This window comes from Callorhinchus milii, unplaced genomic scaffold, assembly GCF_018977255.1.
Source record: "Callorhinchus milii isolate IMCB2004 unplaced genomic scaffold, IMCB_Cmil_1.0 Scaffold10, whole genome shotgun sequence".
Classification (NCBI taxonomy): domain Eukaryota; kingdom Metazoa; phylum Chordata; class Chondrichthyes; order Chimaeriformes; family Callorhinchidae; genus Callorhinchus; species Callorhinchus milii.
In genome coordinates this window covers 19,899,557-20,030,976 of record NW_024704751.1, presented here as the reverse complement: position 1 = coordinate 20,030,976, position 131,420 = coordinate 19,899,557, and the positions used below count along the sequence as shown (strand labels likewise).

Genomic DNA, 131,420 nt, shown 5'->3' with positions numbered 1-131,420 from the left:
GATAGATGAAGCTCATGGCTCATTGTGATGAATCCTGTATCTCACCGAGACGAGGCTTGTGGCTATCGCCAGCGCCTCCGCACCTCAGGCATTGGCAGCTTCAGCGTCCACAGATTGCACCTCACCTTACGCTCGGACCTCACGCGATGAGACTCGGACCTCACGCGATGAGACTCGGACCTCACGCGATGAGACTCGGACCTCACGCGATGAGACTCGGACCTCACGCGATGAGACTCGGACCTCACGCGATGAGACTCGGACCTCACGCGATGAGACTCAGACCCATCCGGTACTCACCTGAGACCAACCTTACACCGTCACCAACACTGTGACCAAGGCTGTAACTTAATGAGCAGAGATTTGCTTCTCACTGAGCCTTGGCTGCAATTCACCCAGACCGGGGTTGTACCCCCACCGCCCCCACCCCCCCAAGGCCAGAGTCTGGTCACAGTTTACCGTCGATGTGTAATGGAACCCGCGCCTCTCCTCGCTCCCCGTTCGTGCCTTGTGACCACCCAATCCGGTGCCGCAGCAAAGAGCCCATCACAGGGTTTGGCTCAAAAAAAGTAAACGTTTATTGAAAAACAACTACAAATACAAAAATACATTTTACAACCACGATATATAATAATATAATAATAATATAATAGTAACAATAATAAGGTCCTCCAAATGTACAACCACAAAATATAATAATATAATGTTAATAATTGTAATAACAGGAACCAACACCCACCAAAAGCCAAGGTTTAATAACAACAAGATTAATAACAATGATAAAATAATAATATTAACAATAATAATAATAAGATCCTCCAAGGAGAGAAGCAGAGGAGCCACGATCCAACCAGAAGAGAGGGGAGGCGTGTCCGTTACCCTCAATCTTCACTTCTTTTCCTCCAGGGAAAACAACACCAGCAGCAGGTCCTGTGGGTAAGAGAGGAAACATCAGTGATTCCCGGATATATCTGGAAACAGCTGGATATTAACAGGATCACAAGGGAGGTGCGGATTGACAAGGCCCTTCAGCCCATTTCATCCCAACCTTTCCGATTCCCACGGACCATGTCCCCATCACAGCCTCCAGCCGTTTCTTCAATGAGTCCAGTGTCCTGGCCTCAACCAACCTTCCTGGCAACCCACGAGTGATCCTGTGTGTAAATAAATACCGGCTGGAGCCTTTGCCAAATCTTCCCTTCACCAGCGTAAGCCTCAGTGTTGAAGAGCGTCACTGTATCTTTTTCTCTTTTTCTTCTCCTTTTCTGCTGCTGCTCCTGGAACACAAAAAGACACTTTGACAATGACCCTCCCACACGCAATCCTTTCCCGCGAGACCGACCGCTCCACAAAACCAAAGGTCTCACTCGGCCATGAGCGGGATTGGAGGATCAGGAACAAAGCGACTGAAGCGACGAGACTCGGGGGGAGGGGGGAATGAAACGCGGAGCAAGACCAGGCCTGTGGACCAGGCAGCCCAGCGAGTGCAAGACCCTTTCCAGGATGGCACCTTTCAGACATGGTGCTCGTTCATGCTGCCCTGGAAAGGGTGACAGGCTGAGGAGATCCGCTGGAATCTGAAGTCGTAATTCCTGCTCCCACATCTAGTCTCCAGCTCCTGAGCTGATGGGCAGAGACACCACCTGCCCCAATGGGTGAGGGGCCACTGAGTGGGGGTTAATCCGAGGTCCCATCTGCCTGATCAGGTGACGTTAAAGAGCTCATGGTACAGTTTGAAAAGAGAAAACAGATCCTCTCCTGGTGCTGTGGCCAAAAATGCCCCAGATAAAATTGGCCGGTGACTCCAAGGCAGTTTGTGGGACATTGCTGTGCGTAAATTAGCTGCCGCGTTCCTCCCACAAAAACAGTCACTACACTTTACAGTATATCCTGAGAAGCACTTTGAGACGTCTCAACAAAATGGAATTATTATGGTAATAATTATCCAGACTCCTGACAGCACAGTGATAGGTGACAGGGATTGTACAGGTGGGGACGTGGTGCTGCACTGTATGTTAACGATCGCCACTGTCTGCTCTGTAAAGCACCCACACCCTCAGCCCATTAGTTACACTGCGACTCACCCACCAACGCGCACTCACTGTCTGTGGGACTTCCTTATTCTCAGGTGCCAGCTCTTCCCAGATCTTTCTCAGCCTAACAAACAACAACAACTTGCTCTTATACACGACGACATTCACATTAGACTTAGGTCTCAAAGAGCTTCACAGAGACCGAGAGCACCGAGCAGCCGGGAAGGGCAGGGTTTGAGGATGGTGAACCAAAGGAATGGCCAAAGTGATTAGTTTCTGAGAGGAGTTTGAAGGCAGGAACAGAAGGTCCGAGGAGAAGGGATTTGGGGGGAGTTTGTGGAGAGCGGGGAAGTAGCAAAAACCTTACCAGCTCCTCGCTTTGTCCCTCTCCGCAGTGATGTTGTTGACCTGGAAAGGAGACAGAAAGGAGAGGATTAACTACCGGCAAGGCCCTGGCAACCCTGTCTGTCTGAAGACATTGCAGGATTGGGCTGGAGAATATCAATTCTGTACCGCAATGAGTCTCCAGGTCTGACACCAGGTTGGCTTGACGTTCCTGAGCCTCTTGTGCCAACACCAGCTCCAGGTCAAGAGGGGAAGAGAGTTCTATCCCTCTTGAGTTCTACCCTGGAGCCCGTCCTTCAAGGCTCATCCCTTGCTTCCTTCAAAACCCATCTTACCTCAAAGGTCATCTCTTCCTCACCTCCCTAACCCTCCACTCCTCTTGATTCCAACCCACAGCTTGGGTGCAAACCCTTAACTATCCATAGCCTTGGGATATCCTCTCCACTGCAGGGAGAGTGAGAGGGTCAAGTTTCCTGTACAGTGCCTGTGTGTTGTGGCTGGGAATTAACTGGAGATAGTCCTCACACACCCCTCCCCCTCCTGTGTGTGAAAGAAGCCTCTCAGATCAGGGACATCTCCACACTCCCAGATCAGGGACATCTCCACACTCCCCAGCCACTATCCTGGTGGGGAGTGTGGAGATGTCGGGAGCTCAATGCCACCTGAGATGGACTTGCCAGCCTCCCACTGACTAGGATGGTCCCTGTCTGTGTCCGACAGTGCATTAGGATCGGGAATTGCCATGTGCTAGATCCCAAAGTGGGAGACCCAAGTGAAGCTGGTGTTTGATGCCCATCTCCTAGTGGCTGCTTCATTGACGGATTTGGATCCGTACAGTGTGTGTGGAAGCTCGTACACAATACAACAAGACGCAAACCAGACATGAGCCGTCCTTCGGATGAGACGTTAATCCAAGGTCCATCTGCCTGTTCAAATGGATGTTAAAGATCCCGTGGTCAATTTGAAAAAGGGGAGTTTTTCTCTCCCAGTGTCCTGGTCAACAATCTCCCCAAATAAAATTGGTCACTCACTCCATGACTGTTTGTGGGACACTGATGTGCGAAACTGGCTGCCGTCTTCTGTCCACAAATTACACAGTCACTACACATTACAGTATCTTCTGTGAAGTACTTTGAGACACCTGGACGACATGATCAGCCTCTGTATCAAATGCAAGGATTATTATTATTATAATTATTACCTCATTGGACGGGTTAGAAAATAGAAATTCCATACATTTCTTCATCATTATTACTTGAGAAAGAAAAGGATTGTCATTCAGATTGGCTCCAGTCAGGCAGTCAGACACACGGTCCTCCTCACCCAACAGACAACAAGAAATTACATTTGTATAGAGCCTTTCCCGTCGAGAGGACGTCCCAACGCATCAAAGACGGTGAGAAATGGTTTACAGAATCTCCAGTGAAGCTCTTTGAGATGTCTGAATGACATGATGAGACGCTGTATCAAATGAAAGGATTATTATTACAATAATTATTATCCAGATTCTTGACAGCGAGGCCACAGGTGACAGGGATTGTACAGATGGGGTCATGGTGCTGTGTTGGACGTGATTGGGACGTTACCGGCCATCACCATCTACACTGCCCTGTAAAGCGCCCGCTCCCTCAGCCCGTCCGTTACACAGCGACTCACTTGCCTGTGCTCACAGTCTGTGGGACGTTCACCCCAACCTCCTCATTCCCTCTTGTCGTCTCCTTGTTCCTGAGCCTAACAAAACAACAACAACAATTTACCCTTATACACGATGCAGCTCAGGTCTCAAAGAGCTTCACACAGATCCCGGGAGCTCCAAGCAGCCGTGGGAAGGGCAGGGTTTGAGGATGGCGACCAAAGGAACAGCCAAAGTGATGAGCTTCTGAGCTGGGTTTGAAGATTGGAAGAGATGGTTCGAGGCGAAGGGATTTTGGGGATGCAGAGAGAGCGGGATGTTGCAAAAACCTTACCTGCTCCTCTCCTCCCGCTTGGCTGAGATGCTCTTGACCTGCAGCAGAGACACAAAGGAGAGGATTAGCTAGTGTCAAGGCCTGTCAGAAGACATTGCAGAGTTGGGCTGGATAATGGCGAGTCTTTAAACCTGCCCACGCTATAACTCGGTGAGTCTCCGGGTCTGACACTGACCAGGTTGGCTCCTCAGCCTTTTGAGCCCATGTCAGCGCCAGGTCAAGGTAGGCCGAGTGATTTTCTTCCTGAAATATAAATCTGCCGTTACTGTTTGCAGACTCCATGTCTTAATTCAAACCCTGTTCCTCCGTTCGGTGGGCACTAGCCTGCTTCATGTCCCCCACCCTGCCAGCTCTTGATTTCAACCCCCAGCTCGGGTTCAAACTAATAACTGTCCAAAGCCTTTGGATATCCTCCCAACGGGAAAGGCGCTTTTGTTGCGTGCAAGGTAGTTTCCTGTGCAATGTTTGTGTCCTGTCGGTATGAATTGAGTGGAGATTCTGCTCCCACCTCCTGGTGTGAGAGGAGCCTCTCAGATCAGGGACGTCGTCACACTTATCGGCCACTGTCCTGGGCATCTCAGTCAGGAGCTCAATGCCACCTGAGACAGACTTGCCAGCCTCCCACTGACTGAGATGGCCCCTATCGATGCCCGGCAGGGCAGTCAAATTGGGAATTACCATCTGCTGGATGCCAAGGTGGGAGTCCTAAGTGAAGCTGGAGTTTGAAGCACATCCCCCAGTGAATCTCCCACTCACTCCATGGCTCTTTGTGGGAAACTTGTGTGTGCAACTGGCCGCTGTGTTTTGTCCACAAACACACAGTCACTACACTTTACAGTATGTTCTGTAAAGATGCTTTGACATGTCTCGACTAAGTGCTAAGTTTCTGTATCAAATGCAAGGATTATTACTATTACCTCATTGGATGGCTCGGAGAGCAGAAACATGTCTTTCACCATGTCCTTGTCTTGAGAAAGAAATCGATTGTCATTCAGACTGGCCCCCAGTCAGGCGGTCAGGCAAATGGCCCTCCTCACACAGCAGACAGTGACAATACATTTGGAAATGGTTTTAATATTGAATTTTCCTGGTTCGCACCCAGCCCGTAGTGTCACTCAACTGATCACTGGCCTTGGACGTTCCCAGGCTCACAGGCTGTGCACAGGGGCAGTGAGAGGGTCAGGTCTCCTGTACAGTCTCTGTGTGTTGTGGCTGTGAATTGAGTGGAGATTGTCCTCATCTCCACCTCGCCTCACCACCCTTCCTCTGCTGTGTGTAAGAGGAGCATCTCAGATCCACTGTCCTCCGTCAGGGGCTGAATAAAGACGATTTCAATTTGCCGCCGTGTGTCCGGCCGAGGACGTCTTGTGACGTCTGTGAAACACTGCTCGTCACTTCCCCCCGAGCCTCGCCCATACGCTCACCTCAGGTCATGGCTCTTCCTCTCCCTCCTCCCAGCTCCTCCTCCATCTTCCTCGCTCCGGCCTCCAGGCTCCTCAGTCTGAAGAGAGATTATAAGAATAATTCTCGCATTTGATATAGCGCCTTACCATGTTGTCGAGATGTTTCAAAGCGCTTCCCAGGATATACTGTAAATGGTGGTGACTGTGTATTTTGTGGGCGATACCCAACAGCCAATTGCACACAGCAGTGTCCCACAAACAGCCGTGGAGTATAATCACGTCTAATGTGCAAGCTTTGTGAGCTGATCACCTCCGTCTTCGCTCGGCTTCACCTGCTCCCCATCCCCCAGAGGATCCAGTTCAAGATCCACGTCCTCACCTTTAAAGACCACCATGATCTCGCTCCTCCCTTCCTTTGCAACATAGTAAACTCCACCAACCTGCTCACTCTTGCTCTACTGCTTCACGTCCCCCTCCCCGCTGAAGGTCAGGCCTTCAGCTTTTCTGCCTCCACCATCTGGAACTTCATCCCGGAGCCCCTCTGCCTCGCCCCCTAGTCTTGCCTCCGTCAAAGCCTGGCTCATGGCCCTTCCTTCTTCCCAACCCCCCCCCCCCCACAGCACACTTTGCCCCCCCATTCCTTGGGATTCCAACCCCAAGCTCGGGTGCAAACCCTTCACTGTCCAGCGCCTTGTGACGTGAAAGGTTCCATATAAATGCAATTTGTTTTTGTTGTTAATTATCAAATCGTTGGACCTTTGACCTGCTCACAAGCTCTACTTCACCAGCTTAACACAAAGTTTGTCCCTCACTGAAACCTCTCATCCCTCTTTCCATCCCAGTCGGTCTACGTTGCACTGTTTCTGTTGCATTTTCTCTCTTTCTATAACGGACCCAAAGACAACAATCTGCACGGCCTCGCCATTTAATAATAATCTTTGGATTTGATAGCACCTTATCACGTCACAGACATCTCAAAGTGCTTCACAAGATATACTATAAAATGTATTTTGCAGGTGTACTTGGCAGGCAGTTGTGCAGAGCAGCCATGGAGTGAGGGACTAGCTCGGGTGTAAACCCTTCAGCGAGTGACCAGTTTTATTTGAGAGATTGTTGGCCAAGACACCAGGGAGAGAGAGACTCCCTTCTGTTTTTGTGTAGTGCCAAGGGATCTTTAACATCCACCTGAATAGGAAGATGGGACCTCGGTTTAATGTCTCATCCAAAGGACGGCACTTCTGACAATCCTCCAACCACCCCAGCGCTGCCCTGGAGTGTCAGCAGGCTAAGACAACGCACAGATCAGAAACCACAAAGTTCAGCTGTGAGTAAAACCTTTCTCTAAAACAACACATCAGGCCTACTGTCCGCAATGATCTTGACCATCTCTTGTTCTTCCAAAATTCGGATTTCAACAGTGTTATTTGAAATCATCCTTTATCTGCTATAGAGTCTCGAAGTTGTCTTTTATACAGAATCGCTCTTTCTAGCTGTTGATATCTCCTCTTCAGCTGCAACAGAGAATCAGACAACGTTTCTGCACAAACCTGTCGCCGGGGTCTGACATCACATTCCCCCACACAACCCCCTCCCTGGGCTGCCTGGAGACGTCATCGTCTGACACCACAATATGACTCTTGACATTATAATATCCCCTACTGTGGGGACTCCATTAACATTCGATTCACAGAGAAAAAAGTTGTTTTTGTAGCATTTTTGTAGCTTTTCAAAGTGACAACAACAATAAGATTACATTTGTATAGCGCCTTTCACGTCAGGAGGACGTCCCAAGTTATAATGAATGTCTTAAAGCTGCCCCATACACGTGCGCAACCCCCTTCCCACCCCCCCAGAAACTCTCTTCTTAAAGCGCCTCTGGCTTTTGAATAAAAAGAAACATAGAAACAGGAGGAGGCCATTCAGCCCCTAAAGCCTGTTCCGCCATTCTATCAGATTGTTGCTGATCTGTACCTCAAGTCCAATTACCTGCCCTTGTCCTGTATCCCTAAATACCCTGACGTAACAAATAGCTATCCACCTCAGTCTTGAAGATGTGAATGGATCCAGCATCCACAGCCTTTTGGGGGCCAGATTTCCAGATTTCCACTAGCCTTTGGGTGAAAAATTGCGTCCTAATTTCACTCCTAAATGGCCTAGCTCTAATTTTATGATTATGCCCCCTTCTTTTGGATTCCCCCACCAGAGGGAATAGTCTCTCTGTAGCTACCCTATGAAAACTCGCTAAGACAATGCTCAGATCAAAAACCACAAAGCTTAGCTGTGAATAAAATCTTTCTCTAAAACAATACATCAGGCCTACCATCCGTACTCATCCTGACCATCTCTTGTTCTTCCAAAATTTGGATTTCAACGGTGATACTTGAATTCAACTTTGTTATCCTATAGAGTTTTAAAGTTGTTTTGTTAGTTGCTCTTTTTAGCTGCTGATCCCTCCTCTCTTCAGTCCCAACAGAGAATCAGACAACGTTTCTCCACAAAACCCATCGTCGGATTTTATTATTTGTTCACTTCATGGTTGGTTGTGGGAACTGCTGTGTTCACAATCTCTCTTACACCCCTCCCTTTCGGCTTTCTGACCAGCATTCTGGTCTTCTCCCCCTCCCCCAGGTCCCTGAGGGAAAAACACCAACAAACTCCCTGGAGGAGACTTATAGCTCAGTGTAACTCACTGCCCAAGACTTGCATCTCATTGAGACGAGTCTTATGTCTTGCCAAGATACGTTATACGTTAACTGAGAGAAGCCTTGTCCAGGACTGAGACAGGGAGACAGAGCAGGAGCACACTTGGTTATATTAACTTCCTCTCCCCTCTCTGCTTCATATAATAGTCACAGAGTTTCTAGTCTAAATCTAATACTGGACCTTTCTTGATTTGCTCTGAGAAGAATGCTCACATCTCTGCGGAATGTATTGACAATGATGGAAGTCTATAGTCAGTGTGGGTCAGTGTCACATAAGAACATCGACAAAAGAAGACCAAAGTCCATCCAATTTGCCTTCCACCATCCCAGCAGTCGTATATACATGTCATGACCCAAACTATGTACTGTATCCCAAAATATTATTTCCTTACAGAAATCTATCTAATTTATTCTTGAAAGAATCACCATGGTCAATATCTGTGTAGAACATCCAATTCCTTTGGAATAAGTCCAGAGATCTCTGCTTATCAACAAGTGAAGTAGCAACCTAATGCAAACACATGGACTTGACAATGACTGCAAAGAGTATTGTGTTGAATATGTAGCAGAAGCTAAAATGAAGCTCTGCAGTTTGAAATAATGACTTACAAACATGGATAAATGCAAATGAATACATGCAGGAATGGTGACTTTGATTCTGAGATGAATATTCAAACTTTTGAAGTTTGAAGTTCCAGCAAAAACGGATTTCAAACTTTTTATAGACCTGTCATCAGAAATGTCTTTGCAGTGTGTGATCACAATGATTAAGGAAAATTCATTGCTAAGTTACACTATAATAATAATCCTTGCATTTGATATAGTGCTTTTCACATCATCTAGATGTCTCAAAGCACTTCACACAATATACTGTAAAGTGAATTGACTGTATATTTGTGAGCGAAATGCGGCAGTCAGTTACGCACAGCAGCGTCCCCACAAACGGTCGTGGATTGAAGTGACCAATTTATTATTTTTTTACTTGAGGGATTATTCTCAAGTGTGTGGAATAAGGAAACTTTCCCAAGGTTTCGCCCTGCCGGGAATCAAACCCAGTTCTCTTAGTTATAACCTCAATAGACTTGCACACTGTAATCATCAGCATGCACAGATAATAAAATCCATTATCTTTCATATGCGATACCTGGCGCCCATCACAAAGTCAGGATTCAATCAATGCCCATAAAACGCTCCCGATTTGCTCGGACAGTTAATGATGATATATCATGATCCTGTTAAAGCCTAGTGCTCTCCAGACCAGCTGTCACTCCACGTCCTCTATATCTCCTTCATAATATAAAACTGCAGTTATTATGGGGGAAGGTCACTTTGAACCTATGGCTTGCGCGCCCTGAGAGTTCAATCTTTAACACAGAAAATAATTGCAAAGAGGCAAAATTGTTAATTGCAAACCATTAACAGTCACTGTCAATCGATAGGACATCACATTTCTTTGCTACGTTTGCATGTACACACACATCTGAAGTTTCCCATATACCTTTCTCTCAATGTAATTCACCAGAGCATTGCATTTATTTCCATCGATGTATTCCTGCTTTGCAACTTTACTCCCTGGAGATCAGATCAGAGCAGATGTCAGACTAAATCTAATCCCAGAATAGATCCTTCTCCTTTCAAATCCGGAGCCCTGCTCACACAGAAAACGATTAATCATTTTGAACAGTTTAGCACATTTAACTGTAATAAAGGTAACAATCCATACACATGAGTGGCCCTTCTCTTTACTTGAGTAAATGCATTGACTTTCTGCCCAGTTATTCTCCAGTTATTTTTCTTCTGCTAAATTTCTTCAAACAAAACTAGTGAATAATTGTAATGTGAGAAAGATGTGTGTATGTGACTAATGGGAAGGATAACTAGGCAAATGGGACTCTTGGAATTTGAAATTTCACCTAGTATTAGCCCGTAAGACCTTGTCTTAAACTTAAGACCACCAAAAAGTATTGAAAATTCTAAAATGTAATCTTAATTAAGAAGCTGGGTCGTTTTTTTAAACAAAACTGCGGAAAAACAGCTTCCAAATTAAGGTATTAAATTTTTTTAAAAAATAATAAATTGGTCACTCAATCCACGACTGTTTGTGAGACACTGCTGTGCGTAATTGGCATCAGTGTGGATTGCATGAGGTGACAAGTGATCAGTCAGACAGACAATTGGCTGATGACTGAATTGGCTGGTAAGTGGATAGACAGAGAAGGCAATTAGATTAGATGGGTAATTGACTGGGGCTGATGGATGATATGGAGAGAGATTGGACACAAGGGTGATTGGGTGAGTGAGGGATTCATTGGGAAGGTGACAACCCAAAAATATCTCTTGAAGCTGTTTTGCACACAGCCAGCTTTGTATTTAAATTGGTTTTCGACATAAAATCAGGAGACTCAACGAGAAACAAGTTCACTTTATTAGATCTTGCTGTTTTAATTAACTAGTCACAGCCTGAAACTAATTTTTCTGTGTACACAATCATTTCCTTTTACTTACAAGCCAATTCATCAGGTGTAACGTTATATCAATTTGGATCATTTTCACAAGAAATATTATTCATATTAACTCAGTCAGGTGGTAAATTGTTCCTGTGGGAAGTGTATCCTTTATGCACATATCAAATTTGTGCTTTTAATAAATGTTGCTGTGAATGATGGCCATTTGTTCTGTGCACATTTTATTAGCCACAAATTGCTGAGACTTGCTAAATAAGAGACTGCAACTGAGGATTTCCTGTGATCAGGGTGACCCTAGTGCAACACTCTATGTGTAAGTTGGTGAAGTGAATGAGTAATTGGAGAAATTTCGAACTCGCCACCTAGGGACATAGGAATTGGAAGGCGAAAAAAGACCAAGGTCCATCCAGATTTGCCTTCCACCATCCTGGCAGTCACATGCACGTGTCATGTCCTTAACTACTCATATATTGTTTCCCAAACTTTTATTTCCTAAAAGAAATCTTTTGAATTTGAATGAATCAACCTTTTTGCTTCCACCGTCTCCCTAGGGAGCCTGTTCCATAGATTTACCACTTGTTCGCTGAATTTCTGTTTCCATAGATTAGTTTTGAATTGACCCGCACATTAGTCGCAGGCTGTGTCCTCTGGTTCTAATGTTTTGAACAAGATGAAACAGCTTATGGTCTATTATCTAGCCCGTTAGAATCTTAAAAAAGCAATGATATTCACTCCCCAGTCTCACTTCCCTCCTAACACTGTAAAGATACCTATTTCACTACACGTTACTGTAACTCCTATGAGACACTTTCAGACTTAAAAGGCGCTATATCAAATGGAACAATTATTATCATTTATAAATGTGGCCCAGTGGGTCCAGAGGTGCTAAGTCATAAAATATTAATAAGAAGCCTTGTGTGTGATACAGTGCCTCATCACATCTTCTGGAGTCTCAAAGCTCTTCACAGGATTTATCGAAATGTGTTGTGAATTTTTCTTGATTGAATATTTCTTGATTCATGGTCACACCATAAATATCACTACTCAGTAGCTACTGGAAACAAAATAATAATAATAATAATAATCTTTGCATTTGATATAGCGTTTTTCACGTCGGGAGGACGTCCCAAAGCGCTTCACAGAACACAGTGTAAAGTGAATTGACTGTATATTTGTGGGCGAACGCGGCAGCCAATTGCGCACAGCAATGTCCCACAAACAGTCGTAGATTGAAAATGACCAATTTATTATTGTTTTTGGTTTTGGAGGGATTATTATTAGGCTCTGTGTGGAGTAAGGAAACTTGCCCAAGGTTTGGCCCTCTGCCTGGAATTGAACTCAGGTCTCTCACTTGCAAAGCGAGTGCTCTAACCACTGAGCTACAGGACTCCAGATTTAACGCAAAAGACTAGTGCAAATATTCAGTGTCCACTTCCTAATGCCCCAGTGGATCACTTTTGGCCCGTGGGCCATGGCTGAGCCACCACTGGTTTGGGGGAATCTGACAACCAATGACCCACGCCGGACGGCGTCTCAGAGCGCTTCACAGTAACGGATCCCGGGGCCGAGCCAGTGGGAGGGGGAGGGGCCAGGGGGAGGGGCCAGAAGACGGGGGAGGAAGGTGACCAAAGGCGCGGTTGAAAAGAAAGGTCTTCAGCAGAGACCTGAAAATAGGAAGAGAGGGAGTGAGGCGAAGGGAGTGAGGAAGGGAGTTCTAGAGCCTCGGGGCATAGTGGCTGAAGCACGGCTGCTGAGGGTGGAGCGGAGGACTTGGGGGACGAGGAGAAGGCCAGATCCGGAGAAACGAAGGCAACGGGTACTGTTTTGAGGAGAGGTCAGAGAGGTCGGGGGGTGCAGAGGAGTGGAGGGACTTGAATATAAGTGAGTATCTTGAAGTCGATCCTCTCTGGGACAGGCAGCCAGTGCAGTCTGGCCAGGACTGGGGTGATCGGGGAGCGGAGTTTGGTGAGGGTGAGAATACGGGCGGCAGAGTTTTGAATGATCTGGATTTTATGGGTAGTAGTGGGTCGGAGACCGGCGAGGAGGGCGTTAGAATAGTCCAACTAAGAGGTGATAAAGGCATGGACCAGGGTTTCAGCAGCTTTTGGAGTGAGGTATTGGCGGAGACGGGCAATGCGTCGGAGGTGGAAGAAGGCGGTGCTGGTGAGGGACCGGATGTGGGTGAGAAAGGATAATTGGGGGTCAAACCTGACTCCTAGGTTGTGTACGGGTTCGGAGAGTTTTAAGGGGAGGTTGGGTCGGTGGAGGAGGTGAGAACCGTGAGATTTTAGACATTGACAAGAGCCAAAGAGTATGGCTTCCATCTTGTCAACGTTCAGCTAAAGGAAATTTGCGCTCATCCAGCCCCTGAAATCTGACAGGCAGCTGACAACATCAGGGGGTCACAAAGAGAGGTGGAAAAATAGAGTTGGGTGTCATCCGCGTACTTGTGGAAATGTACCCCGTGTCTGCGGATGACATCCCCAAGAGGGAGTATGTAGATCAGAAAGAGGAGGGGGCCAAGGATGGATCCTTGGGGTACCGCAGGTAACTGGGTGAGAGCGGGAGGAGATGCCATTTGTGCAGATGTACTGCTGGCGGTTTGTGAGGTAGGACTTGACTGTCGAATGCGGCGGAGAGGTCCAGGAGGACAAGGAGGCAGAGGGAGCCCTGGTCACAGATAGAGAGGATGTTGTTTGTGACTTTCACAAGCGCAGTCTCTGTACTGTGGGCGGAAACTGGACTGGAGGGGTTCGAAGAGGGAGTGGGAGGAGAGGTGTGCGCGAAGTTGATTGGCAACAATGCTTTCTAGGACTTTTGCGAAGAAGGGCAGGTTAGAAATATGGCGGTAGTGGCTGGGGTTTGAGGGATCTAGGGAGAGTTTTTTCAGGAGGTGAGTGATGACAGCAGTTTTGAGGGAGGCAGGGACTGATCCAGAGGAGAAGGACTGGTTGATGACGTCAGCTAGTAGTGGGCAGAGGAGGGGAACGGGGTGACCAACAAGTTGGTGGGGAGAGGGTCGAGGCAGCAGGTGGTGGGTTTCATGGAATTGATGGTGGGTGAGAGGGAGGATGGAGAGATGGGGAGGAAGAAATGTAGGATGGGGGTCGCGGTAGGAGCTGATGATGGGGAGGGTGAGGGGGACGGAGAGTGAGTGGTGGTGGGTGACAAGAGGCAGGTGGATGAGGCTGCCTGGCGGATGTTATGTATTTTAGATGAAAAGAAGTCCATGACCTCCTCGCGCTTGGCATTTGATATGAAGATTGAGGAGGCCTGATGGGGGGCATGGAGGAAGTAGTAGGTGGTGGAAAAAAGGACTTTAGGGTTGTTTTTGCCTCCAAGATGATGTTGGGAGTAGAAGGCCGTTTTTGCGCGAGTCAAAGAACGACAGTAGCTATGGAGATGCTCGAGCCACAGTTGGCGGTAAATTGTCAGGCCAGTTTTCCGCCATCTGCGCTCGAGCAGCCGGGTTTGGGTTTTTTGGCGGCGGAGATGGTTGTTGTACCAGGGTATCGGGTGGGTTTGGAGATGGTCCTGGATTTTAGGGGACGAGGGAGTTGAAGGTGGAGGAGAGGCAATCATGGAGCAGCTAGACGGCTGCTTCAGGATTGCCACGGGTGGAAGGCCAGAGGGATAGGATGTTTGTTGATTTGTGGGGGTCTCAGGGATAGCCTTTTCCGAGGGCGGTAGAGGATGGTTGAGGGCTTGGTGGAGGAGAGAGGGATGTGAGAGGAGAAGGAGATGAAGAAGTGGTCCGAGATGGCCTTGTCCACTATGAGGTCGGAAATGTCAAAGCTGTGGGTGGTAACGAGGTCAAGTGCATGACCACGGTTGGGGGTGGGTGAATTTATATGAAGGGTGAGGTTTAGGGAGGAGAGGAGGGCAGTGAAATCAGCAGAAGCAGTGCAAGGGGAGTTTAGGTGGAGGTTGAAATCGCCCATTATGAGCAGGTGTTCGGAGCAGAGGGACAGGGAAGAGAGGAGAGTAGAGATATCTGTGTGGAAGGAGCCAGGGGGCATAGAGGGGTGGTAGACAAGGAGGATTTTCAATGGGAGAGAGGGCTGGAAAAGGGTAAGGTGCTCGAAGGAGGGGAAGCAACCAGAGGAGTAGGGGGTAAGACCAAGGGAGGCTTTGGAAATAAAGGCCACCTCGCTGCCATGTTGGTTTGAGTGGTTACCAAATAGGAAGGTTTTCAGGCGTGACCTGAAAATGGAGAAGGAAGGGGTAAGGCGGAGGGATAGAGGAAGAGTGTTCCAGAGTTTCGGGGCATAGTGGCTGAAAGCGTGGCCACCAATGGTATAATGGAGGGCACGGGGGACATGCAGGAGGCCGGAGCCAGTCGATTGGAGACAGCGGGTTGTGGGTTGGGGAGTAAGTAGGTCGGAGAGGTAGGGGGGTGCCAGGGCATGAAGGGATTTGAAAACAAAACGTGGAGGGAACGAGGCAAGGAGGACGTTTCAAAGCACTTTCCAGGATTTCACTGCGAAGTGCAGCCACTGTATTTTGTACGTGAACATGGCAGCTGATTTGCTCACAGCAACATCTCATAAACAGGCATGAAATGAAAGAGCAAATTTCTCTGGGGGAGTGATTATTGGTCTGAACATGAAGAGAAGCTGCCTTCTGTTTTCTAATAGTGCTGTGCAATCTTTAACATCCACCTGGACAGTTTTGAAAAATGTAAATGTAATGTAAACCACAATGAAAGGACATAAATACACAGGGGAGCAAGTATTCATGATGCTGTTTAACTCACTCAATGGAACCATGCTAAAACTCTCTCCCTGGAGTCGATCATTTGTCAAAGGGTTTTATGGTAAGAATTGAGGTTATTTGCCACAGCTGAAGTGTAACCTCAGAGCAGTGCTGAGGAGAAAGCAGTTGACTGTTAACAGACAGCATTGCATTCAGTCTGATCCTAAAACATAGCTATTCTCACACAGATGCGAAAAGATAAGGTGCATGTTACCTTTGGCTCAACTTCCAAAGCTTCGTTTTCGCGCCAAATGCTCAACGGTGTGTCTGCCATTAACAAACATGTGGCAATGTACAGAACACATCTTTCAAAATCTCCTGTGTTGCATTCCACTTCTTACCTTAAATGCTTCCCATTTTTCTTAAATTCAAACCGGATTATCACTCACTCTCAGTGAAGTGTAACAATATGTTATTACTATCTGCGAATGAATAATATCAGGTGTTAGTCAGCCTGGATCAGTTGTTGGTACTCCTGTCTGATTCAAAAGTTTGTGGGTTCAATTCCACACATTACTCTTGAGGGTTGACAACCCAATGCAGTTCTGAGGGAGCACAAATCTGTCAGTCTGGCCGTCTTGCAAACAAGGTGTACGCTAGGTTTCGTCTGTTAGTTCAGTTGGACATTAAAAACCCCCCATGGCACTATTCAAAATCCCCCAGATAAAACTGGTCCCTCACTTTGTGGTTGTTTGTGGGACCTGAGCAGACATTGAGTCTTGCAAATTATTTGCCGTGTTCACCACAAAAACATCAATAACAACAACTTGCGCTTATCTAGGACCCTCCACGCAGGGTAGCATCTCAGAGCGCTTAACAGTGGCTGAGCCTGACTCTGAGCCAGGGGTGGGGGGTAGTGACATTACATTTATATAGCGCCTCTCACGTTGGAGGACGTCCCAAGGGGCTGGACGGACAGAGTTTCAGACCGGAGCTGAGGGTTGGGGTGGGGGAGCGGAGAGATTGAAAGCACGATCGAAGAGGAGGGTCTTGAGGTGGGTCTTGAAGGTGACGAGGGAGGAGGTGAGATGGAGGGACTGCGGAATGGAATTCCAGAGGGTGGGTGCAGAGTGGCGGAAGGCCCGTCCGCCAATGGTGGGGCGGGCGAGGTGGGGGACGTGAAGCAGGCCGGAGCCTGCTGAGTGGAGGGAGCGAACAGAATTGTAGGGGTTTAGGAGGTCGGAGAGGTAGGGGGGAACAAGACCATTGAAGGCTTTGAAGGTGAGGACCAGGATCTTGGTTACGTCTCTTAATGCTAATTACCTTAAAGTTCGTCCCAAATGCTCGTCTCAATTGTAATTTGACAAAACAATCGGGGAAAATTCCGCTGAGCTAAAACATAAAACGGGCTACAAAATTGCAGTATTGTATTGTAATCCCCTCTGTTATTAGACTCCAGCAGTTATCCCAACACACACTGTGGGTCCCCAAGTCTTGGCTCTTGCCAACCTGCACCTAATACTTTCTGGAGTCATTCCATTTCAACAATCTATCTCTGGAATTTCCATGTGGAGGTGCGATGCCTGGAATTCTCAGTTTGGTTTCGATACTCTTAAGTCCGGTGATGGGTTTCCGAATGTGTCAGACACCCGGCTTACCCCCCAAAAAAATCCCTTTATTCCCTTCTCTCTCATTTCTGTATCAAATGTTCTCTTAAATCCATTGAAGTTATTTAGTTCAACCACAGCTGCCTGGAATAAGTTCCACATCGCAGCGTCGCTCGACTCCTGCCTGTATTTTGTAATCCGATTGCTTCACCCAAATTCGCATTCATTGAGCTAGATGGCAGTATTTCCATAATTAACTCAAGTGCAGCAGAGTTGTTCCTGAAATGGAGCTGTGTTTGCGGTTTCTCAGTTTATAATCACTCTCCTTTAAACTCCTCGCTCCTGGTAAGCTGTAGTTAACGAATGCCTTCATTCAGAAGGCCACTGAAGGTCAGAGGAAGATTGCTGTCTGATTGACAGCTAAGCGCTCTTATGTTGCAGTCACATTGTGTGGCTTAAAGTGAACGAAACACCTTCTCATCTCACAAATAGTAAGTGACTTCCCCAAGTGTCCAGCTCAGGGATTGTGTTGCATGAGAGAACGTTCCATGTCAAAGCCACCAAACCCAGTGCACTGACAGCTATCAGGTCCTATTGCCTCTGTAAAAGGGCATCAGTACTATAATAATAAACTTTGCATTTGATGTAGCTATAGCGCCTTATCACATCGTTGAGACATCTCAAAACACTTGATTTAACAGATTTAACTGTAACGTGAATTGACTATATTTTCTGGGTGAAACGCGGCAGCCAATTGTGCACAGCAGTGTCCCTCAAACAATCATAAACTGAGTGAACAAAATGTGTTTCTTTTAGGAGGGATCATTATCCCGAAATGATCCGCCAACTGACTAACAGCAGGGTTCCTACTAACTGCTAAGTAAACAGAGGCATGTGGAGGAAGAAAACTTACCTAAGGTTTTTCGATGCCCGGGAATTGAACCCAGGTCTTCTCGCTTGCAAGGCGAGCGCGCTGACCATTATAGGTGTCATGTCTAGAAAGCCGAACTTACAATTTAATGTGTAATTAACCACTAAACCACTTTTTTTTTGCAATTTTTTTATTTAAACAAATGTATTTAGGTAATTTTGTATTGTGATTTGTTTACACTTTTCAAATTATTTTCATCAGCTTGCTTTTCTAAACAATGAAGTAACTCATTGAACTCAATGAAGTAAATGAACTCTTAACTGTAATAATGCACATTACTGAATGCACATTGTATTGCAACGTTGTCAATCAAGTGCATTTAAAGCACATTTTGCACTAAGATCTTGAGTATAATGAGAATTGTTCAAACAGAACCTGAAGACCAAAAGGTATTTATTACAATATATAAAGCATTTTGCTCTGTTATATATTGTGGAGTCCTGTAGCTCAGTGGTTAGAGCACTCGCTTTGCAAGCGAGAGACCTGAGTTCAATTCCAGGCAGAGGGCGAAACCTTGGGCAAGTTTCCTTACTCCACACAGAGCCTAATAACAATCCCTCCAAAACCAAAAACAATAATAAATTGGTCATTTTCAATCTACGACTGTTTGTGGGACATTGCTGTGCGCAATTGGCTGCCGCGTTCGCCCACAAATATACAGTCAATTCACTTTACAGTGTGTTCTGTGAAGCGCTTTGGGACGTCCTCCCGACGTGAAAAGCACTATATCAAATGCAAGGATTATTATTATTATTATTATACAGGACTCCAGTGTGTGAGTCCTCTGGCACCTGGCAAAGATGAGAAACTGTCCTCACTACTGGTGTTAGATTAGATTTGATGCTTCACATCAGATAGACCTAGAGGAAGAGGGGAGTAAAGTAGCAACATCTACCTTATGACGTTACAACAGCTTTCATGCTCACCCTACCTATATGCAATGGGTGCAAGATGTCTAACAGGATTCCTTAATAAGGAATCTCACTCCAACAAGTAAGGAGTCCGTCCAGCTACTGGAAGTACGTAACATCAACCTGGGAAATAGACTCTGACGAAATCCACATTGAGAGCAAAGTCCCCACAGGGTTTCTGATCAGATTTATTATTAAGGATTTAGGATTCTCCATTAAGAATCCAATTAGAAATCATACATTTTAGCCTCCAACATATTTTCCAATTCTACTAGCTATTTTAGTTTATTGTGCTTCATATGTTCAATGTACATCTGAAAATATCTGAGGTCTAAATGGCACTAACCTGTGCCCTACATGTGAGTAGATTCTATGTAATGTGATGTGTTCGCTCCCAAGTTATTAATGCCTTACCCTCTCCCAATTGGGTTCCAAATTGGGTTTAGGGCTACATTGGTGTAATTATAATAATAATACCTTTGTTTAATATTGAGCCTTATCACACCAAGCAAACTTCCTTTTTCATTTCATCCAGAGCAACGATGTGCTGAGTTGCGCTGTCCTTCCTCCAAAAGGTCAGTCTTTGGGAGGAAAACTGCAAACAAGTTCAATCTCACATCCTCTGTCTTTCATTATTACATTTTTTTGTAGAGTGGCTTTCATGCCGGGAGGACAGTCCCAAGGTGCTGGACAGTCAGGGATTTGGACCCGAGTAGGGGGTTGGGATCGTTGGAGGTGTGTGGTGTGGAGGGCAGGGAGGGTAGCGGTAAGTGGGTGGTTGCATGCGCGATCAAAGAAGAGGGCTTTGAGATATGCTTTGAAGGAGGCAAGGAGGGATCAAAACAACGGGAATGTGGGATGGAGTTCCAGACAGTGAGGTTAGAGAGGCTGAAGGCCCGACCGTCGATGGTGGGATGCACCAGGCAGGGGAAATATAGCAGGCTGGAGCCTGCTGAGCGGAAGGAATGGACAGGTTGATAAGGGGTAGCAGGTCACAGAGTTAGGAAGGGACGAGTCTGTGGGGGGCCTTGAAGGCAAGGATGAGGATTTTGAACCCTATCCTCTGGGGCATAGGGGAGCCAGTGGAGCCGAGCAAGGGTGGGGGTGATGGGATCACAGAGCTTGGTGCAGGAGGGGACACGAGCTGCAGAGTTGTGGATCTACAGCTTGTGGAGGGAAGAGTTGGGAAGGCTGACAAGCAGGGAGTTGGTGTAGTCGAGCCGAGATGTAATAAATGTGTGGATGAGTGTTTCAACAGGCTGACGGAAATGTAATTTGTTGTTGTTGTTTTATTATACACTGGAAAAGTGGGGAATGTGTGTTCTGGGTCTGGGACATTTTGTAATGTCTACATAAATAACACCTATTTATAGCACCTACGAGCTGTGCCCAAACAGGGTTTTGAAATGCTCCACTTATCAGTAGCTGACTCTGCATCCCAAATACAGACTGTGAAACTGAAGAAATGCCTTATAAGATGGAAGAATATAGCTAATGAGGAGAGGCTAGAGAGGTTCCTCCACGGGAGCGGAGAAGGTTGAAGTGATGGAGGGGTTAAAGATAATGAAAACGTTTGAGAGATTTAATTGTCAAAATCTCGTTCCTATGGTTGGGCACTACAGGAAAAAAGGCCATAAATTCCAGGTTGGGAATGGGGTAAAAGGGAGAGGTTTAGAATAACTCCTTCTCCCAGAGGGTGTCAGGATGAGCAGTGGTTTGCCAGCAGTGACTTTTAGAAGTAGTTGATTGGTGGCATTTTTTAAAAAAGAATTCGATGAGCAAGTGAAGAGAGAAGGGATTAGAGGAGACTGGGAAAGAGCAAGGAATTGGGATTAAGCTGGACAACTTTTTGTAGGAGCAAACACTAACAGGAAAAAGTGGTCTCCTACTTTGTTGTACATTTCTAAGGTTCTGTAGTTTAAGAACATAAGAAATGCTGGACGAAAAAAGACCAAGGTCCATCTAGTTCGCCTTCCACCTTCCTGATGGTCGCTTGCACATATGTCCTAAACTCCCTATGTACTATATCCCATAATGTCATTTCCTAAAAGAAAACGATCTAATCTGTGTTTGAAGGAATCAACATTTCCTGCTTCAACCGTCTCCCTAGGGAGCCTATTCCACAGGCTCACTATTCACTCACTTGGTTTGCGTAGATTCGTTCTGAATTTTCCCCCTTCAATCGCTGGCCGTGTCCTCTGGTTTTACTATTCTGGACAAGTTGAAACAGCCTGTCATGATGTATATTGTACAATTCAAAGCTTTTCTTTTTCCATTCTAATGCCTGTTTTTGCAGTTCTGGCATGTCTTCTGGTATTCAATCTGACTTAATTCTGTGTCATTTTCCTTCACGGCCTTAAATACCTGTTTTTTCCTCTTTATGATTTGCTTTGTAGCCCAACTAGGCAGGAGTGCTTTAAACTTAGTGCCTTTGCTTCATATGGGTCCACATTGTTCCATCATCATCTCCTTGAGGGAACTCCATAGGTCCTCCTTTAATATGCAGGGTGCCCTGATTATACTTTACAATCTGTAAAGTAAAGCTGTTAAAATGTATTATATACAACGCAAAGAAAAAATAATATTTGTGAAGGGAAAATTAAATAACTAAGTGTGAATGAAATCTGCCTCACTGTCCTTAACTCCAAATGAATGGTGAAGTTTCATTTTCCTTTCTTTCCGACCTTCCTTCCCTCAACCACCTCGCATTGCCTTTCACCTCTTGACTTCAGCTCGCAGCTCAGGTGCAAACGCTTGTCTGATCAGTGCCTTGGGACATCCTCCTGAAGTGAAAAGAGCCCCTATAACTACAATTTGTTGTTGTTGTTGAGGTTTTCATTATCAACTTCATGACACAATGACCAGAGACTGCAATACAGAAGCTCAACGAGCCAAACCCAGGGAATGAACCATTAAAGGGCAATAACTATAGAAGTCACTAGAAACATGCAGCAGGTCAGGCAGCATCCATGGAGAGAGGAAAATTAGTTAGTGTTTCGGATCAATGACCTTTCGTAAATGTGTTCTAAATCCCAGCAAGAAACCCTCTCTGCAATCTCTTCTCACTGTTCAAAATGCTCCAAACATGCTTGATTATGTATATATATATATATATACTGTATATTTACTGTAAAGTGAAGTGACTGTTAGGGAGTGCAGCAGCCGATTTGTGCATGACAACATCCCACAAACAGTGAATGACCAATTTTATCTGGGGATTGATGGCCAGGACCCAGGAGAAATTCCTTTCTCTTTTTGAACAGTGCCACAGAATCTTTAACGTCCACCTGAACAGTTTCAACATGTCATCTGAAAGACAACACCTCTGGCAATGGAACTCCCCCCAATGCTGGACTGGAATGTCAAGTGAACTCAGGTTCTGAGACGCTACCCCACGTGAATGGCGCTATATAAATGCAAGTTATTGTTCTTAACTTATACCATGAGCTCAAGACTATTAGAACCAGGAAGACCTAACCAAAAAGATTGATGAAGAAGAATAGCTTTTAAAAGGGAATAATAATTGATAAATATCTGACAGGGTGCAGGGGAAAAGGTAAGCAAGTGGGACTAAATGGAAAGCTCCTATAAACAGCTGGCAAACGAACAATAGAACTGCTTGGTTCTATAAATATGTAGATCAAGAGGTTAAATGATAGATTAATAATAGCATAAGCAAATGACTTCAGTTCTGCTGATTGAGTACATTTCTGCTGATCATATTTTACCCTTCGAGCTTTTTTTAAAATAAATTCTTTACATTGACAGAACTGGAATATTTAACAACTAAATACTTGCAGCTGTTATAGGGGTTGAAATTCCACAAGGGTCTAGATTTACTTTTTTTTAGCATTTCAGAGTGTACCCAGACTCTGACACATTCTTACATGAAGCCAGGTTTCTGTAAGATCTTTTGAAAACTACCGAAAACTGGCTTGAAAGCTGAATTGGAGCTGAATTCAACAATTGGCCAAATTCTAGACACTCTGAAAGGCTTAGAAAACAGAGTTAAACTCAAACCCGATGGAATTTCTGCCCAGCAAATCAGGCATATCTAGGTCAGGCAGCATCCACCATAAAGTAAGCTGCTTTTAGTGACTAGTTATTTAGGCAAACAGAGGTTAACCTGCAGTAATGATCTTAATAAAAAAATTAGGACCATGGAATCATAGGATGTACAACACAGGAGGTCACTCGGCCTATTTTGTTGTGTCAGCGTTTGTTCCTTTAATCCCAATTCCTTCCCTGCTCTTTCCCCGTCCCCTCTAATCCCCCCTCTTTGCACGTGCTTGTCCAGTTGTTTTTCAAACAACTCCAATAATCATCTCTGCTCCAACAGCTACGCCTGACAACCCTCTGAAGAAGGAATTCTTCTGAATGTTTTCTTTTACACCCTTAGCCACAGTCTTGAAGAGAGAGAGAAAAGCAGAGAGGGTGGGGGGAAGCTGAGAAAAAGAGAGTGATATCTCTTGACCACTTGTCCATGTTACTGACCGGGAGAAAGATTTTAATCGGAGTGACAGGATGACATTCTCTTGTTCCTACCAATAGCATCTGATGATGAGATAATAATAATCCGAAATTCACTAATAAAACTGGCTCATCTCCTGTACCAGCCATCTTGTGTCTCACCAATGTTGACATGAACTTCACAGACCACACCTGTTAGGACAGAGTCAATCCACAAGAATTTACACTGATAAGCGCTTTCACAAGGGAGAACACCTCAAGAGAGGAGAACATGTAAGATGAGTGGCGGAGGGATAGCCAAGAGGTGGCCAAAGGCACAATTAAAGAGGTAGATTTTAGATGGGATTTGAAAGGTGAGAGAGGGAGGGAGGGATGCAGGGAGGACTTCCAGAAATTCCAAAGAGATGGAAAAAAGTGGCTGAAAGTGGTGTGGCAGAGGTCGTAGGGGGGGGAGAAGGGGACATGAGGCAGTCCAGAGTTGGCAGAGTGGAGTGGGGGGGGTGGGGGGAGGGAGGGGAGTATGACCGTAGAGAATCAGAGATTTATTCTCCCCAACGGCAGCGGCACAGAAGAAACTAAATCCCTCAGCTCGAGATTCTCGCATCAGTTTGATTTTTCATTGATAACATCATCGATCTCATCTACTGAAGGTCACTCAGGCAAACATTCGCAAAGCGTGTATTGTCTGCCGTTCCCAATATTTTGGTGTTGGAGTTGTTTTTGTCGGAACCTTGGTTTTTGTCTGGTGATTTTGTGTTTAGTGTTTAGTCTGCTGATCAGATTCTATTACAACAATGAAATATTTGGATCTTGGTTTTTGTCATTGTGACAAGTTCTCTCTCTGGTAAGATTACATTTCTCGAAGGAGCATCCTCTATCTGGAGAGTATTTACTTACATTGTGTACAGGGTGTTCACAAAGTCCTGTTACCCCCCGACTCCCCGTTTTTTATCTTATATTGAATTTTTATTTTCTGTTGCAGATGAATCGAGTACAACAATGTCTGACACCAGTAACTTCCAACTCACTGACTCCATCCATGTAACAGAAGATGTGGCACCAAACATGGTGACGGATCATTATCTGCCATGAAAATGATGGTGCTCCCTCCCTCCCTCCCTCCCTCCCTCCCTCACTCACTCACTCACTCACTCACTCACTCACACTGATCCTCTGGACGTCTAAATACAGTTAAACACTTGAACTGAATACAATTAAGTATTTCTAAATACAATGATCATTCTTCTACATGTTTCTGCTGTTGGTCAGTGCACAGCAGGAAAAATAAACATGGGGTAACAGGACTTTGTGAACAGCCTGTAGAATTTTTTATGCAAATAGCTATAGAAATTATTAACAGCTCAATCGCCTTCATAACTTATTGGTCAAAAAATGTACGATTGATTCAAGAACATACTTTAATGAATTATGCGATAACGAGACCTTGATCCTGAAGTTTCACCTAGTCTTAAGTTGCAGGAACATTTTGTCTTAAACTTTAAGAACAGGCAGAACAGTGGGAAAATCTTCAATTTCCAATTTTAATTTGAAAGAACTACGGAATAAACAGCTTGCAAATTAGGAGTAATTGAATAATCCTTCACAATTCTGCACGATCTTAAGGTTTAAGACATAGGCCAAAAGTAGGTGGAAGTTTGGGGCCACAGGTTTACAAAATAGGTTCATTTGCATTGTGAATTTTAGTTCGATTTCAAACGCCTTTATTGCTGAACTAATGGATATTCTATAGAATTACTATGCGCTCAGGAGCTGGAAACCTCAATTCAAACAGATTGTGCACACCCCCAAACTCTTCCCCTCACATGAACTGAATAGCTGTGCTGTGGGGTATTGTTAACTGCCGTTGGCTGTATGGTTGCATGTGTAAATTAACCAAATAAATGCTTTCTGCATAAATCTGCCTTTTGGCTGTGCGTGGAATAGAATTAAAGGATAACGATGTATTTGGCAGCCAATTGCACACAGCAGTGACCCACAAACAGTCGTGGATTGAGTGGCCACATTATTATATATTTTGTTGTAGGGTTTGTAGAGTTAACAACCAGGTTCCAATTTACATAACTTAAAATAAAACAGATTAAATCAAGATAAGGGGGGATTTCTCTGTCTGCTTATATAGAAAAGTTACAACAGAGAAACAGGCCATTTGTCCCAACCAGTCTGTGCTGGACTCAGATATATTGATTGGGAGTGAGCTGGTAACGGGCTCTGGGACGAGATAAGGAAATACAGGAAGTCTTCCCAGCACAGATTTTGATTGACTGTATTTTTCATTTCTCCGTCTCCATAAACCTCATATTTTCTTATATTAATCTAATATTTTCCTCATATTAAGTCTATATTGCTCTGAACTTAATTATTTTGAGTCTAGAAATGTTTCTATTCACACTCCAGTGTTAGCTTTGTAAATATACAATTTAGGATGTGTTCATATCCTTTTTCTGAATTTACAGTTCTGAATTTAATCTCAAGCTTCGAAAATCAGCTCATCTCAAGATCCAGTGAGGCTTTCATATTCCCTCTTATTCCCAATCCCATGACAAGATAAAACTTAATATTAGTTCAGTGATGCTCAACCGGAGATCTGTCTATTGTATTTATTTATTACTGTACAAAAGGCAAATCTGCTATAACGACCTCAGTTAAGAGATTTCTCTCAGGAAATCTTTTGGAACATTTTAAATTATGAAAATGTAACTCTCCCCGAATTATCGCTTTACTTCCTATTTTTTAAAGTTTTCCATAATAGTTTTCCTGCATCCTCTGCCATTTCCCTCTTTTTAGCTTGTTACCTACAATACAATATTACATTTGTACAGCGCCTTTCACGTCGGGATGTCCCAAGCTGTTGGACAGTCAAGGATTTGGACCCGAGCTGGGTGGTGGTATTGGGATAAGGGAGGGTGGACGACAGGGAGAGGAAGGCGGCTGAAGGCACGGTTGGAGAGGAGGGTCTTGAGACGTGCCTTGAAGGAGGTAAGAAGGGAATGTGGGATATAGTTCCAATCAGTGGGGGCGGAGAGGCAGGTCTGACCGCCAATGGTGGGACGGGTTGGGTGGGGAACGTGGAGCAGGCTGGAGCCTGCTGAGCAGAGAGCAGACAGGATCCGGGCTGTACATAGTGCGAAATGGGAGGGAAACAGGCCATTTGGCCCAACTCGTCCATGATAGTTTGCTTCCTTTTTGGTCATTTGTTTTCCACAAAACCTTTGGTTTCGGCAACATTTAGAACAAATTTCATCTTCCTTTCCTGCTAAGTCCCTCCGACTCGTTCCCTTCCATCGTTCAAGGCTCGTCTCAAAGACATTCCTTTTGACCACACTTTCGGTCAGCTTTCCCTCCCTCGCCCTTTCCGCTCTCATCCCCAGCTCTGGTGCCCAGCCCGATGCTTTGAGACGTCTTAACAATGTGAAAGCCGCTGTATTGTCTGAAGGACAATGAGGCACTCCCCCAGCAATGTACTGGAGCATCAGCTTAGACTGAGGTCAAACTTCTGATGTGAAGTTAGAACCCACAACTTTCTAAGTCAGAGCCGAGTTACAACTGATTCCTATTGCCTGACCCAAGGCTGCCACCTGTATAAATATGGCTCCTATTTATTCTATTGTCTTGTCAAATACAACCCGGGAAAATTTGCTACAAATATAGGAGCCACCCGCCATTCTTTGCAGAATTGCACCAAACCATCTGAAAGTTCATGCAGTAACTTTACACTCGCACACGTGTATAAGAAATAACCAGCAATTAATTTGTTGCTCAATTAATCAGCTTTCAAATTGCCATATGTTTATATTGGTTTATTTATTTGAAATATATTTTTAAAGCAGTTTAATGATGTATAATTCTAACATTCTGTTCAGGTAATTTAGGTGTATACATCTTCCGTTCAAATGCATAATTTTCTTTTAAAACTGCCCAAACATTTACAGGAATATTTGCAGTTTTCCAAAAAGCCATTCGGTCCAAGTCATTTTTCTGGTCGCCACAGGAACAGTCAGATCATATCCTCCGGTTCTGGGCTGACCTCCTCTACAATATCTGCTTGAAGAGCTTGTCTAAAACCAGTCCTTTTGACCTACTTTGTTCCTGTTCTGTTCTCAGGTACTGTATACGCTGAAGCCTGGTGCAATGGAGCTCTGATTTGCAAGTCCCCAAAATAATAACTTTGCTTTTTATCTTAGACATTTGAGAGGTGGGGGAGGGGGGAGGAGGGAAAAGCCATGTTATTATTCTTCTCTGTAGCACTGCTCCAGTTCAGAAAAGCTGATTTATACACATCAGCGTAAGAGTGTCTGCATTGCAATAAAAGGCTGTTATTGAACAGAGCTGGACGTCGTTGTGGTGGTTGCAATCCCGTGGGGTTCTTTCTTCTTCTTGTTTCCAAGCTTCTTTTCTCTGGGTTCCTTGTTGTTTTGACTGTTGTCGCCTCCTTTGTTCTTCTTGTCCTTCTTTCCCTTTCTGTTTCTGTCTTTCTTGTTTCTCTTCTTCCCTGGGAGAGGAAATACAGATGTCGTCAACACTCAATTTAAAAAACAAACAGCGAAAAAAAAAACATTCCGTAAAATCAAGACTGGTGTGGCCTATTTTGCTTCAATAATAATATTCCTTGCATTTGACAGCCAGGTTCCTACTTACAAAGGCTCTTCAAGCAGGTAAACAAAGCGTGTGAAACTTGCCCAAGGTTTCGGCCACCTGTGAATCCATCCCGGGTCCATGCGCTAACCACTAAGCGAGGATTTATACAGTACGGTGGAACACCAACGCATTGTGACAAATCGCATTTTTGTGGGTTACTTAATCTCTTGGTAAAATCAACAGCTAGAAATGGGCTACCAGGAAACGCATTTAAAAACATCTGATGTAGTGCCCAAAGCATCGCACTTCACAGATATTTAATGTAATGTGTAGTGACTGTGCAATCATAGGCAAATACTGCAGCCAATTTTTGCCCACAGCAATGTCCCACAGTCAGCGATGAAGTGATTGACCAATTTTATCTGCGAGATTGTCAGTCAGAACACCGGGAGAGAGAAACTTCCTTCTCTTTTTGAATAGTGCCACGAGATCTTTAACATCCTCCTGAACGTCAAAGACAGACAGACACACAGACAGCGACACTGTTGTCATCGGAAGCAGTAGGAACAACACTTATCCTCCTGGTCACCAACCAGTAATCACGCGCGACACATATAATGCCAGCCTCAGAATATTACTGTTAAGTACTATTCCGAAGCTGGCGTTATATGGGACAAAGCATGTTTACCGGTGAGAGAAGAGGATGTGAGAAAGTCAAGAAAACACTTGTTCTACAAGAGACTCAAACTCCCCCTCTTGTTGACACTGCCGCTGCTGCTGTGTGCACTCATGTAAAAGCAGCTAAGAGTTATTTATTCTCACCGTATTTCAGAATGTAAAACTAAACCACCTGACCTTGGAATGGGATCGAGGGGCTTAATACAAAGGGAAAGATGGCTCTTTATTTAACGAAAGATTGCTTTCGACTGCTCTGCCACAGGCCCGTCCAGCCGTCCGTCCATGTGAATGCGGATGGTGAGGCACTGAGAGTAAAACCATCTGATGACTTGCGGATCAAGCTGTTTGAATCTCAAATTAAAGAGGTATAGTCCTCAGGGAAAAAAAATGCCGTTTTTATTTGGGGGCGGGGGGAGGGTGGGGTGGGGAAGAGAGAAAGAGAGAGAGAAAAAAAGACAATCCAATGAGTGGATACTTTTTACAAGATGTTATGAAACAAACGGACCTACTTGTGGGATTACATTCCAGGTTTTTTTTTGGCAAATGTCAAATGATTTTACAAAATATTTTCATGAAAAGAGGCCCCTTTAACAGGATGAGCCATGGCACTTTAACAGAGATAACAGCCAGCAAAGCTCTCAAGTGCCTGAAACACAAGTCACTGTAAATATTAAGTTACTTTATCTGCTCTGTGTGTTTAGTCTGTGTTCCACTCCTGATCTGGGGGAGGAGGGGGGGAAAGGTGGGAGAGAGCGGAATAGAACATTTATAATAATAATAATAATCCTTGCATTTGATATAGCGCTTTTCACGTCTTCTAGACGTCCCAAAGCGTTTCACAGAATATACTGTAAAGTGAAATTGACTGTATATTTGTGGGCAAACGCGTCAGCCAATTTCGCACAGCAATGTCCCACAAACATTGAAAACAAATATTGAAAATGACCAATTTATTATTGTTTGTGGTTTTGGAGGGATTATTATTAGGCTCTGTGTGGAGTAAGGAAACTTGCCCAAGGTTTCGCCCTCTGCCTGGAATTGAACTCAGGTCTCTCACTGGCAAAGCGAGTGCTCTAACCACTGAGCTACAGGACTCCACATTTGACGTCACTTTAATTACTGTAAGTATATTTATGCATACATAAATGTATGTATAAATATACGTAAATGTATATACATCTTTTATATAATATTTATGATGCCTCTATATCAGTGTCAGTTTGGCTCAGTTGGTGGCACTCTCACCTCCAAGTCAGAAGTTTATGAGTTCGAGCCCCACATTAGGACTTGGAACTCATATAGTCTAAGCTGACAATCCAATGGGGGTGTAGCAGCATTAATAAAAAGGTGAGTTCTTCAGATGAGACTTTAAAACCAAGACTGCCTGTTCAGGTGCGTATTAAAAGATCCCGTGGCTCTCTCTCCAGGTGTCCTGGCCAACGATCTCCAGATGAAATTGGGTCACTTGCTCCATGGCTGTTTGTGGGACATTGCTGTGCACATCTTGGCTGTCACATTCACCCACAAAATAGTAATTTCATTTTACAGTAAATCCTGTGAAGTGCTTTGGGACGTCTTCCCAACATGAAAGGTGCTTTGCACCTTTCACGTTACGAGGACATCCCAAAGCACTTCACAGGATTTATTGTAAGGATTATTATATAATGCGCAAACAGCACTCTATATAGCATGATACTGCATGGAAATAGACGATTTGGCCCAACTATTCTGTACTGGTGTTTATACTCCACACAGCCTCCAACCCTCTATTCCCCTCACCAATACCCCTTTACTCCGTTTTCCTCTTGCAAGCATCAAGTTTCCTCTTAAATATGTTGACACATTTTGTGTCAAAAGGGAATTAAACCTGGCATGTATCCTGGACATAAAACACTGCACTTTACACTGTTTAAACAAAATTATACCAAAAATAGAACAAGAAAAATAAACAGCATGATGTTAAAATCAATCACAAATCTCAACACGGAGTATTTAAACGGTTCCGCAGGAAACTCAAGTTGTTAAATGAGGATTGAAAGGCAAAGGTTGGAATCGGAAATCCTTGAGCGCAGCATACAACTACAGTCACTACACTTCACAGAAAAAAATGTATAAAGCGCTTTCAACATGATAAGACCTCTGTTAAGAGCAAAGATTATTACATGTCACCATTTTTACTGACCCATAACCTCCAACCCTCTAGGTTGACTTTCAGTGCAGTGCTGGAGAGAGCACTACATTGTCGGAAGTGCCACCCATCGGATGAGATGTTTAACCGAGGTCCCGTCTGCCTGTTCAGGTGGATGTTAGAGATCACAAGCTCTAGTCAAAAAGAGAACGGAGTCTCTGTCTTGACCGACAATCCAACCGATAAAATGCTCAATAACTTCATGGCTGTTTGTGGGACATTGCTGTCCGGGACTCAGCTGCAAAGTGCACAGTCACTGCACTTCACAGTAAATTCTGTGAAGCCCTTTGAGACATTCTCCTGATGTCAAAGGTACTATATTAAATGCAAGTATTAATAATAATAAACCTTGCATTTGATATAGTGCCTTATCACATCATCAAGACGTCTCCAAGCGCTTCACAGGATCCACTGTAAAGTGCAGTGACTATTTATCGTGTGGATGGAATGTTATTACTGTGTAATATTGCTGCAAAACGAGAAGTGAAACATTAAATGAAGATAAATAATTTTATGAAGATCTTTCCCTAATAGTCTGCAGAGACAAGTTGCTGGAAGGTCTAAGCCACTACAGTTAAGGCTGAGCCAAGGCTGAAACTTTCACTGAGTATTTATGAGGTTCAGTCGGTCATGCATTCTTTTAAGCTTTGTTAACATTATATCAGAATATAAACTAAAATACACAAAATTATAGCACTGTGAACGGCTTTCAAACTGCGCTGTCTAAGATTTCATCCTGCCCACTGAAATCCATGTTGGAGGAGCATAGGAATGTTCAGGTCAGAGAAAGACCATTGTATACTGTAGCCAGTCTGGCTGTCTCGTTTTCAAATACCATCTCTCCATCTGACATATCCCGTTCCTTAACTCCCCCCAAACCCCCATCGACATCAAATTGCATATCCACAAAACACACAGTCACACCATTTTACAGTAATTCCTGTGAAGCGCTTTGAGACTTTTCATGACATAAGGCGTTATATCAAATGTAAGGATTATTATTATTATAAAGTCCCATCCAATTCACTCTTGAACCTGGCCTCAGTATTCCGCTCTCACGGAAAGAACTATTTCATGTGTCAATCAGCCGCTGGATGAAATGTGTAAAAAAAAGCACAATGAACCTTTATTGAGCGTGGTTTGCAGGCAATTCACAATAAATGGTAGCAAGATGCGTATTCTCTCATGGGGTGTAATGTGCACTCACTATACCAGTGTCTGGCTCAGCGTATCCCAGTGTTGGAGAGAGATTGTATGGCACAGCACGCTGGCATCCTGCCTTTCATCTCTCGCTGCTTAAATCCAGCCGCGGAGGGTTGGGTAAAAAAAGTTTCAGACCTGCTGCTTGTGCAATAAAATATGGATAGTCTCAACCCAGTTCTTAGGCACACACCATAAAACTGTCTGAGATTTAGGGCCGTTTTATTCAAAGAGAAACAGCATCAATTAGTGCAAAACGCAGACACAAACCCCAGTGAGGTGGTGGGGGAAGCCTATAGTGGTTTAGAGTTCAGGCTGTGTTATTGGCAGAGAGTAGGGGCAGCTTTGCTCACCATCTGTCTTTGTAATTGCTGCTTTGGCAGTATTTGTGAGGATTGGTTTCAAGATCATGTTTTTAAGCTTCATCCGATGTCACCTTCAGAATGCCTCCGAGCCCTTGTCCCAATCTCCCTCTACGATCTTGTGTGGTACTCCTCCCCCGCCTATTCCCTCCGCTCTGCCAGCTCTGGCTAGGATCATCTTTCCCTTCCTCCCCACCCCCATCCCTATTGACGGGCAAGCTTTCAGCCACTCTCCTCATCGCTCTCCGGAGCTCTCTCTCTAAATCTTTCCATCTCGCGCTCTCTGCTTTCAAAACCTATTTGAATAGTTCTAAATATACAGTCAATTCACTTTACAGTATATTCTGTGAAGCGCTTTGAGATGTCTTGAAGACGTGATAAGACGCTATATCAAATGCAAGGATTATTCATTTATTTAGCTCTCTCTTTGACTGCACCCCTTTCTTCCTACTTCATCAGTCCTAACCCCACATGAAAGGTACAATATAATAATAATAATAATAATAATAATAATCCTTGCATTTGATATAGCGCTTTTCACGTCGGGAGGACGTCCCAAAGCGCTTCACAGAACACACTGTAAAGTGAACTGACTGTATATTTGTGGGCGAACGCGGCAGCCAATTGCGCACAGCAATGTCCCACGAACAGCCATGGAGCGAGTAACCAATTTTATTTGGGCGATTGTTGGCCAGGACATCAGGAGAAAGAAACTCCTTTCTCTTTTCAAACAGTGTCACAGTATCTTTAACATCTACCTGAACAGGCAGATGGGACTTCGGTTTAACGTCTTATCTGAAGAATGAAATGCAAGAGAGTTTCTGGGTTGTTGTGCTCAAATGCTATCGGATGTCAGTCTCTCACGATAGATGCTGTATTTTGAATATTGCAAATATTGTAGCAAAAGTAGGAATATTTGAGGAGCAGAATAAATTAATCCTTGCATTTTTTTTGACACAAATAACATATCATCATAAAAAAACAACTAGATTGTACATGCAGTATCATTGATGTGGCCATTCCAAGAAACATAAACCAAGCACAGTTCCTGTAATAATTGGTGTAACTGGGACTGTCAATAAGACAATTCACACATGGCTTGACAAGATACCTGGTGCACAAAATGTCAATCTCCTGCAGAAAGTAGTTATCTTAGCTTGTTCAAACATACTAAAAAAAAGGAACATCCATTTATATGTAACGTTGCAGTGTTATTGATCTGGCTGACCCATCACTGAAAACTACTTAGAAACTACCTCTACGCAATGATTTAGACTGTATTAACGTAATAATAATAAAACTTGCATTTGATATAGTACTATATCACGTTCACAAAAATCTCAAAGCGCTTCACCGGATTTTTTTTACTGTAAAATGTCTTTTGTGGGTGAAACGCAGCAGTCAATTTGCACATAGCACTGTCCCACAAACAGCCATTAAGTGAATGACCAATTTTATCTGGGGGATTGTCAGCCAGGACACAGGGAGAATCTTCCTTTGATTTTCCGTGGGATCTTTAACATCTTTAACTGCGCTATAGCGTCAGCCTGAGAATGAGACAATGAGTCAAAAGTCTCTATATGATGTCCAGTAAATATATATATATTATGTATATGTATGTACACGCATGTGGTTTGTCAAAGAAATAACATCAAGCATTGATGGAATTTGAAGAATTTTTCAAAATACATCAATTGTATCTTCTCTAGCACTTTGAGGTGTCCTCCCACATGAGAGGTGCTATATAAAGGTATAATATATTGTGTTCATAAAAGAAGGCATCACTCACAACCTCTGATTGTTGGTAACGAGGTGTGTTTTCAGGTACCAGAGTGAATACACCACAATTTGCCCCCAACAATTTACTCTAGATCTTCTTCATTTATTCTAGATTTGCTATGGATTTATAAAAACAACAACTTACATTTGTATAGCATCTCAGAGCGCTTAACAGTGGTGGGGAGTGGGGAGGTGGCCATAAGCACAGTTGAAGAGGAAAGTTTTCAGGCAGAACTTGAAAGATGGGAAGAGGGGGCAAAGCAGAGGGATTGAGTGAGAGGATTCCCGAGTTTTGGGGTGTAATGGCTGAAAGCACGACCTCCGATGGTGGGGAGGAGTGCGATGGACGAGCAGCAGCCGGTGCCAGTCGAGCGGAGGTTCCGGGTGGTGGATTGGGGAGTGAGGAGTCGGAGAGGTAGGGAGCTGCCAGGGAGTGAAGGGATTTGAACACAAGTGAATGGATTTGAATTTACTCCATTTACTCTGGGTTTGCTCTCTTGTTCAGCATTTCAGAGCGTCCAGAATTTGACAACTGATTGAAATCAGTCTCAACTTCGACGCCAGTTTTTGTAGTCCTTAAATGAACTCGCTGAAAACTGGCTTCAAAATTAAGACTGAGTGCTGCAAGTGTATGGCTTATTTATTCCCTCTCCCTTTTGTTCCCTCGCTGTATACTTGCGTTCATTGTTTGTTCAATACTCACACNAAAAAAGCTTTGTTAAGACACGTTTAAAGCACCCTCAGGGGCACAAGCGTCCGATAAAGCCTTAATTAAAAAGTAAAGAGCACAATTCCTTTAAACACAGGATTATGAAGTTTTCCGAGCCTGGCAAAGCTCAGAAGAATTTGATGAGCAGTTTATAATATTTCACTTTTATTATTCATTTCGCTTGGCACTGGAATTCTTTCCAGGTCCCAGGCGTCACCCAACGTAAATCTACATCCCCATTTCTCAAGCAAAATTGACACAGACACAACTTGGGCTGACTCCTCCATCAAGCAAACACAGTCATGTTTCTTCCTTTTGTTAAAGAAACAACATTTAGAGAGAGAGAGACACACACACACACACACACACACAGAGCGAGAGAGAGAGAGAGAGCAAGAGAGAGAAAATGGTCAAGTCAAGTTTCTGAGTTAACCTGCAACTACGACAGTGCAAGATGTCCTGAGCAGATTGATGAATGGGGTCTTTTTTATTTAAAATCCGATATGTAATGGAGTCAGAATCCTCTAATCGCACTGTTCTTTTTTAAACTCTCTCCACTGTCCATCACCGACCGATGAAAAATCACACAACTTCTAAACTGGCCAGACGACCGCTCCTCAAAGCTTTTAACGCAATGCGTACATGAGGAAGCAGAGAAGAGAGGGGGTGGGTAAAGTAACAGGAGAGGGTGGGGATTTGGCTGCAATAATATATACTAGTACAGATGAGTGGACCCAAGCAGCCTGTTTCCGTGCTGTTTCACTCCAGCCAAAAGAAAATGGGTCTTATATGACGTCATTCACTTTAGTTTCTAATCAATCACGTTTTGTGTAGCGCAAATCAGAGGTTAGGAGAATAGTCTGAATAATAGAATAATATTGTACTCAACGTTTTGTAAAATTAGAGCCATTCACATCTTTCTCACTTCACAGTGAAATAAGCTCTTGCTGGTTTTATCCTCATACTGAAGCGAAATACAAACTGTGTACAGTGGGAGTTCCTTCGACACATGCTTTAGATTAAATTAAATAAAATGAAACTACACCTGGATTAAACCCAGACTCCAGATTGCGAAGAAACCACATTGTGTCCTCATGGATAAACATTCCCTTTCCTCAAGATATCAAAGCCAAATATAGAAGTGATTTTCTAATGCAATCCAAAGCTCACTTCCTCTGTGATTCACTCAGTCAACCAGCTTGTGGGACAACACTGAGCTTCTACCTGGCTACACAACACCCTGCTCCACCTGCCCACTATGTATAAAGAAATACTTACTTGTGTCAGTCCTAAAAATGCTATTCATAATCCTGAGCCTCTGGCCTCTTGTCCCACTGTCTTGACATACCTGGAAGTACTGTTCATTGTTTAGTTTCTCAATCCATACTTCTATAGGGTCCCACAGTCTTGAAAGAGGAAAACTCAGAGGGGATCTCATCGAGACAAATACAATTTTAAACGGGATTAAAAAAGCAAACTCAGAACAACACTTTAGGATGTTCCAAGACAGCAGAACGAGAAGAGGGCATTGATTTAGAGTTGCTCATTGCAATTTCAGGATAGTAACTTGTTTTTTTTACTAAGAGGGCAACTAACAGCTGTAACAGGTTATCAGGAAGGATGGTTGATGCTAGGACATGGGGACTCATTTAAAATAAACAACTTGATGCAGTAATGGAAGGACTGGAAGAATGAGATCAAGTGGGCTGAAGGGTCTGCTTCATCTAAAGTAATCTTGTACTCTATTCAAGGCGGAAGAGCCCCAACTTATCTAGTTATTACTAACAGCTCATCCTAACATTGCTGATCATTCTCTTTATTTTCCTGAATTACCTGAGGGCCTAGAAAGTCCCTTTCTGTTGCCCTCCCTGTACTCCCTGCTTCAATTAGATGCACATGGCCTGACTGGCTTTCTTGTGTGCTGAAGAACAATTCCCTGATGTTAAACTTATGTGATATCCCACAGTTGCGCAAAGATGGGAAAACATTATGACGGATTATGGTGTGAGTTATTCCATTGTCAAGGATGATTTGTCAAAATCCAAATTTCCTTCAGAACCTTTCAGTTCATTCCTCCGTTAGAAAGCTGATGATTGCAGACAACTGGATCAAAACATGCTGAAGAAAGAGCACACCACCAACCCTGAAGTCATGGAAAAACGCTGTGGTGCAGAGGAACTCCCCTGTTCTAATCAGACTAAATTATTTGGAACTTTTAATGAAGATTGTAATAGTGATGACAGTTGTCAGGCAGATTACTCCCACTTACTGGGAATCAGAGCAAAGTTATTTCCTGCACTGTGATGCCAGAGACCAACCTCAATAGCAATCGTGTTAACAAAATGTGTTTCATATTTGATCAAAATTTTTTTTAGTAACATTGCCATTCATCTGTATGCAGGGCAGTCAAAATAGATATCCCAGAAACTGGGTCTCAGTTCTACAGCACAGACAGGTGATTGTTGGCATATGTGTGTGTATATATATATATACATATATACACACATACACGTATACATGTATATAAATATATATATGTACATATATAGTGGTTTTGAAATCCCTTTTCATCAAAATGCCAACTTGGGTTGTTGATGTGATTGTGCAGCTTGGTATCTTTGTGTGACCATTTTAATAAAACTGAGGTCAGCAAAGCTGATAATTATTTGCCCCCAATTCGTGGACTCTTTCAAGAGTGGTCAGGGAATACATTGGACCCATCTCTGCACTGGGGTCTTGGACATAAAGAAAATGGAGCAGGGAATGAACATAGGCACTGTACATTGCAATTCTTACACCCCAACTGTGAATGATCACAAATTCCTACGACTGATCCCAAAACTAGTCCAACTGCTTGTATGTAGAGCATTCTGAGTAAATGCGAACAAACGTAGGAAGTAACTGTGCTCCGATTTCCAATAAAAGTGGCTTAATCCACCTCAGTCTTGTCATCACATTCAAAATAACTTAAAATGTCCATTTGATCTCATCCTTCTCCAATACCCACCCTACTGTACTTCCATTACAGCCTCAAGTTTGTTTCTTTAACTGAGGGCAGTGTGCAAGCCTCAACCACCAGTCAGTGACCAATCTCTGAGTAATATACATCCTGGTATATTATATATATATTGAAATTACGCCTTGCAACCCTGAACCTTCTTATTGTGCATCCTTGTCATGGAATTACGCAAGGTGTTACAGCACAGAAACAGGCCATTCGCCTAAACTAGTACCCGCCAGTGTTTATACTCCACATAAGCCTCCATCCCTTCTATTCTCCTCGCCTATACCCCTTTATTCCCTTCAGCCTTGACAAGGCTGCTACAGAAGCAAGAGGATAATTATACAAGGCCAGAATAATAAGAAAGCTATCAGTAGATCTAAAAGTGAGTTTAAGACAAATTTCTCTATGATGGGAATGTGAAACCCATGATAGTGAATGACCAATTTTATTTGAGGAATTGTTGGCCAGAATACCAGCAGAAACTCCATTCTCTTTTCAAATTGTGCCAATGGATCCTTTTAACAACCACTGAGCAGAAACATGTTGTTCAGGTGGTTGTTAAAAGATCCCATGGCACTATGTGACCTTGGCTTAATGTCTCATCTAAAGAACATCACCTCTGACAATGCAACACTTCCCAAGTACTGTATTGGAGTGTCAACCTAATCTGTGAAGTCTAAGTCCCGACATCAGGCTTAAACCTGTAATAATATATATATATTGTAATATACACATATATAAAATATATATATGTAAAATACACACACCGTCACATGGGACAGCGGCTTGGAGCACTTAATCTTCTGATTCAGAAGCAAGGGTGCTACCGACTGAGCCAGGCTGACACCCGAGTATTAGTTAATTTTCTTGTAATGGCAGAAATTCACAGAATTGAAAGCAGGTCCATCTTAATTCCTCTGTTCAATAAAGCACATTAAACAAGGACAGGCATACATCGGAGAGGAGGACACTGAAAGAAGAGGAGCGAGATTGGAACTCAGATCTTACATTTGGCCTCAAAAAGTTTGATTTCTCCTTTACAGCCATCATCTCGAGTTTTGGAGAGGTTACTGAATGAAGGCACGCACAATAGAAACTCGAGTTCAGGCTACAATTCTAATTGTTGATTAGTTGATTCTTAAGAGGGTTCATTCCAACTGCAATGATCAGAGAAGGGGAATAGAATGGAAAAGTTTAGTTGTAAGCACTGGCCAAGACAGCTGGAACACACTACAAGCTGAAAAGGTCAAATGGCTTTTCCTTGTGCCAATGTCTTTTGCCTTCGTCAGTGATGAACCTTCATTCCTACTGCGTTTAGAAGACAGAAAGGTAACTCAAAGAGCATCGTCTAATTACCTCCCCCACAGACTCAATCTCTAGGAAGTCCTCGCTAGACTTCCTCCCCCATTCATTTTGATTGTTCAGTTATTCTAATATGTATTTAACAAGCTCCTCGAACTAGGCAGCGGGAAATTTATACCAGCATCATGCTATTTGAAAAAGATACTTAGGTTTCTCCTGGCGTGCTGGGAAACAATTCCCCAGATAAAATTGGTCACTCAGTTCATGTTCATGTATAGGTGGGATGCATGGTTTGGATACTCTCAAGGATGGTGATGGGTTTCCACTTGGCTGACCAAAAAAAAACAATAATCTTCATGGCTGTTTGTGGGCCATTGCAGTGCACAAGTCGGCTGCCACCTACAAAATAGTCATTACATTAAAATCCAGTGAAGCACTTTGAGATATCCTCTAGATGTGAAAGGTGCTGTACCAAATGCAAGGATGAATACTAACATTATGAATAATGGACTCAAACTGCAGTGAAGTCAATCTGGCCAAATTGGCGATTGAAGGCTCCTCTGACAGCGGTTGGACGAGATGTTTCCCTGGGGTGAAGCCTTCAACACAGCTCTGTGTAACAGCTGCTTCACCAAGTCAGCTGGGACTAAGACTTTAAAAGCAAAGCACTTGCCAACTGGCCTGGAAAAGGACTAGCGACACAGTTACTAATGGGGAGTTCCACCCACTCTCCCCTCTCCGAGGGTTCCTCTACGCATCTGTTTTTGGAGTGAATCTGCTCAACAACAACTTGCATTTATATAGTGTCCTCATGCAGGGTAGAGTTCCAGAGGGATAATTTTTTTTTCGTAAGAAACTAATGTTTTCAATTTGGACGCTGGTTGCCTTTTTTAAAAACTATGGAAAACACAACTTTTGAATTTTCTACAATTCTGTATCATTTTACATTTTTAGACAAAATGGTCTTACGGGCTAAAGACAAGGTGGAATTTCAAGGCCTAAACTTTCTGAAGGGATTGAATTACTTGGGTCAAATCCACAATTAAACAGCATAAATCCTTCCAATTGGCCTCATGGTTTTTCTGTGAAGTGCTTTGGAACCTCTCGATAACATGATAAGGCGCTATATCAAATGCAAGGACTATTATTAGTTATACAGCTGACTAGGTTTGGGGGCCCCAGAGTATGCGTTGGGGTAACTGCTGGAGTCTAACCAGCTAAAACTGCACAGCTTGCCACTGTCTGGCAAGCTTTCCTGCTGTTTGTCCAGCAAGGACCTCTCTACCTGTTGGGGCTTTCACTTGGGAGTTAACAGGAGCTCAGTGGATAGATTCCCTATCCCCAGTAACTACTCTGCCCTTCCAAATCCTCCGCTGAGACAGAGTAGCTGTATTATCATCAGCAGTTTCCTGGAATACTGCTGATCAGCCTGGCTCAGAAACCAGACTACCGAGACAGTCACAGAGGGTTGGCTCGATTCCAACATTCTGTTGCCAAACATGTTACTTTGGAGCTACTTCAGCTCCACAGAGACCCCACTTACCTCCCCCCCAAGGAAAATAGCCACTCTGTTCTCTGTAATTATAGCGAACCGCCCAAGGTTTAATCCTCTTAATTCCCACTGAGAGACGGATCCACCAGTTGGAGATGTGGAGTTTAAGCAGCAGCCTCTGGCCTCTGCAGCCAATCAAGGTGGGGTCCAGGAGCTGGACGTATGAACGTGTGTCACGAACTTGGACTCTAGGTCACGCCTTCCAGCAGCTGTCACCCCAAGCCTCAGAGTTTTCTCATCAGCTATCTGGCGGGCAACTGGCTTCAAGGAATAGAAGAGAAATTGAAAGACTTTTGGGGGTGGGGTGGGTGGGTGGGGGAATCCAACCAGCACAACACACAATTTGAAATCTCCAATTTCCTCACTGGCCACCCACAGTGACCTCTTCGATTGACAGCTGCAGTTCAACCCCTGCAATAAAAATATTTCGTTTTTCCATTTGGAATTTGGCCATGTGTCTCCGGGCGCGAGATAAAACAGAAAATGTATCTTTGGTATTGTGTTTGGCCTTAGTGCAAAACTGCTACTGATATAGAATTAAGAGGACTAAAGCGTGCATGGTAAAGTATATTTACACAGAACAGAGTGACTATCCTCCAGTCCAGTTCCTGAGTCAGGTGGGTCCGCAGTTTTCCAGGTCACTGCTGATGACAGCACAACCCAGACTAGCCCATCGGCAGGACCTGGAAGATCAGTCGCTGGGGACAGAGAATCCTCTCACTCAGATCCTGTTAATCCTGCAAGCCTAACGGATAGGGTAGTCCTAGCTGGACAAGCAGCAGGAAAGCTTGCCAGACAGTGCCTTCAATAGCAAGGCTATGCAGTTTTAGCTGGTTAGACTCCGCCGTTACCCCAACGCACACTGGGATCCCTAAGCCCAGTCTTGCCAACCTGCGCCTAATACTTTCTGGGAGAGTGAGCATTCCATTCCAATGATCTATCTCTAGAATTTCCATGTGCTGGTGGGATGCCTGGAATTCTTAGTTTGGTTTGGATACTTTTAAGCCCGGTGATGGGTTTCCACATGTGACAGACACCTGGCTGACCAAGTAAAAAGCAGTTTTCCTTTCTGGAAACATTTTCACATGAGCTAACCATATGGATTCTTTCAATAAATGAGCCTATACTGTTACCTACAAATTAGTGACTTCCTAGCCAGGAGTCTGCACAGTTACTTTTCAATGTGCTATTAATGACCCCCACTTCCCCTCCACCCTTCGACTCCAAACCCCAATTTAGATGCAACCCTATCCAGCACCTTTGGAACGTGAAAGGTGCTATATATATGCGATTTGTTTTGGCTGTTGCTGTTGTTGCCTTTCTTTAGTGAATAACAGAAGCTATCCTAAAAATAAACACTGATCTCCCACATTTATCAGAGGTGAGATGCAACTCTAGCTAACACATTAACCTCGTATCCGGCACCTTTCAGTCAGCGCAACAACAACAACAACAAGATTCCATTTATAAAGCGCCTTTCACGTCAGGAGGACGTCAAGGCCCCAGCGCAATGCTGGGGTGGGGTGGTGGGGGGGGGGGGTGGGAGTGCTACATTGCTGGAGGCGCCATCCTTCAGATGAGATGTTAAACCAAGGCCTGTTTGTCTGTTGAGGTGGACGTTAAAGATCTCATGGCTCTGTTGGTTGTTTTTGGGATGTTGCTGTGCAAAATTGGCTGCCGCATTCACCTACACAATAGAATATCACTACACTTTACAGCAAATCTTGTGAGATGCTTGGAGACTCCCTCCTGATGTCAAAGATGCGATATCAAAGGCGAGGATTATTACTATCATTATTGTGGTCAAAGACAAGTATCAATCAGGGCAGATTAATACGATTTCCTTTGCAATCACGCGCCTAATAATCCCTCCAAAAAACAAAAACAATAATAAATTGGTCATTTTCAATCTACGACTGTTTGTGGGACATTGCTGTGCGCAATTGGCTGCCGTGTTCGCCCACAAATATACAGTCAATTCACTTTACAGTGTGTTCTGTGAAGCGCTTTGGGACGTCCTCCCGACGTGAAAAGCGCTATATCAAATGCAAGGATTATTATTATTATTATTCACTTCACTCAGGTCCTCTGTCGAGTACCCTGAACTCATCCTACGATGAAACTGTTCTAAACAGGAGAGGTGGGATACTGAACGTAGCACATTGGGAAACATTCGGAGACTTAGCTGTTTGACCTACCAGGGGACGAGCAAGGCTTCCTCTGTACTGTGCAAGTTCTGCTCTCGCTGTTTGGGGGACATTTGACATCTTCTATGGAAGGTGCTTGGAGGAGCTCTCTGGTCCTGGTCTCTGAACCCCGTTTGAATCCACACGTCTTCCCCCGCTTCGTGCAAGGACCCCACTGGCTCCACTCACCCAGGTCACATTGCGCTTGGGAAAAAATTACAAATAAAGTTTAAAAACACACTAATATCCGAGCCCGCAAAAAGTGAGTAGGAAGAAACATTTACAATGAATATGAGCAACGCTTATACTGACTGCATCAGTTTAGAACAAGTTGTTCCCATGTTGAAATCCACCACATCATAATTAAACACATTCCGGCTGTCGTAACAACTTGCAATTATAATAATGGTGCCTTTTAATGTAGAAATGTTTTAAACTTCTTTACAGAGACAGAGTGGGAGCTGAGCAAAGTGACTGATGTGAGGGGAGGGGGGAGAAATAGAAGAGAAGAATGAAGACCCTCAATCCTAAAGCCCACAGCAAGTGAAACATGTCAGTGTTGGGCTGAAACCTAAATGAAGGAGAAGGGAATAGACGGTTATGGGAAAGGGGATTAGGAAGGGTGGAGTATAAACACTACCGCAGACTAGTTGGGCTGGATGGCCTCTTTCTATGTAATACACAGGTGCCAATCTCAATGGCCAACTTCATTGGACTATCTCCTTTCAAATTCACTGTCAAAGATGTTGTCGTAGGCAAATAGCAAACGTGCCAATACTCACCAGCGTGGCTGCACTCCATGGTATCGTTCGTGGCCGCAAAGCCCTCTGGACAGCTGTCGTAACATTTCCCTCGGTGCAGGTACAACCCCTCTTTACATTTCGTACAAAAGTTTCTGCTAAAGCAAGCCTCACAGTTCTCAATTTTACATTCTGCAAAAGACAACGGTGAGAATGTTCCAAAGATGAAACCTCGGTACAACTTCATCTTATAAGGAAAGTTGATCGCAAAGGCGGAGAACGTATCGACAGCAACGCAGACTTATCAGGTTACACCTTGAGGGGTGGTGGGTGGGTGGAGGGTTGAAAAATTGTCCTATTTCAGATTTTTTGGGCTCAGCCAGGTGTCTGACACATGTGGAAACCCATCACCATGGTTAACAGTATCCAAAACAAGTTGAAAATACCATGCATCCCATCTACACATGGAACTTACAGAGATAGATTGTTGGAATGGAATTTGCACACACTTCCTGGAGGGACGGATCCTGCTTACCTCATCCCGGAAAGTATTAGGCGCAGGTTGGCAAGAGCTAAGGAAAGTTGATCGCAAAGGGACCTCAGAGTGTGCATTGGGGTAATGCTCGAGTAAAACTGTGTGAGGCGCATATCAAATGCTAGGATCATTCTTATTAATAATAATAACTGGGTGTATTTAACATCTTCCTGTTCATTTATAGTAATAATAATAATAATAATAATAATCCTTGCATTTGATATAGCGCTTTTCACGTCGGGAGGACGTCCCAAAGCGCTTCACAGAACATACTGTAAAGTGAATTGACTGTATATTTGTGGGCGAACGCGGCAGCCAATTGCGCACAGCAATGTCCCACAAACAGTCGTAGATTGAAAATGACCAATTTATTATTGTCTTTGGTTTTGGAGGGATTATTATTAGGCTCTGTGTGGAGTAAGGAAACTTGCCCAAGGTTTCGCCCTCTGCCTGGAATTGAACTCAGGTCTCTTGCTTGCAAAGCGAGTGCTCTAACCACTGAGCTACAGGACTCCAATAACCCTTAATTTGATACAATGCCTTTCACATTGGGAGCACATCTTAAAATATTTCACTGGATATGCTGTAAAGTGTAGTGACTGTGTGTTTTGTAGGCAAATGCATTTGTGTGTCAGGCTGCACTTCCTCGGGAGATGATTCTGGGGAACAGAGAGGGTTTGCGTCAGACACAGACCACCGAAGAGGAGCCTTGGACTGCTTGGTGTTTTGTTCCGTCTTTCCAAGGAAGCTTATGTAAACTGATATCATTCATTTTGAATCTTGGATAAATAGAGTAATTTTGCCAATATGGATGGCTCCATCCAATTGGCTTGGCATTCACTGGTCCCCGTCAAAATGTTATGTACTGTTATTAGGCAGATCTCCCTGGAGCAAATCTCAGTCAGAGCGGGAAATGTTGTAGCCAATTAGAGTTGCAAACAGAGAACTGTGGGTCATTAATTGACCTAACATATACCAACCTACTTTCTGTCCTTGAGATTTGACAATCGTTATGCTACCTGCATCTTTCCTTACGGAAATAAATCTGACACTGTTGATGTCTCCATCTGTGTGCGAGCTGCGTTGCTATGGGAATGTGCACAACACCCTGACAAAGCCGGGTGCAAACATTAGTGCGGCCATGTAAGGAAGGTGGCTGCTGAATGACGGCCAGCTTGGTTGCAACCTCTGAGAGAATGACGGGCGAAGAGAGCAAAGAATGCGATGGAAACGCATGGTTTAAACTGGCCCAAGAAAACTGGCAACAATTCTGAGATCTGGGACGCATCAAAACCATCAGCACAAATGAGGCTGGATAGAAAGGCAGAAAACAGCCACATTCTGCTGCGTCACAGTAACAACTAATCATTCGACTGACTTTGGAAGCGAGGTTCATGTCCTTGCTGAGTGCTCGATGAAAGCCAAACCCATCGGAATTCTCTCTTGAGTATATATATATATTTTTTAAAAAACGTGCACACCACTCGCTCAACATTCCTCGTGGGCACCCGAGCAGCATTTTAATCCTTGGGGTTTTAACCCACAGGTCTGGAGAAATGCCGGTCTCACCAGGGCTGACTGATGTTACCCACCTTCGGGGGGGGATTTCCATTTTGTCGAAGCACTAACGATTCTTCCATGTCCAGTGTAGTTATACAATAATATTTGCATTTGATACAATGCCTGATCATGCCTTTGAGATGTCTCAAAGCACTTCACAAATTTACTGTGTATTTGTAGATGAACACGGCAGCCAACCTGTGACCTGTGATACCCCACAAACAGCCATGAACACAACGGACAATTTTATCTTTTTTAATCTTTAATGTCCTGTTCAACAGGGATAAACGGGGCCTCGGTTTATAATCTCAAGAGAATAATCTCATTCTCGGTGGTTGAGGCACTCGTCTCGCAACCGAGAGACTGGGTTCAATTCCCGGGTAGGGCAAAATGTTGGGCAAGTTTCTTTACTCCACACGCTTCTGTTTACCTAGCAATAAGTAGGAACCCGGTTGTTATTTGAATCACTTTTCCTAGAGTAATAATAAATAACGAATTGGTCACTTCAATCCATGACTGTTTGTGGGACGCTGCTGTGTGCAATTGGCTGCCGCGTTTTGCCCAGAAATATACAGTCAATTCACTTTACAGTATATTATGTAAAGCGCGTTGAGACGTCTAGAAGACGTGATGAGGCGCTATATCAAATGCAAGGATTATATTATATTATTATTCGAAGGACGGTACCTCCAGTAAGCAGTGCTCCCCTCAGCTCTGTACTGGAGCATTAGTCCGAGTCCCAAGTTCTAGACGAGGGACTAAACCCACAACCTTCTGACCCAGTGGCGAGAGACCTGCAGCTGAGCCAAGCTGACAAATATACACACAAGGTGACTAATCCCTAAATAAGCGGGGGGATTAAACTTGGACTGGTCGGCTCTTTGGAACATCCTCCCAACATGAAAGGCACCCACATAAATGTAAATTTGTACTGTATAAACTTAGTCATCATCGTTCAGAGTTAAAATATCAAAGACCACAACAAGGAGCGTCTAATGGTGACTGATACATGCACAGATGTTTCTCTTTACAGCGTTCGGGGATGATGTGATGATTGGGTGAATCTAATCTCCTCTCATACATCTCGAGCACTCTCCCTTGCACTGGACGAGTTGAACTGGACGGACAAAACCAGAAGCAAACGGGAAGCAAACTACAGAGTAACGTGCTGCAACTTTTCTTTCTATGAACTCTGGAGTTTCTGACGCTCTGCATTAAAAGTCACAGTTACAGATGAAATGAAAATATGGATCAAATATGGCTGAAGGCAATGTCCTCTGTGTTCTATAATCAAATTATACACTTTCCTTTCAAGAGTTATTCAAAACTGGGATGCATTATACTGAAGCTAAAATAAAAGGCTTTTGGAGCGATAATCTAACGAGACAGTTACTTTGGTTCCGATCGTTCATCTTAGTCCTTTTGAAGGAGCTGCATTATATTATTTAAAAAATATTTACATTTCATGGAAATTTCCTGGCAACGAGACGTTGCTGGTTCGTTCTGAAATGCAGTTCAACCTCATTAATTACACCCTCAGGGACTGACAAAGCACTTCTCAACACTAGGTTCATTTTATTGAGATTTGAGCTTTCTTACTGGAGCTTACAGAGAGAGAGCAGAGGAGAATGTTTTTAATGAGCTTTAGTGAGACCAACACTTGCAATAGTGATGCTCTGCAGTGCAGTCAGTGACGGGTCTCGAGGAAACAGTAAAACAACACACAGGCTAAGCTGCATTGAGTTCCTCTCAGGCACCTTCCAACAGCTGCTTATACAGCGATGCTGACATACTGGTAGACAGGTCAACTGAGGACAAACTATAAAAGAAAAAGATAAAGAAAGTCGACCATCTTATTTGTCAAATAATTTAATATTAAATGTACAGATTATTGTTAACATAGCCTATTTGGGTGGACTAACCTTTTTTTTGCATACAATAATATAAAAAGGCATAAAAGGAGGCAATTATTATTGTTATTATTATTAGTTCTGACATCCTTATTATTAGGTCTGTCATGCCTTTGCCAGCTCCAAGAGCCATTTGTTTAGTTCTACTCCCCTGCCTTGTCCCCATCACCTTTTACACTTGTTCAAATATTTTCTGTGCAGTGGCTTTAGTCTTGTCGTCTTTTGCTATCTTTTCCCCATCCCTCCCATCATCAACACAAACCTCTCATAAGCCACACTGTTAGTGAGGTGCAGAAAATAGCCAACCTCCGGGGCATCAGGTCACCATTGACTTCATGCGTTAGCTCAGATGGGCACAATGCACAGGAAGCAATGTCAATCGTGATCTAATGACCCTGGAAGTCGGTCATCATGTTAATCACTTGTCAGTGCTAGAAGCCATTAGCCCAGGTCCATAGGACAGCAATGATGAAAGCAACAAGGGGGGAGGGGTAAGTAGTTATACTGGGGAAGAGGTTAGACTGGGTGGTCCATCATTCAGACAAGAGATAGGAGCTTCCACTTACTTGTGCACTTGTTCATTTCTGGTGTCCGAACTCCAAAATATCCAATTGGACAAGACGGCAAGCAGATGCCAGTCTGTTTAATGTCATTCCTTTCCAGGAGAATGAACAATTTGGACAAACACTTGAGACATCCATTGTACTCCGAACATAGTTCACAACCTTTCGGACAAACTGGGGTTATCTCCGTGCTGACTGGAAAACAGAAAGAGAAACACACACAGCAATAAGACAAGGTTGTTGGGCAATGGAATATAAGTGGGCCTGTCAGCACCCAGCACTCTCAGCTAAAGTAATCATAGAATCATAGAATTATTCAGCTCAGAAGGAGGCCATTCAGCCCATTGTGTCTGTGTCGGCTCTTTGAAAAGAGCTTCCAAATCAACCCCACTCCCCCGCTCTCTCCCCATAGCTCTGCAAACTTGTCCTCCCCAAATAATTATCTACTTCTCTCTTAAAAGTTGTTATCGAATCAGCTTCCACCAGCCTTTCAGGCAATGCATTCCAGATCCCAACAACTCGCTGTGTAAAAACATTTCTCCTCACCCCCCCTCTGTTTCTTTTAACAACTATTTGAAATCGGTGTCCTCGGGTTACCGACCCACCCGCCAGTGGGAATAGTTTCTCCTTCTTCACCCTATCGAATCCCCTCATAATTTTGAAAACTTCTATTAAGTCTCCTCTTAACCTTATTGTAGAAAAGAAATGAGATTGTAGACTAAAGTACTCCCCCATTTGGTTCCAAAGAGGTGCTGCAACTATTTGCTGTTTGGAGTCCTGTAGCGTAGTGGTTAGAGCACTCGCCACCCAAGCGAGAGAACCAGGGTTTGATTCCCGAGCAGGAACCTAAGGCAAGTTTCCTTACTCCACAAGGCTCCGTTTACCGAGCAGTAATCCAGAATTTGGTTGTTAGTCGATTGGCGGATCGCTTTCTGGGGCCAATAATCTCTTCCAAAAACAGATTGGTGGGGGGGGGGGTCATTCAATCCATGACTGTTTGTGGGACGTTGCTGTGTGCAATTGGCTGCCGCATTTCGCCCACAAAATATACAGTCAATTCACTTTACAGTATATTCTGTGAAGACGTCTCAAGATCAGTTCCGATGAGGAAGGCCCATTTGATTTCATCATTGCAGAATACCCACCCTATCTCCCTCCCATCACAGCATCCTACACACCAGCCTGGCTTCAGTTGGCAGCACTCTCGCCACTCCCCCAGAAGCTTGTGAGTTGCCAGTTACATGATATCGTATATGGGAACTTGTAGAATATCGTGTATTTCTGACTCCAACCACGGTTTTCAAATGGAGAAACTTAGTTCTTTTAATTAATTCATTCCTATTGCACCGAAAGGAGTTTCTCCAGCTGCCAGGACAACAACCCCACCCCATAAAATTGCTCACTCATTTCATGGCTGTTTGCAGGCCATAGCTGCGTGCAAATTAGTTGCCGGGTTCACCTGCAAAATATACAGTCTCTGAACTTCACAGTAGATTTAGTGAAGTTCTTCGAGACGTCCTCTTGACGTGAACGGTGCTTTTGAGTTCTGATGAAAGGTCATAGGCCTGAAACATTAACTCAATTTCCTCTCTCCATAGATGCTGCCTGACCTGCTGCGTGTTCCCAGCCACTTCTGTTTTTGCTTCAGGTTTCCAGCATCTGCAGTATTTTGCCTTTTGCTATATCAAATGCATTGGATTATGACTATTTTATAACTCAGGATAATTTTTAAATGCCATAACCCTCGTCTGATGTGACTCATCCCCTCCCATCATAAACTTTCTCTCTTTGTTCCGCGCGTGGATAATAGTTTGACCATTGAGTGCCAGTGGTCTTTCATAGCAACTGAAGCAGCCAAACATAACAGCTTGTACACTGGAGAGAGTCTGCAGTCAAAAGGGCAACTTTCAACACCAGTTCTTTTTTAAAAAAATGTATTTAGTTTGTTCCCGGATTCCCTTTAGCAAATCCTTTCGCAAAATCTTGAAAATTAGGGCCAATATACGTCGAATGTTTCAACGTGACTGATGTTTCTCTCAACTTCGAGGGTGGGAGAAACTGTGGTCACGGGGCTCCCGAATTAAGTGGTGAAAATCACTTATCGGAACTTAAAACTTTACTTTAGAACGACTGGCATCCCCCACGCCTGTTCTCTTTAATAAGCTTCAATCACCTTATTAGCACGAGCAAACAGCATTAACATTCAGCACATGTGGGGAGAAATTCCCCCTGGATTCAGAGGAACTCCATTAACGTAGCATTTCACTGCATCCAGGTTTTGCCAAATTCTTTATTTTGGAGCTGCTTTCTCTTAGTTGTTTTAAGAAACGACCAGATGCCTTAGGACACAATCACATTGGCCTCTCTCTCCCCCCCCCGCTCTCTCCCCCCCCACCCCGCTCTCCCCCCCCACCCCGCTCTCCCCCGCACCCCGCTCTCTCTCCCCCCCCCGCTCTCTCCCCCCCCCGCTCTCTCTCCCCCCCCCGCTCTCTCTCCCCCCGCTCTCTCTCCCCCCCCCGCTCTCTCTCCCCCCCACTCCTCCCCCACGCTCTCCCCTCCCCCCGCTGTCTCCCCCCCCGCTCTCTCTCCTCCCCCCGCTCTCTCTCCCCCCCGCTCTCTCTCCTCCCCCCGCTCTCTCTCCCCCACTCCTCCCCCGCTCTCTCTCCCCCCACCGCTCTCTCTCCCCCCCCCCGCTCTCCCCCCCCGCTCTCTCTCCTCCCCCCACCGCTCTCTCTCCCCCCCACTCCTCCCCCCGCTCTCTCTCCCCCCACCCGCTCTCTCCCCCCACCCGCTCTCTCCCCTCCCCCGCTCTCTCCCCTCCCCGCTCTCTCTCCTCCCCCCGCTCTCTCCCCTCCCCCACTCTCTCTCCTCCCCCCACTCTCTCCCCTCCCCCCACTCTCTCCCCTCCCCCCGCTCTCTCTCCTCCCCCGCTCTCTCCCCTCCCCCCGCTCTCTCTCCTCCCCCCGCTCTCTCTCCTCCCCCCGCTCTCTCCCCTCCCCCCGCTCTCTCCCCTCCCCCTGCTCTCTCTTTCTCTCTCCCCACCTCTCTCTCGCCCCTCTCCCTCCCCTCTCTCTTTTTCCCCTTCCCTCTCTCTCTGTCTGAACATAAGATTCGATGGACTGAAAACCTTTTGTGGTTTACAATCAGCAAGGTGCAGAAAGAATTTATCCTCCCTTACAAAGATATGAAGAAAACATGAAGGGAAAATGTCTGGAGGTAAAACTAGCGAGGATTCATTAGGAAGTTTCTGGGGATAACAACAAAAATGAATAATCCTTGCAATAATATAGCTCCCATCAATGTCCAAAAATGCCAATGTATTTCACAGCTTATTCCTGTCAATTTTGTGACATACGTAATCATAGGTAAACACGGCAGTTAACTTGCACATAGAAATATGCTACGAACAGCCATGAAGTGAGTGACAAATTTTAATCAGATTGTAGGCCAGGACACTGGGAGAGAGAAACTTCCTTTTTTTCCAAATAGTGCCATGGGATCTTTAACGTCTACCTGAACAGTTACAAACAAAACCTCAGTTTAAAATCTTATCTGATGGTCAACCGAGCTGAAACTCCTGGATTTTGAAGCCAGAAGGCACCAGAACTTTTCAAGACGTTGCCGGGAAAAGCATGACCTTTGGCGCTGATGGACATTAATGGGAATTCCATTTGTGAGGCAAAATGTCATTTTTATTCCAATGTGTTTGGGTTGCAGCCGCAATAGAGCAGGTTTTGCACCAGCTCCTGAAGGAGTGGGTTTGGTATCCAAAATACTTTTTGCCCTCCGCCCCCATTTGTTCTTACCAAGTCCTATTTCCATGATGATGAAGTGCACAGACATACACTGACCAGAAAGACCCTCCAAATAAACTTACAAATCACAGTCACTGCACTTCATGGTAAATTCCTGTGAAGTGTTTTGACATGTCCTCCCAACATGAAGGCGCTACATCAAAAGCAAGGATTATTCTAAATAATTTCCATGATTTTCACAGGGTAGATTACAAAAACTTAGAATACAGAGGTGATTATAAGGTTATAATAATAAATAATAATCCTTCCATTTGATATAACGCTCTTTACATCTTCTAGATATCTCAAAGCACTTCACAGAATATACTGTAAAGTGAATGATTGTATATTTGTGGGCAAACATGGCAGCCAATTGCGCACAGCAATGTCCCACAAACAGTCGTGGATTTATCAGTTCATCAATTATCAGTTCACATTTCAGTTACACACATTAATTAGGACTTTGTGTAATCCCCAAATTGGCTTTTTAGTTTGCTTTCTAATCATTGTCAGGTATCTAATGGTCTCCATACATATCATTTGAAGTCCAAGGTTACCTCATGACTGGCTTGTAATCAGTCCCAGGTCTCTATTAATTTCCTTACAAAACATTCAAGCCCCTCAATTAGACCATTACTGCCCCTTAATCACTTCCAGGTATTCATTACTCTATTCAGTATGTTGGCTGAACGGAATCACAGATGCTCAGTGCAATGCTCGGGGTGGGACCTGAAGCATCAACACGTTGCCAGTTAGCCCAAGTTAAACGCAGGCTGCTTCCAATTCATTTGGGGGAGAAAGGAATTTCTTTCATTTGTTACCTCTACCCAAAAGGCAGCATTTGCAGTACTGCAATCATTGCAATCATTCACTGCTTGGTGGAAATGTGACAACCGGGAATTAAAACTGGACTTCAGTTCAACTGGTACAAGACTTTGAGCGGTTTTGATAACAGACCAGATGGAATGAGGTTATGTCATCTGAACATAACCTGGTTAAAGTGGTCCCTTTTCGCAGTTCCCTCCCTGCCCACTTCCCCTTTATGACCTGAGATTTGGAGGGCTTGCGTACTGCCAGAGAAACTGCAGACAACATACGAAAACAATCAAGTCAAACAGTTGATAAGGCTGCCCGGAGTCACTCGCTCACAGGCTTTGGTTTTGCTGTAGCATGCGGATCAGCCATGCGTCACACAGACACATTCCAGGTAGCTGAGTGATTGCCCCACGGCACCTTAGGGCAGTCTTATTAATAAATTCTTCCAGGGGGGAAAAAAGTTGCTGCGTTTCCTAGGAAGAGAGCTGCTTGTTTGCCATTACAACACCATCAAAATGAGCGACATACAGTGTGGACCAGAATAAAGGCGGCAATTTTGCAAGTTCTGAAAAGTCCTAATAATAGGTTAAAACCCTTGATGGCCTGTGGAGCAGTTTAATTAAAGTGAAAGGGTAATATGAAGATCACCATATAAGTGCAGGATCAGACATCCAACTCCAGATAGGATCGGGCAAAGTACGCATACAATGCATGAATGTCGGCTCAACTATTTTATCAGCACCAGGAGCAACGTGTCCTTCGAAAGCACAAAGAACGAACGGGAACAGGTTCAAGCGAATGGGCCTGAAATTCCACCTCGTCTTAGTCTGCAAGACCAATTGGTTTTAAGATTCAAGATAATAATGTGGAAGTGGATCTTGTATTAGTTAGAGCGCTCGCAAGCAAGAGGACCCAGGTTTGATTCCCAGGTGGGGCAAAACCTTAGGCAAGTTTTCTTACTCCATACGCCTCTGTTTACCTGGCAATAAGTAGGAACTAGTCAATTGGCAAATTACTTTCCAGGGGTAATAATCCTTTCCAAAAAATAATAATTTGGCCACTCAATCGACTGATTGTGGGACACTGGTTTGTGCAATTGGCTGCTGGGTTTAACCCACAAAATATACAGTCAATTCGGTTTACAATATATTCTATGAAGCGTTTTGAGACGCCTCAATGACATAAGGCGTTGTATCAAAATGCAAGGATTATTAATATTATCAAGAATAATAATCCTCGTGTTTGATATTGCACCTACAATATTGAAAACCTCCCAAATCACTTTACAGGAGTTACTGTGTAGTGATTGTGTATTTTCCAGGCAAATGCAGAAGCAAATTTGTGCACAGCCACGTCCTGCAAGCAGCCAAGAAGTGAATGACCAATGCGAATCTGGGGGATTATCCGTCAGGATACCGGCAAAAATTTCTCTGAATGAATTTAGTCCCTTTTCCACACCCCAAACTCTTCTGCAATTCTCCCTTTCAGATATTTATCTAATGCAGTGGTGGCCAATTTTTTTGGTCGGCCAACAAAATAAATTTTCTTGATTGAATATTTCTTGATTTATGCCGATCAACACAGACTCAGGATTCAGCCTCAATCTCAGTTCCATGTCCTAACAACCCTCTGTGTGTAAAAAAAAGTTTCTCCTAAACATTCCCTTCGCTTTTTTGCTAATTACCTGATGTCTGTGCCCTCCAGTTACTGACTCACCGTCCAATGGAAACTATCTCTCTGGATTTACGTTATTACGACCCCCCTCGTAATTTAAACGCCTCCATCATTTAGAGGTCTGGGGAGTGGATCCGAATTACATCACCGTTTATCTTCAGAGCCTAGATATAAATTCAACCCAGATTGTTGGGGCGACAGTTGATAGTGCAAATAACAAATAGTCTCAACCAGCAAGTCTCAAATACACAATGCATAATATGAATAATCTTTGCAATTGATATGCATTTATTGTCAAAACATCTGACAGAGCCTCAGCCAGTATTTTGTAAAGTGCTGAGACTGTGTATTTGCAGGCAATCCTAGCAGCCAATTTGCACAGACAAATATCCCACAAGCAGCCATGAAGTGAGCGACCAAATTTATCTGGGGTATTGTTGGCCAGGACACAGGAGAAACGCCCTTCCCTTTGAGTAGTGCCACGCGATCTTTAACATCCACCTGAAGAGACAGACAGGACCTCGGTTTAACATGTCATTTGAAGTAGTCCTGCAGAGTATTGGTTAGAGCACTCGCCTCGCAAACAAGAGGAACTGTGTTTGATTCCCAGGCAGGGTGAAACCTTAGGCAAGTTTCTTTACTCCACACATCTCTGCTTCCCTAGCAGTAAATAGAAACCCAGTTGTTAGTCGATTGGCAGATCGCTTTTCCGGGGGTAATAAGCTCTTTTAAAAAAAAGTTTGGTTGCTCAATCTACGACTGTTTGTGGGACGCTGCAGTTCCACGGTTGGCTGCTGCGTTTCGGGCAGAAAATATACAGTCAATTCACTTTACAGTATATTCTGTGAAGGGCTTTGAGACGTCTAGAAGAGGTGATAAGGCGCTAAATAAAATACAAGGATTATTATTATTATTAATATTAAGTACAGCATTCCTAACAATGAAGCACCCCTTGCACTGCATTTGACTATCAACTCAGACCGTCGGCCGACTCATCCTCCACAACATGATCAAAGTCATGATGTGGGGGATAAACCCACAACTGTCCAGCTGAGGGTGAAAGAGCTACAACCTGACTCCTATAGGCTCAAAGTAAATCTAAATGGTTCGGCTCACATCAGATGGTATCAAGTGGGAATCGGAAATGTGACTTTCGAGTGAGGTTAAATTTGAATAGTTTCAGTGCACTGCTCTAGTATACAACTGTGTCACTCTCTGTATCGTGCTATTCCTTGTTGCTCTCAAGTTCTTTCAAAATATGCAGTCAAGTCACTTTACAGTATATTATTGTATAATAATCCTTGCATTTGATATAGTGCCTTATCACATCTTCAAGATATCTCAAAGCGATTCACAGAATAAACTGTAAAGTGAATTGATTGATATTTGTGGGCAAAATGCAGCAGCCAGTTGCGCACAGCAGCGTCCCACAAACAGTCGTGGATTGAAGTGACCAGTTTATTATTATTTCTTTTTGAAGGAATTATTACCCCCGGAAAAATGATCCACCAATCAACTAACTGGGTTCCTACTTACTGCTTGGTAAACCGAGGGGTGTGGAGCAAGGAAAGTTACCCAACATTTCGCCCTGCCTGGGAATTGAACCCAGGTCCTCACGCTTATGAGGCAAATGCTCTAACCGCTGTCCTACAGGCCTCCACGTAGACGTGATATGGTGCTATACCAAATGCAAAGATTAGTATTACTTAAGAGCAACATCAATTTGCATTTATGCAATTTCCTTCATTTGGCAGTTTGTGAGAACAGAAGCAAGTGCTTTCAATAAACGTAACATGCTGACTTATTCTACAAAGATCTTCAAAAGAGATCAGTAACATTTGTGGTATTCCTTAAAGTGTAACGTAAACTGTGTGCTAGCCTCGCCTCTGAGTCAGAAGGATGTGGGTGTCCAGACCCAAGTCAGAACTTGGAATCATAGTCTAAGCTGACGCTCCAATGCGATGCTGGGGGTAGGGGTTGGGGGCATTGTCGGAGGTGCCATCCTTCAGATGGGAAGTTAAACAAAGGCCTCTTTGCCTGTTCACATGGACGTTAAAGATCCCTTGGCTCTATTTGAAAAAGAAGGGAGTTTCTCTTGTGTCCTGGCCAACAATCGCCCAAATATTAAAAAAACTTGTCACTCACTCCATGTCAAATCGCATTACAGTATATCCTGTGAAGCGCTTTGCAATATCTTGACAATATGATAAGGTGAGATATACAAGCATTATTATTATTATTATAAATGCAATCATTAAAGAGGGATGCATGCCAAAGGCACGAATGGAAATGTAGGTTTTAAAGGCAGATAGAGAGGGGGCGTGACAGAATGTTGAATTGCATTTTATTTGCCTGTAAAAAGAATAATTTCCTGAAGTTAAATGAATAAAAAACAGTTTCTGAGGTTATCTGCTGGGATAAATCAATAGGATCACAGTTTGTGTGATCAGAGACAAGTGCGTTCAACAAATGCAACGTGCAGCGATTTCAGTTGACTTACTCTACAATTTTTTGGGGGTCAGTTTGACACGTGTGGAAACCCATCACCGTGCTTAAGAGTATCCAAACCAAGCTGAGATTTCCATGCATCCCACCTCTATGTGGAAATTCCTAGCTAAAAAAAAATTAACTTTTGTCTGAGAGATTCTGGGCTTAGCTAGCGAGGACCCTAAAAGGAACGTACCTCTTGCAATAAGGCAGCACATCCTAATAGCGTCCCTTAACGCCTTCCTTAAATAAGATAAGGAACATATTAAGGAATACTGCAAATTATATCCTAAAGTTTCTTATAAGATAATAATATGGGTGGTGGTTTTCGCTATCCCTCGCCTCAATGGCTGAATTCTGTTTGCTTATTCTGTGTTTGTTTATATTTGTATTGACTGGCTGTGTTAAACTATGCTCTTCTGAGACACCCAAGACTAATATTTGAAAGACGAACATGTCAAGTGGGCTTGTCAAGGCTAAGTTAGAAGTTGGCTCTAAAACATTGTGGTAATCCATTGGACAACACAGCACACCACATTTCTCTCTCTGCAGCATGTGGCAGCGTTGCCCATTATTTTAATTATTATTTTAATTACGTCAAGCCCCATTTCCTCTGGCTGAGTGGGAGAAAAGTGACGACTGAGTGAGAGTTGGAACTGGCCCGTTACTGTGGCGACTGTGGACAACTCCAAATCTCAAACGAAATCCTCACACTGAAGTTGTTATGATTATATTATGTAATGTTTCATTTGATATGGTCTGTGTCACTTTGTGAATGACTCAAACAGTGAATCCTCATCAGGAGCAGCCGTTTTGCTGAATCTTTCCTCCACTTATTTTGTGATACAAATGTGAACACTAACTAAATGCACAGGAAGTGTAGTTTCTAGACTTTTGTTAAGAGTAATGATAATAATTCTTACATTTGATACAGCGCCATATCAAATCTTCAAGACGTCTCAAAGAGCTTCACAGGAGTTACTGGCAAGTGAAATCACTGCATTTGCAGGGGAATACAATTTGAGTACAACAATGTCTCATAAACAGCCACAAAGTGAGTCTTTTATCTCTATTCAAAATTTTGATCCAAGTTTAGAGCAGCATTCAGGTTCAACTTGGTCCCTTTCTCGGCCTCTCTCCCATATCCTTTGCTTCTTCCTTTAACTCACTGTTATAGCCCACTTCCTAAATCTTCAGTCACACTTCTCTGATGGCAAAGTTATAAACCCATGAAAAATAATAATAATCCTTGCATTTGATATAGCGCTTTTCACGTCGGGAGGACGTCCCAAAGCGCTTCACAGAACACACTGTAAAGTGAATTGACTGTATATTTGTGGGCGAACGCGGCAGCCAATTGCGCACAGCAATGTCCCACAAACAGTTGTAGATTGAAAATGACCAATTTATTATTGTTTTTGGTTTTGGAGGGATTATTATTAGGCTCTGTATGGAGTAAGGAAACTTGCCCAAGGTTTCGCCCTCTGCCTGGAATTGAACTCAGGTCTCTCACTTGCAAAGCGAGTGCTCTAACCACTGAGCTACAGGACTCCACGATATTGTTGTGTTATTGTTGTGCGCAAATACACAGTCATGACATTCTACAGAAAAAGTCTGAAGTGCTTCAAGTTGCTGCTGTATTTGCGCATTAAAAATTTAACAAGTAGCTTTTGCGACACTGGTGTCCCTCCTGTACTTGACCCACGTGACCAGTCTTCACGTCTGAGGCAAGTCAGTGAGCCAGGTCTTGTGGAGGACAAGACTGTCCTCTGTCCCTCTTCTCACCCAATGCCCCATATCCACGTCCCCGCTGGGGGTTATTAGATAGGAGCAGGAGTGAAGTTTAGCAGAGATTTGTATTCCTCTTCTCATGGAGATTGATGTCAGGCACAACGTTTCCCCTGGTGGGATTAGCTAACTCAGCACAGGAAGTGAACTTGTGACCTTGTAGTCTACACGATTTGGTGCTGCCTCAGCTAATAGCTCGGTCACCTCTGAGTCAGGGAGTTGTGTGTTCCAGCCCCACATCAGTGCTCTGAGCTCATAGTCTCAGCTGATAGTACATTAACTACCCTATAATTCTTGCATTTGATATAGCGCCTCATCACGTTGTTTGGACGACTTAAAGTGCTTCACAGAATATACTGCAAAGTGAATTGACTGTATATTTTTTGGGTGAAACGCAGCAATTAGGCACAGCAGCGTCCCACAAATAGTCACAGATTGAATGCTCAAATTAATTGTTTTAAGGGATTATTATCTTCTAGAAAGCAATCCACCAATCGTCGAACATCCGGGTTCCTACTTACTGCTAGGTAAACAAAGGCACATGGAGTAAGGAAACTTACCTAAGGTTTCAGCCTGCCTGGGAATTGACCCCAGGTCCCTTCGCTTGCGAGGTGAGTGCTCTAACCAATACGCTACAGGACTTCACATTTCAGTGCTGCATGGTCAGAAGTGCCATCCTTCACGTGAGACATTAAACCGAGGTCCCGGTTGGCCGTCCAAGAAGTTAAAAATCCCATGTCATGACTCGAAAAGAGAAGGAGTTTCCTGGGCAATTCCCAAATAAAAATGAACTTCCTGGCTGTTTGCGTGCTGTTGTTGTGTGAAAATTGACACCGTGTTCATCTACAAATACATAGTCACTTTACAGAAAGACATCTCAAAGTGCTCACAGGATTTTACTGTGAAGTGCAGTAAACTTGTTCTTGGGAGAACACGGCATTCAATTTGTGCACAGCAACATCCTATGAATAGCCATGAAGCGAGTGACTGATTTTATTTGGTGGATTGTTGGCCAGGACACCAGGAGAGAGAAACTCCCTTATAATAATGCTGCCTTAGAACTGCTCCAAACTATCCATTACTCCCTGTGTAATTAAGAAAAGAAATTTAATTTGTTCCCAGTAGAGCTACACTTATGCTGTTCTGATCAGGTCACTATTGACTGTGTGGGTGCCAGAGTGGACAGATGACAGCTAAATTGAAGCTTAGAAACTATTTTAAATGATTGGTAAATGGTGACGTCTTCAGTCCCATGCTCAATGAAGAAGCAAAATTATGAAAACAATAACTTAAAACTTTTTATGATATGAAACTATTGCCTTGTGCTCCCAATCATTTTAAAAAGGAAAACAGACCCGCAATTTCGCTTCCTCTTAGCCTACGAGACCACTTTGTGTTAAAACAGTGCAGAATTGTAGGAAATCCCCCATAAACTAAGTCTTAATTATTTATTGGATTTTCAAATTTTAAGACAGACAGGCATTCCACTTTACAATATATTCTGTGAAGCGTTTTGAAACGTCTCAATGACGTGATAAGGCGCTCTTATCAAATGCAGGATTATTATTGTAAATATTTTCCACAGTTCTTACATGGGAACATAGAAAGCAGGAACGGAGGCCATTCAGCCCATCAAGCCTGTTCCACTAATTTATAACATCTTAGCAGAGCTTTTCATTTCTATGCCCTGCCTTTCACTATACCGCTTAAAACCTCTATGTTCCAAGTCTCTGTCTATCTCTCACATAAACAACCCTATTGATTTCATCTCTACAGCTTTCTGCAGAGATGGAATCAATAGGGTTGTTTGAGTGAGAGATAGACAGCAGAGCATTCCACTTCTTCACAACTCTCTCTCACACCTGTGTGATTACCATTCTTCTTCTTGTTATATTCCTCTTGGGTTTAGTTCTAACTGTTTTGATTTTGATTTTAAAGCTGTAACAGAGGCAAGATTCATCCTCCTTCTGTGCTGCCCAGATTCTTGAAAGAAGCGGCTTCCAAATTAAGCTGGAAATGTTCCCGCACTTCTTAAAATTTAAGACAAAAATGGTCTTGTAGGCCAAGACTATGCACAGTTACAGATCTAAGCCTTCCAGCAAGCAGATGTGGGCGTAAAACAGGTCTGTGTTAATGTACCACCATCACCTTTGTCTGAGTTTAGAAAGTCTGCATAATAACCTGCATTTGAACTTCCCGTTCTGTCTGTTTACTAAGAGATAGCTAGTTGTCTCTGTATATCTTTTCAAACTACCAGTCAACCATTCAGTTGGAAATGTTAAGTAACTCTCTGCTGGCGAGCTACGTACTGCACACGTGATTGGAAATTGTAAAAAGAGTTCATTGAGCTTTAAGCAACAGAATTCTCGGAGGATAAAGGTGACGGATCACTAGATTACTCTGAGACAGCTTTAGAATGTTTTAAAACATTTAAAAGAGGTACTTGGTTCAAACCATGGTTGTCCGGAAATGGAATTTGACTTGTTGCTGACACATTTGCGATCTCAGGTGAGATTCCCTCGCGTGGGAGTTAACTGTCAGTCATAAGACTGCCAAATTTGCCATGCACTGGCTCACTACCACCATTTCCTTAATCTCTCTGTTCCGGCCTCCACTGCACAAACTTGTTCATTCTTCACCCCCACAATCCACAGCCAGGTAAGAACAGGCTCTCCTTCTGGTGCCCAATTCAGCCCTGAGCACCTCAGCTCAGCTTTAGATCAGATTGAGAGTATAGATTACAAGATCCGTTTGGATGAAGAATGTCCTTCAGCCCATCTGATCTCATCGTCTAAAACACCCACCCTACCATCTTCCCATCAATCACAGAATCAAACTGATTCTTAGGAATTCAAGTCATCCATCCTAATTACTCATTCCAGTTGTTGATTATCCTCTGGGTAAAGAAAAATGTCCTGGTATCTGTCCTGCAACCCATATCCTCTTGTTCTACTCCCCAGTGCCTTGGGACGTCCTCCTGACATGAAAGGCACTGTACAAATGTAATTTGTTGTTGTCTTGTTGCATCCTAAAGTACTGATGTGGGTTTCCTTTTTGAAAAGTTTATACACTTCTACAAGGCCCCCTCAGAGTAGTTTTCTCTCGACTGAATAGCTCTAGCTTGTCTAATCCTTGCCATAGCTTATTCTTCTAACACAGGGGATCATCCTCATTTCTCTTCTCTGCACTGCTTCAAGGACCTGGGTAGCCCCATTTACGTAGCAGCGACCAGCCCATATGCAACAACAAATTATATTTACAAAAGCGCCCTTCATTTCAGGAGGACATCCCAAGGCACTGAACAGTCAAGGATTTGGACCCTAGCTGGGGGTTGGGATCAGGAGGGGTGGAAGGCAGAGAAGGTGGGTATTTATAATAATAAATAACCCTTGCATTTAATATAGCACTTTTCACGTCTTTGAGACATCTCAAAGCGCTTCACAGAATATATTGTAAAGTGAATTGACTGTATATTTGTGGGCGAAACGCAGCAGCCAATTGCGCACAGCAGCGTCCCACAAACAGTCGTGGATTGAGTGACCAAATTATCATTGGTAGAAGGGTGACCGAAGACACAGTCGAAGAGGAGGGTCTTGAGACAGGCCTTGAAGGAGACAAGGGAGGAGGCGAAGAGAAGGGACTGTGGGATGGAACTCCAAAGAGTGGAGGCAGAGAGGCTGATGGCTTAAGTCCGGACTGCCGATGGGGCGGACAAGGCGGGGGACGTGGAACAGGCTGGAACCCGCTTAGTGGAGGGAATGGACGATAATGCAATACTCTAGGTCCTGCCAGGCCAGACTAGACAGATCTCCATAAACTGGCCTAATAATATCCCAGCAGAAATAGACTCCAAATGATGGTCAGTTTATGATCAAAACACATTACGTGAGGCTGAAAGAAATTACAATAATATAGCAACTGAAATCACCAGGAATAGCGTTAGTGTAACACTAAGACAACGTTACAAAAATAAACAATAAAATGAAATGATTCATAAGCACTAACATTCACCCTAAGGTTAGCCTTAAGCATTTCTGTCTTCAAATTTAAGGGCGTGCAAAACTGTGGGAAATGTTTAATTTGAAAGATGGACTTCTGCATCTCTTAAGAAGAAACAGCTTCCAAATGACAACTATATTTAACAATTTTCCACATCCCTGCTGATCTTCAATTTTGTCTGAGAGGCTGTAACATTATGCGTCAGTCTGGCTCAGTCTGAGGAAGCACTCTGGCCTCTGAGTCAAAAGATTATGTGTTCACATCGGGACTGAGCTCATGTCTAGGCTGGTGCAGCACTGAAAGAGGGCTACGCTGTCATCCTTTGAACAAGGTATTAAACTAATAATGGTCATATCCCTTGCATTTGATTTAGCGCCACATCACATTGTTGAGAGGCATCAAAGCGTTTTACAGAATATATTGTAATTGACCGTATTTTGGGGCTGGGCAAAACACGGCAGCCAATTGCGCAGAGCAGTGTCCCATAAACTATCGTGGATTGAGGTGACCAAATATTTTTTTTGGAAGGATTATTACTGCTGGAAAGCAATCCACAAATCGACTAACAACTGGTTGCTACTCACTGCTAGGTAAACAGAGGCGTGTAGAGTAAGGAAACTTGCCTAAGGTTTCACCCCACCCAGGAATCGAACCTGGATCCTCTCTCTTGCGAGGCAACAACAACACTACTACAGAGTGCCTTTCAGCGCACTAATCACTATGTTACGGGATTCCACAAACTGAGGTACCGTCTGCCTATTCAGGTAAACTTAAAGATTTCACAGCACTATTTGAAAAGAGAAGGGAATTTCTCTCAGTGTCCTTGCTAACAAACCCGTGATAAAATTGGTCTGTTTGTGGGACGCTGCTGTGCGTAAATTGGCTGCTGGGTTCACCCACAAAACACAATCGCTATACTTTAGAGTATATCCTGTTCAAATCAATCTTGGAGGTGAATCAGGCAGTGGAAGCCAAATTGTGACTGGACCTCAATGGTGTCGTGCCCAGCACTTTGAGGGTTAAAGGAAGACATTGTGAATTTGAAATAGCCTCTAGGTTGAGGTAACGATCAGTTCCATGAATGGATCGTCCATTTGCCAAATGTCTATTGATGACAAAGCTTCAATTTTAACCCCAACTCCATCTCACCCACTGAGTGAAACTATCAAATATTTCCAATTCCTTACTCCCAACTCTGCTCGCATTTTTCAATTATATCAATACTACTGGTATCTAACATGTGGGTTGGGTTACCAGAGCAACTTGTATTTTAGACCCCCTAAAGCAAAGTCTCCCTAAGAAGTCTCTGTTGTTAATATTAACTTGCATTCAGATGGCAACTTTCAAGTAAAAATGAACATCTCAAAACGCTTTGCAAAATATAATTGATCAGAAACAAAGTCAACGTTCACCCAAATAGCAATCTACTGTACAATCTATCCACTTCAGACCCACGGGCCACAGGTTGGCTACCACTGGGATATACTGTAAAGTGTAGTGACTGTATTTTGTGAACAAAGATGGCAGCCAATTTATGCACAGTAAAGTCCCACAAACCATATGAAGTGAGTGACCAATTTTATTTGGGGAATTGTTGGCCAGGTCACTGGAAGAGAGAAACTCCCTTCTATTTTCAGATAGAATCTTTAACATCATCCTCAATAGACAGATAGGACCTCGGTTTAACATCTCATCCAAAGTACATCACCTCCAACAATGCAAAACATCCCCAGCACTGCATTGGATTGTCATCCCAGACTGTGTGAGCTAAAGTTCAATATTTTGGGGATAAATTTGGAATAAGGAGGGGAATATAAACCAAGATGAAAAGGGAGGAAAACTTCATATTCCTTTGAAACAGCAAAGGCAAAGCAGCCCTGTACGTTCACCCGAGTCAGATATTAACAGACTCGATGGGCTGAATGGCCTCCTTCTGTGCCGTAACATTCTATGAATTTTTTTAAAAAAAAACAGTATCAGATAATGAGACAATTGTCTAAGAATAAATAAAACTGTTTATAATGTAAAATTGTTATTTAGAGGAGGATCTGGCAGCTACTCTGTGCCAACGATGTCCCGTGATCGAAGGGTGACATTCGAAAATGCAAGAGAAAAAGCAAAGGAATAGAGAGAGGAAACAAACAAAAAGAATGAATAACAGATAAAAGGAAAATGAAAACCATTGAGGCAGTGTCACGGCAGCACCAATATGAACATGTGGAGACAGCTCCTCCGTTCTACCATTGGCATCTATGCCCTGAAACTCAATCCCTCTGCCTTGCCCCCTCCTTCTCCATTTTCAGATCACACCCAAAAATCTTCCTCTTCGATCATGCCTACAGTCACCTCCCTCTCTCCCCGGTTTGGCGTCAGGTTCAGCTACTGTTGAGCTCTCTGAGACCCTACCCTGTGTGAAGGGCGCTGTATAAATAAAAGTTGTTGTTGTGGTAGCTTGTCATTTGTTTCTTCATCTCCATGCTCTTGCTTGTCCTCCCTCTGTTCAAATCAAGATTCATCCAGACTCTACTCTGATTTAAAACCTTCCTTTTCAGGACCTTAAGAATCCTAGCTCCCTGAGACACTACCCCATGTGTAGAGTACAGTATAAATGCAAGTTATTGTTGTGGATGGACTCCTTCCTTCCCTCAGACTTCCCTTCCTGCTACAGTTTACAAGAGTCAAAGCCAAACTTTGCCATTACCTTGATAATAATTATAATCCTCACATTTGATACAGCGCCTTATCACGTCTTTCAGACGTCTCACAACACTTCAAGGAATATACTGTGAAGTGAACTGACTCTATATTTCGTGGGTGGAATACGGCAGCCAATTGTCCACAGCAATAATAAGGTGATGTCTCAACCAGGTAGTTACAAAGCTCATGTTTTCAAATTGCTGTGGTTGGCAGAAGTAAGCTCTTCTACAGCTTGATCTCCTTGGAGCCGAGCTGGTTCTGAAACCTGGCAACAGAATGTTGGAAGCAAGTCAAGTCTCTGTGGCAGTCTCTAATCCTATTTATGAGCCAGGCGGGTCGGTGTTAATCAAGAGCACTTGCTGATGACAGTCAAGCAGCCTTTCTCTTTTCAAATAGTACCATGGAATTTTTAACAGTTGCTGAGTTCAGGCAAGATCTCAATTAATAAGGGTGCCACTAATAAAATAAATATTTGGGAATCCTGAAGGTGCTGCTGAACGGGCACCGACAGGAGCTCAGTTTAAGGTTTCATGAAAAAGGCAGTACCTCCCATCAGTACAGCGCTCCCCCAGCATTGGATTGGAGTGTTAGCCTAGACTGTGAATTCAAAGTCCCTGAAGGGGGTTTGAACCCATAACCTTCTAACCTAGAAGGGAGTGTGCTACCCACTGAGCCAGGCTGGCACAATGTTGTACATAGTTCTGAAATCTGGAGATCAGTCTGGAAATGGTGGTGACTGATTGGCAAACATTAGTACTCGAGTAATGGACATCGCAGGGGACATATGTAAACTCAGGGTCATTGCCAGAAGCACAAAAGGACATCTTTGTACACAAAGAGGTATTAGAATGTGGAGCATATCACAAGTTGAAGTCATGACAATTAGATTTAAAAGGAAAGAATGATCCTCATGAGAAAACAATAACAAAATTGGATTACAGCAGCTCCCTCACGAAGAGCAATAGTGCAGGCAGTGGTGGACAGTCCACCTTTTGAGACAATTTTGAGGCTGAGGTTATCCTCCTTGGCTCCCACGAGAGCCTCCACACTTCAGGCACTGAATGCATCAACCCCCACAGATGCTCACTCAAGTCCATGAAAGCTGTGAGGAAGCTCACTGTTTTGTTCTGACCAAGTCTGTTATTCTCCAATTCTGCAACATTGCTATTTCCTCAAGTTGACTCCGAACACAGCTAAAAACATCACCACACGCACCTCCACTCCGGCCAGCTCCATGTTTGCTGGAAACCCCAGATCTGCTCTGCCCAAGCTCCAGATAATTCAGAACTCCACAGCCCACATTCCCTCCTGCAAGAGGCTCCTCCACCCTTGCCCAGGTCCACCAAATCCCTATACCCCAGCAGACCAACTAAAGTTCTCACTTTCACCTTCAAATACCTCCACGGCCTCGCCTCATTTTGTGATCTCTTTCTCTCCAATCTTTGTCTGCTGCTCTCAGGGACTCTTAAAACAATCCCCTCCCCATTCCGGCTTTCACAAAGAGCCATGAAGTGAATAACCAGCTTTATTTGGTTCGGGATTCTTGACCAGGATACTCAGAGAAACTGTCTTCTCAGTTAAACATCTCAACTGAATATGGCACCTCCGACAAAGCAGTACTCCCCCAAAACTGCATCGGAGTGTCAGCCTAGACTATGAGTTAATAATAGAATCTAACACATGTCAAGATGTTGGCAAAAAGCAGCCTGGTTCAGTGGGTAGTGCTCTCTTCTCGGGGTCAGAAGGTTATGGGTTCAAGCCCCACATCAAGCTCACACTACAGGCTGACACTGCAAAGCAGTGCTGGGAGGGCATTGAATTATCGGAGGCGCTGTCCTTCGGTTGAGATATTTAGGTGAACGTTAAAGATCCCGTAACAACAAAAAAAAATTGCATTTAATTTAGATAGAGCCCTTCACGTGGGGCAACTTCTCAGAACGCTTAATCAAGTAAATATTTAAAAAAAGGAAAATGTTTCTCCTGGTGTCCCGGCCATTAATCCTCCGGATAAATCAGTCAGTCACTTCATGGCCATTTAGCTGCCATCTTCACCTACAGAGACTACACTCAACAGCAAATCCTTGTGAAGAGCTTCAAGACGTTATGGGCGCTGTATCAAACACAGTGCATTTTATTAATAGATCCTCATTAAAAAAAACTAAAAAAGAAAGCAGACAGAAGATTGCACTGTGCAGAATCAGAAAAATACACATAAAGGTGCAAGGAAAGAAAAAACAGCAGATATCACCATAGGGATGGTCAAGTGCGTACAGTAAGGACTCAGACCATAGAGTCAGACCTCACTTGATTATTTAATATTGAAGTTAATTTTTCAACTGGAATAATAATGCCTCAAATAAAGAATGGAACATCTAAACTGCAGGAGGACCTATTGCGATTGTGGTCTTAAGTTTATAAAAAGAACCTTGTTCTGTTCACTTTCATTTTTACAAGTTAGACCTGATGTCAAATTTGACCCTTACACAAGAACTGGTGAGACCATTCCCACCACAACCCCCTCCGGTCCACGTCAATGATGGCAATAAACTTTTGCTCCATCTACTGTTCAATGTAGGTTCCTGCAGTAAACCTTGCCTAAGACAACATGAACATCGCATCACCTCCTGGTTTTAATGCTTGGCTGTTTCTTTTGGTAACCGAAAACAGACTTTATTTGTCCTCCGCAAATTTAAGAACTGAAGGTTTCTGCCTAGAGCCCACATCAAACACTTACAGATAAGGTGCAGCATGGGTTACATGAAGAATAAACCTCGGCACTGCACCAAAAATGTGCCTTTTCCTGTACCGGTGTCATATTCCCACATCCCAGTTATCCTCCTGGCATCTTGGATCAAGACTGAATTTAATACCAGTGAGTGAGCAGGCTTGTGCCAACTGGTACCTGGGTTAAAGCTGCCCCCCAGAGTGTCGCATTAGCATTGGCACGCACCATAGAGAAGAACAACTACCTTCCCCATCAGTCTGGAAGCTGATGGAACCTGGCTTACTGCTGGTTACTTAATGTGGAGCAGCTGGGAGATTTTTGTTCACGCACTTGTCTGATTCCAGATTCAAATCTAAGTTCACGTCCCCAAAAGGTTCATGAGCCAGGGTGGAAAACCTAAAGCGATTTGTCACATTATACTTTCACTTATACAACTTACATATATAATCAATATAAATCTAACATTGCCGCAATATACAATGTCACAGTAGTATATAGAATAAGAATAATAATCCTTGGATTTGATATAGTGCCTTCCACATCAGTATATGTCGCTGTGATATGTACGTCAGCAATATACATTGTAGCAACACATTGCTTCGATATGTATAATTATAAATACAAACATTCATATGGAGTGTTTTTGAAGATTTCACCTTCACTTCGAAACTGCAATTGTTCATACAAATATCAGTAGATCAACAAAGCCCCGTCTCTCTGCCACTACAATACACTGCAGTAGCCAATGCCATTCAGAACAATGAGAATAACAGAGAGAGAGATGAAAGTTATGCCACTCACTTCGTCTTTGCCTCCTTCCCTTCGCGACGCTACTGCCAGTGTAATCCATAGAGTTTAAAATGATCACCACCAAAAATAGTCCAAACTGCATAGTAATAACTGCAAAGCTCTGTCTCTGCTCAGGGTGAAGGTTGATGCTGATGAAGGTAGATCGAGTCCGAAGTAATAATACAGATGTTTGTTTTTTATAGCAACTCACACAGGCAAGTCTGGACACGCAGGACTCTGTCCACATACATAAGCCGCAATTGGTACAAGAGGAAGCATGTTTCCAGGTATAATTCCATTGAGATCAGGACTCCGTGCTGTAAGGTTCATCAAAATCCATTCAGATATTGGCTACATGAAGTGCATCCTCTGGATATTGCTGCTAAACAGCTGGAAGACATAAGAGAAATGATCACTTACAGTCCATACCCTGCCCTTATGAGTACAAACAGCATTTAGAATAAAAGTTCCCAGGATGAGGGGCTGGAATTACCATTAAAGCCAGCCTTCTCAACTGCTGGATAGTAAAAATCGAGAATGAAAGTTTCTTCCCTATTTGGAGAAGTTACATTTACGAATTTTTTGGGTCGAAATTCGTGAAACTTATTGATGGGAGTAACACGAGCACGAAGTGCACTGGAGCAAGGTGAATCCAGATCCAATTTGTTCCCAAGATTCTCATAAATCGGGATCAGAACCGACAAGTTGTGGGGGTGGGGGGGGGGGGGGGGGGCGGCGCTGAAATCAAAGGGAAAAGAGAGCAGGTCATTCACCCAGTCGCAGGTCATCAATTTTTACCCACATTTGTATTTCTTTATCTGTGTAATGCAGTTCATTTTCAATTTGCTGAGGATGGGGTGGGGGGGGAAGAGGTAGTGAGATACCGGCAACAGGTTAAACAACCGAGCTCCAGCGGTTTCTCTCTCCAGGATCGGACTCCGTGTGGAATTGAAACCACACAGGCAGCGAAGCAGACGTAAAAAAACAGGATACACCAGAAAACAGAATAAATTTAGTTTGTCCCCTTTTTAATGTCGTTCGTCCGTCCATCCGTCTGCTAAAACTGAAATGAAAACGTCTGGAAGCCGATCGTTCTATTTCAAACAGTCGCCCTTTCAAAACAGTTCCAAATCGACTGAAACCGATTAATAGCAAATCTCACTGAGCGAGCGGCCATGCAGACATTAAACACAATCCCATGGCTCCTGTCGTTCCCTCCCGTGGTTCATAGTCACTGTTTACAATGAGCTCCGAGAGAAGTTTAAACCTCAAGAAGAGAGTAGTAAAGTCAGGGACATGAAGAGACTGAAATGAGGAGAAGGCTTCACTTCCCAGTTTAACTGGGTCGGACTTTGAATGGATCAGCGTCATGTATAACGGGCAGCATTTTAAGCATTCTACAATCTATTCCCGATGGTTTGAAAATCTAAGTTAGTGTATTTGAAGTTATCAATCTCTTCCAATTGCCACCGGTTTATTGCGGCCCCTTCCACTCACCCCCGCCGACTGATAAAATTTTCTACATCAGCCAGAGCAGGGCTAAATAGTCCCATTCTAAACCACCACATCTTGCTTGTTCATTCGCTTGCCTTTCTATTCCATCTATTACTTCACATCATCACAGCGGATTATTGCAATTGACTTATAGATTTCTTTCCCTTTCGATTCAATTAAAACACTTGCGTTTACATTCTCTTACCGTCCTGCCTTCCCATCGCCAACATTTAACCTGCAGCCAAGGAAGATTAGGGTCCAGACTCAGTTGCAGACACCATTAATACTCTGCTCGGGTTGACCGCTGGGAGGTGTGTTTTGAGGAGGGGAGGGGAAGAAATGGGGTTGGTCCTGCCAATCTCCGCACGCACCCCACTTCTCCCACCCCTTACACGCGCACACACACATACACACAACTCAACACAGAGGGCTCTGCTAACTCGCAGGGCATCACAGCGGCTAACTCAAGATTTGATGAACTGAATGCAGCTGGAAGGCTTTCAATACCATAAAAAGTGCAACAAATATCACTGGCAATATCAGTATACCCTGATGGATTGTGCATTCTTAATAGATTTTCAGAATAACAATGAGAACACTCCATCAACTCTCTGGGTCTCCTGGCTTCCTAACCTATGTATGAATACCCATGGCAGAAACAGGCAGATAGAGTGACAAGTGTGTGGAGCAAGTATTGGATTTATTTAAAGACAAGGGGCTCTTGCACTCCCGGTCACAAAGTGCCGCCAGCGCTCATGGTGAGCTCAAGAGAGTGCAAGTGAAAGACAACATAACCATCAGCTGATGAATTCCATTCCGCGCCGGGTTTAGGGTTGTTTTAAGATTATTTATTCCACGGGTTGAGTTAACGCCAAACAAGAAACGTCTCACGAGATACAACCCAAGGATTTAAGGATTTAACTAGGATCCATTTTTAAGGAAAATTCAGCTTTAGATTTATTTTTGACCCAAAGTGGTTGGATCTCCAGTGAGAATTAAACGCTGGAAACAGCATTTTAAAAAAAAACAAGGATCGTGCTCAGAAATCCAATGGGAAGTGAGATTTTTATATATAGAGGGTCAGAGAGAAAAAAGGGAGCAAAGCAGAAATGCCAAAGGGTTTAATCTCCATCTGTGGCAAACCTGGATTTCACACCTCACATGTCTGTCTCACAGCTGTGAGCCATGAAGTCTCCCAAAGGGCAGTGGATCTTTTCACACAATGAGAAATAGAGTGAAATAAAAGAGAAACAGAGAGAGAGAGCAAATCCGATATGAATTTGGGTTCCTCACGTTCACCTCTCAGCACTGACTGACATTGGAGAGATGTTGGGGCTACAACACCCACAGCACCAGGACACAGCCTCACATCACAGAGCCACAGAGAAAACAGCTGCAAAGAGAGTGACTTTAACATAATACCCCTCCACCTCAATAATAGATTAAAGTCGTTGCCCAATTACTTTTTTTTAAAAAAAAACTTGAAATTAAGCACTTTGCGACCAGACAGAACCGTCTCTTGTGACTTAACTTCAGGTCCTGCGGCTGAGACGAACTGAACAGCGAATAGACACAATCGGTCCTGTTCGGGGCCACTTTTATTTCATATAAATGATAATAATAATCAATAATAATAATGTATTAATAAATACGACACCGAGATGGCTGTGCAATTAAAATAAACGGGGAAGGGAGGAAAAGGACGGTGTGCAAACTGTGGGACGAGGTTAGGGCTGCGGTTGGGGTTGGCAGCTGAGCCCTGGAGCTCTCTCTCTCTCTCTCACACTCTCTCCATCCCTCTCTCTGTGCTTCAGGGAGTTTGGGGTGTAAACAGCGTTGTGTGCAAACCGCTTTGCTCTCACTGACCCTCACTGACACCAAACGCTGTTTCCAATCTGCAGTCAGAGACCGCTTTCAGCTGAACATGGGGAGAGGGGGGGGGGGGGGGGGGGGGGGAGACAGGGGGGGAGACAGGGGGAGAGGGGGAGACAGAGAGAGAAAGGGAGGGGGGGGGAGACAGAGAGAGGGGGAGACAGAGAGAGGGGAGGGGGGGAGAGAGTGGGGAGAGGGGGAGAGAGAGGAAGAGGGGGAGACAGAGGGAGAGGGGGAGAGAGGGACAGGGAGGGGGGGGGAGACAGAGAGAGAGGGGGAGAGAGAAGGGGGAGGGAGAGGGGGAGACAGAGAGAGAAAGAGAGAGAGAGACAGAGAGGGAGAGAGACAGACAGACAGAGGGGGAGAGTACACAATATCAAAAGCAGAGCCTTACCTGAGTCTCAGGTCCCACACCATCAGTGCGCGGTTTATTTATTAAAGTGAAATCAAATGGTTGGGACGACTTTTCCCCCTTTTTGTTGTGTTGTGTTGTGTTTGTACGTTGCTGTTCAGTTGCGAAACTTTCTCTTGGGTGTTTTTTGGGCAAAAACACACACACACTCTCTCACACACACACACAGCACTGCTCTTTTTAATATGTCCCCCTCCCCCCCCCCCCCCCCCCCGCCCCCCCTGTGCTGTCAGGTGGTGCTGAGCCCCGGTCTCCCCGGTGTGTGGGGCAGTGCCACCGCAGCTCTGTCCGTGACAAAAGCTATTGGGGGTTATACAGAATGTGTCGCTCAGCTGTTCCCGAGCGCTGTACCGGAGCTCAGTGCCGCCGAGTGACGGCAGAGCTGCCCCGCGAGGGATGGGCAGCACTTCGGGGCTCCAGATGGGACTTCTCTCCAAAAATACTGCCTTCTGTCCACTGCACATCAGACAATGAGGCTTCTGTCAGTGTGTGTGTGTGTGTGTGTGCAATACACGGGTTTGTGCTCCGATCGCCCCCAAAGGGTTTCTGCCTCTGAACTCACACATTGAATAAACACCCAAACCCCAAACCCACAGAGAGAGTCTCCACACACACTGGTCACACCTCCTCATCCCAATCAGGTGGCCAGAGAGAAAGCCTGGACTGGATCAGCAGGCACAGCGCCCCGCACCGCACCGCCCCGCACCGCTCCGGACCGGCCGGACTGCCCTGTGACACCACAGGAATTGGCCACCCTCCTTCCCGTGAGACGGGACACCGAGGTGCCGTCTGCCTGTTCAGGTGGACCTCGAAGATGCCGCGGCGCTGTTCAGAAAGAGGAGGGAGGTTCTCCCTCCCAACACCCTGGCCAACACCCTGGCCAACACCCTGGCCAACACCCTGGCCAACAATCCCACCAAATAAAAAAGTCGGCCACTCAATCCACAACTGTTTGTGGGACACCGCTGTGCGCAACTGGCTGTTGCGTTTTGCTCATAAAAATACACAGTCACTACAATTTACAGTATATCATTTGCGACATTTCGACAATGATCAAATGCAAAGATTATTATTATTATTCCTTTTCTACTCTTTTGAATAACTACTTTTTTATTGTGTGTAAAATAAAACCTAACCAGCTCAGTAAGCAATGAATTAACATTGGAGCCTCAGGCTAAGTGCAAGTGGTTAATAATATATAATAATAATAACCCTTACATTTGATATAGCACCTTATCACGTCTTCAAGACGTCTCAAAGCACTTCGCAGAATATACTGTAAAGTGAAATGACTGTATATTTTGTGGGCAAAATGTGATAGCCAATTGTGCACAGCAACGTCCCACAAGCAACAGCAACAAGATTACATTTGTATAGCGTCTTTCACGTCGGGAGGACATCCCAAATTTCTGTAGTCGTGGATTGAGTCACCAATGTTTTTCAAGGGTTTATTACCCCAGAAGTTATTACAATCTGCCAATCGACTAACAACCAGGTTCCTATTTACTGCTAGGTAAAAAGAGGTGTGTGGAGTAAGGAAACTTGGACAACGTTTCGTCCTGCCCAGGACTCAAACCCAGATCCTCTCGCTTGTAAGGCGAGTACTCTAACCACGAAACAACAGGTTTATTTCACAATTAACTTAAATGATGTACCTGGAGTCACGTACTACACATCCAACCTAATTGAAATATTTAATTAAAAACACGGCTTACATAACAACAAATTGCTCTACGCAGCCAAGGTGATTCACACAGGCTTCACTGGAGCACAGAGAGAGAGCCATCAATGGGAATCAAGGCTTATCACATCCTCAAGGGAACCTTGAGTTGAGATCTGTAACCTGTAGTTGTGCTATCAAGCCAGTTTTTGTGCTACTCAATGGTCAGATACATGGTTGCTAAGAGATTGGGACTTATGCACTTTATAACTAAAAAACAGAAAAAATAATCACAAGCTATCAATGCAAGGAATACAAATGGGTTAATTATCGTTAATAATAATATTGGACTGCGCTGGAGTGTTAGCCTAGACTTTGTGTTTGTTCAAAGTCGCTGCATTGGGCCTTGAACCTTCAGATTCGGAAGCTAGAGTGTTACCAACTGAGTCAGGCTGACACCAAAGATTAAAATGTCAAATTAAAATTAACCAATTAAAGGAAAGAAAATTAGTACATTAAATACTATGGCTTGTTGAAGATTACAATACGAGTTCAACAACAAGAACATTTATACAGTGTCCTTCATGCAGGGTAGCATCTCCGAGCTCTTCAATTTTAGGGTTCAGAGGATTTGTCAACAAATAAACAATCACTGCACTGGTAAAAATATTCTGTGAAGCATTTTGAGATGTTATGATGACGTGATCAGGTCCTGTATCAAACTCAAGGATTATTAGTATTATTATTTGTACTACTCTGTTTGATAGTGATGTCACACTGAGAAAATTAAACGTGTGAAGATTTAGCAAACATCACTAGATTTACAGCAAATCAAAATGGGAGTAAATCTGTTTGGAGATGATAAACTTTGAACCAAAAACCAAAAACAATCAACGACTGAATTGGGTTACCGGGAAGGGCAAGTCAGGATGACTCATTTTAAGAAACTTGATGCTATGATGGAAAGACGATGGGGCAGGGATTCTGGAAAGATGAGTTCAAATGGGCCTTCTTCATCTAAACCTTTCGTGATAATTATTAATTAATTATTGTGGAGATTTAGTTTGTTGGCTTTCATAGAAAACAAGTCTACTGTCACAGCCTAGGTCCAAAGGAAATAAATTCAAACTGATTTCAAACTTAAAATGAGACTACTTAAAAGGCCATATTTCATGAAAAGATTTTGCCAAACATGTTTTATTGATTAGGAAGCTTACTTATGAAAATGTCATGTACACATGACCAGTGAGTGATTTCTATGGAATTTATATTAGGTTATGTTTTGGTAGGATTCCCAGTTTTTCATTCATATGATTGCCTTTCAAAAATCACAAGTTAATGAAACATCTAATATCATCCAATATCATTCCATATCGCCAATATACCAAGAGCATTCAATATCACCAATTTTATTCAATAATTCAATAATTCAAATATGCAAGTCCAGCCAACATGCACGAATGACCAATTTTATCTAGGGAATTGTTGGCCAAAATACCAGAATAAACTCTTTTCTCGAAAAATGCTATGGGATCTTTCGCATCTACTTGAACAGGCAGAAGGGACCTCGGTTTAACTTCTCAACTGAAGGACGAAAATTTTAATAATGAAGCACACCCCAGCACTGCAACCAAATGCCATCTTAGACAATGATCTCAAAGTCCTTACACAGTGCTTTCTAATTCAGAGCCAACAGTTCTACTCTGAGCCAGGCTGAGGCACTGTGCGAGTCCCACCTCATCACAAAAATAAGTTAATTCTGTCCCCCGCATGTTATTTCTGTGTAAAAGAAATACATTACAGGCAAGCCCCTGAAAGATATCCATCCTAATTAAACTGAAAATATCTCACCACAAGATAAAAGCTGAGGGCAGTTTTCACTTCCAAATTTTTCACTTTCAAGAACCAGTTTGATATTTCACACAATGTAGAAAACAATGTTGCATTTACTTCAAATCTCTCAGGTCCTTTGCTTTTGGTGAAATTTACAACTCAATTGTCCTCAGTTGTTCGCAGGATACAAAGGTACTGAGGTATTAACAGGCTTAATCCACTCGTGATGTGCAATAGGGCAGCCCTGTAGATAGGATTTTCCCCAGCAGAGCCTTCTGTGCATTGTGACCCCACAATGAAGCTTCTGTCTATATTTTTGTGAGCTTTCTTTGCTGCAGTTAATCCAATTTTTGTTTCAGATTCCATGCACTTAATACCTGCCAAAAGCTTATCCCATATCCAAAATATCAATGGGATATTCTACTCCAGCGGACACTGTGAGTACAAAATTCTACCGGTATTAGCCTGTAAGACCATTTTGCATTAAAATTTAAGATAATAATATAGTGCCTTATCATGTCTTTTAAATGTCAAAACTTACATCACAGGATTTTGCAAGCGAGACCTGAGTTCAATTCCAGGCAGGTCAGGGCGAAACCTTGGGCAAGTTTCCTTACTCCACACACCTAATAATAATCCCTCCAAAAAAAAACAATAATAAATTGATCATTTTCAATCCACGACTGTTTGTGGGACACTGTTGTGCGCAATTGGCTGCCCCGTTCGCCCACAAATATACAGTCAATTCACCTTACAGTATATTCTGTGAAGCGCTTTGGGACGTCCTCCCGACGTAAAAAGCGCTATATCAAATGCAAGGATTATTATTATTATTATTTACTATGAAGTATAGTGACTGTGTATTCTGTAGATAAAGTTGATTGTTGGATTGTTGTGCATTACACTGGGAGAAATTCCTTTCTCTTCTCTAATAGTACCATGAGATCTTTAACATTCACCTGAAAAGGCAGACAGGACTTGGGTTTAACGTCTTCTGCAAAGGATGGCACTCAAGGCACAGCAACCTTCAATAGGTGTGTTTTATGGTCAACATGGCCGACAATCCCCAAATAAAATTGGTCATTCACTTTTTGGCTGTTTGTGCAACATTGCTGTGTGCAAATTGGCTGCCGTGTTTGCCTACAAAATACACAGACATTTCACTCCATAGTGTATCTTGGAATATCCACCTGACATGAAAAGGGCTATACTGAAATGCAAGGACTATTAGTCGAATGATGTCATAAGGACTTGAGCTGCACTTCAGAAATAGCAACACCGAATCCATTGCATTTTACTGATGCAACGTAAGCACGGCTTAGTTGTCTAACCACATTCAGCCTTTCAAAACCACCTGGCTACCACTGTGAAAGTCATGATGACGTCCATTACATTCCTAAACTCTTGAGGTTATGCTTTACATTCCATCAATGATAATGATAACAAAGTACAATTTTTTTTGCATGTGTTATAACTTCCAGCTATAGTTACAGTAACCCTATAATTTAGTTTCCCTACTATAATGGAATTTCTCTGTTATATCATCACATCAATGACTTGAAGCATTCATTCTGCAGTGAAATCGCAATATGTTCTCTTGGTGGGACCTTTAGGCCAATTAAAGCACCATTTGAATTATTAACATGAGTTTTCTTTCCTTGTAAAAAAAATAACATGGATTACATTAACAAATAGAAACTGTTGCCCCATATATACCATTGTTTTTGCATGTACTATAACTTCCAGCTGTTCCCCATTCCTGAAATGATCTCCAGAAGGGCTTTTGGGGATGAAATGATTGCCATCAGCTGCAATATAACTACACTGTCTGTACTACTCCATACCCAGTACAACATAGGTTTTTAAATACCTAGTGTACTCGGGTGTAGGAGACAATCAGACTCCAAATCCCCTGAGCCCCCATTGAGAAAGTTCAGACCAAATGAACCTAAAACAATTCAGTTTATTTCCACAAGCTTCCTAGTACTCAAGGTGCAGACACAAAATTAAATAAAAATAATAATAATCCTTGCAGTTAACACAGCCTTTCCTGTCACGTGGAAGTCTTCATGAGATTCACTATAAAGTGCCCTGACTGCGTGTTTTTGAAGGTGAAAGCCGCAGTCAATTTGCACATAGTCAGTAGCTCTCTCGCCTCCAAGTCAGAAGATTGGGAGTTCAAGCCCCACATCGGGAATTTGAACTCAATCTAGGCCTGGGTAATCCAACCTTTTGACTGCAGAAGGCCTGTTGCCCCATTTGAGAAACATCCGCGGGCCACATAAACAATATTTTTGTGTTTACCTTCAAGAAACATAACATATTATGCACAGGTTATGGAGGGAGCGGGTGGGCCCAGATGAAATGGGGTGAGGGGGAATTAAATCAGCTTGTGGACCGCCAGTTGAACCACCATGGTCTAGGCTGACACTCCACCTTAACAGTTCAATGGCATTATATCAAACTAAAGGATTATATTATTTATACTATACATACTATAAAAATAGGGGAGCCTCCCTAATAAACACTTAATGGGTAGATTTGTTCCAGCTGAACAAGCTAGAAGCTACTGGATCAAATGGAAAAGCTTGCCAGACAGTGCTTTCAATAGTCTCAATATGTGGTTTTAGCTGGATAAACTGCATCAGTACACCCAACACACATTATCAGCCTGGCTCAGTTGGTAGAACTCTCACCTCTGAGTCAGAGGTTGTGGGTTTAATCACATCAGCACTTGACATTTATATATTCTAAGCTTAAGCTCCAGTGCAATCCTGGGGGCAGGGTTGCATTGTTGGAAGTGCCATCCTTTTGGATGGGACATGACACTGAGACCCCGTCCTATTGAGGTGAACATTAAAAATCCCATTGCACTATTGGAAAAGGGAAGAGGTTTCTCCTCATATCCTAATGAATAGATTTTCCCATGAGGAGTGAAGCCTCTAGGAAATCCAATTTCTCCTTCTTGTTCTACACCACTGAGGATTGGTATCCACAAGTCACAATGACTCAACTTCAAAACCAAGGTGAACAATTGCGAAAAACTCTAAAATGAGTTGGTAAGCAATAGTTGGTGGATTTAGATGTTTTGGCCTCTGGAAAGTTACAATGGGTGTTGACAGTTTGAAGAGTTATCATAGAATCATAGAATGTTACGGCATAGAAGGAGGCCATTTGGCCCATCGAGTCTGTGCGGCTCTTTGACAGAGCAACTGACTTTTATTAACCCCACTCACCAGCTTTCTCCCCATAACCCTGCAAACCCGTCTTCTCCAGATACCTGTCCAGTTCTTTCTTAAAAGCTGTTATCAAATCGGACTTCACTGCCCTTTTGGGCAGATCATTCCAAATTCTAACAACTCGCTGAGTGAAAAAATTTCTTCTAACCTCCCCTCTGCTTCTTTTGGTAGATATTGGTAGTTAACATAAGATTATACCCGGTGTTTGGAAGCTTCACTATCACAACCAGGGGGATGAATCAGGAATAGCATTGTGGCAGGAATAAACGTGGGACATTGACAGGGAAGGCGTTCGCCCACAAATATACAGTCAATTCACTTTACAGTGTGTTCTGTGAAGCGCTTTGGGACGTCCTCCCGACGTGAAAAGCGCTATATCAAATGCAAGGATTATTATTATTATTATTATTATTATTATTATTATTATTATTATTATTAAGGTGGAATGAGCAGCAGCTTGCTTCCGAAATTAATTGCTCCAATGTGTATCCTTCCTTTTACCCTGTGGTTCCTGGAATCCACTCCTGGTGTTGTCGCTGACTGGCTGATTGAGGAGAGGGGGAGAGGGCAGGCGCACACACGCGGTGTAGGTGGGACCTGGAGTGTGCTCCTCCTGATAGCTGTTTGAGGACGGAGATTAACCCCTTCCCTCTCACAGAGCTTAGCTGCCAATGATACACGCAGCCACTGCTAAAAGGCAATCTCAGTTAATCCCTGAGACTCAGTCACAAGCAGAGACTGGGAAGTGAAGCAGGGATGGGGAATGCAGACATCATTTATTGTGCCCAAGTCACTCTCGTTTCTCAGGGTGTCATTCATGTCAGTTGCTCTTTGCCTTTATTGCTTTTCGTCTCATTTTAACTCCCTTGTGTCTGCTTATCAGATCTTGTGTCTGTCTTTCAGTTCTCCTCTCTGGTTCTCATTATTTCACTTTCAGCTTGTATCTCCACCTCACTGCCCGTCTCTGCGCAGCCCCATGTCTGTTCTGTTACTCGCTTATTCCATCGTATCGTATAAATGAGAGCCATTGCAATGGAGTCATGTTACTGAGAAGGAGATTTTGGCAGCCCTTTGAATTGTATTTCTGAAGATTTAAAGTAATTCCTGCACGCCTCGCAGTTATTGCCAGGAACTGAACCCAGGTCTCTCTCGCTTTGAGCTATAGGACTCCTGTCAGGAACCACCTACTTAATGTGATATTGTTAAGGTCTCTGCTTGTTCCTCAGGTGAACGGTAAAGACCCCGTGATGCTATTCACAAAGAGAAGGGAGTTTCCCCGAGATAAACTGGCCACTTGCTTCATTGCTGTGCACAGATTGGCCTGGCTTGTTTGCCTACATAAACACAGTCACTACACCTGACAGAGTTCTTTGTAAACGCTTTGCAAGTGAGAGACCTGGGTTCGATTCCCGGCAGGGTGAAACCTTGGGCAAGTTTCTTTACTCCACACACCTGATAATAATCCCTCAAAAAAACAATAATAAATTGGTCATTTCAATCCATGACTGTTTGTGGGACACTATTGTGTGCAATTGGCTGCTGCATTTCGCCCACAAATATAGTCGATACACTTTACAGTCTATTCTATGAAGCGCTTTGAGACGTGAAAAGCGCTATAGCAAATGCAAGGATTATTATTATTATTAAAGCACTTTGAGATCTTTCGACATGATAGATTATTAGTTACAAGGATTATTGTAACTGTAATATTACTTAATCCTTGCACTTGATTCAGTGGTTTTCATGTGGTAGGATATCTGAAAGCACCTCACAGGATGCACCCTAAAGTGTAGTGATGGTGTTTTTGTAATAGTTTTTATTAATGAACTATAATATGCTCAGTTTCTAGTTTCAGTAAAATTCTCTTCCTGCCAGGAAGCAATGATAAGAATTTTAACCCAGTTACACAGCTCCTCCTGATATTTAAGATAGTATATGATAAAGATAAATTGTACTGTACTGTCTCAGGAACCATGATATTAGCTGTCGGCATTGGTATCTCAGTGATCATTGGGTAAAGGAAGGTGTCAACCACAAAGGCTAAACTCCAGTGTGGAAACCTGCTCATGGGAGGAACTTAAAACCATCAGAGAAACAAAGCGGGAGCCCGAGCATGATGGAAGATTAAGGGGGTAATAATAATAATTTTTGCGTTTAATTCATCGCCCTTCTCATCTGGAGAACGTCTCAGAGCACATTTACTATAAAGTGTGTTTTGTAGGTGAATGCGGCAGCCGATTTGTGTACAGCGACATCCCAGTGTTGGAGGGAAGTGACTGAAGGCAGTGAAGTAAGAAAGGCTTTGAAAGCAGAGAGGGAGAGGCAGAGAATTTTTGAGTAGAGAGTTCCAAAGAGAGGAGTTATCGTGACTCAAGGTTTGCCCTACCGTAGTGGAGCAGCGGATCTGAAATAGGCCTGATTTAGCCACCAAGCGGTGTGGCTCGGGGGAGTAAGACTGCAGGAGATCACAAGGTTAGATGAAAGTCTCAATGGTTCTCAATAATATAATAATAATCCTTGCATTTGATATAGTGCCTTATCATGAATTTGAGACGTTTCACAGAGCTTCATAGAATATCCTGTAAAATGAATTGACTGTATATTTTGTGGGCGAAACGCGGGAGCCAATTGCGCACAGCAGTGTCCCACAAACAGTCGTGGAGTGAATGGTTCAATGGTTCCACACTGCAATGTCATGAGTGAGTCTATGAATGAGTTCCCTTAAAATCAACACATGTTGAATTTAGGGACAGCTCCATCATTCAAGAACAATTTACAACATTTCCTATTGCTTGAGATTGTGTAAACTAGGCAAAATGAATGAGCAAACGGAAAGTATGAAGTAATATTAAAAGGTTTCTGCGTCTTGTTCTTTTCAAACCATTGGCAGTGTGAAAAAATAAGCCACTGGGGACGGGAGAGGGGGTGGAAGGGAGGAAGGGGAGTCAAGATTCAGAGTCTGTGTTTACACTTCCCGGGATGCAAAACTTCTGTGAAGGAATTGCTTCTGACTGGACATCCTGTGGCTCATTAATGTGAACTCAGAACACAGGCCTTTAAGGCAGAATCAATTGATACATCCAAAATAATAAAATAATATAGTAATCCTAGCATTTGATAAATAATAATCCTTGCATTTGATTTAGTGCCTTATCACATCTTTGAGACGTCTCAAAGCGCTTCACAGAACATACTGTGAATTAATTGACTGTGTATTTTGTGGGAGAAACATGGCAGCCACTTGCGCACAGCAGTGTCCCATAAACAGTCACAGATTGAACAACCAATTTTTTTTTCAGAAGGGTACATAGCACATAGTAGTGACCGTGTGTTTTGTGGGCGGAAGAGGCAGCAGCGTTTGGACAGAAATTTTGCACAGGTACATCTCACAAACAGCCATGAAGTGAATGACCATTTTTTATTTGGGGGGATCTTGACCAGGACACCGGAAGAAACTTTTTTTTTAATATTAGTGGCCATAGGCCATTAAAGTCACCTGAACAGGCAAACAGGACATTGGTTTAATGTCTCTTCTGAAGGACAGCATCTCTAACAGCCATCTGTCCACAGACATAAAAAAAATACAGTCACTGCACTTTACAGTGAATCCTGTGAAGCGCTTTTATGTCTGGAGAAAGATGTCTGACGTGAGGATTTAATCATTGCCAGGATTTGCTCGAGACCATTAAACTCCACACCAATCAGTGACATTTTTACATCACATTATTTTTTATATTGCAAGTCTTAGACTGCTTCCTCTTATTTTTCAACACAGCATTGTAGCCTTGCATTACACAGTTAATCAGTGGGGCTCAGTGGTCTCTCACCTGGGAATCAGAAGGTTGTGGCTCTTGAGCGCCACGTCGGTACTTTGCATTCAGACTGGGCAGCACTACATTGTCAGAGGTGCCTTCCTACGGATGAGTCATTAAACTGAGGTCCCTTGTGCCTTTTCAGGTGGACATTGAAGATCCCCAGGCATTGTTTGAAAAGAAACACAAGCTTCTCCAGTGTCCTGAAGCACAATACTGAAGATAAATTGAGCATTTACTTCATGGGATCTTTAACATGTACCTAGACAAGCAAGCGAGGTTTGTGTTCGGTGTCTCATCCAAAGAATAGCACCCTACAGCAAATCAGAGCTCTGCTGGCACTGGATTGGAACATAAGCCTGGACTATGGACTAATGTGGGGCTTGAACCCACAACCTTCTGACCCAGAGTGACAGCGCCATCAACTGATTCAGGCTGACGTATCTTGCATTAATTTAATAAACATGGCGTGTGGATATTGCGGTTTAATGTCTCATCCAAAGGATAATGTCTCTGATAGTTCAGCGTTCGCACCTGCATTTTATTGGACTATTATTAGTATATTATACAAAATAGCTTTTAAAGAGTAGCTATTAATCTCCGAGGAAGTCATAATGCTAAGTATGAACAAGACGTTTACATTTGACTCATAAGAAATGCCATTTTCCACTAGAAAGGTCATTTTTCAGCACAGAAACATTTTGAAGGCAGAATTGTGTCAGCCCAATAAAGTGCAGAGGGATGTCATCAATTTCCAAAGCATGTCAAATAGCATCGTATTTCATGAGCTCAAGAAAACAGATTAAAAAATTAAAAACCACAGCGGAATATATCATCTGGGCTATTTCCAAGAGAACTCTGGCAAAGACAGAGATTCACAAGTGAGCTGTACACCAAAGCACCTCATCAGGCTTGGCCTCAGTGCCTGTCATCAGCTTTTATTGGTGGCTTCCTGTTTCACACAAAATGCAAAAATTTACATTGTAAACGTGTTTACAGAAGCTCCCAATTAGCTAATGTAAGAGCGAGGCACATGCAATGCTCAACAGTAAAGCAGAACAGTCATTTTAGTCTTATGGCTATTTTCCAACACATGTTTCTAAATTGGCTAAAAGAGAGTCACTTGGGGAATATATATATTGTTAACTAGCAATAATTTGTACCACCAGAAACCTTTGAAGCACAGTAAAAGATCAGGCCTAAGACTTGCAGTCACAGTGCAAACTGCCGTATGGATAAACCTTATGGATATACTCCCACTAAAAAACGCTTTGACGTGAATTTCTTAGCTTTTAATTAGGAGATCTGAATTTTTCTTCTAAAAGAGGTAACGTCAGTCTGGCTCTGTTGGTAGTAACTTCCACCACTGGATCAGAAGGTTGCAGTTTCAAGCACCACATCAATGACTGCGACCTCACAGTCTAGACTGATGTTCCAGTGCAGCGCTGGGGGACTGTTGCATTGTCAGTTGTTTAAGATTCTGCTGCTCGATTTGAAAAGAGAAGGGAGTTTCCTTACCGTGTCCTGGCCAACAATCCCCTTGATAAAATTGATCATTCGCTTCATGGCTGTTTGTGGGAAGTTGCTATGTGCACATTTGTCTACAAAATACACGTCCTCCATAGATATATCTCACTGAACAACAAAACAACAACAAAATTACATTTGTAAAGCACCTTTCATGTCGGGAGGATGTCCCAAGGCTCTGAAGCACTTATAATTGAATAAGATGATAAAATGCCATATCAAATGCAATCAATATTACCAGAATACATGTTCATTTCAAAAATGGCTGCTTCTTTCGATTAACAAGCTCACTAAGCTTCTTCTCTACCCTTCAATCCACTCTTTCATCCTAGAATATGCCCACAACCATGCTTCGTATATTTTCCAAAATGTCAAAAGACCCATTGTATCTTTCCCATGTAAAGTCACGTGGCATCCTTCACCTACCAGTAACTGTACGGTTGCATTACATTGCATGTGTTTGTGGTCAGTCGAGTGTCTGACACGTGGAAATCCATCATCGTATTTAAGAGTATCCAAACCAGAGTGAGAGTTCCACATATGTATGTCACCTACATGTTTGGAATGGAATATGCACTCTCTCCCCGCTTACCTAATTCCTAAGAGCATTAGGCTTAGGTTGGCAAGAGCCAAAGCTTGGTTAACAGTTGAGTGGGAAGAATCCCTGCTTCCAGTGACTGGTCTGTCCATCCAAGTGCTGCCAATGAGCTAGGCTCGCTGGGCTGTTATCAGCAGTGTCCTGGACACTGCAGACGTGCCAGATTTAGGAACCGGATAATAAACCACAGAGGGTTGACGCGTTTCTGACAATCTGTTGCCATGCCTGGTACTTTGGAGCCAGCTCAGTTCTAAGGAGACCATGCTTTTCTGCCTCCTAATGAGGATAATCACTGTTTGTCATTTGACATCCAACAAGCACAGGTTTGAGCCATCACTACGTAGATGGCAGGTACCAAGAACTCCCCGCGAGCTTTCTGGTGGGCAACACAGCTCAGCATGAAATATATGAGAGCACTGACATCTCTACGATGGTTCCACTTGTTGGAAGTGTGGAGCTTGAGTAGCAGCTGCTCACCTCTCTGCATAGTAATCAAGGTCTGGATATATGAATGTGTGTTTGCGAACCTGGACTCCGGGTAACTCCTTCCAGCAGATGTGATCCCAAGCCTCAGTTTCCTCATCGGCTGTTCAATGGACATCTACCTTCATGTGAGTGGTGAGTGGATCGTTACAGGACAGTTTGTGATGTGCCACCCCCTTGGGATCTAAGTCCAATGCATGTACCAGGCTGACTCAGCACCAGCTGCTTATTCCAGGTCCTCATGTGAGAACCTTTGGTAAATGGACATGTCTGCCCTGAAGCTAACTAGCCCAGGGACGCCAGTGTAGGCCGGAGCTCTCCCTCTCTGCAGCTGCTTCCCATGTTTGCCACAAATCCACCTCATTGCTTGTTGCTGGACATCACAATGAAACCCCTCCCCTGCATTCCCAGGCGCTCAGAAGCATGTAGTGAAACTGTTTGGACACACATCTTATACACCATATGCCTCCAACCGCAACTTGCCATTTCATTATTGAAGTATTATCTCCATCAGTGAAGCTGGCTGACGTTTTATTAAAACATTACGGGGCGAGCCAGGATATATGCTCCATTGGAAAAGTACAGAAGAGCGAGTTCAAAGTAGTAACACGTTCTTGGGTTCAGATGACATTTATAAAGTGCCGCAGCACAAGAGATCTCCAGATAAATACAGAAAATCAAAGTCATCTTAGAGCCGAGTCTCCAATTCCACCCGGTGCAGGAAATAGACCACAGCTTCTGTGGAGCCAATAAAAATCACCTTTTATTTTATTTTAATTTCAAAATAAATCTTTCCCCTTTTAAATAAAGTTTTTTGCAGAAATATTACACTCCACTGAATTTCATGGCAATTCCTGAAGATTTAAAAGGTAAAAAGAGATACTATAAAACCTCAAAACCTCAGTTATGAGCTTTTCATGTGCGAATGTGTACTTTGAAGACATGCAATTTAAAGAGAAATAGTAAACCCAGCTTTACATGTCGCTTTCTGCAAACTGATGCTCTTCCCCTCCTCCCTCTGTGCCCCACTGCAGGGCTTTGAGCTCAATCTCATCTGACGCTCCAGTGCAATAATGGGGAAGTGCTGTATTGCTTGAGGTGCCATCCATCAGATGAGACTCTGGACCTGTCTGTACCTGACAGATCCCATGGTACTACAGTACTTGAAAAGAGAAGGGATCTTTTCTCTCTCAGTGTTCTGGCCAATGATCCTCCAGATAATCATTCACTTCACGGCTGGCTGGATGCCAAGCTCACCTACAAATTCAGACACTACAGAAACACTTTGAGAAGTTTGGTATTCTAGATGTCATATCAAATGCAAGAATTATGATTATTATTGTACTTTACTGGATCTCTCAAAGTTGCACAGAGTTATTTACTCACATTCCTAGAGGTATTTATTCTTTACCTCTCCTGAAGTAGCTCCATTGGGAGTAACGATAACCGTATACTGACTACTTGTATAGACAATGGATAATCCAAATTTCACCTTGTGTTAGTCTGCAAAACCCTTTTTTTAAATTTAAGATCACACAGAATTTTGGAAAATCCTTAAATTCAGTCTGAATTTGGCACTGGCAGTTCGTGGAGTCCTGTAGCCCAGTGGTTAGAGCACTCGCTTTGCAAGCGAGAGACCTGAGTTCAATTCCAGGCAGAGGGCGAAACCTTGGGCAAGTTTCCTTACTCCACACAGAGCCTAATAATAATCCCTCCAAAACCAAAACCAATAATAAATTGGTCATTTTCAATCTACGACTGTTTGTGGGACATTGCTGTGCGCAATTGGCTGCCGCGTTCGCCCACAAATATACAGTCACTTCACTTTACAGTGTGTTCTGTGAAGCGCTTTGGGACGTCCTCCCGACGTGAAAAGTGCTATATCAAATGCAAGAATTATTATTATTATTATTCCACAATTCTTAAAAATGAAACTTCCAAATTAGGACTGAATTTAAGCACTTTTCACATTACATTTTGAGACCATATAGTCTTGCAGGCTGAAAACTAGGTGGAATTTCCATTGTTTATTCATGTATTGTGTCATTGTGTGTCAGTCTGGCTCAGTTGGTAACACTCTCTCTCACCTTTGAGTCAGAACATTCTGGGTTCAAGACCCATGTCAGGGCATGGGATTCATACAGTCTAAAATGCAGACCAGCAGTTGTTGCATTGTCGGAGGTGCCGATCTTTGGATGAGATGTTAAACTGGGGTCTGTTCAGGTGGATATTCAAGATCCCATGGCACTATTCAAAAAGAGAAGAGTTTCTCTCTCCCGGTGTCCTGGCCAACAATCCTTAAAATTTAAGATTGATCATTCACTTCAGAGCTGTTTACGGGACGTTGTTATGTGCAAAATTGGCTGCTGCATTCAACCACAAAACGCACAAGCACTACACTTCACCGTATACTCTGTGAAGTACTTTGGGATGTCCTCTAGACGTGAAAGGTGCTATACCAAATGCAAGTTTATTATTATTAATTATTATATATATCTAATATATACATAGATAAATATGGATCGCAGGAGCTATAGTTCCTTTTATCGAAAAATGAGTTGTAAATCTGGAACTAAGAGTGATAAATCCCATCACATCATAAGTAGTAATTAACACAATTAAATCAGTCTTAAATCATAATACAACACACGTGTATTAACGGAGACAACCCGTTAATACTCCATCGAAGATTGGGCACCTTTCTTACATTAACCTTTGAGACAGGATTAAGAGTAACTTGGCTAATGGACGTGTCCATTTCAAATCCAATTCAAAGATTGGTTTGGATGAAGAAGAGGCCCTTCCAAGCTCATCCATCACCATCCTACCCTCCACCCATCACAGTGTCAAGCTGCTTTTAAATGAGTCCAGCGTTCTGGTTCAATCAGCCTTCGGTTACCTCTGTTCCAAATATTAATTCCCCACTGGGTAAACAAATGCTTCCTGGTTACTGTCCAGAAATTGCCCTTTGCCACTCTGAACCTGTGCTCTCTTGTTCTGTTGCTTTGGCGTGACTTGGGTTCAAGCATTTCAGGAATGCTCCCCTCCCCCACGTTGCACACAAGCACATGGTTGCATATTGAATTATGTTCTGAATGAAACTGAAGTGATAGTCAATCTCAGTAATGATTCCTTCTCTTTCATAAGTGTCAGCCTCAGCCAATAGCACTCTCACCTCTGAGTCAGAAGGTTGTGAATTTGAGCCCAGTGTCCGGGGACTTTGTGTTCACAGTCTAGGCTGATACTCCAGTGCAGTGTTGGGGGGAGCACCACATTGTCAGAGGTACCGTCCTTCAAATGAAACATTATACTGAGGTGCTGAGTGTGCCCCGTTTAGGTGGACATTAAGAAACCATTGCGCTGGGGAGTTTCTCCCGACGTCCTGGCCAACAATCCCCCAAATAATAGTGGTCATTCATTTGATGGCTGTTTGCAGAATGTTGCTGTGTACAAAACATAGTCACTACATTTCTTAGTATATCCTGTGAAGCGCTTTCAGACCAACTCCTGACATGAAACAGACTGTATTGAATGTAAGGATTATTACTAGTTTCACTAATTCGTAACCTGCACACACTACCCAGTTCAGAGATTACTCACTAAACAATAGCACAACCCCACGTCTAGCTCCCTCTCCTGGACACATCACATCTGTAATTCTACAGTAAACACCCCGGGGCCAAAATTCCGTCTGGTCTCAGCCTGTAGGATCACTTTATTTTAAAATGTAAGAAGCGTCAAATTGTAGAAAATAGTTAAAATCAGCCTCAGTTTCCCGTAGTGCTCAAAAAGAATGTGGCTTCCAAATTAAGGCTGAATTTAGGAATTTTCCCCAATTCACCAAGAATTTTAAATTAAGACAACATGTCCCCACAAACTCTGCTACTGACTGAGCAAAGTGGACTCCAGTGAGTTCAGAGAGTCATAGATCTGCTTATAAAATACAGTCACAGCACTTTTACAGTTAAATCCTGTGAGGCATTTTGATATGTTCTCCTGACGTGAAAGGCGTCAAATGCAAGGATTAGTGTTGTTATTATTTATTATAAATTGAGCCACCATGATTATCGAGAATGAATGGTATTTAGTTTGAGCACAACAATGCACTGGACAGGAAGAGTTTAACTTTAGCAAACGCTGAAGGAGTGTAAAAAAATCCTCTCGTCTCTAAATCACTGGCAACTATTAGTTTTCTCCGTCCAGCAAGACCACATAGATAGGCTGTGCTGGAAGTCTGGTGTGTGTCACTGCATCGGGCTCCGAGGCAGCCAAATACATCCTAATAGCCGACGCTGCAACATTCCGACAACATCGTGGAAACACATCAGAGCAAAAACAAAGCACTGCACAGACACCTTAATCCATTAGCAATTGTACAGTTTCCGACGGTTGTTAATGGATCAGTAATGTCTGCAATTTACTGTGCAACATTAGCAGAAAAGCTAATCTTTTCAGAGCAAGCCCGAAGGGATTATAACTACATACACACACGCACACGTACGTCAGCTTTGTAATAGGACTTTGCTCTGTAATGTTCACCGGAGATGCTGACTTTCCTCCATTCCCCTTACTATTATGAGGTGTCAGCCTGGCTCAGTCAGTCGTGGTCTCGCCTCTGAGTCAGAAGCATGTGAATTCAAGCCCCACTTTGAACTATAACTGTCTAAGGTGATACTCCAGTGCAGTTCTGGGGGCAAGCAGCATTGTTGGAGATACCAACCTTCGGATAAGACCTTAAACTGAAGTGCCTTCTGTACTTGGATGTTAAAGATCCTGTGGCACATGGAAAACGAGAAGGGAGTTTCTACCAGTGTCCTGATCAATAATCTCTTGGATGAAAACTGGTCACTCACCTCATGTTGTTTGTGGGACATTGAGGTGTGCAAATTGGCTGTCGCGTTCGCCTACAAAATAAACAGTCGCTACAATTTACAATACTTCACACTCTGGTGAAGAGCTTTGAGAGTCTCCTAACATGCTAAAGAGCTACATCAAATGTAAGTTTATGATTATTACTGTCGTGGGTCAGCCTGGCTCATTGGTAGCACTGTCGCCTCTGAGTCAGAAGTTTGGGACTTGAAATCATGGTCCAAACTGACGCTCCATTGCAGTACCTGGGGGGTGTTGCACTGTCAGAGGTGCCGTCCTTTGGGTGAGATGTCAAACTGAGGTCCCGTCTGCCTGTTCTGGTGAACAGTAAAGATCCCATGTTACTATTCGAAAAGGGGAGTTTCTCCCAGTATCCTGGCCAACAATTCCTCAAATAAAATAGGTCACTCACTCCATGGCTATGTGTGGGACATTACTGTGCCAAAATTGGCTGCCACATTTGCACAGTCACATCACTTGCACAGTAAAATCTTGTAAAGCTCCTTGGGATGTCCTCATTACGTGGAAGACGCTATACCAAATACAAGGATTCCAACAACAACTTGTATTTATACAGCTTCTCAGCGTGCTTTCATACATTCATTATTGTGTGCAAATTGGTTGCCGTGTTCACCTAAAAATACAGTCACAACACTGTGCAGAAAACTCTTTGAATGCTTTGAGACATTTCAACAGAGGTTCCTGCTAACAATCCTGATACTGTCCCTCAATGTTGCCGATTCCCCTATTCAAAGAAATAATTTTCCACCATCAAACACCGCCATACCCCCTCACATCTTGACCACATCCCCTCCACTCCAGTGAAATAAACCCCATTTGTGCATGCTCTTCTCTTGGAAATATTTTTACACACCTGTCCACTGCAAATGCCCCAGCCCGCACCCACTGTGAACTCACAAAAGCAAAATCTGTCCTCACTGGTGCTCTGGTGGAAGCAACATTTCCAATTGGCAAGATGTTCATTTCAATCAATGGAATGAAGGTTGATGCAGCCAAAGCTCCGTCTCTGTTTCACTACAAAGAGAGATTTTTATGAAAAACAGACATTTTTGATACATCTTAAACGGCTTCTCCCAACGGCAAGTTACTTCACTTTATCCACACCAAGACATGGTTACGAAAGGAATAATTCTAAATCTGACCTCCGCCTCCCTCAATTCTCAGGCCCAGTTCAAATCAGATCCATAAAAACATTCAATTAAAAAGAACAGTTTCCCAAAACATTTTGAGTATTTGGTGGCAGAATGAGAAACTTCAAAGTATTTCAACCGAACACTTTCCTGTCAACAAAAAAAAATTCAATCTGATGAATCCGCGATTGACCCGTCAAGGGAATTTGGATGACTGGATTGACCAGTGGTCTATTCTTGCCTGAAATTACTGGCTCAGTAGGTAGCACTTTTACCTCTGAGTCCCACAGTCAATGTAAATAGCAAAGGTTGAAATGCAGATACAACAACTGCATGCCTTTATATAGCGCCCTTTGTGCTGGATAGCATCTTGGAACACTTAATCTTGGCAGAGTTTGATACCGATATCTTATTATGGGATAAATTACACAGAATAGATTGCCCAGATATTGACAGGTAGATTATTTTTGTTTTTTTCATTTGTCTTCTTTGGAGATAATTACCAGATTGTAGATAAGGAATCTGTAACATATGTAGACTTAGTAGAATCTGCAGGTCTATCTAGCATGTTATGTGCAGAAACTTGAAGGATTCAACATCTACAAAGTACCTGAGCCAAATGAGATTTATCCGAAAATGCTTAAGAGATTGAAGGAAAAAAATAGTGATGCTCTAGTCAATATTTATTTCAGCAGTTTCACATATACTGTAGTAAAACACTGGATGGAAGACATCATACAAAAGGGACAAAGGTAATTGCGTAGTTATTTGGGGTGTTAGTTGCCTTCCATCACCCTCCTACCCTCCCTGCCCTTCACCCCTCCTGATCCCAACCATCAGCTTGGGTGTGGATCCCTGACTGTCCAGTGCCTTAAACTTGGGAAGTCCTCCTGACATGAAAGGCGCCATACATATGTAATTTGTTGTTGTTGATGCAAGGTTCAGAGAGTGATGATCAGTAGAGCTACGTTGTTTGCACATTCTTGATAAAGATATTCTTGTAAACGTTCATTGGGTCATTAACAAATTATATTTTCCCTCAATTTAACAAAATAAGATCAACTGCAGAGTTTGTGAGAGCTCATTCCAAAGTTTGCGTCAATCTATCAGTGTATCCTGCCAACATGATGTCTAGCTGCTAACAGATGTTAGAGAATAAAGGGGAGCAGGGATTCTTCCCCCTTGGCTGCTTTTAACCCTACAAGCCAAAGTCTTAATTGGTCAACATTCAAGGGGAAGCTTACCAGACAGTGCTTTCGATGGAAAGCTATGCAGTTTTAGCTGGTTAAACTCCAACAATTACAGGTGCCCTTCCAGGGAGATAGTGTGCATTTATTCCAAAATACAAGAAATTACAATGTGTAGGTGGCATACATAGAACTCTCAGTCCGGTTTGGATACTCTTTAGCATGCTGATGAGTTTCCTCATGTGTCAGACATATGATAGCTGAAGAAATGCTGACCACAAAATGTTGGAGAACCAGCAATGGAGAACCCCTTGAGTGGAGATTGAAGGACCTGCAAAGCTAACCTTCCAGCCAAGCCCCACACACATAGAACTGACAGGAAATTACATGAATTACAGTATATTAATCCAGGCTACTTGGGAGCTGGTGTAGCCACCAAATTGCTTTAGTGTGTTGCTGCCTTTCCAATTACAGTTCAAAACCAATTCCAACAATGTTTTCCAATTCAGAAGCACTGTTGCTGAATGATAACTGGAATGGTTTGCCCAGCTCAAACTCAAATTCAAGATGGATATGAAATGTTTTTGGTGACAACACTGCTAGCTGTCACATCGAGATGAGCTGTGTTTATCTTGATATTGTTAGCTATCTTGATATTGTTCCTGTCAAGTGTATGGGCCTTGGCACTTAACAATAATGTACAATGAGTTACACAGGTGTCTGGCAACAGCAGACATCTAAATTGGATTTGATTAAGTGTTGAATTATATAATAATAATCTTGCATTTGATATAGTGCCTTATTACATCGTTAAGACATCTCAAAATGTTCCACAGGATATACAGTAGATTGTAAAGCGAAACGCGACACAGCAATGACCCGCAAACAGCCATGGAGTCAATGACCAATTTTATTTGGGGGCTTGTGGGCCAAGTCACCGGGGGAGAGAAACTCTGTTCTCTTTTCGAATAGCGCCATGGGATCTTTAACATCCACCTGAATATGCAGGCAGACCTCAGTTTAACATCTCATCTGATGGACTCTGACAGACAACGCAATACGCCCCCAGCACTGTATCGCATAAAGCAATGGTACAGCGTTGGAAATATCAGGCCAGATTAGGAGCTCACTTGCTGGTCCAGGGTTCAAATCCATAAACTTTATGATCTAGAGTAAGTCAAAATCAAGCGTGGTCAGTTCTATTTTTCAACCTTTCAAAAACCGCTGGTCACACACACTCTAACTACCTCCCCCAGAGGAGGTCGGAATGAAAACAATATATAAAACTAATTTCAACAAAGAAATTGGAACACCTGCCGAAACCCTTACCCATCCATTCATCACATCAAGGCTCGATTACGGAAACTCCCTCCTCTTTGGCCTTCCCAACTCTTCCTTTCACAAGCTGCAGATCATCCAAAACTGGTGCAGCTTGTGTACTCTTGCGCACCAGGCTCCGTGACTCCCATTACTCCCACCCTCGCCTGACTCCACTGGCTCCCCATCCCCAGTTCAAGATCTTCATCCTCACTTTCAAGGCCATCCATGGCCTTGCCCCTCCTAACCTCTCTGACCTGCTGACTCCCTACCAACCTGCCCCATTCCCTCCATTCAGCGGGCTCCGGTCTGCTCCATGTCTCCTGCCTGACTCAACCTACCATCGGTGGCCGGGCTTTCAGCCTCTCTGCCCCCACACTCTGGAACTCCATCCCACGGTTCCTTCGCCTCACCTCCTCCTTTGCCTCCTTCAAGGCCGGTCTCAAGACCCTTCTCTTCGATCGTGCCTTTGGTCGTCCTCCCACCTCTCTGCTTCTCTCACCCCTACACCACCCTTCCCCCATTCTCGGGCCCCGACACCTGACGTTTCAGCACTTTGGGACGTCTTCCCGACATGAAAGGTGCTCTATAAATGTAATTTTGTTGTTGTTGTACTGGAGTACCTGCATGCAACTATTAAAAAACGCTCTTCATTTTTAGATACAGAATTGGATTTAAGACCAAATTCCGAACACCCAATACTTTTCCAATACTTTTCCAAATTCCTCCACCTCATCCCTTTGGGACACATCTTTTCTATTTAGGGTACTCACTGACCCACTCAACAAAACCACAACCAAGTGAGCACCTATGTGAATGTCCTAACATAGAGAATGTGCACCTCTACAGTGTCCAACTCAACCTATACACACACTATGTACACACATTCTATCAGATGGACTTAAAAAGAAAAGTACATAAATTTATAAAATTATATAAAAAGACAATTGAATCGTATGGTAGAAAGGTCTCAAGGTTACTTGTAAATGGAAGACTAGTCCAGACAACAGTATTTACAAAAATGGCAAACCCAAATAATTTTGGAATCCGAAGCTTATCATGAGGTATATTACACGGATTACAAAGACTGTACAGCACGGAAACAGGCCACTCAGCCTAACCAGTCATGTCGGTGTTTGTACTCCACACAAGTCTTCACTCATTCCATATTCCCTCCCATACTCTTCCATTCCCCTCTATCTGAAAGTCTAGCTTTCTCTTGAATGGACCTGTTATCCAATTGAACTACTGCTTCAGGCAGTGAGTTTCACAATCTCTCTGCCCTCTGTTTAAAGTAGTTCCTCATAAACTCTCCCAGTCACAATCTTATATTTGTATCCGCTTGTTACCCAACCAGTGGAAACAGCCTATTTATATTAACGGATACTGTTTCGGTTGGAAGGGTTTCTCACAGAGCTTTCGAGTTCAATTCCAGGCAGAGGGCAAAACCTTGGGCAACTTTCCTTACTCCACACAGAGCCTAATAATAATCCCTCCAAAAAAAAAAAACAATAATAAATTGGTCATTTTCAATCCACGACTGTTTGTGGAACATTGCTGTGCGGAATTGGCTGCCGCGTTACGCCCACAAATATAGTCAATTCACTTTACAGCATATTCTGTGAAGCGCTTTGAGACGTCTAGAAGACGTGAAAAGCACAATATCAAATACAAGGATTATTATTATTATTAAGGATTATTATTATTACAGATAATGCCACAGAAGACTCCAAGCTTCTGATATGTAGATCTTTGCAACACAACAACTTATATTTGTATATTGTAGTGCTCTGAATGCGGGGAAGTGTCTGATTGGTGAAGACAATGAGTTAGTGCTAGAAAGTCTGGCCTGATTGTGAAATTCCACAAGATGCCAGCACCAAAGGTTGGAAAAACAAATTATCTGCATAGAAACGGTCATTATTAGACACAGACATCTCCATGGCAGTAAGGCCGACTGTAGTAAACAGGCGCACTATGGGAAGTCTGTACACTGACTGCCAGAAAATTGTGGAGCACACCCAGGTGCCTCTGGATAATGATAATAATAATAATAATCCTTCCATTTGATATAGCGTCTTATCACGTCTTCTAGACGTCTCAAAGCACTTCACAGAATATACAGTAAAGTGAATTTGTGGGCGAAATGTGGCAGCCAATTGCGCACAGCAGTGTCCCAATGGGATATTGCCATTGGAATCAGCTTCATGTAACCTTTCATGAATAAAATAAATTATTCCACCAACCCGATCACTGTGCGCTGGCCAGACACTGATGGTGTTGATGGCGCTTGTCAATTCTGATTAAAAATGTGCAACATTAGGATCAAGTTGATATCCTATGCAAAAGGCAGAGCAATGACTGGTATTTCAAGTTGATGAGCCAAGGATGAAACATAAAAACATAGAAACAGGAGTAGGCTATTCAGCCCCTCGAGCCTGTTCCACCATTCTATAAGATCATGGCTGAACTGTACCTCAACTCCAATTACTCGCCCTTGCCCAAAATCCCTTGATCCCCTGACCTAACAAATATCTATCCACCTCAGTCTTGATGTATCACCTCAAAACTGGTGTTAATTAAACCGTTATGAACTGTGTATAGACAGAAAAGGCAAGGTAAACTGCAGCTTCAATGCTTGCACTTCTAACTACTTTTATTCAGAAGGCGGTGAATAGAGCAAGCTTCAAGGGAACAGAGGAGGCAGATGTGGTCTGAAATTGCAGAATTCCACGTGTGTTGTTGGCTGCTAATGGGACTTCCCATTCATAATTGTACATCACCAAAGGCACTACATGTAATGCCAACCTGGGATTTCAGCCCAGATCTGGCTGGATACTTTGAGCAGCTAGCTTTTGAGGATTAGAGAGATAAGAGAATTCTGTGACAGATTTCAACAGTGGGTGAGTTTAGTCTAATGAAACAATTGGGAAACAATAAAAAGTGGCAATATTAATCACAGCTGGAGGTAAAGCAATGTAACCTGGGAAAAGCACAAATAAATTCAGTGGGACTGCTCTCCAATGCAACAAATCAATAGGAGTAATGGGGAGAAATAAGCATTTAGCAAGAGATTGCAAATAAACAATAAAGGAGCAAAGACAAAGTGGTTAGCATGTTAAAAATTAAACTGCCTGTGATCAGGATACTTGGGATTGTCTTGGGCGATTTGAGATTATAATACAATACAAAATTACATTTTTATAGCCCCTTTCACATTGGGAGGACGTCCCAAGGAAGCAAGAGGATACAAACAAAAACAATGTCAAACCTCTTAAATAAACAAAGAGGTTTAACGCAAAGAACAGAGATAATCTGAAAACAGAACAATGGAGTTAGTGCAAGGATTACTGAAAAGTAATGTGAACCTTTGGATAACAAGGAAAATTAGACCTTTACAATATAAAAAAGCATGGAACGGAAAACACTCAGCAATGTGCCCACGTTGCACAGAATGTATGGTTTTGTTTGGAATTATGTTCTGAATGAAATTGATGTGAAAGCATCAATTTTACAAAGACACAGTCTCATTTATGATTCCTTCTGTTTCATTGGTGTCACACTGGCTCAGTTGGTTGCATTCTTAACTCTTGAGTCAGAAGGTTGTGGATTCAAGCCCACATCAAGACTTCGAACGCAGTCAATGCTGATACTCCAATAGTGTGCTGCACACATTTGTCTAAACTCACTACAATAAAACTGCAGAATCTGTCCTTCTATACATTGTCTTCTGTATTAAGTCATCGTGCGTTAAGACACAGACATAGGTCATTCAGCCCATCTACTCTACCCTGTGTTATTCCACATCTCACCAAGTCCCACTCTGCAGCTCTCTCGCTATACACTTCAGCCTTTTCAAAGAATTATTTAATTCCTTTATGAAAGAATGCATGGACTTTGTTTCAACAATGAGCAATGTAGATATTATACTAGTGGATGCATATAATAATAATACTTGCATTTGATACAATGCTTTATCATGTTTTGTGATGTCTCAAAGCACTTCACAGAAAATACTGTGAATTGACTATATATTTTGTGGGCGAAACGCAGCAGACAATTGCGCACAGCAGTATCCCACAAACAGTCGTGGATTGACTGACCACATTAGTATTATTATTTCCTAAGGAATTATTATCCCCGGAAAAATGATCCGGCAATCGACTAACAACCGGGTTTCTACTTACTGCTAAGTAAACAGAGGCGTGTGGAGCAAGGAAACTTGCCTAACGTTTCGCCCTGCCAGGAATCAAACCCATGTCCTCTCGCTTGCGAGGCGAGTGCTCTAACCACTGAGCTACAAGACGCAACAGGTGGCAGGATAATGCCACATCCCTTGGCTTGCTATATAACAGATGGCAACCAGATTGTTTCACTTACTGTCATGACTAACAGGACATCACAATAAATTCACTGCAAAAAAATGCTTTGGTCAGATTCTCCACTTAGTAATTATCATGATTATTACTTGCTCAGTGCCCGGTTAATATAAATAACATGTTTATTGAACTGCCCAAAGTGTGCATTCGTGGCAATTGTATATTAAAAAAGTAAGGTTACCACCAAATGTAACCCATTGAATACAAGTGATATATGGTCATAAATTACTAGACAGTACTAAAGGAATTGGGGATCTTACCAAACAGGTCATATGTAAGTAATAATCCATGGAATTTACAGATTGATTTTATCACACATTAAAAAACTCAATTTGTTTCACCGTGTACAGTTCTTGACCTGACTCTGACAGTGGATGTCTCAAAGGTGATGGTTATTCTGTGCTGTGTTTTTTGTGCTGATTGGGGCCCAAATAATGCCAAGTTTTTTTGGTCAACCGGGTGTCTGAAACCCATCGCCATGCTTAAGAGCATCCAAACCAAACCTACACATGAAAATTCCAGAGATGTTTATTGGAATGGAATGTGCACTCTCTACCTAGCGTACTATGGAGAACTCACTGGAGCCAAATCAGCTCCAAAGAAAATTCACTTAAATACACCCCCCAACCAAGGAGGATAGTATGCCAAACTCACAACCTGCAAAGATGAGGAAACTATTCTCATTGTAGCTTGTAGCAGACCCCAGAATGTGCATTCGCATCCCTGCCAAAAGGAACAGTGTTCGTCACAATCAGATTTGCAGCAAAGTTAAGAGTAGATTTGATTCATGCAGAATTTTAGCAAGAGCAATGAACACAAAACAAAATACCCTGAGGCAGCACATTATTCCACTGAGGGCTAAGCTTCCAATTTTTCATTGTGCTGTTAAAATTTAAGTATGCACACACACACACAATCCACTTTATTTAACATCTGTACAAGTGACTTTGAAATCATGTCCCTTGGGCATCTCTGAAACAGTAATATTTAATCCAGCTAAATCCTGCATTAAGAGCTCAATAAAATACCAAAGACAGATCACTTTTTTTTTCTTGTAATAAATTTCCTCGGTTGCATAACTTTTGTTCTCAATGTTGTGCCATAATTCTTGCTGCAACAATGATCATTGCAACCAATTTTGCATCGATCAGGAGGGTGCCTCAAAGCATTTCACAGGATTTTCCATGATTTGGATAGCTCTTTTAAAAGACCCAGCAAGACACGATGGTCTGAATGGCATCCTTCTGTACTATATAATTCTATGATTCTATGATTTTAATGTAAAGTGTAGTGACTGTGCTTAGAAGGCAAATGCAGCAACCAATCTGTGCACAGGATGATTCAACAATTTGCCAAATTCCGCTCTGAAATTCGAATTAAATTCAGTAAGTATAGATCCAAGTGAAATTTTTGTCCCCTTAATACAACATTTTTACAGTGTACTTCAGATTGGGACAATGTCGCAAAATGCATTCACAACTCAGTCAATTTGATGTCAAATAGAAATAGAATTGTTATATTCAGGTTCATATAAGAGAGACATTGTCAATAGTCAGATATCAAGTCTTCCGTAAAAAGGTAATAGGTTTGCGGGAGTTGCTGACTGGCTGATATGGTTAATCCACTTGCATCTTCTCACCTTCCCTTTCCCATGGGCATTGCTCAAAGGACCACAATCAGATTCAGTCCAACAACCAACAGGTTGTTACACTCTTAAAGTGTTATAATTCAGTTCAAAACCACTGCATCGAGTACGGTCTCAGTGGACACTCAGGAGAAAAATGTGTGGAATCCAGATTAAGGACTTAATGTGTCTTAAACACAGGGAAGACATTCCGAGGACAAATTAACAGGACATAATCTTTTCTACAATAATTAGTTTTGAAGAGTAGTACTACAAGGTAAAGGGGTTTGATTGTAGTAGCTCAACCTCCTAATTACCTTCAAGAAATAGGAAAGGTCAAAATAACATCCAGCTACCTGCTTTTTCCAAAAATTGATCGATAAGTCATTGGAGCATTGTGTTCCTGTGTGAGGATTTTAGCTCTGTTTTGGGGAAAGTGTTCGTTCCCTGAAAAGGGTGTCAGCCCGGCTCAGACAGTCACTCTCTGCTCTATGAGACAAAAGGTTATGGGTTCAAGCCCCAGTTCGAGACGTTGTGCTCATTTTCAAAGTTGACATGCCAGTACAGTGCTGGGGACAGAGTTGTCGAAAGTGCCATTTTTTGGATGAAACATCAAGCAGAAGAATATATTTTTCTCCGAAATTATTTTTTTTCAAATTTTCTTCCCGCTGGCACATGCATGTCTGTTTCTGGACTGGCATCTCGCTGGGGTGTGGTTGCGCGGGCGCTGATCGCCTCTCGGTACCCTCCACATAAGTGGCCATTATTCTTGTGTGAGCCTTGGCAGTAAGTGCGGGCAGGCCATTCGACTGTAGAGGATGTCACAGCCAAGCCTCAACTCTCACCACCCAGCTGCCACACACCAGAACAACCAATAGAGGGTGCTATGGAGGGTAATATGGTGCTCTATTATTTCCAAGCTATACCTACTGCAGCTACAGATATAGTCAATTCACTTTACAGTATACTCTGTGAAGCGCTTTGAGACGTCTCGAAGACGTGAAAAGGCGCTGTATCAAATCCAAAGATTATTGTTATATAACCAAAGGATCCAATATGGAATGTAGAATGACACGCTGACAGACATTTCATCTTTATCTATACTCATCTGGGAGGACCCCTGTGGGAGGACTCAGCGCTTTAAACGTAATTTTGTTTGTTGTTGCCGCGACTTAGCTTCGTCCGTGTTTTATTTTGTTCCCGCCACTTCGCTGCTATCCTGCGTGCTATGCGACGCAGGATGCCACAGTGCCTGTGTCAGCCGGTGCAGCCACCAGGTGTAACTACAGGGTGTGAGTACATACGTAGGTGCTCTGCGACGCAGGATGCCACAGCGCCACTTTGACTCGGTGGCCACCAGGAATACTGCAGCAAAAAAACGTAAAACCTAAAAACAAATATGCCCATGTCACTCCCACACAAGTCCAGATGAAGTATGAATCACGTCTCTACATCAATCGAATATTGAGATCCTTCTTGAAGCGCAGACAGACATTGTCATTTTATTAGTATACATATATATATGGTATAGTACTATAGAGGGTAATATAGTGCTATATTGTTAATAAAAACAATTTGGTCACTCAATCCACCACAGTTTGTGGGACACAATTGGCTGCTGTGTTTCACCCATAAAATGTACAATCAATTCACTTTACAGTTTATTCAGTGAAGCGCTTTGAGACATCTCGAAGACATGATAAGGCGTTATATCAAATGCAAGAATTAAAATTATATATGGAGCGATTAGGAGCAGGAACTCTGGCTGGGTTTCCCCTACCTTACCCTGGGAAAGCCGGGGCCACTTTTGTTTTCAGCAGCCCCAGCTGAGAACAGCAAACTCAGCATAGACCAGGATCTGAACTAGGAAGCGAGCTACTGGGTCTGTAAATTGCAGCTCTCTAGTCACTACACTAGCAGGGCTTCCCCTAATTTACTGCAGTTTATTTAAATGGAAATTAAGTTAGTCAAATAACTAATTTCATGGAACATTGATGTATAATTCTCAGGTGTAAACCATGTGTTGATGCAGCTGTGTATATACAGAAGGAATAACTTTAGACTTTTTAAAATTTAAGGATGCTAAACAGATGCCCACAATGAAAAGGATGTTTAAAAAAAATTATTTTCATTGTGGTCATCTAAACATAGGTTGGCACATGGGCATAATGCAACTATATTTACACAAGACTCATAATACTGTATACTATTTAGAAAGACTTAGAGAGACTGTGATTTTGTAAAATAATACAGAATATACCTTACATTTCTATAGCACATCTTCAAGGATATATCAAAGCGCTTCAGGGAAAGGTGTAACAACTGTATTTTGTAGTCATTTGTAGCCCAGAAATTTCCCATACAAAAATAAAAATTGACTTTAAAAAAGTTACTTTTATTGAAATTCTTTTTGTTACTAACTGTAAAATCTTAATTCCGTATTACCAACTGCAGAGGGAAATATACTGCAAAGCAAATGACCAAGGACTGTAACACTAAATCTGGATCGAGACAGATAGGATTTCATCTGCAGGTGTTCAAGTCCGTACATTTGACATCAAAGAAACTTGGCTTGGAAACAAATGCAGAATCCTGCACTCAAACTAAATATACTCACAGAGAAACCAAAATAATAGAAGACAAGGCAGGAAACCACTAAATGGCAAACATAAGGAGTAGGTTCAAGGAAAATGTATGAAACCAACTTAATGTGCAGGAGAGCACAAATGTTAAGATGGGAATTAAGTTAGTGACAGGTTGTAGAGGTTTTGTGAGGAAAAGCAAAACAACCAATTGAGGTACAGCACAGGAAAGCTAAAAAGTATTTTTTTACATCAATACACGCTTCATTAGGCTTCAGCATCACTCAAGTAGTAGCGCTCTTGCTTCTGAGTCAAAAGGTTGTGAGTTCAAGCCCCACATCAGGACTTGTAACTCAAAGTCTAGGCTGATGCTTCAATAAAGTGCTGGGTTGTCCTGTATGGTCAGAGGTCAATAAATCGAACCTCCTTCTGTGGGAGTTAAAAGATCCCTTGACACTATTTAAAAAAGGGGAGTTTCTCCTTGTGCCCTCGCGAACTATCCTCCAGATAAATAGACCATTAACTTAACTTCATAGCTGTTAGTGGGACCTTGCTGTGTGTAAATTGGCTGGCACGTTTGCCTATATAAAACACTCGCTACACTGGAAAGCAATTTTCTGTGAAGCACTTTGCGACCTTTCAAAGTCACAGGCGTTACATTCATTGCAAAAATTACTTAATTTGTAAAAAAGTTAAAGAATGAAACAACAAGGAGTCAGGCTTTACACATGATAAATTGTCAAAACCATGCTTTATTGAAAACTCTCTGTCCTTAGCACTAAAATGCCTAAACAAGCAAACCAGCAGTCAGGTTGAATAAAAAACAAGAGTCTACTGAAGAACAAAGGCATTTCTATCTTTAATCAATCTCTGGCTCAGTTGGTAGCACTCTCGCCTCTGAGGCAGGTTATGGGTTTAAGCCTCAGTCTCGACTGGTTCCCCAGTGTAGTGCTGGGGGTGCGCTGCAATGTATTGTTGGAGGTGCCATCCTTCGGATGAGATGTTAAACCGAGGTCCTGCTTGCCGGTTCAGTGGACGTTAAAAAATCTCATGGCACTATCCAAAAAGAGAAGGGAATTTCACCCGGTATCATGGCCAACAATCCCCCAATAAAATTGGTCACTCATTCCACGGCTGTTTGTGGGATGTTGCTGTTCCCATTCGGCTGCGATTTCACCCACAAAATACAATCAAATCATTTTACATTATAACATGACTACAACAAATTACATTTGCCTTTTACGTTGGGAGGATGTCCCAAGGCTCTGGAACAACATAATAAGCCGGTTTGTGAAATGCAAATATTATTATTATTCCAACACAAAGATACTTGACATTACCAAATATTCTAAGAGTAAACTCATATGCACACAGCTACATGTTGTTCAGGGCTCTGAGACACTAGGGGCGTGATATAAATGCAAGTTTGTGTTTGGATTTTCATAGTTAAGGCTGACACTCCAGTGGAGTCCTGGGGAGTGTTGAATTGTAAGAGGCACCAACCCTCAGGTAAGGCAGTAAATCATTTAATGGTTTAATGGTGATTCTGTTTAGGTGGACATTAAAATCTCATGAAATTATTCAAAAAGAGGAGGGAGTTCCTCCCACTGTCCTGAACGACAATCCCCAGATTCTGAACCGGAAAGGGTGGTTGAGGCAAGGAAACTTGAAAAGGACATTTAAAAAACAGCTTGATGCTGTGATTGGGGGACAGTAAGGTGGGTATAAGATCAAGGACGGATAAGATCAAGTGAGCCGAAGAAGCTTTTTAAAATCTGGATCAACCCTGTGATAAAACTGGTCATTCACATCATGGCTGTTTGTGGGACCTTGCTTTGTGCATATTGGCTGGATGATTGTTGACAAGGAAAAACTCCCATTAGCGAAAGTGACGTGCACTTACCCTGTCTTCCACACTTATCCTACGTGTGAAGTGTATGCTAAGGTGGCTTAGCACATTGGAGCACCGCAATGTTTATAGACCAGGTTTTTAATGCTATTTTCTCCAGTGCTCTAACAACAGCAATCCTTGTCAATCCTCTACAAAACAGAAGCTGTACCTTTCACTCTCACAGGCTTTTTGCTTAGCGTCAACTCCACTTATGGCAATTAATCTTCTTATAGGATTTGGTGTTGCCTCGTACCATGCTACAGAATTATCCTAAGGTTGAATATTCCTACGCAGAGCAAATTCCATTGTAGAACACAGTAATTGGCATAGCTCTTCAGTTAGCAGAAGAATCCCAGTCCACATTTCTTTCAACAAAAATTTGTGTTCTTCAAAGAAAAGTTTCTAAAACCTCTCATGTGGCCCAAATCCCGTTTTTAATAGAACAAAAAAATCACCACGGTTCACAGTATCTGGCAAGCATTGGAGACGTTCTACCAATGTAAAAGATGTTATATCAAATGTAAGGATTATTATTATTATTATTAGTTGCTCATGTGGAGTCCTGTAGCTCAGTGGTTAGAGCACTCGCTTTGGAAGCGAGACACCTGGGTTCAATTCCAGGCAGAGGGCGAAACCTTGGGCAAGTTTGCTTACTCCACACAGAGCCTAATAATAATCCCTCCAAAACCAAAACAATAATAAATTGGTCATTTTCAATCCACGACTGTTTGTGGGACGCTGCTGTGCGCAATTGGCTGCCGCGTTCGCCCACAAATATACAGTCAAACACTTTACAGCATATTCTGTGAAGCGCTTTGAGACTTCTAGAAGACGTGAAAAGCGCTATATCAAATGCAAAGATTATTATATTATTATTCTATGATTCACGCTAAAGCTGTTTGTGGGAGACTTTGTTGGGACAAATGGCTACCATGTTTGTCAAAAAATACATGAGAAAATTGACAGTAAATTATTTTGAGACACGATGACGTGACAAGGCAAGTCGATCAGTTGTTAAAAACAGGAAAAGATACGACTGACAAAGGTACCGTCCGTTTGAATAAAAACAACAAAAACAAACACAAAAACAAAATACAGTATAACCTCATTAATCTGGTCACTCAAGGGACTGGGCAAAAGTGACCTACTTAGTGAGGCGACCTGATTACTGAAACAGGTCGGGTGATTCAGGTCACTGATGTAACGATAAGGGCATTGGTAATGGGCAAGGATGATGAACATTCAACAACCATACTTTGCAATCTCATCAAAATAAAGGCATTGTCACATTTAAAACAAAAGCTGAGAATGCATCCAACTTGAGTTCTGCCAATGCCATAGATCTCAGCTAACTGTCTATGACTTTTTGCCCTCACTGTTTTTGATTAAGTTCTTCCGTGGTGGCACGTTTACAGCACTTAGCAAGAATTGGCCACAGGAGCTCAGGTTAGGCCGCTGTTGATTTTCTGCTTGCGCTGCTTCCGCGATCCCACCTGCGCCGCGCATGTGCGACCAGAGCCCACTCCATCCACAGCAGCAGCATCAAGGAAACAGCGCAAGAAGCCCGAGGCCTAGTACACTTTGTAGTTTAGTAGCGGGGTGTTTGTACCACGTTTGAAGAGGAGGAGGACTCTGTAGCGGCCACAATCAATGACCATTGTCCTGAATAGTGAGATGCCCGGTTTACTGAAGCAGACAGCCTATCTTAATAATAATAATCATAATCTTTGCATTTGATACAGTGCTTTTCACGTCTTCTAGATGTCTCAAAGCGCTTCACAGAATATGCTGTAAAGTGAATTGACTGTATATTTGTGGGCGAAACGCGGCAGCCAATTGCGTACAGCTGTATCTCACAAACAGTCTTGGATTGAAAATCACTAATTTATTATTGTTTTATTTTTGGAGGGATTATTATTAGGTGTGTGGAGTAAGGAAACTTGCCCAAGGTTTCACCCTCTGCCTGGAACTGAACCCAGGTGTCTCGCTTGCAAGACGAGTGCTCTAACCACTGAGCTACAGGACTCCATCTTTTAACATTGACAATGAGAGACTGTGAAAATGTGCCCGCAATTGTGAGGTGGTTGGATTACTGAGGTGACCGCAAACCAGGTTTCTACTGTAGCTCCCTTCACATCTCAAAGCACTTCACAAATAAAATAGAAACTGAGCAGGATGAGAAACAGGGTTAGCCTAAGTTTAAAATTTATGTCTCATCAGAGGAGATAAAATATCGGAATTTTAAATAGTTTTAAAAAATTTTAAAAATAGTTTTGTTTTCTTAATTTTGGATACCATTCCAAAGGAGAAAATGTGAAAATAGAAGCAGATATGAAAATGACGTGAACAGCATTTCGTGATTCGAGGTTAATTCAGAGTTAAGTTTGCCTGTACTGTTCCTTCTCATGTATATGGGAAGCATAGGGGGAGGGAGACGTGTCAGTTTATTCCCATCAGAAGGCTCATGACACAAGGTGTTCATCAAAATATGATACAAAGGTAAATTGTGATCAGACTAGATTGCTGGCGCTGGTTATTATAATCTTTACAATTGGTACAGGGCATTATCACGTTGTTGAAACATTTCAAAGAGCTTCACAGGATTTTTTTGTGAAGTGTAATGACTGTAATTATTAGGCAAATGCGGCAGCCATGCAGTCCCACAAAGATCATAGGAGTGCAAAAAATATGATGATCGATCACGAGATACATGGATGCTTGGTTCCTTTGAAATACCTGCAGATATAGCACAGAAGGGCAATCGTTTTGTTTCATTTTCAAGATTTAGAGATTAACTTGTGAATTAATGCTGGGATTTGTGTGTCAGCCTGGCTCAGTTGGTAGCACTTTTACCTGAGTCAGAAGGTTGTGGTTTCAAACTCCTGTCAGAACTTGGAACTCATATCGCCTAGGCTGGCACATTCCAATTCAGGTTGGGGTGCGCTGCGTTGTTGGAAGTGCTGTCCTTCATTTGAGATGTTACCCCAAAGTCCTATTTGCTTGTTCAGGTAGACGTGAAAGATCCCATGGCACTATTCAAAAAGAGAAATGAGTTTCTCCTGGTGTCCTAACAAACAATCCCCTGAATAAAATTGGTTGTTCACTTCATGGTTGTTTGTGGGGCATTGTTGTGTACAAATTGGCATTCACCTATAAAATGCACAGTCACTACACTTTATAGTAAATCCAGTGAAGAACTTTAAGTCCTCCAAATGTAAAGATTATTATTATTACGGAATGCGCCAATCTCACTCCCCTTGCCTCGCCCGGAGCAAAATGTTGATTATACCTGGAGCAAACAAATACAAAGTAGAAGTATTTAAAATCATCATAACAGATGAGAGCTCACTTCAAGGGCAATTCACAAGCGAATTGAAGCCAAAAGAAAAATCCTCTGAGCACACCAATGATTGAAGATTTGCCAAAGTATCATAGCACTATTCTTAATGTACTGCACAGCTTCACCCACAAAATACACAGTATATTTTGAAAAGGCACTATTTCAAATGCAAGGATTATTATTATTATTGTTGCCAGCCTAGAACATTGTAATAAACAGCATGGTTTTCTATTCCTTCCTCATTCCTTTAATAATTAATATTTATCATTGTGAAGACCAAGAGCAAGTCTCTGTGATCTTTGATGCTTCGTGCAACCAAACTGCTATGTAGAAATTGTGTTGTTCTGAGAGTCTTTGGCTAACACAGGCAGTAACAAGAGAGCCATAAAAACAAGAATAATAATCCTTGCATTTTTTATATAATCTTTGATATAATCTCCTAGGTTTTTTTGATAAAAATGATCTCAGCATCAGTGGGAAGCAGAATGGGTTACAGTTTACACTGACTAGGCAGCACAATAAAATAGGCTATTCAGTCCAACCAGTCTGTGCCAGTGTTAAAACTCCACAGAGGTCTCCAGCCCACTCCTTACTCCCTCCTTTACCCTTGTATTGCCCTCTTCCTCATGTGAAGGTCTAACTTCCTTTGAATGCATCTATATCTAAACTATCTGATTTACTGATTTAACCACTGCTTAAGGCACTAAGTTCCACACTCTCACTACCCTCTGCATGAAGTAGTTCCCCCTAAATTCTCATTTAGATCTCCTCATCGCTAATTTATAATGTATCTCCTGGTTAAGAACTCCCCAACAAGTGGGAACAGCCTATTTTGTTAACCTTAGCAACAACAACAACAACAAAATTACATTTAGAGAGCGCCTTTCACATCGGAGGGGTGTCCCAACGTGAAAGGCTTTTCATAATTTAATAGCAAACCCTTTCATAATTTTAAACACCTGGATTAGGTCCCCTCTTAAAAGGTCTCTTCTCCAGAGAAAAAGGTCTGACTGCTTGTCTATCCTGCTAGCAGTTCCCTGCCTGCCCTGGTACCATCCTAATATTCCCGTTGCTAGAACTAACATTGGGGAAAAACTTGATTCGTCTGTTGTCTCTTACAAATCATAATATAAAAATAAGAATTTTTTTTCATTTGATACAGTGACTTTCATGTTGGGAGGACGTCTCAAAACGTTTCACAAGATTTACTGTAAAGTGTGGTGACTGTGTGTTTTGTAGGCAAATGTAATAGCCAATTTTGCGCATAACCATATCCCACAAACACTAATGGTATGAATGAACATATTTATCCTGGAGGATTGTTGGCCAGGACACCAGGAGAAACTTCCTTTTCTCTTTTCAAATAGTACCATGAAGTCTTTAATATCAACCTGAACACAGACAGGATCACAGTTTAACATCTCATCCGAAGGCCGGCACCTCCAACAATCCGCCACACCCCCAGCACTGCACTATGGTATCAGTCCAGACGATACAAGTTCAAGTCCCACATTAGGCTTGAACCCATAATCTTCTGATTCAGAGCCGAGAGTGCTACCAAATGAGCTAGGCTGATACATAGCCAGGCTGATACATAGTCAAGTCCTTTCATAAAGTGAAAACAAGCACCAATAAAGCTTTCCTTTCTGCAAATACAAAATTTATCTTAAAGATCCTTTTATCTGTACAAAACAGTGATTGAAAAAGCGTGGTTATGGAGCCTTGCAGAATGGTCTCACTGTGCTTGGTATTTCCTCCTCAATCAGCTCTTGCTAGGATTCCCCAGAGCAGACTGTGTTGAATGCCATCTTTCATGCTGCAGCCCAAAGATGTTTAATCTCAAATGTGACTGGCGAGCGATGGCCAGATGAGACTTCCATCCAAACTCGTCTGTCTGCTTGTTCTGACAAGTTTCAAAGATCCCACGTCACTGTTTGAAAAGAGAAGGGAATTTCTCCTGGTGTCCTGGCCAACAACATTGCAAATAAAATGGTTATTTGCCAGACTGCACTGGCTGCCTGTCCCAGAGAGGATCGACTTCAAGATCCTCACCCTTGTCTTCAAATCCCTCCACTCCTCTGCACCCCCCACCTCTCTGACCTCCTCTCTCCTCACAGTTCCCGTTGCCTTCGTTCCTCCGGGTCTGGCCTCTTCCTCCCCCGAGTCCTCAGTTCCACCCTCGGCGTCTGTGCCTTCAGTCGCTATGCCCCGAGGCTCTCGAATTCCCTGCCTCACTTCCTTCGCCTCGCTCCCTCTCTTCCTATTTTCAGGTCTCTGCTGAAGACCTCTCTTCCACAGCGCCTTTGGTCACCTTCCTCTCCATCACCCTGGCTCAGCGTCGGGATCCTAAACTGTAAAGCGCTCTGAGACGCCGTCCAGCATGGAGGGCGCTATATAAATCCAAGTTGTTGTTGTTATTCATTTCATGGATGTTTGTAGAACTGTAAGCAAAATGGCTTCCGCACTTGCTATCCCATACGCAGTCACTACATTTGACCTGTGAGATTTTTGAACGTTACAGGCACTATATGAAATTCACATGAAGAATAGTCAGACAGGACTTAAAGGGACCTCGCATTAAGGTCTCATCTGAAGAACAACACATTCAATGATGTGCCCCCCTCCACCCCACCACCAGTGTCCCAGTCACTGTACTGGAGCTACCCTCTCCTTTAGAATATCATTTTACAACACATCTCAAACTGGTTTAAAATTGTCAGGCCCATTTTACTTCAGTGTCAAGCCTGTCTAAATTTCTGAACATTAACACAAGGTCTCTAGGTTACATTCACAGCACCAACCACCTAACAGAACACATAGATTGTTAGCGCCAAGAGAGCAAGACAACTTCCATCATCTCTTTGGTAAGCAGTGAAACGGACTGGAAAGCAGCCTTGCAGAAGGTATAAACAGAAACAACATGACCCAGTATAAGTTTACCCAGAAATTAATCTCAAATGTGGAAAAGGATTTAAAAGATCACTAAGCATTCTCTTGCCAAGAAGACATAGAAAAAGGGCTTTTATGCGTGTGATGGAACAATATTCAGAAAACCTTCTGACCAAAGTGAAAAAGAACAGAGTGTTTGGGTAATTGGTCTCAGGTGCATCAGAGAGTATCCTCTGCCTTTAGAACATTTTATTAAGAAAATAAAATGCCCCTTGGCACATTTCATTGAAAGCAATCGGAGAACAGGATAAATCAGGAATTGGCAGACTAAGTAATCCCATGTAAATCACAGGCTTGCTCTCATCTGTATTTTCTAAAAAAATCACATCATGCCTTACTTGCACAAAATATGTACACCATTTTCACCCTCAATTGTATTCCAAACTAACAGACAAGAAAACAGATAAATCCTCAAAGTCCACTTGCAGGTCAAAATTGAAATGTCACATTCACAAACGCTGAGTGCACGAGAAGCCTCACTCACTCACCCATCCTGGCAAAGGAGTTACCTTTGAATTGACGGCAAAGCCAGAAAGGTACAGTGATGTCCATGCGATTTGAAGTTGTTCAGGCTGATTTGGATATGTTGTGTTCCTTTCAGGTAGAGACCCCCTGAAACAAAGTGTGAGGCATTTCACTTCAGTCATCTTCAGATGGAAGACCGTGGAACAGGTTTTGAGTTGCAAAGAGCAATGTCAGGACAAACACCAGGAAGTATATCTTTACCTAGAGAGTAATTAACATTTCAGGTTATCAGGAAGGGTGGTTAAGACCAGGACACATTTTAAAAAATGGTTTGATGCTGTGATGGGAGGAAAATAGGGTGTGTGATTTGGAAGAATGAGATCAGATCAACCAAAGGGCCTTCTTCATCTGAACCAATCTTTTGATGTGGTGATCAGACCCAGGTTAAGCTTGAAGGGGTCCCACGGCCATTATAGTTTTGAGGCCCCTCTTTGCATGTTCAATTCCTTCGCTTTACTGTTTTACCACTACCCATGCCCATGACAATGCCAAATATTCTATTGTTAATTTATCTTGGTTATTTAAGTTCTATTTTTTAAATGTGACATAACAATTTCACCCACAAAATGTAGTCAACTCACTTTACAGTATATTCTGTGAAGAGCTTTCAACATCTCAAAGACGTGATAAAGCGTTATATCAAATGCAAGGATTATTATTATTAAAACAATTATATAACTGAATCAAAGGTAGAATAATAATAATCCTTGCATTTGATATAGCGCTTTTCACGTCTTCTAGACGTCTCAAAGTGCTTCACAGAATATACTGCCAAGTGAATTGACTGTATATTTGTGGGCGAAACGCAGCAGCCAATTGCGCACAGCAGTGTCCCACAAACAGTCGTGGATTTAAAATAACCAATTTATTATTGTTTTGTTTTGGAGGGATTATTATTAGGTGTGTGGAGTTAGGAAACTTGCCCAAGGTTTCGCCCTCTGCCTGGAATTGAACCCAGGTGTCTCGCTTGCAAAGCGAGTGCTCTAACTACTGAGCTACAGGACTCCACAAATAATATATGGGGCAAAGACGTAATTGAAGCTGGTCTCCACTAGTTACAGTCCCGGTAACCTGGTCCTGTCTATGTAAGGATGTAGGGGTGTGTGTGTGTAGGGGGGTTGTGTGTGTATGTGTTTGTGTGGCGGGGTGTGGGGGGCGGAGGAAGTGTGGAGGATTCTGTCCGTACACTCCCCAGTGTCACATACTGTAAACTTCTATAGATCTACACACTGTAAAACTTACCAACATAAACTCCTGGTGTGGAGTTAACTTGAGCCAAACAAACGGTGCAAAAATTATACACATGATGTGTTATACATTAACCAGCACGTGCATGTGCGGCTGTCAGCCTGAGGAGACGTCAGTCAGCCTCACAGCATTTCACCTGAGACTGACACACCCCAAACACCCCCACCCCAAAGACTCTCACCCCCTCGCTCTCTCTCATCTCTATAAGGCACTGTTTCTGTTTCCAAATCACCAGCTCTATTCAGAATGACTAAAACAAAACCGTATTAATTTCAGCACAAATTGGTGGTACTAATACTCTTAGTGATGTTAAAGGTAAAATCAAACCAGAGCTTTATATTAGAACAGCTGTTAAATCAGTTTCTTCTGACTCTTCATGGTCAAAAAGTCTTCAATTATGTCATTGTACTCTAGCTGGTCACACTCGATTGACATTAATGTTAAATTATTCAATCTTTGATCCATAGTTGACCTGAGTTGATGTTTGATTAGCACCAGCGTTAGTTACTGGCAGTGTCACAAACATTTGTAAAGCAATGTCTACATTGGGAAATATAAATTGCAGGCTCTTTTGTTGTAAATGGCGAAGCTCAACTCCTCTTCCCAACTCATCTCCCGCAGAAATATTTGCCCAAACTTGCGGGGAGATTTGGCACATTTTGCGGAAAATTGTGGGGAGTTGACTGATTCTGTTGAGAGGCACATTTTACTGCTCACTTACATTTTTTTCCCTTTATTGATAAAAACTAAACATGAAGAAATAATATCATACACTGTTGCAAAAATACCCTAATTATGAATGCTTTCCTTTATGAAAAACTGGGCGTCCGACTTAGAAGGACAAACACCAGCGCAGGTGAGTGTTACTGACTGCCGGGGTCCTGTGGGTAACCACCTCCTGCTTCTCAGGGCTGCCACCACAAACAGACACACTTACAGCACAGAGAGACACACACACACACACAGACTCCCAGACACACTTACAGACAGAGAGAGACACATACACACACACACTCCCAGACACACTTACAGACAGAGAGACACACACACACTCCCAGACACACTTACAGATAGACACATACATACACACACTCCCAGACACACTTACAGACAGAGAGAGACACACACACACACTCCCAGACACACTTACAGACAGAGAGAGACAAATACACACACACACTCCCAGACACACTTACAGACAGAGAGAGACACACACACACTCCCAGACACACTTACAGACAGAGACACATACACACACACACACTCCCAGACACACTTACAGACAGAGACACATACACACACTCCCAGACACACTTACAGACAGAGAGAGACACACACACACTCCCAGACACACTTACAGACAGAGACACATACACACACACACACTCCCAGACACACTTACAGACAGAGACACACACTCCCAGACACAGTTACAGACACAGAGACACACATACACTACCAAACAGACACACATACACCAAGAGAGACACACGCATATAGACACACAAATATACACACACATAGAGGGACACACTCATACCCACAGAAATACACACTAACACAGACACGGATATATATATATATATATATACACTCTCTCTCTCACACACACACACAGACAGTCTCGAGGCCGCGAACACTCACCCACGAGTGAGACCCATTTCCCGCCGCCACCCCAGCAGCCCCCGCGGCGCGCATGCGCGGACGCCACGCGTTCCCGCCCGGCCCCGGCCTGCGGCCAATGCGCACGCGCGAGGTGCCCGCTTTCCCGCTCTCGCGGCCCTCCCTTCGGCTCCGAAGCTTCCAGAAGCCCCGCCTGACCCGGTCAGCGGCTCCGACAGCGCCCGTCAGGCCGAGCTGCCAGGGGTGTGGGCCCACGCGCCTCTGTTCTCCAGCCGTGAGTAGTGAACCCGGTTGTTAGTCGATTGGCGGATCGCTTTTCCGGGGCCAATAATCCGCCTTCGAAATAAAATAATTCGGTCACTTCAACCCGCGGCTGTTGGCGGGGGCGCTGCTGTGCGCAAATGGCCGCCGCGCATCGCCCCACAAGATAATACGGTCAATTCACTTTACAGTGTATCCTGTGAAGCGCTTTGAGACGTCGCGGAGACATGATCGGGCGCTGTATCAAATGCAGGGATTATTGTTGTTGTCTCCTGTGTCGGGGACGGCCTGAGGGACGGTGTGTGAGTGAGAACGGTATCGCCGGGGGGAGCGGGGACATGGTTTGCCGGAGCGGGAGTGGGAGGGCTCGAGGTTGTGTTGTCGACAGTGGAGATGGTGACCGAGTCTCTGCTGAGCTGCTGCAGCTCATCTGCACTGTTGGCCTCCACTCCTCCCGCTGTCACCGGCCATCGCTGGGGAGACGCGCACAGCAGGGACCGGAAACCGCAGGAGACCGGCGGGTTTGCTGATCTTTCTCCTCCTCGCACACAGCAGCCTCTCCTCTCGGTGTCCATGGGCTCTGGACCCCCTCCACTCCTTCCTTCACCCACATTCCCCAGTTTGGGGGGAACCTTAACCCGCCCCAAGCTCGTACCTCACAGAGACCCACGATGTACCGCACGGAGATAGATGAAGCTCATGGCTCATTGTGATGAATCCTGTATCTCACCGAGACGAGGCTTGTGGCTATCGCCAGCGCCTCCGCACCTCAGGCATTGGCAGCTTCAGCGTCCACAGATGCGCATTCCACCTCACTGAGCCAATCAGGAACCTGGGCATCTTGTTCGACCCTCAACTGTTCTTTTTTCCCGACCTGCCATACCATCAGCAGCCAGGCTTTCAGCCTCTCTGCCCCCACCCTTTGGAACTCCATCCCACAATCCCTTCGCACCTTCCATTGCCTCATTCAAGGGGCAATTCACGACTCAAGACCCTCCTTTTCGAACGCGCCTTCAGCTGCCCTCCTACCTCTCTGCCTTACCCCATCCCAGCCCTGCCCCCCACCCCCCATACGCGGGACCTGATCCCCGACTGTTCAGCGCCTTGGGGCGTCCTCCCAACATGAAAGGCGCTTTACAAATGTAATTTTGTTGTTGTTATACTACACAGGATGAGACTTGGACCTCACTGAGACTGATTGTCCTTTACTCAGACCCATCTGGTAGCTACCTATGACCAACTTTGCACCTCACTGAGATCAAGATTGTCGCTTAATTAGATGAGATTTGCTTCTCACCGAGCCAGCAGGAGTTCACTAAAACCAAGGTTGTACCCCAAGTTCAGAGTCTGGTCACGATTATCAAGCTTCTACCTCACAGAGACTAGGCTGGCACCTCAATAAGAATAAGAATCCTTGCATTTCATATAGCACCACCCAATAAACCAACAAGTGAAGAGCCCAGTCGCAGTTTGGCTCAAACAAAGAAAAAGTTTATTGAAAACTGAGATTTCCTTTAAAAACGCGAGGAGAATCGCTGATATGCCATTCGTTCCCTGGGAGAGGAGTCACGATCCAGCCGAAGGAGAGGAGTTTCCAGTCCCCTCAATCCTCACTCCTTTGCTGGGAATGCAACACCAGCAGCAGGGCCTATGGATACAAGAGGAAACATCAGTGAGTCCCGGATACACCAAGACACAGCTGGATATTAACGGGATCGCAAGGGAGGTGCAGATTAACAATTCCTTCAGCCCATTTCGCCCCAACCTTTCCAACTCCCATTGACCGTCTCCCCATCACAGCCTCCAGCTGTTTCTTCAATGAGTCCAGTGTCTTGGCCTCAGCCTGCCTTCCTGGCAACCCAGAGCAACCACGAGTGACCCTGCGTGTAAAGAAATACTGGCTGGAGCCTGTGCCAAAACTGCTCTTCACCAGCATAAGCCTTAGTGTCGAAGTGTGGGAGAGCATCACTGTATCTTTTACTCCTCTGCTTTTTTGTTGCTCTTGGTGGGAACACAAAAAGATGCTTTGACAATGACTCTCGCACACGCGCACTTTTCCAACGGGACCGACCACTCCGCAAACCCAAAGGTTTCACTCAGCCGCAAGTTGGATTTGAAGATTGGGAGCAAAGTGACTGAAGCGATGAGACTTGGGGGTATGGGGGAATGAAAAATGGCTTGAGATCAGGCCTGGACCGGGCGGCCTATCAGGTGCAAGAACTATTCCACTCCCCTTCTGGAGAGCACCTTTCAGACATGGTGTTCGTTTCGAGCGGATCTGCTGGGATTTTAAGCCAGAATTTGTCTTCCCAGTCTCCAGCCTCTGAGCTGATGGGTAGAGACACCACCTGCCCCACTGGGTGAAGAACCTCTGAGTGGGGATCAGATCCTTTGTGAAATGGACAGAGACTTTTGCTTACCACTGAACACTTCCTCAGTGCCCACTTCCACCAAGGTCTGTGGGAACAGAAATTGCTAAAGATTAAACAGTCAGCGAAAATCAGCAGCTTCAAAATCACCTCGTCCGCATCTCCTGCAATCCCTCCACTTCCTTCAATCGCAGCATTTCATACATTACCTGCTCTCTCTAGCTCCCCCGCACTTCCTCCTCTTGCTGCGTGACTTCTTCCTAAAGACAAAGTGAAAGATTCAGACACTCGCTCAGATCATGTATCAGCCTGGCTCAGTGGCAGTGCTCTTATCTCTGAAGGTTGTGGGTTCAGGCCTCATGGTGGGTCTTCGTATCACATAGTTTAAGCTGACATTCCATTGCATTGCTGGGGGAGTGCTGCAATGTTGGAGGTGCTGTCCTTCCGATGTGATGTTAAACTGAGGTCCAGATGGCGGTTAAAGATCCTGTGGCACTAATTCAAAAAAAGGAGGGAGTTCCTTTCACTCCCTCCATGGCTTTTTTATGGGCCATTGTTGTGTGCAATTGGCTGCCACATTTCGCTAACAAAATACGGTCACTGCACTTTTATCCTGTGAAGTATATCCTATGAAACGCTTTGAGATGTCTCTATGATGTATATCAAATGGAAAGATTATTATAATAATAATTATGCAAACTCCTGACAGCGAGGCAACCGGTTGCAGGGATTGTACAGGTGGGGACGCGGTGCTTCGTTGTATGTTACCAGTTGCCTCTGTCTACGCTACTCTGTAAAGCGCCCGCTCCCTCGGGCTGTTATACAGAGACTCACTCGCCTGCTCACTGTCTCTGGGAAGTGCTCCATTCTGACCTTGTTCTCCACCGGTCTTTCCTTCTCCATCTTGTTCTTCAGCCTAACAAACAACAACTTGCCCTTATACATGACGCTGCTCAAATTCAACTCAGGCCTCAAAGAGCTTCACACAGATAATGGGAGCAACGAGCAGCCAGGTTAAGGTCAGGATTTGAGAATGGTGAACAAAGGAACAACCAGAGAGATGAGTTTCTGAGGAGTTTGAAGGCAGGAAGAAAAGCCAAAAAGATTTGAGGGGAGTTTGCGGAGAGCAGGTTCATAACAAAACTTTACTTGCTCGTCTCCTCCCTCTTCATGGTGATAATGTTGACCTGGAACAGAGACGGAAAGGAAAGGATTAACTGCCAGCAAAGGTCTGGCATCCATGTCTGTCTGAAGACATTGCAGGATTGGGCTGGAAAATATCAAGTCTCCAATTCCGGCTACGCTGTACCGCAATGAGACTCCGGCTCTGACACTCACCAGTTTGGTTTGCCACTCCTTAGCCTCTAGTACCTACCCAGGCCAGGTCAAGGTAGGCAGATTGTCCTTCTTCCTGAAATACAAAGCTGCCGTTAGTGTGTGCGGACTACGTGTTTTAATTCTGGGACGGTTCTGCATCCTTAATTTGTATCTCCACATTATGGATCGCTCCCCACCGCAGAGTGTACTGGGTGGCCTCTGTAATCAATTATCGCTCATGTGCACAAGAGCTTATCTCTAAGTGTGTCTTACTAATTCCGATCAGTACTGTCAGATTGATCTTTAATCGATGCAAACTGGGAAGCTTCAGTCAATCAGGTTTATTTTCGAATACGTCTATTTGTGTTACTTCCTCTTATGTTGAAAATTAACAGAGAGCTCAAATGAGACCTGGTTAAGAAAACTCAAAAGTATTTTTATTATGGTTCATTCAGAATTCAAAACTCCTCAGACATAGTTCTCAAGTGATTTTGAGTGCAAACACAACCATGAATTACACAAATAACTAATCAACTTTAACAAATACTAGCTAGCAGCCTATTAAATATGAGGTTAATGTATATGCACTGAACCAACTCTTAACACAGAAGGTTTATACCTCTAGCCAGTCAAGACACATACCTTTCTGATGTTATCAAGTTAAAAAAAATGACCAAGAGCAACCTCCTGCTCTTCCTTTTAAGAGCACTGTGACCCCATTGTAGAATATGCAATCCAAATGTATCAGCACCAATTACTTAGTGCGATTGGTGCCCTTTTCTATAGTTCTTTCAGGATCCTCCACTCAGTTGCTTCTAATCCTTCATTTTGCATATTAATTTTGCATATTAGGGTTAGGGTCACCCTGCCAAATTGTTGCAACTTACGCCATTGGAGACTTGATAGCACCATCAGGTCACAATCTTATTTAAATACATAAAAAATGTATTTGAATAAATATTACACTGAAAACCAATATGCACATGCGCTAGCTCTTTTCCGAACTTTCGGTGTTTATATGGGCTTACCCGAGCGCATTCAGGTCAGACAATTATCGCGCTTAAGCAATCAATGCCTTAAACTACATATTAGCAACATTAAACACTTTCAACAGGTTAATGTTTCAAAGCATACATTAAACAACAGAAAATATAATTATTAAAGGCACACAGGTTATGTAAAAGAGGGGTGACTGTGACATTTCCCCCACTTGATAAGTAATATGCATTAGCATGTTGGTTATCAACACTAAAAGATAGTGGGTGAGAAATAAGAGCGCCTCTCTGTCCTTTCCTGCCTTTGCTGAAACTGTTTTTCCAGTCCACGCTTTGTCTCTGCAACAGGTCTAGCTTCCTGACTGATAACTAGAAAAGAAAAGAACTCACAGCAGTAACATGTTCTATTAGGAACACACTATACTTGCACATATATGAACTATGCTAAGCATATTAACTGAAGAGCTTGATACATGATTAAACCTGATAGTGACAGGACCCATTTGCAACCCCTGTGTACCACCACATTGTAGGGAAAAAAATAGTGAAAACACTCAGACAAAGTCCATTTTGCTGGTTTTCACTCACACGGAATCATCGTAGAATTATTTAAATAAAACGCAAAATGCTGCAGATGCTGGAAATCTGAAACAAAACAGATCGCTGGGAACACTCAGCAGGTCAGGCAGTATCTATGGAGAAAGGAAAGTGGATCAACATTTCAGGTGCATGACCCTTCGTCAGAACTGGGTTGGACCTGGTTTTGATGAAGGGTCATGGACCCAAAATGTTGACTAACTCATTTAGAATTATTTAAAGTCCATCTTGAATCTTCCTGTCGTTGTCTTCGCCACAAGGCGAACAGCTTTGTGCCGAATGCTACTCCCTCCCTTGACTCTCTGCTTGCTGTACACGTTTAATTTGTACAGTCGAAACGGTGATATATTTACCTCTTAGAGTGAGGATTTTAATTGAGTACCTTCACAACCGTACTAGGCTTGTGGAAACAGTCCCTCAATGACATAATATGACCATATGACCACATCGCCCTCTTTAAATTCACACTCTTGAAAGAAAGAGTTTCAGCATTATAATCCTCAATCATATCATCCATTGTTTTACTAAAGTCTTACAACTGAGACAGGCTGATGTGAGACTGAGTCTTGAGTTACTGGAGTGGTCATGTGTTTTCCGTGAAACAAGTAGTAGGGAGTTAGCCTAGGCATATCGCTGAGGGGTTGGTTATTCACCCGCAACAGCACCCAGGGTATCCTCTCATCCCATTTCTTTCCATGCTTTATACAAGCTTTTTTTAAGGCACCTTTGATTATGCCGTTAATATGGTCCACCTTTCCAGAGCTTTCTGGGTGGTATGGTAAATGGAAATTCTGTTGTATCCCCAAATTTTGGCGCCATTTTGTATAATGTTACCAGTAAAATGACTGCCTCTGTCCGATTCTAACACCTCCATGACTCCATTACACGGTATCAGATCCTCAGTAAATATATGAAGCACAGTACTTGCCTTACACTTTTTACAGGTGTAAGCAATGGTAAAACCAGTTGTGTGATCCATGAAAATGAAGATGTACCGTTTACCCCTGGCATTTTTAGGTAGGGGTCCAACAAAGTTTAAATAGACCCTTTCTCGTGGTCTTCCCATTTTAACCCTTTCCAGATTTTTGTTTTTAGGTATGGTGTTCGGATTGTCCTGAATGCAGCCTCCCACATTACTTTTTACGTCCCTCTTAACCTTGGGCCATCAATATTCACGTAGGTTGGCGTGGGTTCCCTTTATCCTGTTATACAAACTTCCAGGTCCTTCATGTGCCATGGCAATCAGATAATCCTGTACCCATTTTGGTGGGATCAGTTGGTTATTGCTTCCCTGTTGCCAGTACAGCTGTAAGTCCTTTACTACAAATGTTTCCCCTTTGTCCAATTTGGAAGGCTTCCAGTCTGTCCTGAATCGAAGTTTTTCATTATTAGGCTAAGAATAGGGTTGTTTGTATAATTGCGATGAACTACGCCTGCAACAAAAGCCTAATTATTATTATTATTTATTATAGATGAATTATCATTAAAAAAACACGCTGAGTATGCTAACATGTCAGCTCTATCATTCCCTGTGGTATGCAAAGCATCCTTTCCGTGACCAAACTTGTATCAATGGTTTGTCCTGTTTATGTTCTGTCGTGTTCAAATCCATTCACTCCCTGGCACCTTCCTACCTCTCAGACCTCCTCACTCCCCAATCCACCATCCGGCACCTCCGCTCCGCCTCCTGCTCATCCCTCAAACCCTCCGTCCCACCATCGGAGGTCGCACTTTCAGCCACTAAGCCCCAAAACTCTGGAACACTCTCCCTCCATCCCTCTGCCTAGCCCCCTCTCTCCCCTCTTTCAAGTTCTCCCTGAAAACTTTCCTCTTCAACGGTGCTTATGGCCACCTTCTCCCGATCCAGCTTGGAGTCAGGCTCCGCCCCTGTTAAGCACTCTGAGCTACTACCTTGCATGGAGGGCACTATATAAGTGCAAGTTGTTGTTGTATGTTGCCAAATTTGCTGCCAAATAATTTTATGGACGAGGAGTTTTCTCTTATGGTTGGTCCAACTATCATTTGCCCAATTGACTTGGTCACTAGTGAATGCGTGGCACACGTAAGCAGAATCACTCATGATTACTGCTTTCATACCCAATGGGAGAAGCTTTAAAGTTTCTAGCAGGGCTGAGGCTTTGGCTGTTTGCGCAGACGTTCTACTACTCGGAATGGCATGATTTGTCCCCGGAAAGTGAACTTAGTTTTCCAGTAGCCTCCCTTAAAAAGAGGCACACTTCAAAATCTATTAGCCAGTTCTAGCGTTTTAAAGTTGACTCGTGGTAAATTATCCAATTCTCCATTCAAATGGGTGCTTTGCCCGGCAGCTTTTATGGTAACATTGTTCAACACGCTGAAGTCAATTACAAGACGAAACAAACCGTCAGATTGCAAACCCACAGAAAAGGGGATTTAATTTCTGATTCACATTTAGAAATAATCTCCTGCTTCTCCAATTCATCAATTATAATCTTTAACTCCGCAATGCTTTCCTTAGGCTGAGGGTATTGTCACACGGATTTGTGTTTTTCCCCGTGGATTTCTATCTCGCTTAATTAACCGACAGTCAAGTTTGTGGTTAAGCATACTGGGTCTGTCTTTCAAAACCTCCATTAATGAGGACTTATTTAAATTGGTGCATTGGAGCTGTTTTTGCTTTGCAGCATTGGCATCTACATTGAGACTAAAGACCTGTACGGTCTGCAGGAAGTCACATCCCAGTGTAACATTTTCCATACGTTTGGATTTACGACCACATTCATAGTTATATTGATAGATTGCTCTATATCAAGTATATTGATGGTCTGTTCAAACATTTTGAATAAATTTCCATTTATTCCTTGTATAACCAACCACCTGACACTTCATAGAATCATAGAATCGTACAGCACAAAAAGAGGCCATTCGGCCCATCGAGTCTGTGCCAGCTATTTGAAATGTCAATCCCACTTCCCAGCCCTTTCCCCATAACCTGCAAACCCGTCCTCCTCAAATACCCGTCCACCGCATTTTTAAAAGTAGTTATCAAATCGGACTCGACCACCCTTTCAGGGTGTTCCAGATTCGAACAACTCGCTGCGTGAAAACATTTCTTCTCACCTCCCCTCGGCTTCTTTTAGAGACTATTTTGAATCTGTGATCTCGAGTCACCGACACACCCACCAGTGGGAACAGTTTTTCCCTTTCTAACCTATCAAATCCCTTCATGATTTTGAAGACCTCCATTAGCTCTCCTCGTAACCTTCTCTGCTCCAATGAAAATAATCCCGGCCTCTCCAGCCTTTCCTCATCATCACAGTCCCTCATTCCTGGTACCATCCTCGTAAATCTCCTCTGCACCCTTTCCAATGCCTTAACATCCTTCCTATAGTGCGGTGCCCAGAACTGGGCGCAGTATTCTAACTGAGGCCTAACCAGTGTTTATATGGGTTAATCATAACCTCCTGACTCTTGTACTCTATGCCCCTATTTATAAAGCCCAGTATCCCATATGCCCTTTTTACAGCTTTATCTCCCTGTCCTGCCACCTTCAAGGATTCATTTACCTGAACCCCCAGGTCTCTCTGTTCTTTTACCCCCCTTAAGATTGTAGTACCAGCCTATATTGCCCCTCATTCTTTCTACCAAAATGCATTACCCGCATTTCTCCACATTGAAATTCATCTGCCATGTGTCGCCCATCTTACCATCTGTCTATGTCTTCCTGCAGTTGGCTACTATCCTTCTCACTGTTTACCACCCTACCTAATTTTGTGTCGCCGCAAATTTGGAAATTGTACTTGCTATACCCAAGTCCAGATCATTTATGTATATTAAGAAGAGCAGTAGTCCTAATACCCTAATACCCAACCCTGTGGGACGCCACTGTACACTTCCCTCCAGTCAGAAAAGCAGCCGTTCACCACAACTCTCTGCTTTCTGTCTCCCAGTCAGTTCTGGATCCGCTGCCACTGTCCCTTTTATACCATTGGCTTCTATCTTTCTTACAAGTCTTTCATGTGGAACTTTGTCAAATGCCTTTTGAAAGTTCATATAAACTACATCAACTGCACTACCTTTATCCACCCTCGCCGTTACCTCATCAAAAAATTCTACTAGATTTGTTAGACAAGATTTGCTTTTAACAATCCATGTTGGCTGTCCCTAATTAACCCATATTCTTCTAAGTGAAGATTTATTCTGTCCCGGATTATAGTCTCCAGGAGTTTCCACTACTGATGTTAGGCTGACTGGCCTGGAGTTCCCAGGTTTGTCCTTCTGTCCCTTTTTGTACAGTGGAGTCACATTGGCCACTCTCCAGTCCTCCGGCACCACTCCTGTGTCCAACAAAGATTGAAAAATTGTAGCCAAAGCCTCCGCTATTTGTACCCGTCCCTCCCATAGTAACCTTGGTTGCATTCCATCCGGACCGGGCGACTTATCTACCTTCAGCGCAGTCAACTTTTTTAGTACCTCCTCTCTATTTATACTTATCCTATCCATTTCCTCTGCCCTCTCCTCCGATACTGCGGCATTTGGTGCATCCACTTCTTTTGTGAAGACAGATGCAAAGTACTCATTCAGTTCATCAGCCATACCCTCTGCCTCCACAATAAGATTTCTGCCTTGGTCCTTAATTGGCCCCTACCTTTGACTAACCTTTTTTTCTTGATATGTTTGTAGAATATTTTAGAATTCCCTTTAATGTTACCTGCTAACCTTTTTTTGTATAATCGTTTTGCCCCTTATTTCCTTTTTCAAACCTCTTCTGCACTTCCTATATTCTATTTGGTTGACTTCTGTGTCTTGGGTTTGGTAGATCTAATGGCTCCTCGCCCGCAACAATTAAACTTAACACCGTAACCTGCGCTCCTGTATCCACTAAGGCATTGTGTTTTTTTCCTTTTATTTCGACTGGGATGCGAGGTTTGCGGGTGTAATGAATTGCTAACGGGTGATTATCCCAGTCTTAGCAGGGTGCTACGTTAGTATTGGAAGTAGTAGGAAATTCTTTTTTATTTTAGTGGCTCCCTCTAGTGACAGCAGGACAGCAGTCCTCGGGCAAAACGCCTCGTGGCTGGACCCCACCATTTTCTTTTACCTTATTACTCTGCACACACATGAAAGGTTTGTGATTATTGTTGGATTTTACTTCATGGTATTGTGACTGTTTTTCCTGCTTGGGGAATGCATCATCGATATTCAAATATCGATGGTGCTTTTCTGCACGCTGAACAAGACGATCGCATTGATCTGTCTCCGCAGGATCTAAATCAAAGGCAAGTATAAATTGTCTCCGCTCCGAAGACATAGCCATAAGAAACATCTCGCCCTATAACTCGGCAGAGAATAATTCCGTCACTTTGGAGGCTAGCACCCTTGGTTTCCCCTTTCCCAAGGATTGAATTTGCTCTATACGCTCAGGGAGACTTTCTCCTGGATTATTATGTTTTTTAGATCTGTGAGAGACTGAACTAGATCAGCCCATTTAGGATTAATAAGGCTTTTAAATTACCTATTAATTACAGTTCGTAAATAAAGTTGCACTGAGATTTTATCAGGCAGAGTTATTAAGCCATTTCAATTGTTGCTGTCAGCCATTCCTCAATATTTTAGTTTTCAGGCATAATGCCTGTTAATTGCTTTAGGCTTAACACACACTCAGTGTTTACTTTAGAATTAACAGGGCACGCTGCCGTTTTCCCAGCGAGTGCGTGCGCAGGCTCTGCCTGTGGCTGCTTCCTCAAAGCGCTGTTCCGAGTTTAAAAGTTCATTTTGCAACATTTTTAGAAAAGACTGCTGCTCTCTCAATTTTTTATTTCAATCTGCAATAATGTACCATCTGCTTCACACTGAGCATTTTTTTATTTCAATCTGCAATAATGTACCATCCGCTTCGCACTGAGCATTTTTTAACAATTTTTTGTCAGCATTACACCACTCTTGAAATTTTAAAGACAGATTTGAAAATTGAAGCTCCAATTTGTGAGTGAGGGTTCTTGAACAATCTCTATATTTTTTATAGGATTGCATCCCTGTTATACAACCAGCAGCGAGAACGACAATTGCAGCCCCCGTTTTACCTTCCTGGAGAAAGGTGGCTCCTCTGTTTAGATATAACTCCCCATTCTCCTGAGTATTTGCTACCCTTTTCAAGCAACGAACATACCCCTTGAAATCTTCCCCTTTACAATCCCACTGTGTTTTCCTGGTTCTATCTGTCCATTCGGCTGCGGACCAGCTAGATTCCCTGAGGTGTGGGAAAACTATTAATTCTCCTACAGTAGGGATTTTCCCATCAGGTATGGTAGAACCCGCAAGGCTTACCCTTGTCGAGTGCTTTCTATATTTTCTTTCACGAGATGAGCGACTCATCAATTTAACCTCCTCTTAGTGTAGGTCTGTCAGAATCACGAAATTCAAAATATTCTGTATCAATGCCGGACATATTTCCTAATTTTGTTCTACTGACAATTCCCACCTTTTCTTTGGTTTCAGTGCCTTGCCTCACTGGTATAGCCATTTCCCACGAGAAAACATTTTCCCATTGGGCATCCCTGCCTTCCACGGTGATTTTGGAAATGTTATTGGTTAGACGTGCAACCTGGTAGCTGACTGCATTCATTACTAATTATCTTAAGTTCTAAACCTTAGACTATTAGCCTGCTTTAGTGTCCTTCGAGCACCACACAATTGAGCGCCAAGTGAGACAGTTCCACACCTTTAATTTGTATCTCCACGATATGGCTTGCTCCCCCCTCGCAGAATGTACTGAGTGGCCTCTGTATTCAATTCTCACCAATGTGTGTAAGAGCTTATCTCTAAATGTTTCTTACTAATTGAAGTTGTTTCACAGCAACAAGTACTACGAGTTTGATCTTGAATCAATGCAAACTGGGAGCTTCAGTCAATCAGAGGTTTATTTTTGAATACCTCTGTGACCTCGGCTGAACCTGTTTGTGTTACTCCCTTTTATAATGATCATTAACGGATTGCTCAAATGAGACACGGTAGTAAATATGAGGTTAATGTATGTGCACTGAACCAACTCTTGGCACAGAGCCTTTGTACCTCTAGCCATAACTTTCTGACGTTACCAAGTAAAAGGCAACTAAGAGCAAACTCATGATCTTCCTTTTAAGGGCATTGTGACCCTCCCCATTTTAGGGTATCCAGTGCGAATGTATCTACCCCTTACTTAGTGTGATTGGTGCCCTTTTCTATAGTCCAATCAGAATCCTCTGCTCAGTTGCTCAAAAGGGGACAAGTACGCTTTCCAATCCTTCATTTGCATATTAGGATAGTAAGTTATCCTGCCAAATTGTTGCAACTGCCGCCTTTGGAAACTTGATGGCACTATCCTGGTCACAATCCTATTTAAATACATAATAAAAATGTACTTAAATGAAAATTACACTGAAAACCGATATGCACATGCGCTATTTCTTTTCTGAACTTTTGGCGCTTGTACAGGTTCATCCGAGCGCATTTGTGTCAGACAATAATCGCATTTTAGCAATTAATGCTTCAAACTACATAACAGAAACATTAAACACTTTCAACAGGTTAATATTTCCAACGTAAGCATTAAACAACAGAAATATAATTATTAAAGCCACACAGGTTATGTAAAAGAGGGGTGACTGTGACAAGTTTTTGTGTGTTGTGGATATGAATTGACTGGAGATTGCCTTCCCCCCCACCTGTGTGTGAGAGGAGTCTCTCAGATCAGGGACGACTCCACGCTCCCTGGCCACTGTCCTGGGCGCCTCAGTCGGGAGCTCAATGCCACGTGACACAGACTTGCCAGGTCAACAGCATCACCATGGAGAGGGAGGGATGCGGTGCTGCATTGTAGGTTACAGAGACTCCCCCTGCCCACTCCACCATTGCCTGTCTGGCCTGCACAGCTTTTCTGTCCCCATCCTCTAGAAACCATCCTGGAGCATCTCCACCTCACCCCCTCCCTTGCCTCCTTCAAGACCCATCTCAAGACTTTCTCCCTGATTGTGCTTTCGGCCACCCTAACCCCCCCCCCCAACTTCCATTCCTCTTGATTCCAACCCCCAACTCGGGTGTAAACCTGAACTGTACAGGGACTCAGGACGACTTCTTGATGTGAAAAGGGCTTTTGATGTTGACATTATGTCCAGGGTTAATGAGAGGGTCACGTCTCCTGTACAATTTCTGTGGCTGTGAAGTGACTGGAGATTGTCCTACACCCGCCCCCACCCCCATCTGTGTGTGAGAGGAGCCTCTCAGATCAGCGACGACTCCATACTCAACGCCACCTCAGGTCGGGAGCTCAATGCCACCTCCGGTCGGGAGCTCAATGCCACCTGACACGGACTTGTCAGACTCCCACTGACTGGGATGGTCCCTATCCATGTCCGACATTGTCAAGAATCTTGTACCTCATTGAGACCAGCCTTGTACCACACAGAATGAGACTTGGACCGATTGTAGTTTATTCAGACCTATCTCATACCAGCCTGAGACCAACCTTACAACTCACTGAGTCCAAAATTGTAGTTTAATGAGATGAGATTTGGTTCTCACCGAGACAGGACTGGAGTTCACAGACCAGGGTTTTATCCAAGTTCAGAGTTTGGTCGTGGATTACCGTTTAGTTTCAAGTCACGGATTACTATCACTATTTAATGAGGCGAGACTGGAACACGCGCCTGCCCCCACTCTGTTAACGACCCCTTACCACTCATCAGGTGCCAAAGTGAAGAGCCAAGTCACAGAGTTTGGCTCAAACAAAGAAAAAGTTTATTGAAAGACATTAAAAACATGAAGACATTTTAAAAACTCAAGATTTCTTTTAAAAACCCAATGAGAATCTCCGATATGCCATCTATTCCTGGGGAGAGGAGCCACGATCCAGCCAGAGGAGAAGAGAGGGGAGGAGTGTCCGGTGCCCTCAATCTTCTTCCTCCAGGGAAAACAACAGCAGCCGATCCTGTGGGTACAAGAGAACATCAGTGAGTCCCGGATACACCAGGAAACAGCTGGATATTAACAGGATCACAAGTCAGGTGCGGATTGACAAGACCCTTCAGCCCATTTCACCCCAACCTTTCCGACTCCCACGGAGCGTCCCCTCATCACAGCCTCCAGCCGTTTCTTCAATGAGTCCAGCGTTCTGGCCTCAGCCTGCCTTCCTGGCAACCCAGAGCAACTACAAGTGACCCTGTGTGTAAAGAAATTCTACAGTGTCGAAGAGAGTGTCACTGAGAGAGCGTACTCTTTTTCTTATTGTGTTCTGCTGCTGTGCTGCTGCTTCTGGTGGTAACACAAAAAGACTCTTTGACAATGACCCTCCCACAAGCAAGCCTTTCCCGCGAGACCGACTGCTCCACAAACCCAAAGGTCTCACTCAACCACGAGCAGGATTGGAGGATCAGGAGCAAAGTGAATGAAGCGACGAGACTTGGAGGGTGGGGGGTGCAATGAAACGCGGAGCGAAACCAGGCCTGTTGACTGGGCGGCCTAGCGAGTGCAAGACCCTTTACCCACCCATCCAGGAGGTCACCTTTCAGACATGATGATTGTTCATTCTGTCCTGGAAAGGATGACAGACTGAGGGGATCCTCTGGGATCTGAAGCCAGAATTTCTGTTTCCAATTCCAGTCTCCAGCCCTGAGCTGATGAGCAGAGACACCATCTGCCCCACTGGGTGGGGAGCTTCTGATTGGGGATCACACCCTCCGTGAAACAGACAGAAACTTTTACTTATCCCTGGAAACGTCCTCAGTGCCTGCTTCCACCAAGGTTTGTGGGGACAGAAATTGCTAGAGGTTAGACAGAGTCACTGAAAATCAGCTTCAAAATCACCTCATCTAGATCTGCGATCGCAGCATTTCTTACATTACCTGCTCTCTCTGGCTCCCCCGCACTTCCTCCTTTTATTGCTTGTCCTCTTCCTAAAGACAAGGTGAAAGATTCAGGCCTCACTGTGGGACTTGGTATCACATAGTTTAAGCTGACATTGCTGGCGGAGTGCTGCATTGTCAGGTGGTGTCCTTCAGATATGACACTAAACTGATCTCCAGATGGATGTTAAAGATTTTGTGGTACTATTCGAAAAAAGGAGGGAGTTTCTCTCTCCCGATGTCGTGGTGAACAATCCCCCCAAATAAAATTGGTCACTCCCTCCATGACTTTTTGTGGGACATTGCTGTGTGCAATTGACTGCCATATTTCACTCACAAAATACACAGTCACTGCACTTTACAGTATATCCTGTGAAGTGCTTTGAGATGTCTCGATGAAGTATGTCAAATGCAAAGATCATTATAATTATTATTAAGCAGACTCTGGACAGTGAGGTGACAGGTGACAGGGGGTTGTCCTCTCCTTTCAGTCTCTGTTTCAGGTCAACAGCATTGCCACGGAGAGGGAGGGACGCAGTACTGCACTGTAGGTTACCGGCTGCCATAGTCTACACTGCTCTGTAAAGCGCCCGCCTGCCATTATACAGAGACCTGCCCTTCTGCGCTCGCTCACTGTCTCTGGGAAGTCCTCCATTTCGACCTCCTCCACCGACCAGCCTCTGCTCCTCCATCTTGTTCTTCAGCCTAACAAACAACAACAACAACAACTTGCCCTTATACACGACCCGCTCACATTGGACTCCGGTCTTAAAGAGCTTTACACAAATCATGGGGGCAACAAGCAACCAGGTTAAGGGCAGGATTTGAGGATGGTGAGCAAAGGAACAACCGAAGAGATGAGTTTCTGAGAGGAATTTGAAGGCAGGAAGAGAACGCAAAAGGATTTGGGGATTTTGCAGAGTGGGGACGTAACAATAACCTTACTTGCTAGTCTCCCTCTGCATCAATGCTGTTGACCTGGAACAGAAACTGAAAGGAGAGGATTAGCTGCCGGCAAGGCCCTGTCTGTCTGAAGACATTGCAGGATTGGGCTGGCGAATATCAAGTCTCCAATACTGGCCGCGCTGTCGTGGTGATTCCAGGTTCGACACTCACCAAGTTGGCCTGATACTCCTCAGCTTCTTGTGCCACACCAGCTCCAGGTCAAGAGGGGAAGAGAGTCCTCCCTGAAATGTCTACCCCTGCCCACTCAACCATTGCCAGGCAGGCCTGCTCAGTTTTTATGC

The 131,420-nt window shown here is 43.4% G+C and overlaps 1 protein-coding gene across 4 annotated transcripts; it reads right to left on the bottom strand.

Annotated features, from left to right (window-relative positions):
• Positions 1-27,370: 27,370 nt before the first annotated feature.
• rspo1 (R-spondin 1) lies at positions 27,371-114,843 on the bottom strand. Of its 4 annotated transcripts, XM_007906741.2 has the most exons (7): positions 114,799-114,843; positions 111,891-111,993; positions 69,175-69,552; positions 48,397-48,588; positions 43,868-44,017; positions 43,098-43,289; positions 27,371-28,039 (listed from the first exon to the last, which is right to left on the bottom strand). In XM_007906741.2, exons 3-7 carry the CDS (start codon positions 69,407-69,409, stop codon positions 27,864-27,866), a joined length of 945 nt encoding a protein of 314 aa, XP_007904932.1. In that variant the 5' UTR covers positions 69,410-69,552; positions 111,891-111,993; positions 114,799-114,843; the 3' UTR covers positions 27,371-27,863. The 4 variants fall into 4 exon arrangements, with proteins under 4 accessions (XP_007904932.1, XP_007904934.1, XP_042194585.1 ...); XM_007906743.2 differs by lacking the exon at positions 111,891-111,993 and having other exon boundaries at positions 114,799-114,841; XM_042338651.1 differs by lacking the exons at positions 111,891-111,993; positions 114,799-114,843 and adding an exon at positions 72,923-73,070.
• Positions 114,844-131,420: the final 16,577 nt, after the last annotated feature.

Excerpts from the sequence above, each read along its gene's own strand:
- rspo1 (XM_007906741.2), bottom strand. The coding sequence starts at position 69,409 with ATGTGGACAGAGTCCTGCGTGTCCAGACTTGCCTGTGTGAGTTGCTAT. Across the intron at positions 48,589-69,174 it reads GGGAAGGAGGCAAAGACGAA|TCAGCACGGAGATAACCCCA; the intron begins GTGAGTGGCATA and ends TCTGTTTTCCAG. Across the intron at positions 43,290-43,867 it reads CATGGAGTGCAGCCACGCTG|CGCAATGTGACCTGGGTGAG; the intron begins GTGAGTATTGGC and ends TTTTTTCCCAAG.